At 52.0% G+C, this 140,856-nt stretch overlaps 3 protein-coding genes across 3 annotated transcripts; 2 read left to right on the forward strand and 1 right to left on the reverse strand.

Moving 5' to 3' along the window:
• Positions 1-23,328: 23,328 nt before the first annotated feature.
• On the reverse strand, positions 23,329-52,703 carry NDUFA10 (NADH:ubiquinone oxidoreductase subunit A10). Its single transcript, XM_066553218.1, has 10 exons — positions 52,580-52,703; positions 51,589-51,757; positions 50,339-50,554; positions 49,255-49,341; positions 48,188-48,309; positions 46,620-46,699; positions 43,087-43,141; positions 39,493-39,578; positions 33,749-33,857; positions 23,329-23,786 (listed from the first exon to the last, which is right to left on the reverse strand). The coding sequence occupies exons 1-10, from the start codon at positions 52,679-52,681 to the stop codon at positions 23,718-23,720; spliced, it is 1,095 nt and encodes a 364-aa protein (XP_066409315.1). The 5' UTR covers positions 52,682-52,703; the 3' UTR covers positions 23,329-23,717.
• A 3,674-nt stretch (positions 52,704-56,377) lies between these two features.
• On the forward strand, positions 56,378-75,616 carry LOC136558693 (uncharacterized). The gene is given in 11 exon segments (XM_066553323.1): positions 56,378-56,418; positions 59,245-59,432; positions 69,352-69,467; positions 71,687-71,776; positions 72,028-72,127; positions 72,217-72,341; positions 72,481-72,671; positions 72,990-73,099; positions 73,437-73,578; positions 73,952-75,474; positions 75,477-75,616. Coding segments are annotated over 11 exon segments (2,673 nt in total). The 3' UTR covers positions 75,524-75,616.
• A 3,850-nt stretch (positions 75,617-79,466) lies between these two features.
• On the forward strand, positions 79,467-99,881 carry LOC136558636 (aryl hydrocarbon receptor-like). The gene is made up of 11 exons (XM_066553226.1): positions 79,467-79,507; positions 79,585-79,772; positions 89,663-89,769; positions 93,029-93,118; positions 94,011-94,119; positions 94,359-94,489; positions 95,087-95,289; positions 95,375-95,484; positions 96,135-96,276; positions 97,009-98,575; positions 98,687-99,881. The coding sequence occupies exons 1-11, from the start codon at positions 79,467-79,469 to the stop codon at positions 98,840-98,842; spliced, it is 2,844 nt and encodes a 947-aa protein (XP_066409323.1). The 3' UTR covers positions 98,843-99,881.
• Positions 99,882-140,856: the final 40,975 nt, after the last annotated feature.

The raw sequence follows: 140,856 nt of genomic DNA on the forward strand, positions 1-140,856 counted from the left end.
GGCTGCCCCTGGATCCCTGGAAGTGTCCAAGGCCAGGCTGGACATTGGGGCTTGGAGCCACCTGGGACAGTGGAAGGTGTCCCTGCCCATGGCAGGGGGTGGAATGAGATGAGCTTTAAGGTCCCTTCCAACCAAACCATTCTATGATCTGACCCCTAAAATTCACACCTCCAGACATCTGTCCTGGTGGGCAAAGCCACCCCGAGACAGATGCAGATTCTGGGAAGCAGCTTCTGGTCAGTGCTGCCCGCACTGCACACACAGAGCTGCAGATTGTGCAACAGCTCTGAGAAGCCACCCAGGCCCTGCAGAGCTGGTGCCATGCTGAATGCATTAGCTGTGCTAGGAACAAATGAATGAACCAAAGCCAGCTTGGGTTTTGTGCTGGGGGCAGAGGAGCGCGGCGCGGAGCGGCGGGGAGGCGGAGCGCGGTGACACCGCTGTCCCCAGTGTGACAGAGCGGCCTGGGTGCAGCCACACACGACCCAGAGGTGCCCAGATCCAGACCTGCGGGCTGTAGCTGCTGGAGCAGTGTTTATTTTAGCCCTGCTTCCCTCGTGTGTGCTCCCAGCAGGAGGGGATGTAAACTGGCTCAGCCGTGCCTGCCCAGCCCTCCATCCTCCGCCACGTGCCAAAACTCCTCTGCTCACACTCTGCGAGGTCACATTTATTGGCAGAGAGCTCGGCTCCTTCTCCCCTCTCCCTTCCCCCATGCTCCTGGTGAAATATGAAAACAGCCTGCCACCTGCCATTTGCCTGGCCTGCTTCTCTCCGTGTGCCAAAAATTAGCAACATACCCCAAAATGTAATTGGAAACACTGCACTGCACTGCAGGGGTCCCACTGCTGTTGCATAGAAGAGGCTTGACAAAAAGCCAATTTAATTTCTAGATTCCCCGGGCTGCGTGGAGCCGCTAAGTGAGGAGGTAAAAAAAAAAAAAAAAAAAAAAAAAAAAATTTAAAAAAAAAATCCCTTTTATCAGGCCAATTCCTATTAGTAGATTCAGATCTTTTAACAAGCCATGCCGGAGGAATCAGTGAGCTGTCACTGCCAGCAGATTTAGGGCATCGTTTCTTGGAATTGGAGTCGAGTGGGAGGTCAGGAGTTAGAAGTCGTCATTCCCAAACTTCAGAGCCGGGAGCTGGGGTGTGCAGGGCGGAGCTGAAGGGGGCAGAGGATTCCTGAGGGCTGACATTAACCCCGGGAAGGAAACTGCCCCGCTCCTCCTCCTCCCCAGCAGAACTTGCACAAGTCCCGGAGGATCCCGGCAGGAGGGATCTGGAGATGCTCCCGCACCTCGGCGCTCAGGGCAGCTCTGACAGAGGAGCACAGCACCACTGCTGCTGCCCGGGCTGCAGGCCAGCCCTGCAGAGCCAGCAGTTATCTCCTTTTTGCAGGAAAAGGGCAGGACAGGCGAGCAAGAAAATAGAGGGCACCTCATTCACACCACGCCTTGGCAGAGAGCTCGGCCAGCAGATTTGTGAAACTGAAAAGCAACATTTCACCCCAAAAGAGCTGTTTACATTGTCAGGGTCGACTTGCCAGGCTTAGGAAAGAGCTGTGCCAAACTGGCTCATTATTATCTCCCTTCCCCAAAATACTCAGGGCCTGCTCCTTTGTTCTGGGATGTCTGTATCCATGGAGCTGTGCTGAAATCCATGTGCCTCGGGGGCACCTGTACACACAGACACAGGGAACTCAGCCACTCTGACAGCAATAAGGATGGATTTTGGGAAGGAGTTGTCCCCTGGGAGGGTGGTGAGGCTCTGGCACAGGCTGCCCAGAGAAGCTGTGGCTGCCCCTGGATCCCTGGAAGTGTCCAAGGCCAGGTTGAAACACTCTGGGACAGTGGAAGGTGTCCCTGTACATGGCAGGGCGTGGGATGAGATGAGCTTTAAGGTCCCCTCCAACCCAAACCACCCTGGGATTCTGTGAAATTAATTGCCAGGCTGGAGCTAAAGCTTCACTGACCTCATGTTTCCCCTGGAATTGTGCTCCCTCCTCAACCTTATACCAAGGCTGTACAGCACACTCAGGAGATCCAAACAGGAACAATCCTTCCATCTGCTCTTAGGGAGAAAAGTGCTTAAACCCAAATCACAGCACTGTTAAATATCGCCCCACATCCTCCCTGGCCAGGTTCCTTGGAGAAGATGCACAGGGATGCTCAGATCAGGCACCCTGGGGACACTCAGGTGTGGCTGAAGGCCCAAACAGGACACTGGGACAATGGAATGCCTCTGGGGATGGAGTCTCCCAGCCCATCTCACAGAATCACAACATCCTGGGTGGAAGGAACCCACCAGGATCATGGAGTCCCACCCCTGGCCCCGCACAGGGCAGTGCCCAGAATCCCACCCTGTGCCTGAGAATGCTGTCTTTGGGACTGGGACACCCAAAGCCACCATGGATCTGCTGCCTGGGACTGTGGGCTGCCTTCATTTCAGCCTCAGAAGGGCAAGGCAAGAGGGAGCCCTGAGGAAACTCCACATTCCTCCTCATCAGGCTGATTACTGAATAGGCTTTAATAGATCAGGGAATGAAGAATTTGGTTAAGTCTAAATAACTGCTTTGAAATGCTTCAAAATTAGATTTTTTTTTCTCTATAGAAAGCATGTTATGGAATACTAGGGAGATGACCCCACATTTCCAAAAACTAAATTATAAAAAAGTCATCACAAAATCCACAGCTGCTCTCCATTTGCAATAAGCTGTTTAAAACAAAATAAACCAATACATTTTGCTCCAAGACACATGCATTAGGCACTGGCAGCTTGCTTCCCTCATTCCTCTATCCCCAAACACTTTGAATGGAAGGAGGGGGAAACCTTGAAGTGATACATATGTGAGAAGCCCTGAGAACAATAGCTGCTCCCAGTTGACTCCAGAGCTGTTATTAAACTCGAGGTTCCCGTGCTGGAGGAGCACAGCTGGAGCAGCACCAGCACCAGGCTCTGAGAACACCAGCAAAAGTCAGATTTCCACCTACAAATTCCTGGAAGTTTGCAGCCCAAAGAGCAAAACACCACAGATTGATGTGGGCAGGCTCAGAGGGATGGCATCCTCCAAGAGCAAAGTACCAGCAGGCTAATCCTCAGATCAGGAGGGGCAGGATCCTGCTTGGAGCCCAACATCACCATTATGTTTTTAAGTGGAATTTTACTCACAATGAGGTGCAGTCAGTACAAAGAAGCTACAGTAGGTTTGTCACACCACGGTGTCTGGAAGTAGCAGCTCAGTCCCTGGATGTGCCAAGCAGGGGAGAAGAAGCTGAGTGCTGCTCTTTGCAAGCAGCTCACAGCTCTTGTCCCTGCTGAAAATGAGGGGAAGACTTGGAGGGTGCATCATGCATTGGGGGTGGCTCTGAGGATCCCTTTTTCTGGGCTTTGGAAAATGAAGCTTCTCTTGACACCCACAGCTGCAAGTGTGTGCTGCTGTTCCCTCTGATTCCCCAGACATGGAGCTGGCCCATGGGAAATAATGCCATGAAAGTTTTCTCTGAGTTTATATGCTCAGACATGCCTCTGAAGCACTGCTTTCAAATGAAGCCATCACCAAGGGACACTGTCAGGAAGAAGGAGCAGCCCAGTCCCAGAGAGCCTCGCCCCAGGCAGGAAACAGAGATGAGGAAAGAGCTGAGGGAGGACTAAACCACTGTGTTCAAAATCAGATCTTCAGGCATCAAGGACTCAGAAAAGCAGGTGAAGGAAGGTTTCAAAGGCTGCCTGAGACTTGTACACTTGTACCCTCCAGCAGGCTTCTGTGCCCACATTAATCTCTTTTCTGCAGAGGACACACAAAGGGGAGGTTTCACAGCATCCACAGCAGACCTTACCTGAGTTATGCATCAAATACCTCTCCACTGCCACTGGATCCCTGTCCCTGATTCCCAGAGAGCCCTGATCAACTCCCAGCCCTGCATTAAGGACTCCAAGCTCAGCAGCAGGATCTCTCCATCCAGCACAGCAATACCCCCACTCCAGGATTTCCCTGAAGGCACATTGCTCTAAGCCACCTCTCCTCCAGCCTGATGTTCCCAGCAAGGCTGAGGAAGGGACCTTAACATTCCAGCCCCCTGCCATGGGCTGGGACACCTCCCACTATTCCAGGTTGCTCCAAACCCCATCCAACCTGGCCTTGGACACTTTCAGGGGAGCACAGGAGACTTCCCAGAAAGTTTCAGATGTGAAGAAGCATCTGGGTTCTCCCCTGAGTGCCGGGATGCTAACACAGCTGCCCAGGAAACTTTTCATCCTGGCTGTTGTGGATTTGGGTCTGCTGCTGGTCCAGTGTGGCCTGTCAGACAGAGAGATCCAGGCTTGGCATCTGCCACTCTGCTATTTGTCACGGGCGTTTGAGATGTAGAGCTGGGATAAAATGATCCCTCAGCATTCCTGCACAATGACAAAGGGCAGCTCTGCCCCCTCCCTCTCCACAGGCTCTCAGAGGCAGTGGTTTGCAAACAGCCTGGTGACAACACTGCTGAGTAACATACAGGGTGTTAAGAGTCAATTCAGAATTTATTAAGAGAGGGTCTGCAGGAGGTACTGACCTGGATCCAGCTATTGCACCCTTCTGGGGGAAGAAGTCAACTGGAGCTTTCAGACCTTCCACAGGGAGACCAGGAACAAACACTCCAATCAAACAGGAGGATTTGTTGTCTCACAAAACCCCTCTCCCTGCCAGCTGTGCTCCAGCCCCTCAAGCGCATCCCATCCTTTGCTGCTAAGCACATCCAAAAGCTCATTGCAGTCTGTGGTCATTCTAAAGGGGTCACCCAAGACCTGAACTGGCTGAAGCCAAGGTGTGAATAACAGAAATCAGCTGCCAGGACCAGGCTGAAAATCATCTGACACCTCTGAGGGAGCCCAAACAGGAAAATCTTTTGATTTTTGCTGCTTGGGTTGGATCAAAAACATTTAAAGTGGCAAATGCAACATCTGCAGGGAATTTCAGGAGAAATGCTCGGCACTGCAAGGAGTTCAGTTCTCTCAGGCAGAAATTCTTCCCTGCAGAGGTTGCCCAGAGAAGCTGTGGCTGCCCCTGGATCCCTGGCAGTGCCCAAGGCCAGGTTGAACACTGGGGCTTGGAGGAGCCTGGGACAGTGGAAGGTGTCCCTGCCCATGGCAGGGAGTGGCACAGGATGAGCTTTGAGATCCCTTCCAACCCAAACCATTCTGTGATTCTCTCATTTGGGTGGGATTTGATTCTGGACAAGGTCTGCAGGCAATGCTCCTCTTCTTCCCACTGCCCCCACTCCTGCAGCTGAGCTCTGACACCTGGACAGGACTCTGTGGCTTCCCTGATGAGTGTGCAGCACCTGACACAGCATCTTCCCTAAGCTGGAAAACCTTCTGCTTGCAACTGTTCCGGAGACACTGGAGCAGAGAGATGCTTCTGCTGATGGAGAAGGTGACCTTGAGAGGCTCAGAGCTGACTTTAGGTACCACAAGTACCTGTGTCCTGCCACCTTAACCCTGCTGGAAGGCAAAAATCCCAGGAGCTCTGCTTCCAGCGAGAGCAAGAACCTTTTCATCCAGCATCCCAGCAAAGCTGCTTTCACAGGAAGCCTTGCCAGGCCTTCTGCAACATTTCCTCCAGCCAGGCCTGTCCCCTGCCTTCCACAGGAAGGAACATTTTGTTCGAAGACAGCTAATGACCCATTTACATTTGCCTATAAAACCATGTTGGGTTGTTTGTCCCTCCCCTCCCGCCTCTCGGCTGCTGCCGCTGGCCTGCAGATCCTGTCAGGCCTAATTACGTTGGCTTTTCAGTGAAGGGAGTTTTCCCTCTTGCCATGTGTTTTCTGTTCAGGGCATAGCACAGTTTCAACAGGTTTTTGAAGCTGTTGTTGTTGTTGTTGTTGTTGTTGTTCCTGACAAGAGCTGCAGTTATGAAACACATCCTCACGCCCCACCGAGGCCCCAGCCAAGGCAGAACCAGCTCCCTCTGACGCAGGAGCAAATTGAGACCATTTGGTACTGGGGGACACTGGACATCTTATTCCATCTGCAAGGGAGCTGCGAGAAGGCTGAGCTGCTCCTCCCACCCCTTCCCTTTCAGTACACTCATTTATCCCTGCCAAAATGCACTGTTTCCCTTCCAGTCTCCCCTCTTCCCTCATTTTATCCACACACCATAGAGCGGACATGGAAAACCACCTGCCCATCTCCCTCAGCAGGTACCTGGGACAATCCCTGAGCCCTGGGGACATGGCGCTGTCCCTCACACGCTTGCCAGGGGCAAAGCTCCTGGCATGGCAGAGCAGCCCAGGCCAAGGAAGGCAGGGAGCTGGAGCAGGATCCCAGGAGGTGCTGCTGGAGCCGGGCTCTGCAGGAGAGCAGCCGGGCAAGAGCTGGGCCCTGCCCTGCCAGGGGGGCCTTCTCCCCACACAGAGGGGCCCAGCCCAGGCTGCTGGGGCTGGCCCAGAGCTCCCTTCTCCCCTCACAGAGGGACCCAGCCCAGGCTGTCAGGGCTGGCCCAGAGCTCCCTTCTCCCCACACAGAGGGACCCAGCCCAGGCTGCCGGGCTGGCCCAGAGCTCCCTTCTCCCCTCACAGAGGAACCAGCCCAGGCTGTCAGGGCTGGCCCAGAGCTCCCTTCTCCCCACACAGAGCGACCCAGCCCAGGCTGCTGGGGCTGGCCCAGAGCTCGCTTCTCCCCCAGGCCGCTCCCCAGGGTGGCAGCAGCTCGTTTGTCAGGAGAGGAGCCAGCAGCAGCCGGGAGGTGGCAGAGCTGGAGCCCAGCTGTGCTCCCAGCAGCCTCACACGGCGCCATGGCCCCACAAGGCCCCATGGAGGCCATGCAGGCCGCACGGGACATCCATGGGGACAGAGTGCACCTGACAGAGGGGGACAGAAGGGATGCTCTGGGTGGGGCACAGTGCCAGCACAAACCTCCCCACACGCTGCAGAAGGTGACAGGGCCAATCGGCAGAGTTTCCTCATTGCCCTGGCACAAGGGATGGCAGCACAGCTCCCTGCCATTTAGGGCATCCCAATGGCTGTCCCCGAAGAGGGGCTGCTCCCTGTGGGATTCCCTCACAGCCAGCTGGGGTCACAGTGGCCTTGTCCAGCCCTGAGCACTGCAGAGCTCTGACCTGCTCCTGGAGACCTGGACACCACGGAGTGACCCCGAGGAGCCCTTGCAGCTCACAGAAATGCAGGCACTGCTCTGGTTAGTGAGGAGATCCTGTTGTACCACACACACCATCCTGCCAATCTGGGAAATGAAGAGCCATCCACTTAGGGAATGGCAGCAGCAGCACTTTCACACCTCTTGGCCTTGCCTGGAGAAGACATCAGTGCAAAGGATGGATTGTAAATAATCTTCATGTATTAATCCAATTGGTTTTGCCAGGGAAGAAGGGAAATAAGGCAGTACATATATCATGCCTTTAAATGCTGCATAATGGCTTCAGATTGAAAGGGAGTAACTTAAATTGGATTTTGGGAAGAAATTGTCCCTTGTGAGAGTGGTAAGTTACTGACACTGCCCAGAGCAGCTGTGGCTGCCCCTGGATCCCTGCAAGTGTCCAAGGCCAGGTTGGATATTGGGGCTTGGGATAGTGGAAGGTATCCCTGCCCATGGCAAGGGTGGAATGAGATGGACTTTGAAGTCCCTCCCAATCCAAACCATTCTCTGTGGTTCTTTGTTTTTATGACAAAGGAGTTCCAGGAGCCCTTCCTTTTCAGGCAGGGTCTGGATCTGCCTGTCCCTGCCCCCTGCCATGGGTGGGAGCAGCTTTCCCTGGACAAAGTTCTCCAAGGATGCCCACTAGCACGGCTGCCCTGCTCTCCCTCAGCCAGGAAGGCAGCCTGAGTTTCAGTGGAAGGCTTATTAAGGAGGAGGAGGAGGAGGCAGAGTTAAGTGACAAAGCCATCAGGCTTATCAAGGTCCAGCTCGGGCTTTGGGAGGAAATGCAGCCGCCAGAGCACATGCCAATATTGTTAATGCCTTTTGGGGCTGCATCTGAGACTGGGTTTGTTTTGGCAGCTGCAAAGTCTGATATAAAAACATGTCCTTGCTGCACAGACCGGCAGAGAGAGCCAAGGCTGCTGAGCAGGGTAGCACAGGGATGCTCCAGCAGCAGAACCCGAGCCCCACCTGGCAGGAATCCACCTGGCTCCAGCCAGTCCATTCACACCAACAGAGCAGCTGGACCCAGTTGTTTGTTTGTTTGTTTGTTTGTTTGTTTGTTTGAAGTCTCCTTGGGGCTTCTCCTGCTGAATCTCCAGAATGGTGGGGTTTAGATGCCACAGTGCCATGTGGCTGTCATCAAACCACGTCCTGCAGCAGTTCAGCAAGGTGTGATGGGTTCTCCTGAAGCCAAACCTTCCTTGTACTTTCAGGATGGCTTCCTCAGCTTGGATATCCCCAAAACTCAGGAGGAGTCAGGCAGTTCAAACAGTTCCAAGAGCAAAAACTGGGAAATGAGAGGTCTCTGTGTGTCAACAACCATGCAAGCGAGTTTTTTCCCCCTCTCCTGGCACTTCTTCCACAAAAACACGGATTTAGAGGGCTAAAACCAGAACTAAGGGGGTCTCTCTCCTGGTTCGTGGGCAGTGGGTGACAGTGACTCCTTGACAATCAGTACAATGAGGGATTTGGGTTGATAACCACACCTGAAGCACATTTGCATCCTGCAGGCCCGAGAGGGATGGCTACAGCCCGTGAGCCATCAGCGATGGCATCCCAGAGGTGTCATCCTCAGCAGGATCATGGAACACAGGATGCTTTGCATTGGAAGGGACCTGAACCTTCCCTGATGCCACTTGAGGTCATTTCCTCTCCTCCTGTCCCTGTTCTCTGGGGCAGAGCTGAGCCCCCCGGGCTGTCCCCTCCTGTCAGGAGCTGTGCAGAGCCACAAGGTCCCCCCTGAGCCTCCTTTTCTCTAGGCTGAGCCCCTTTCCCAGCCGCTCCCCATCAGCTTTGAGCATCTCGGGATTTCTTATTTCAGCAGCGGAGCTGAGATCGTACCCACCGCGCTGCCATTGGTCGCTCTCTCCGCGCTCCCCCCACTTTTCCTCCTGCCGCCCCCACTTCATTCCACATTTTTCACATTTCTGGGGATTGTTTTTCACCTCCCAGCGCTTTCTGGAGCGCGCCCAACAGAAATAAACGCAGCCTGACCATCGCTGGTGGGGCGAGGGGCAGGGGGTTACGCTCTCGGTAAATTTAGCCCCTCACTGACAGATTTATCTTCCTTAATCAGAACCAAGCGTAGTTAGCGAGGTTTGTTTTTGTAGACTGAACTTCCCCAAAGTCAGCGCGCACTCACCTCCCCCTCCCTCCCTCTCTCCCCAATTACATAAATGCTTTTAGTTAAGAGCTGATTTCCTGGAGTGTGTGCCAGCGCTCTCTCCAAGCAAACAAAGCAAAGAGACACTGCAAAGAGCCCGCGTTTGGCATTGAAAAGGAAGATTATCCTCACAAAAGGTGAGGAATGAGGTGTCAAAGGGTCTCTTCCCCGTTTCTCCTCCTTCATTTGCGCACGGGAGATAAAGCACAGCTGGGGAGCCCCTTCCCAGCCAGGAAACTCGGGTTTGCCCCGGCAGATCGAGGTTTGGCCAGGAGCTCAAACACACCTCTCCTTCGGCAGAGGAGCTGGCACATCCATCAGTGCTCCATTTCCATCCCGCTGCCCGCTCCCCCGTCCTGTCCTCGCCCCGAGTTCCCAGGCTGGCACCAAAGCATCCATCCCGTCCTGCCGCAGCTCGGAGCAGCTCTGGCTGCCCCGTCCTCTCTCGGGAACAGCTCGGAGGGTGTGTGGCTGAAGAGACTTTGTGGGCATCTTCCCTGACGGGGCTCCTCCTCTGCATCTGTCCACGGTCTCGCTTTAACATTCCCCTTTCCTTTCCCTTGCCACCATGCCACTAATGAAGAACATCCCTAGCACGTGCCAGCCTGGAACGTGTTGTAATGACCATTTATTTTCTTCTGTTTCGGCTTAAACAATTGCATTTACTGAGCTCAGACACTTTCCCAGCAATTAGGAGCCACGATGAGATTTTGGGAAGAAATTCCTCCCTGTGAGGGTGGGCAGGCCCTGGCACAGGGTGCCCAGAGCAGCTGTGGCTGCCCCTGGATCCCTGCAAGTGTCCAAGGCCAGATTGGACATTAGGGCTTGGAGCAGCCTGGGATAGTGGAAGGTGTCACTGCTCGTGGCAGGCGTGGAATGAGATGAGTTTTAAGGTCCTTCCCAATCCAAACCATTCCGTGGTTTCATGTTTCTATGACAAAGGAGCTCCAGGAGCCCTCCCTTTTCAGGCAGGGTCTGGATCTGCCTGACCCTGCCCCCTGCCATGGGTGGGAGCAGCTCTCCCTGGACTAAGCTCTCAGAGGATGTCCACTCACAGCCTCAGCAGCCGGGGGAAGCCCCACACATCCCAGGGCACAGACAAATTTCACCGGAGTTGGGTTTCCATCGTAATACCATTAACACTTTTCCCCCACTGGTGCAACAAGGATGGATCCTTCTGTTCCCTGGTAGTTAAGTCAGCCCTGAGGCATTGCTGAAGCACCAGGAGCTGAGCTGGGCAGAAAGGAGAGAAATTCCCTCTGCTAAGAGAAATTGCAGGAGAGGGAGGCAGCAAGGCAGAGGGGAGAGGTGCACTGACACATTTTGTCGATGAGCGCAGGCTGAGATGGAGTCCCGACCCCGACATCACTGATTCACTTCTCCCCCACCTGGACACAGCTCCTCCTCCTCCAGAGGGTGAGCCGGGAAAATAAATTCAGTTCCTTTTTTTTTTTTTTTTTCCTTTTCCTTCAGATGAAAATTCCCCTCATTTCCCCTCAAAAGCGAGCACACGTGGGACTATTTTTACCCAGGTTTATTTTTAGCTCCTCTTGCCTGCGTTGCCTCTCACATGGCTGCACGGGGAGGGATGGCAGCGGCTGCAAGGACACGTTCTCCCTCTAGAGCACAGCAGGGCTGGGGGCAAACACGCCGGCAGTAATTACAGCACAGCCTCGTTAATCAATCACTGCTCCCAGCCTCGCTCAGAGTGCAGCGAGCTCGCTGCCACCCAACACTGCTGCCCACGCTGCCCCCAGTGCCGGAGATATCCCCACCCAAACACGTCCCCTTCCCGCTGGTGCTGCCCCAAGGGACCCAATTCCTGTTGTCCCTCTCTCTGCTGGGCTCACAGCTCGGCCATAGGAAGGCAATGGGGGCTGGAGCAAGCAGGAAGCCCTGGGAGCTGCCTGGGAGCAAACCTGGCACAGCCACCGGCAGGGCAGGAACTGGGGCACTGCCCAGCCCCTCTGGGGACAGAGTTTTGTGTGCCTGGCCCTGCCTTCAAAGGAAAGCCTGGCAGGCAGGCAGCTGGGAAAAGGGGGTTGGGATGCTCAGGAGCTGCTGTGGCCAGGGAGAAGGCTCTGGGTGCTGGCCCACAGGAGGCTGCAGGACACTGAACGTGTTTGGTTGGGATCAGCAACGTACAAAGGTCTGGGTTTCACTCTTCAGGGGAATTCACACACAGCCTGAGCCTCAGTATTTTTTCCCAGAGGGAATCCCTGCTGCCAGCAGCAGGACTAACCTGCCCAGGGCCTGTGTGCTCAGCCAGCAGCAGCTGAGCTGGAGCAGCCCTGCACTGTGGGCATGGAGGGCAAAGGGAGGCTGGATCCTGCTCAGGAGACTCTGGTGTCCCACTGCTGCCTCTCTCTCACCCTGCCACCAGCTTCCAGAGCATCTTCCCAAGGCCTCTGCTGACTTCCAGAAGGGAAAGCACAGCCCTCTCCATGGCACCAGCCCTCTCCATCCTGGATCACAGCGTGCCACGGTGCCCACAGTGCCATGCTGCCTGTGCCAGGCTGCAGCAGGCACTGGCAGGTCCCCCGTTACCATGGCAATGCTGCCAAGGTTCACATCTTTTCCTGAATCCCAATTTATCCTGCTGCTTTATTTCCTCCCCACTCTCCACACCTCAGGAAGGGTCAGGGTGCAGCTCTGCCATCAGGGCTGTGGTCACATTGCATGAAGTCCTTGCTCAGGAGTAATAGCCTTGGATCTCCTGCCAGCACAGAGGGAAATCAGGGAACAGATACTGATAAATCCTCTGCTGTCTCTTCTCATTAGACTTAGTCACAGGGAAAAACCCAGAAGGTCTGAAACTTTTGTGTTAAGTGACAGGGATTTTTTTTCCTGGTCATTATTTTAAAAGAAAAGCTCCCCATGCAGAGGGGACAGCTGTGGATGCAGACCCTTGCCAGTGCTGGTCCCCCCACCCACATGGCCTTGTCCTGGGCATCCAGCCCATCCCAGTGTCCAGCAGCAGCCACCTGGGCAAGCAGGAACTTCCCTTGGAACATCTCCCTGGGGCCATGGCCCCTCTCCAGCCACGTGCTGTTCCATGGAATCACAGAATCATTAGGGCTGCAGGAGACCTCCAAGATCCTTGAGCACCACCAAGGCGACCACCAAATCGTGTCACCAAGTTCCACATCTACACATCTTTCAGACATTTCCAGGGATGGGGACACCACCACAGCTCTGGCCAGCCTGATCCAGTGCCTGACCACCCTTTTGGTGAAGGAATTTTTCCCTCATCTCCAATCTGAACCTCCCCTGGCACAGCTTGAGGCCGTTCCCTCTCCTCCTGTCCCTGTTCACTGGAGCAGAGTCTGACTCCCCTCCAGCTGCCCCCTCCTGTCAGGAGTTGTGGAGAGCCAGAAGGTCCCCCCTGAGCCTCCTCTTCTCCTGGTGGCCTCCATCCAGCTTCTCCATAGCAACATCAAGACATTCACTACAGATCCCAAAACTGCCTTTGCTAAACACCACCTCTCCCTACCCCAGAGAAGCATTTTCAGGGAAAATCCTGGCTTGATCCCAGCTTGGGGGGTTCATCATGCAAGGACAGCCTTTAGCTGGTATTTCCAGGCTCTTTCCTACCCTGACATTATCCCATGTGCACCCAACTCCTTTTAGCTTGTGGTGTGACAGGACAGGGAAGAGAGACCTACAGGAGCTCCAGGAGAGCTGGAGAGAGACTTTGGAGAAGGGCCTGGAGTGACAGCACAAGGGGGAATGGTCTCCCTGCCAGAGGGCAGGTTTAGATGGGATATTGAGAAGGAATTCCTCCCTGAACTAAACAGAGAGCTCAGTCACCTGGAGTGATCCCTTATCCAAGCACTGAACCCTTTGGAGCAGAGGAGCTGGGGGCTTGGATTGCCATCCTGCCCTGCTCGGGGATTTTCTCCTCACCATCCTTGATTTACTGGAGTGGCACTTTGGCTGAGGATGCTGATGAGCTGAGGTTGGGACACGGTTCCAGGAAAGGCAAATCCATTTATCAAAGTGCTTACGGCTCCCAGTTCAAGACGGGTGAAGCACCAATAAATATCGAACAAAGCAAGGGAATCAGACTCCAAAGTAGCTTCATAAATAAAAGGCTATTAAAAATATATATATATATATCTGCAGATGCTTGTGCCAACCTCCCCAGAGTCCCAGTCCAGGTCTGAATCACAGCTGAGAGGGCCTGGCTGCATCGTCCTGAGCTGACATCCCAGAGGAGAAAGGTCCAAGGCACATGGCAGGCTGCACAGACAGGTCAATGGGAAGGGAAGTGCTGTCTGGCAAAGGAACAAGCTGCTAATTTATTGAAATGCTTTGGAAAATAATTGCATTTGGAAGCCTTCAGCTGTCCTGGGTTTGTGCCTTCGTGCAGGACTGGAATTTCAAGAGATGGGACTTAAAAGGCAGTGGAAAAGCAAAGAGAGCTTTGAAGCTGGAGCAGGAGAGCACTCGATCAAACACCAAACAAAGCGCAATTCCCAGGTCCCACTCCACTCCCGTGGACAAGCAGTTAGGGAACAAATCAGCCCTGCTTGTTTTCACAGAGGTGAGAAACACCTCCAAACCTGGAAGCACCTTCTGCTCCTTCAGACAACTCCAGGGATGGGGAACAGATCTGGCATGAAGAAAAACAAAGGGCAGAGAGCAGCCCCAGGAAGGGCTGAGGAGGGAATGAGTACGGAATGAGCACAACTCCAGCCCCACCACCCCCAGGCCCTGCTCTGCCAGGGCTTCCCAGGCACTTTCACAGCACTTGCACTGAGGCAAGGGCAGAGGATGGATGGGGTCACTGCTCCAGCAGCACAAAGAGGGGTTCAGAGCTCTTCCCACTGGAGCTGGCTGGCTTCCCTCCCTGCTCCCAGGGTCTGCTGACTGCCACCATCACCACCTTCCTCTTGGGGCATCTCCTGGAGGAAGGGTGTCACACGAAGCAAGAGCAATGGCCCTGCCTTGGAGGGCTCCTCTGAAAACCAGCACATTGAGGGAAAAGCCTCCTTGGGGTCCTCCGGTGCCCAGTGGATGGGGCCATGCTTGTTCTGAGACAGAGCTCGTATTCAGGCTCTGCAAACAACGGGCCATTCAGAGGCAATGAAGGGACAGCAAACCCAGAAGTGATGGACATGAAAAAAGCATCTTTTCACACAATTTGCCTTGAGGAACTCTGTGTCATATGACGTGGCCAAGGGCAGAGACTTGTGGGATCAAACAACTGCTGAGCCAGCCCTGGGTATTGCTATTGTTCAAACTGAAAAATAAATAATATTAAAGATGGGGAAAACTCCCTGAGTGTAAGCAGCAGAAATCACCCAGGCTGTTGAAGGACTACACTGAAGAAGACTTCCTAAGGACCTTTCCTGGGAACAGGTCCTTGGGAGAAGGCTGGATGAAGGTTTCAGGACACCCTGCAGCTTTCCCTGAGGTTCCTGGCAGCAGCTGCTGAGCAAATAAAACCCCTTGGCTAGACACAGTGGCAAACAGCCTTCTCACCACAAGGATTCTCTCCTTCCAGCCACTCCTGGGAGATTTTCCTTACACCTGGCCTGACCCTCCTCTTCATCTCTGCACCTGCCATGCAAGGAGCTGCATCCACTGCTCAGACCATTGAGCCATGGAATATGGGTTGGGTTGGAAGGGACCTCAAAACTCACCTCATCCCACTCCCTGCAATAGGCAGGAACAGCCTCCACTGTGCTGGAAAGCTCCAAGCCCTGTCCTGACACTTCCAGGGATGGAGATTCCACAACCTCTCTGTGCACAGAGACTTGCCTTGGGAATTTGGAATAAAGCAGGTTGCTTCCCTTATAAACTGCAGAGGGAGGGAAAGGTTTAGAGAAGAGGAAGAGCTGCTACAGTAGAACGTTACCTCCAAAATATGCCAGCAAATATATGCCAACAAAGGCCTTCAATTACTGAGGTTTCCCTATTAGCACTCACAGCATGTTAATTCTCCCCCTGGGTACCGGTGATGCAGATGTGAGAGCACAGCCTGGGAAGGATTTGGGATGCTCTTGGAGCTTTCCTTGCTGGATTGAGCCACCCCAGCACATTCCCAGGCTGAGGCTTTTCGAGCTGCAGAGATGGAGAAGAGAGTGAGATAGCCCAACCCTGCAGCTCAGGTTTTTTGGTCTTTTGGTTTTTTTAAGCTGGTCAGATAAATGTTTTCAGAAGACACTTTAAAGCCATGGCTGCTCTCTCTGGGGAGCCATCAGGCTGATTTCCTTTGGCCAGAGCACGGTCCCGGGGTCAGGCTGTCAGCTCTTATTAAGATTTGGATGTGTGTCACTGAATGGAAAGCACTTGGCTCTATTGCTTCTCATCAGATCACTTTATGATAAATCTAATCATTAGCCTACTCCACTGGCCCAACTGAAGGTGATAAGGCTGGTGCTGCAGCCATCCCAGGGGAATCCAGACTAAATGCCCAGGAAGGGCAGCTCCATCACAGCCATGCCAGGTCTCCCTGCTCCCATGTCCCAGTGGGATGCCCCTGCCCCAGATTTGGACCTAGGAGGATGGGTTTGGGTAATTAAGGGTAATTAAAGTCCGGCCATGTGTCACTGCTTCACATCTCCTCCTGCAGCCCCAGCAGGGCACGAGGCTGAGCTCCAGCACTGCTCCTTGGGCATCACTGGGAACAGAAGTGAAAGCTTCCCCCTCTGTTTTTTAAGGCTCGTCCATGGATCAAGCTCCTTGTGACTCCTCACATGCCACAGCCAGGGAGTGGAACCCAACTGCAGGTGGTACCCAGAGGTGTGACAGGGCTGCTGGGGACACAGGCTGGCACTGAGCTATCCCAGGGTGCCACAACGGGGTCTGGGCTGGTGGCTTTCTCCCTGGAGATTTGGGCTGAAGGTTTGTCTGCTCCTCATGCTTTAACACATGCAGAGTAATGACTCACACCCACTATCACCATCATCATTTACAGAAACTGAGCAGCTCTTCAAACTCCTGTGACCACTTCCTCTGTGGGCACATGGGTGGGCAGAGAGGTCCAGAGCAGCAACAGTTCCCTGCACCTCTCCTGAGGGCATCCAAGAGGACAGCCAGCCCTTTCCCAGGGCATGGGAGCACTCTGAGACCTCTGATCATGGCAGACATGGCAGCAGTGCCACAGCTCCCCAGCCTTCGGCTCCCATGGAATGCTTCCCATCTTCCTCTGGCTTCATGAGCTCATCAATTCATCAAAGGCAATTAAGCTGCCCCTGGCTGAGGCATCCCAGAGAAGTTGTTGGGAGTCCTGCTGCTTTTCCAGAGCAGGATGGGAAGGGCTTGGCACCATCAGGCCAGGCAGAGCCTCTGCCTGGAAATCTGCCAGGCCATGGCCAGGCCAGCCCGGCCATGTGTGCTGGGAGCCTGTGCCACCTCCCCAGGCCTGGGCTGCACAGGCCCATCTCCATGGATCCTGCTAGAGATGGGAGATGGAAAGTAAACACAAACAAGCCTATTCTCCAAGGAATTTAGGGAGCTGGAGCAGGAGAGGTCCTGCTGGGAAACACAGAGCTGTGTTTTGAGCCACTCAGGGGCATCAGTGGCTCCCCAAAAGCCATCAGATCATCTGGTCTTTGCTGAAGGAGGCCAGAAGGCAGCTAAGTTGAATTTCTCTCCAACAAGCTGGCTGAAGTTTCACACCCTGCATTAATTTGCCCACGGTATTTTGGGAAGACCTTGGGATGGCAGCATGCATCTAAAGCCTTGGGTGCACCAGGATCCATCCCAGCAGAGAAGAATCTCCAGGCAGAGCCAGAGAATCTCCGGGATGCCACAGCAGTTTCCCACGCCTGGGGCTGATGCCAGTCCCTGGTGGGGTTGATGCCAGCCCCAGCAGGGTTGATGCCAGCCCCAGCACTCCTGCTTGTGCTGACACGGCAGCCCAGCACAGCCAGCCCAGGGCTGGTCCCAAACCACACATGGAGCTGCAGCCACAGACAGCAGGAGCGGCCTCTCCTCCCTCCCAGGCACAAGGGCTGCGAACGCAGTTCAAAGTTCTCCTCAGTACAAAAACGGGCTTTGAGGGTAATTTCTTGCAGCTTGAAAGCAGCTGAAGTTAATTACAGAGCAATGAAATATTGCACTTTAATATTGCTTCATTCCCTGTGGCTGGGCTGCCGTGGAACGCTGCTCCATCCCCAGATCCCGACCCAAGCGCTCCCTCATCTCCAGGTGACATCCCAGGTAACCCAGGAGAGGCAGGCTGAGGGATGCACAGCCCTGTCCCTGTTAAACCCAGGAGAGGCAGGCTGTGGGATGTACCACTCTGTCCCTGTTAACCCCAGGAGAGGCAGGCTGAGGGATGCACAGCCCTGTCCCAGCTAACCCAGGAGAGGCAGGCTGAGGGATGCATAGCCCTGTCCCTGTTAACCCCAGGAGAGGCAGGCTGAGGGATGCACAGCCCTGTCCCTGTTAACCCCAGGAGAGGCAGGCTGTGGGATGCACAGCCCTGTCCCAGGTAACCCAGGAGAGGCAGGCTGAGGGATGCACAGCCCTGTCCCTGTTAACCCCAGGAGAGGCAGGCTGTGGGATGCACAGCCCTGTCCCAGGTAACCCAGGAGAGGCAGGCTGAGGGATGCACAGCCCTGTCCCTGCTAACCTCAGGAGAGGCAGGCTGAGGGATGTACCACTCTGTCCCTGTTAACCCCAGGAGAGGCAGGCTGAGGGGTGCACAGCTCAGGAGGAGGGGGATGGAGCACGGGGCTGCATCTGGAGGCTCCCAGCAGGCACAGGGCCGTTCAGTGCATCCCTAACACCAGGGCACTCATGGAGCCTCCAGCCCTGTTTGGGAGGCAGGGCTGTTCCCCCAGCCATGCCCAGGGCACCCCCTGTGCTCCTGGGCCCTGCTGCTGCCTGGCCCCACGCTGAGCCTGGGAAGCCCCTGGCTGCAGGCCAGCACTGCCCAGGTGAGCTCCTGACTCACTCGGCTCCTGAGCGAGAGCTGGAGGCCGTGGCCAAGGGCAGTGCAGGTGTCTGCATCCTCTGCAGGCCTGGGAAAGGCTGCTGGGAACACGGGGAGCAGCGGCCTGGTCCTGCCTGGAGCTTGGGCTGGCTTTGGCAGGCAGCCAGATGAGCAGGAATTGTCCTGCTCACTGGTCACCCCAGAGAAGATGCCAAGTGTCCCTCTTGCCATGATGCCACTTGGGTGCTTTCTCTTGCTTGGAAATGACAGGGAGGGAATAAAGCAACAGGGAACACCAGGGTGGACAAAGCACCTGCAAACAGAACCTGTGTAGGCCAGGCAAGGGACAGAGTTGGCCCAAGCACGGCCACAGCCACCACTACACGATACAGGGCACCTCAAAGCCAGAAGGGCAGGAATGCCAGCATCCTTCTTAGTGTCAGCAGCCAAAATAGAGTTACAAGCCCAGATCTGAGAGCCCTTTGCACACACTGAAGAGCCTTGGCCACCCCAGCCCACCCCACGGAGGCTGCAGCCCCTTTCTCAGTGCCGTCAGAGGAGCAGGCTGCATTGCCATCTAATGGGATGCGCTGGGAAAGCCCCGAGCATCCCGCTGGAAACCAGCGAGACCGGGGCCCTGGGGGCTCTGCAGGTGCCCGGGCCACCCCCAGCTCTGGGGCACAAATCAGAGGGGCCAGGCAGGACTGAGAGAGGGGTTTGTGTGCCCGGAGCTGTGCCAGGGAACAAGGCAGCTGCTCCTGACCCAGTGGTATCACACCCACATCTGGCTGGGCACACCAGGAGAAGGCTTTATTGGGTCTCAAAGTCGTTTTCCCCTCACTGCCTCCCACAGCTCATAAAAGCTCCTGCCAGCAGAGCCCGTTGAATGTTAAGCTCCTCGAGGAAGCAGTTGTCCAGTTAAAGCTGCCTCCTTGCCAAAATGCTGCATGCAGGCAGACACTGAAGAGAAAACCAGCTCCACAGGGAGTCCAGAGATGGATGTGGGATGGAAATCAGCATGGCTAGGAGAAACAGGGGTGGTTGTGCCAGGAAAGCCCAGGGACTGAGGCACTGTGCCAAACCCCCAGCACTGAACACAGCCTTCCACCCCTGCTCCTCTCCATCACCACCTGTGTGACACCACGGGGACTGTGGGAGCAACAAGGGCCCATCTCCTGAATTGCTGCACTGCCAGGAGGGTCTGCTCACACCCCTGCTCCTGCCTGCAGCACCAGCTCCCAACCAGCCTGTGACCAGGGAGCAGCACTCAGAGCAGAAGCTCTGATGCCTCACTCCTGAGCCCCTCAGCTCCCTGCAGAGTTCTCCTGGCTGACAACACCTCAGGGAGAAGTCAGAGGGGACTAGAGACCCCTCAGAGTCTGTGGTGGCTTTGGTTTCCCTTCCTCACTGAAGGTACAGTCCCTCCCCATACCAACCTGACTTCCAGGACTGCTTCAGCTGCCTCTGAAGGCAATGTGAGCTCGATTTTTACCCATATCCAAAGGTAAAAGTGGAAATTGATTTCATCAAGTACCTCCTTCCTTCAGCCTTGAGTCTCTCCTGTAAGCAGAGAAACCAAAACCCAAAAAGCATTAAATGGAGTCTGTGTCCTAATGGCAAATCCCAGCCCAGTTTCTGACACCCTCACCTTTTGTGACATAAAATGAATCAACCTGGTCTCCCCCAAAACACCCAGAGGTGAAGGGAGCTGCTGTAGACCCTGCCAGGGCTGCACAGGTCATGCCTGCTGTATCTTAGCACCATTTTGTGCTTTTGTTTTTGCGTGCATCAACCCCTTTCATACACCAGAAACTCTCCTGAGAGCTTTCTATCGAAGCATTTGGTTCCTGAGAAAGAAATCCGCTTCCCCAGCGAGCAGCAATGCTTGGAGCAGCCACCTTCTTGTAGGCAGGAGAGGAAGCAGAGAAGAGCACACTGGTTAAATGCCATGCCCTGCTGTGCAGAGGGGCACTGCTGGGCCACCCTGGCACTGCACCATTGCCCCAGGAGCTGGTTCCCAGGGGTGCTCCCTGCTCCAGGAGCAGGTGGAGGGATGAGGAGCGGTGCCCGCCTCTCCCAGAGGGATCGGCAGCGCCCGCCGCCAATTCCCGCCCCGGCTGCCTTTGAAGATGCTCAGCTCTGAGCTAATTGAGACAAAGATTTCTCAGGCATGGAGAACTGAAGCCTCATTTGTAGCTGCAGTTTTGGCTCAGGAGGGTGCAGAGCACAGCAGGAGTGGTCCCATCAGATAGCAGCAGCCAGGCTGGGCTCCAGCACCTGCGCAGGAATCACAGACAGCGGGAGGCAACGCGCCGGGCTCGGGCTCGCTGGGAATGAGCCTTTGGCAGGAAAATGGGCTTAGGGCTGGGAACCAGAGCAAGATCCATGGCATCCTGCCACCCGTGGTGCCAGGTGTAAGAGCTCAGCAGGATCACAGGGAGCGACGTCATCAGATGGGATCAGCATTGGCCGACACGGATGGGAGCTCCCGGGGCAGGCACTCCCAAGGAGCTCTGGCCAGTATCACACAGTCATGGAATGGTTTGAGCTGGGAGGCATGTTAAAGCTCTACTCCAATCCCCCTGTCACGGGCAGGGACACCTTCCACTATCCCAGGTTCCTCCAAGCCCTATCCAACCTGGCCTTGGATACTTCCAGGGGCAGCCACTGCTGCTCTAGCATGTGGCAGGGCCTCCCCTCCCTCATGATGTCTTCTCCTGTCACCCTCACATCAAATGCAAATCAACAGAAGGCCACCCCAAGGAGGAGAGTCCATCTTTTTCCTTGATCTCCAGACCTCCTTTTCCCCCAAGCCCTCCCTGAACACAGATGGCTGCTGGGGTTCTCCATAAACACTCAGCTCACACTAAACCTGCACAGACACATTTTTGGGAAGCAGCCCATCAGGTGATATTGTGCCATCCCATCTCCCCTCTGCTTTGGTTGCTTCCACTCACTTCTGCACAACTAATTCATTTTGCTTTTGTGAGCAGCACTGGGAGCCAGCTGGCATTTGTTGTGCACCTAAATTCCACTTGCTCAGCAGGCTCTTCCACAGAAGGGATTCATTCCAACCTTTGTCTGTGGTGGGGGCACAACAGAACTGAGGGCTAATATTGAATATTGCCCAGAGCAGCTGTGGCTGCCACAGCCCTGGAAGTGTTCCAGGCCAGGCCAGACAGAGCTTGGAGCTACCTAGGATAGTGGAAGGTGTCCCTACCCATGACAGGAGGTAGGACAGGATGGGCTTTAATGTCCCTTCCAGCCCAATCCCCTTCTGTCATTTTGTAATTAAAACATCAAAGTTGCACTGTGAAGGAGGGAGAAGAAACTTTTGCTGGATCTCGTAACTGCAGCCCCGGGCTCGATGTCACTGCTGAGGAGCCAATTCCTCAGGGAGCAGCTCAGCCATGCACAGGTGTCTCCACAGCCTGGATGGTCCTAGCCTGCCCCAGCTGAGGGGGAAGCTGCTAACAGACATACTGGGATAGCACAGACAAGCACCACTCACTCATCCCCTCTCCCCTTTCTCCCCTCCTGTGCAAAGTGAAGCCAAGGGGGAGGTTGTTGCTGAACTGGAGTGACCACAGGGAAAGCTGGTGGTTTTGCCCATAAATGTGACCTTCCCCAGAGAATGTGCCCTGGGAAAGCAGGCAGAGCCAAGCACAGGACAGGACAGGCAAGAGGCAAACCCCAGGCAATGGGAATTTGGGATAAGAGGACAGACTGCAGATGGTTTCACACATGCCCCTACACAGAAACATGGAGAGGACTTGAGCTGTATTATCTTCCCCAATCTAAGTAAGAACTGGAGATGGATTCATCCAACTGGCACAGCATAGCATCCAAACCCAAATCTTTACAGCTGGTTTGCTAAGAGATTTTTCTTGAGGTGTTGGAGTGGGAAGGAGGGAAGAGAAAAACACAGAGGAGGGAAGAGAAAAGCTAGCACTCCTTCCTACAGCAAGGGGGGAGAAAGTTATTTCCTTCACAGATTTAGCTTATAAACAGTTTTAAAGCAGAGTTAAAGTCTGAATAACATTTTTAAAAGTGTGTTTGAGATGCATGTTGTCATACCACAGGGCTTGCCAGCACTGCTTTTCCTGACTGGAATTAAAGTCTCTTATGTCCAAAGCTCAGCCCTCTGTGCTGCTAGAGCAGGTGGGGAAGGCTCCTAAAGCTGCTCTGCACCCCAGTGAGCCCCCCCAGCTTCCCCTGCTCTAGCCACAGCACAAAACACCTCTCCAGATCTGGCACTGGGCTGCACACAGTGCCAAGTGAATTCCAGCACCACGAGGATGGAGGGCACGTGTACAAACAGAGCTGCACTCTCCAGAGGAATCCTCAAAGCACAGCAGGTGCTCCTCTCATCCCCACAGCCCTCAGAGCTGGGAGATGGTGCTCTGGGCAGGTGGGGGAGGCTCACACTGCTCAGGATTTCACTGCACTGCCTGGGAGTCCTGAAGGATTCAGGCATCCCTTCCCAGAGGACAGATGGATGAGACATAAAACACAGAAGCAAAGCACCAGAGGATCAGCAGAAAGAGCCCCAGTTGTGTCCCACTGCTCCTGCATCCAGCACCTCAGCAGCCCCCGGGCTCTCATTAAGGGACTCTGCATACTGGTTTTGATACAGGAAGAGGCACAAGCAGGACTTGGCTGCTTAACTCCAAGGCACTGCCCTCAATTCTGGAATGCCTGGCAGCTCTTTTCCTCAGTGACTGAAGCAGTGAGCCCCGTGCTGGAAACGCAAAATTAACTGCAGCCTAAATCTGGACAGTGGTGCTTGAACCAATGCCAAGGGACCTCATTTCTGTGACTAGTACTAAATGAGTAATTTCTTTTAAAAAAACCCTTTCAACTTGGACTTTCAGGGACTTGCAAAAATAATAATTACACTTGTCTTTTATACCCAACAAACATTTCACTCTATAGTGGAATCAAAGCAAGAAGCTGTAAGTACAACTGCTGGCAATTATTTTGACTATTTTTTTAGAATTTTAAGCAGAGATTTTTGCTGTATTAATTGAGATAACTTATTTCCATCTCTCACTGAACTGCTTATGCTTTGCTGAGGTCCAGTCAGTGCCTTTCAGAACACATTGTTGCTTCTAATGAACCTCACAGAACACCACACGTGACAGAATAAGAAATTAATTTTGTGAGAGCCAGGAGGGTACAGGTTTAATTTCTCTTGAATCAGCAGAACAACACTAATCCTGGATAATAATGTGCCACAGTCTTGAGGAAGAGAAAATTCAGCTCTGATGTTGAGCCTGCCCCAGCTCACTTGGCTATCCCCCACACTGACTATCCAACATCCCTGAGGAACTCAGGGAAAAACAAACCAGAATAAAATGGTTTTCCTTCTGGGAGTCTGCTCCCTTCTGCTAGGGACAGGAAATGATTTAAGCAGTGTTTCCTTGGTGCTCCACAAGTGATGTGGAGCAGGTGCACTGAACGTGGTGGCTCCTCTTCCCTCAGGTCCTGTGGTCCATCCTGGCCAGGGCTCCAGCAGGAAAGGATTTCATTTCAGCCAGATCCACTTGTCCCCAACGTCAGCGTTGTAGCCTGGCCCATACTTGCGCCCAGGGAGCTAAAGAAAGCAGAAAGCTCAGTCAGAACTCTGGCCAGCCACTCCCCTCAAAGTTCTGAAGTGCCTCATGGGATCTACAGAACATGAAATACTCTTTTTACATTGTAATGATCAAACTCACAGAAAAATCAGGCTCTCAGAAAAGACTGAGCTGTGCAGCTGAAGGAGGGACTGCAAAAACCACTGTACAAAAGCCACAATAGATGTATGAAAATGAGGCCAATGAGCTCAGCACCACATTCCACCTGGATTCATCCAGCCCCTCCCAGCCTGAGTGAGATGGCTCCCCAAACTGTATCATGGAGGAGAGGAACTGAATGTCATTCCAAAATAGGCACACACATTATTAAATATATGAAATACTTCATGCATGAGATACCGAGTTAATTACCACGTTAAATTAAACTGTTCAAATGAAACTGCAGATTTAGCCTTCAAGAGCTGACTTATCTTCATTAAAGCAAAGACAGTATCTGCCTGCCTTCATCAGCAAAGTCAGGAACCACTTTTTGATGGAAAAACCCAAAGATTTTTGAAGCCTTTACCCAAATTTCAAGGATCCTGGGACCTAAGCAGCAGCCTGTGAGTCTCAGTGCTGAAGTACTGCCCTTTGGAAGGTACTGACCATGACCTGGAATGCCAGAGGTGGTGAGATCCTGGTTCCAAAAGCAGAATCCACCTCCAGAACATCCATTCCTACCTCCAGGAACCAAAAAGAAATGGAACAGAACACCTCAGAGCTCCAATATTGGACCCAAGAAGCAAAGCACCAGAAAAACCCAATGAGTTTGGTGAGAAAGGCTGAAGCCAGCAAAGATGCTGTAATCAAACCCTTCCTTTAAAAATAAGCTATCTGCTGGCAGCCTCTCCAAGTAATTAAGCACAGATCATCTGCTCTGTCTCCAAACAAACACTGGTTTCACACAAGACCCCAGACTTGTCCTGAGGATTTTTCCTTTCCAAAAAAACATGTAAGAGGATCCTATCGGGGACAGCTGCCCCTGCAGAGAGAAGCAAGATGCACTCTTGATAAAATCTGTACTCAGGCCACAAAAATGAACTATTTAATAAAAGATGAAGCCTGTTGTTTTGAGGAAGGGGAACTGTGTTTATATTCACTCAAATGTCAAAAAACAAGACACTTCTTTCCCTAAAAATCAAGCTGACAGAAGACCTGACCTCCTCCACAAGACACTCCCCCACCCTGCCTTGTCACAAACCATTTGTGAGCAGTTTTTCTGAGCTTTTTCAATTAATGTCCTGTCTAAACATCTGCAGAAACCACACAGTCCTGTTGAGAGTTCCCCCCACTGAGCAAAGAGGAGATGGGAGATGAAAATAAATTATTACTACCTCTGCCCCATGGATTTCCAGCAGTGAGCCAGGGAGGACATGAGACCTCCTGTGACTAGCCTGTGACACAAAAACAGCTCTCCCTGGTCCTCTCCAGGCAGCACATAATTGGCCCTTTGATACTTGAAGAGATTCCCAGATAAGCAGATTATTAAAGCAACAGGAGATCTCTGGGAAAATACAGCAGTTTACAGTTTTGTTTCTGGGTACATCTGCCCTCTTTAAAAAGCTACAATATCAACCCCAACAGAATTCAAATTCATTGTCCAAAACAAATTCCCTGGGTGCCTTTGGTTAAAGACATGCAAGACATCAAAGCAAGTGTTGTAAGTATTCATCCATAACTCCATCATTCACAGTGGGCCTTGGCAAAGGCAGGACAGTTTGGGGATTTGTTACAGCTAAGCTTTCAAAATAGCCAAAAAGAAAAAGGGAAGAGGCAAGTAAACAACTCCCATCTTACCTAGGAAGCAGGAGGATGGGAATTGATGCTCTGTGCACAAGTGACACAGGCCACTTTGCCAAAGTCTGCTCTTCAAATCCCACATTGTCCAGCTGTGACTGCAGTAAAGGAGCTGCACGGCTGGAACAGGGCAGGATTCTGCAGAGAGGAGTGGCAGGAGCAGCAGGGAAGATGTGGGGATGCAGGGCAAGGAGGAAGATGTGCTGGTTCTGGGTAGGCTGGTGCTCTAAAGTGCACCCAGCTGAAATTGCCAGGCTGCTCTTGGCCAGCACAAGGGCAGGGATGGAAATCAGAGAGCAGCCCTGAGGCTGCTGGGTTTGTCTAGGCTGGGCAGCCTGGCTGCAAGAGATGATGGAAAGGAGACAGGAAAAAGCTCTATGGGACTTGCCAGCAGCTGAGCCAACAGAGAGGGACTGAATATTCACCTTCTCTTGCAGTACAAGCTCCCTGCAAGTGTCCCAGGCCAGGCTGGAGGTGGAAGGTGCCCCTGCCCATGGCAGGGGGGCTGAGATGAGATTTAAGGTCCCTTCCAACCCAACCCATTTTCCACAATTTGCTGATCACAGAGGTCCCACCAGGCAGCCCCAAGAGCTCCCCCACATCCCTGCAGCAGGAGGCAAGGCTGAGCTCCTGCCAGGTCACCAAGGAACAGATTTTTCCACTCCATGGAAACTGAGTGAGAATGAAGCCTTGGCCTGCTGCATTACACTCCACAGAGCCCAAAAGTTGGCAGTGAGGATTATTTCCAGAGGGATGGGATAAAATCCACCACACAAGAGCACAAAACTCCCTGAAATGAGCTGAACCCAAAGGTAGAGCCAGCTCAAAGGCATCAAACTGCTCAACTTTAAAAGAGCATTAGGAAAAGAGATGAAAACAAGACCCCCTCATCAGTTAAATTAAGAACCTGCCACAGAAGTGCCTGTCAAAACCATAAACATGATGAAAAGCCCTATAAAGTAGCAGAGGCTGTGGAAGAGCAGCAAGCAGCTCCAGCCAGCTGCTTGCTCCAGACCATTCCACAGCAGGCACGTGCAGGTAGAGCTCTGGAGGGCTCTAACCACCTGGAAAGGCTATTGAGGAAGAGGCTGCCTTGTTTTCCAGCCTTTGGGGAGCAAAGAGAATTCCCATTATTGCCTGCTATTCCTGCACTGCTCTGTGCTGATGGCTGGGCTCCACAGCTCCAGGAGCTCTATAAATAGCCTGCTTGGAGCAGCACTGATCAAAGAGCACTTAAAAGCAGAGTCATTGCTCTGGGAGCAGGGCTCATTCATCAATATCCCGAGGCTGTTTAGAACAGCCACAATAACAGCCCCTGCCATCCCTGCTGGGAGCAGATTCCTGCTTCCTACAGGAGAAATCCTCCCTTCCAAAGGGCTGACAGTGCTGTAGGCACGCAGCTAAAATCTGAGAGAATCTGAGAACATGGAGCTGCAGATATTGGCTGGATTCTAGGAGGGTTTGGTTCCTGAGTGACAATAGGAAACAGCCTCAAAATAAATCAGGGGACATTGAAATCAGATATTAGGGAAAAAATTCTTCATGGAAAGGGCTGTGACCCTTGGCACAGGCTGCCCAGGAGTCCCCATCCCTAGAGGGATTCAAAAGCCATGTGGATGTGGCACCTGGGGACATGGGCTGGTGGTGGCCTTGGCACTGCTGGGTTTAAGTTGGACTCAATGATCTCTGGATCACTGATCCTGTGCCCCAGAGCAGCAGTTAAAGCAAGGAAGGGGAACAATTTCCCCTCCAAACACACATCTGAGGTGTGCATGGCTTGGTTCACAAAGGCCTGGCTCAGATGTTTGTTATAGCCTCACTCCTGCCATCCCTTACTTAAATAAAGCCCTCAATGCTGTTAACATCCATCACAGCCCAAAAAACAAGAGCACCCAAAAGTTTTTCTGAATTGAGGCTAAAACAATTCCAGTTTGCTGGAACTGTTCAATGACTGCTGTCCTGCCCTTCATTCATTCACTAAAAAAAACAGACAATAAAAATCCTTTGGAAAGAGAAGTGCCCATAAGAGGATCAGTTATCCACTAGAGAGTGCAGGGAAAAGCCAAGGAAATAATCCAAGCCACACAGCACAGTTAAACACCTCAAACTGACTCTACTTCACAGTGTAAGATCCATGGAGATGCTACCCCTCTATTAAATTATATTCCAATTAATTTTAATTTAATAGAGATCTACCCTGGGGATCACACCCCTCCACAGGTATGGGATTAAGAGGGGTTTGGGAAAGGGAGATGTGCTCCCACATCAAAAAATGTTTCCTTTCACATGGACAGACTATCAAGTTGAAAATGGATTATTTAATCCAGTGAGATTTGACTGTCTTCTTGATTCACAGAGGCACCCAGTGCCTGGGACAGCAGAGGCCATCACCTAAAATAAAAAAGACACAACCCCCAAACCCAAGATTTGAGACAAGGTCTGTCAGGCTCTTTCCCTACTGTTTCTGAGACAGATATCCCTGCCAACTGTCCATGATACTTTTCAGGGCAAGCAGGGTGGAAAAGCTGCCTGTTCCTAAAGAGGGGATGCTCTCACACTCTCTCTATATGGACAGGATTGGTGAGAGCAGAGGACAAGTGGGAAGGTGGGAAGAGGAGCAGATCCAGGTATCCTTGAGCAACAGCTCTGTCATTCCCAGGTTTTTGTTATTCCTCAGGTTCTTTTGGTCTTACTGATACCTAGCTAGGCAACATTTTGTTACTTTAGAAAGGGCTAAAACTATTTCTGCAGAGATAAAACAGAAAAAACAACAACCCTTAAATGAAGCCTCTTCTAATTTATTGTGTGTCTGTTTTCCTTCCTTCCTGGATTCAAGAGCAGATAGGGCTGGGCATTACAGCTGTCAAACACCTCCTTTAAAACTGAATTAGGAAAGGAGATCTTGATCCTAAAAAGAATGAAAGCTTCATCAAGCCAAGAAAAAAAAATGGCAGGAGAGAAAAAACAGAAGGTTCTATCAAAGGCAGCAGCTATGGCAACGATCGCAAACATGGAGAAGGAAAGATATCCTAAGCTCCCTGCTCCTGCAAAGGCAAGAGTTGATCCTGTTGTTGATCCAGATTTTGGCTTTCTGAAGCTCAAGCATTCCTTTTGTAGCTCTTCCAGGAGATTTTTATGTTAAGAGGTCCCTGCACCCTCAGCAGAGATGGGGAGCTAAGGGCCCTGTGCTTGCCAGGGGCCACCCTCAGCCCCACAGCTGCCAAGAAGGGCCAGAGCAGCTCCTGAGCCCCTCAAGCCTGGAGAGCCTTCCCTTAACAGCCTCCCTCTGGGGCTGGCTGTGATTTCCCACTGCAAACACAAGCTCTTCCAGCACTCCCAGTGCTGGGTTGTGGGACAGAGCTGACTCATGCTGCAGGCTCACCTTCCACCACTCAAAGCTACTGCCCTGCAACCCCTCCAGCCTGGAGGCATGGCAGACATTGGAATGGAAAAGAATGATGAAAAGCCTGGGAAAAGAGTGTGGGATTCCCCTCCCCTCTTCCCTGCTTGCTGCTACCCAGGACTGCAGGGCCCTGCCAGCCACACATTCCCAAGCCCTGGGGCAGAAGGGAGGAGGATGAGGAGCAGGGCACAAGGAGGAAGTAAGGCCAGGCAGCTGAGCTGTGCAGCTGCTGTGGAAGGAGCTGGACTGCACCTCCCAGCAGCAGCCAGGACTTTGATCTGCTCGAGCTCTCCTTGCCTCATGCTCAGCATCCCTATATTCCAAAAGCAGCCTTCCACCAAGGAAAACAGGGAGGGAATTAAAATGAGAGCCTTGTCTTACCTTTCCATGGCACAGGACAAGGAGCAATCACCTCACACTGCCACAGGGCAGGGTTAGATGGGACATTGGGAAGAAATCCTCCCCTGGCAGGGTGGGGAGGCCCTGGCACAGGGTGCCCAGAGCAGCTGCGGCCGCCCCTGGATCCCTATCCAAGGCCAGGTTGGACACTGGGGCTTGGAGCAACCTGGGATAGTGGAAGTTGTCCCTGCCCATGGCAGGGGGTGGGAATGAGATGAGTTTTAAGGTCCCTTTCAACTCAAAGCATTCTGTGGTTCTTTGATTCTCCAAATTCCAGCAAACAGCTGCACTTTTATGTACACAGAAAAGCACACGCACGTCAGAGCCGCCGTTTTCCCCACTCCAGGAGATGCAGCAGGAGTGTGAAGTACATCAGCACATTATTTAAGTACACTGATTCCATTAAACAGAGCCATTTGTTTTCATCTCCACTGCAAACACATCTGCCTAAGTGCTCCAGCTCTCCAGCTCCACAGGGCGCACACACAGAGTTTGGAGCATTATCCCTGGGGATTGTGTGCACTTGGAAGAAAGGCAGAGAGATACAGCAGTTGTTAAGGGAATAAAAAAAGGGTAGTCAAGCCTTTACTAGTCTGACAGTTCCTAAAATAATGTTGCTTCCCTGAAGAATGAACGTGCTTATCTCTGATCTACAGAACCTGACTGAAAGGTTGCTTTTCCCTTGCCAGAAGAGCATCCTTAGAAGTTGCTGAATGCCTGAGCAGAGCTGCTGGACCCTGCCAGAGGACTTCATGGTATAAGAAGGCTGCAGAAAGCCACCTCCTCACACATGAAAAGAGCCCTTACAGAAGAAATTTAGAGGATATACATTTAAAAAAGCGAGTTTTGAGTATTTGGAACTGTATGTGGCCACCTCATTATTTTGTGGAAAAGCACACATACTAAAATCTTGAACTCTGATGAGTGTTCCTTCCTCCTCCTTCTTCGTTGCTTCTAATGAATATTTTGAACAAAACCCAGCTTCTACCTGGAATTTGTAACTCCCTGAAAACCACCATTATTAGGCAGCATGAATTGTGTGCACGGAGCTCTGAAAAGCACAGCAGTTTGCTGCCTATTGGAGAGATCAAGGATTTAGGAGTAGTTACAGGGGGAAAAATCCCCTATGCAAATCATTCTATTTATGTGGTAAACATCATTACACCAACTTTAAAAGCACACATTTCCCACAAGGAAAAGTTAAACTTCTGTAATTATCCCATAATTAAGCCTTTACTCACAAGTCAGCCTAAACTTTTACTTGCAAGTGAGCCTAAACCCTTTATCTTCAAATGCCAAAGCAGCACAGCTGTGACCATTCCTGCACAGCCATGGGCAAGGCAGGGGCCAGTGATTCCCTCTTTATAGACCAAACAATCTCCCAGCCCAAATCTGTGAGTCTGGAAGCTCATCTGCTCTCTGTGCCTGTGCTGCTTGGCCTCTTGCTCCATCACCTCTGCACAGGAGCCTTGCCTGAGAAAAAAAAAATTCAACCTTTCATTTGCTAAACAAAGTTGGAAGGTAAAAAAAAACAACCAAAAACCCAGATCTTCAAAGTTTCAGCACAAAGAATGCAATCCTCAGAACATAAAACAGCAGGTGGGGCTGGCTTTGTGCTTCCCCTTCCAGTAGCTGATGGAAAACAGGAAAACTCAGCATCTTTTGCATTGTGCACCATCCCTGTACACCCCCCACACCACTGAAGGATTACAAGTATCCAAGCACTTAGGAGAGAGAAAATGAGTATCAAAGTAGCCTAAATTTAACAGAATACTTCCTGAAACAAGCAACTCCTCCTGATTCCAAAGGACATTATCACTTTCCACAGCACTTTCCTGAATCAGGGCCTACAAACAAGGCTGCAGAAGGGAGATTATATTTTGGCAATGCTTTTTTTTGCTCAGCTTCAGCTGTCAACTAACTGGCATGGAGCAGAGCCATCCAAGAGCACAGCTTTCCTTCCCAGGTACCCATATTCCCACTCCCAAGCATCCTTTTGCTACATCTGCAAGGCAAGTCAAAAAATTTCTCCTGGCAGCCAGTTACTGGATGAGCCAGGACATTCTCAGTTTCCTGGCAGCACAAAGAGCATGTGCTGCTGTACAGCCAGAGGAAAAAAGGCTTTCAGAAGTCTCACCCCAGGCTCTCAGCACACAGCACCGAGGTCACATCTAGCTGTGTGTCAGGCAGCCTCAGTAATTCCCAGCTCCACTGCAAAGGGACATGGCAGCCCAAAAAAAGCCCTCTCATCTCAGGGAAGAAAGGCACAGGCAGTGCAGATGGATGCTGTGAGCTAGAGACGAGTCATGCAGCAGATCCTGCTCAAATCTGTGCTGCACAGCACAGGCAGCTCCTGGAGGGAAGGGCTCCAACAATCCTCAGCCCGAGCTTGAAGTTTTGGATTTAAGAATGTGACAGCATGAGGAGGAAATTCTGAGAGCAATTTCTCAGGGAGTTTTCAAATCCATTAGATAACCTCAGATGTTTTCTGCTACTTTAACCTTTAGCTTTAGCCCCTTTTACAAGCTAGAAAGGTCACATCTCAAATGAGGCAGAACAGTGTGAACCCAGGAGCCTCTCCACTACACAGCCAGCCGAGGAGGAACAAATTACTGGAATATTCTGTCCATTCCAGAAGAAAACATTGGTGGATCAGTTTCCAAACAAGTCCATCAATCTGTAGCTTACATTTTAATCTCAGTAAGAGACTGTATACTACCAAGAAAAGAAAAACGATAGGGTTTGGATTATGCAAATCATGGCTTCTAACAATTTATATTGTATATTCCTCCCTTTGTCTTCAGGACTGCTTGGAAAATAATAAGATGCAGTGGCAGGGATGATTCCAACCCAACTGGAAAACAGAGGCTCACCTGGAACTCTGGCCACTCAGCATTAATTACCATCAGCTCCACAACTTCTCCAAGGACCTTCTCCAGTATCTGGGCCTTAGGCAAGGGAGAGGACCCCATGCCAGGGAAGCACAGAGCAGCACGAGGGCAGAGCTCCGGGGGGATTGGACGCTGCTGTCTCCAGAAGCAGCAAGGCAGGAGCTAATTAAAACCCTGTGTGGGAGCCTGCATGAGGTGTATGAGAGCACTGGGCACAACAGGCTTTGGATGTGTGCCCACGTGCAGAAACACTCTATTTAAAGCAACAGCACTTTAGGGAAGCGAGGCAGCATTCATTCCTCCTCTGAAAAAACATCCCCTCCCTCAGCATTCGATAAGGACTCGCCATGGGTTTCCAATTTTCTTGTTTGACTTAAGGGAGTCTTTTTAAGATTTCAGAGGCCAAAGACTCATCAGGGCACAAGAAACAGAAACAAATGAAAACCATTTATCCTTTAGTCCACATTTAAAGATGAAAAAAACCAAATAAAAAAAAATATCAGCTTATGAAACAAACTAATTGCTTCATTATTCCCCTTGGGGGGAAGCTAGACTTCAAAAAAGGTGGGGATTTGGGCAAAATGCACAAGTTCCCAGGAGCAATGGGCAGGAGGGTGGCAGGCAGGGTGTCCCCAGCAGTGAGGAGCCCCCTGACCACTACCTACCTCTAGACAACAGATAATGTAATGGTTGCTGGACATAATTATTTTATCATTTATTAGGAACTAATATTTAAATCCCATTTTACGCATTCATTTTTTTATCTTGACTTTTTAAAAATTAAATAATTAAACCACATATCCCTACATTATCCAAATCATTTATCATCAATACACTTTCAATTAACCTTCCTCTATATTTCCTAGTGCCAAAACCAATAACCAACTGTCATCATCACTCCATAACCAACACCTAAACAAACACAGAATTAACCCCAGAACTTACCACCCTCAAAAAAAACCAAACAAAAATACAAACCATGATCATAAATCATCAACCAATCATCCACCAAATTTTATGTTCTTGTAGCTTATAAAAAGCATGACACTGCTGTCCCGAGCAGTGAGGAGCCCCTGGCCGTGTCCCCAGCAGTGAGGAGCCCCCTGGCCGTGTCCCCAGCTGTGTCCCCAGCAGTGAGGAGCCCCTGGCCGTGTCCCCAGCAGTGAGGAGCCCCTGGCCGTGTCCCCAGCTGTGTCCCCAGCCGTGTCCCCAGCTGTGAGGAGCCCCCTGGCCGTGTCCCCAGCAGTGAGGAGCCCCCTGGCTGTGTCCCCAGCAGTGAGGAGCCCCCGGCCGTGTCCCCAGCAGTGAGGAGCCCCTGGCCGTGTCCCCAGCAGTGAGGAGCCCCCTGGCCATGTCCCCAGCTGTGTCCCCAGCTGTGAGGAGCCCCCTGACCATGTCCCCAGCAGTGAGGAGCCCCCTGGCCGTGTCCCCAGGTGTCCCCAGCAGCACTCACCGCCCGGTACTCGTAGTAGATCCTGTCGTACTCGGTGCCGCCGATGGTGATCTCGGGGATGAAGCGCGGGATGGACACGGAATCCATCACTGCAGCCTTGTCCTGCACGCTGAGGGAAACAGGAGCACTCAGGTCACACCCTGCCCCAGCAACAGCCAAATGTTGTACCCAGAGAAGCTGTGGCTGCCCCATCACTGGAAATATTCCAGGCCAAGCTGGATGGAGCAACCTGATCCAGTGGAAGGTGTCCCTGCCCATGGCACGGGGTGGACAGCCAGGGCTTTAAGGACCCTGCCAACCCAAACCATTCTAGGATTCTTCATTATCCTCATCTATGATTTTGTGTTAAATAAAGCTTCCAAAGATTTGGGCTGTTTTCCAAACATTTATCCTTCTCCTTACAAATCTATGATGTATTGCCCCTCATCCATGCCTCCAGTTTGCTCCTGCTCCAACTTCCTGCTTCTCCATTTCCCCTCCCAGGTTCATCCTCCTTGGAGATGCTCCATCATTCCTGGGACCCTTCTCCATGAATCCCCTCTGACTTTTTTGCTTTCTATAAAAGCAGTGTAAAACCCAGTGGTTTTACTGAATGCCACACACTACCCTGCTAAATTCCCATCCTAAATGGACCAGTACTGAGACAGTGAGAGGGTCTGGAAGGGGGCAGTGCCTCCAGCATCCTGCCTTGGAATACCTGGAGGAAGCTGCAGCAGCTCCAGTGATAGATCTTAGAATCCACCACTTTGCACAGCACCAGCACTTCAGATATCCCAAATTTAAAATGCCTGAGAAACTGCTAGAAAGCCTCCTGCTGCCTGTGGTTATCCACAGGCCAACAGTGCCACCTGCACGTGGCTGGCAAAAACACATCCCTTCCCAGTCAGCACTGACCAAACCCTAAATCCAACACCAGAAACTCTGCAAATTGGGTTGTTTTCAGTGAATTACATTTCTCAGTAAATGCTGACATGCACATCAAGCACATGCCCTGAGCAAAGCAAAGTTCATTGTCTTTGAGCAATAATTTTTACCCCCAAATCATAAATTTTGGGACCTTTCCTCCCAGCAGTGAAGAGTTCCAGCAAGTGAACTGGTTTGCTAACATACCCTGATATTCACTCTGTAAACTGTCCCAGTACAGACAGATTTGTAAGGAAATACAAAAACCCAGTGGAAGTTCAGATGGGAGAAGGTGAGGATAAATGCCCCCTTTTCCAAGATCAGGATCAACACCAAAGATGCTTCCTATAAACTAGAACAACATTTAACTTCAACAACATTAAATGTGTATTTCACATGCTGAGAGGCACAAAAGGGAGTCCAGGCAGAGATAAAGCATAACATCACACACAGAGATAAGGTTTTGTGCTCATCAACTCTGCAGTGAATCCACTCCTTCCCAGATCTCAGCCAAGTGGCCATTTGGAAAGGACAATTCCCAGGCACAATTAATTTTAGTTAAGGGCCAAATGACAAACTTGCTGCTCCCAAAATTTCTTTGCACAAGAAAATAATGAAAGCTATTGATGGCTTCTCTGTGTTCTCTGCACCAGAAATAACTGGAATACTAAGCAAAAGCACACCCAAAGACACCTGCCACAACAATGTCTAACCACAAAACCACAGCCACTTGCCAGGACTAATTCCCTGCTCAGCAGGAAGCACTTACAGACACCTTTTATGTTTCTTTCGTTTTCTTTCTCTCCCCCAGCAGAAAATCATCACTATTTGTTCTTTTCTGACCCTTTACCAGACTTTCCTGAAGGAGCTCTCAGCATGCAGCACCTTGCCAAAGATGCAAGGTGGGGTAAGGGAAGGAAACCGGTTAGAAAAAAATAAATAAACCAGGCAACCCAACAAAAACCACCTGAGTTTGCATAGCCTGGGCTGTGATTTCTCAACACCTCATGTTGGCATAGTCACAAAAACTCAAGTAACAAGAGAGACCTAAAAGCATTCACTGGCCTAAAAGCCAACACCACGAAACCATTCCAGTTAAGTTCTGTGTTGATAGAGGAAATTAACATTCCTCCTTCTGCCAAAGGGACTCCAATTCCCTCATTTAGGCAGGCAGAACAGATATGGCATGGCCAAAGTGAGGCACAGCCACTCCCCTGGTGAGCAAACACTCAACATCAACATCAAGAACAAAAAAAAAACTTCCAAAAAAAAGCAGGTCTGTAAGAAAAGGGGAGAAGGTGCAACAACAGCTCTTCAAACCTAGAAAAGCCACTGCAAAGAAGAAATCACAAAAGAAGTGTTTTAACTGCAGCAAAAAGATGGGGTGGACAGGGCTTGGAGCCACCTGGGATAGTGGAAGGTGTCCCTGCCCATGGCAGGGGGAGGGATGAGATGGGCTTCAAGGCTCCTTTCAATCCAAACCATTCTGGGATTTTATGGTGAAGAGAGAACCAAGGTGCTCAAGAAAATAGCTTCTAGCACCAGAAGTTCCACCATTAATAGTTCATGAGACTTTTGGAGTCTCCATGACAGAAGTTTCAAAGCCAGGTCCAACACGTCTCTTGGACCTGTTCAGCCATTTAAACAGGGCCACTTCTTCCCTCTGCCAGGCAAAGCCTCACTGGGGAGCAGAGCTGCCAGCTTCTGAAGGAGCTGCAGGGACAGATCAGGTTTAGTTGTCTGAGGCAACAAGCACAGCAAGTTCCCCCCATGAGCTGATCAGAAACACAGGCAAGGCCACCCAGCCTGCAGCTCCTCCTCCCAAATGTATTTATTCTGCAATATGTGCAGACAGACAATTGTCACTGGGAAGGGCCCAGATAAAAAACATGCCTGAGACAGTGCAGGGGCAGCAGAGGAGCTCCCTGAGACATTTAAAAAGCCAGAATGGTTTCTGTAGGACTAAGCAGCTGGAGAGGAAGGGAAGATGTGAAGAACATCCTCTGGAACACACCTCCAGCTCCATAGCCAGAAATGCAGCCCTTTTTAACCTTTTCCCAAGATCCCACAGCCAGGCTGTGAGGGCAAGGGAGAGCAGTAAGGGCAGACAGGGAGAGAAAAGAGATCATTATGGCACTGATTGCCCATGGGCTGGGCTCACCGCTTTGATTAGCTGCATTTATCACTCAGAGGCCCTGCTGGGGTTTCCATGCATTACACCCTATACACGTGCAATAAAAAGTTCTCCTCAGCCCTGCTCACCCATCCCTGTCCCCCAGACACACTGGTACAAGCTGAGGCTGGAAGAGAACAGCAGGGCTGACAGCCCCAGCAGCTGGCAGGTCAGCAAAGGAAGCAACTGCAGATGGAAAACCAAGCAGGGCAGAACTTGGATTAGGTATTAGGGGAATGTCACAGACACATTTCATGAAAAATCCTTTCCTTAGAATTTTTTTCTCCTGAGAAGCTGAGAGGCTTCAGGAACAAAATGTAAACAATGGTTATCTGCTGCTGTGGAATGCAACAGGTGCATCTGTGATTGGTCTCATGTTGTTGTTTCTAATTAATGGCCAATCACAGTCAGCTGGCTTGGACTCTCTGTCCAAGACACAAGCCTTTGTTATTCTTTCTTTTTCTATTCTTAGCCAGCCTTCTGATTAAATCCTTTTATATTATATTCATTTAAAATAATAAATATAATTTATATTATAATATAAATAAATATAAAGAATATAAACAATATAAATAAATAATATAATAAATAATATAATTTATCTATAAATCCTTTTATATCATGTTTATTTATATTATATTCTGATGAAATCCCTTTATACTATTCTTTTAGTATAGCTTTACTATAATATATATTATAAAATAATAAATCAGCCTTCTGAAACACGGAGTCAACATTCTCATCTCTTCCCTCATCCCAAGACCCCTGTGAACACTGTCACAGGGGAAATTCCCTCACTGGAAGGGTGCTCAGGCATTGGAACAGGCAGTGATGGAATCACTGTCCTTGGAAGCGTTCCAGAGCCGTGTGGGTGTGGCACTTGGGGACATGGGCTCGGCAGCGAGGGGAGAATGGTGAACTCCATCATCTCAGAGGGCTTTTCCAACCTAAACGATCTGAAGTGGCTGCTGGAGCTGGCCAGGAACACCCAGGAGAGGGCAGCATGTGCCTGGGCACCTGGAGCCTGCAGGAAAAGCCCTTTCCAAAGGAGCAATGCACGTGGGCTTGGGATACCTGCCCATCTGAGGGGATCACAGGCTCCCTGGGCATTGGAAAAAGGGAGAAAAGCATCACCTTTAGGGCTCATGGACCCACACCCAGGCTGGGCATTGAATCCAGCACAGCTGGCCTGCAGCAGGCTCCCTGCCCCTTCTGGGGTTACCATGGGGGAAGAGCAGGTCCAAACACACACTTGTACTAAGAGGCTCTTCCCAGGCTGCCCAAGACACTGCTCAGGATTCCCTCACTCTGCTGAGCAAAGCATGAGCTCAAAATTGGCACAGGATGGGTTGTCACCCCTTTATCCATGCTCTGGCAGTCCAGCATAAAAAAAGATTCAAAAGCAAACTGCAGGAGCTGGGATCAATGCTCAGTGTAGGTCCACTCCACACAGGATATTTTATGAGTCTGTGGCTTAAATAAGCAGTTTATTGCATTCTGGGATCTTCAAACATCCCCATGTTTTTGCCAAAAGAATAAATAATTTCTTATTACCTACAGTGACAAGAGCCTTGGGCAGGAGACTCACCCCCCGCCAAGGTTCAATGAAAAATTGAGTCCTTAAAGCAGTTTATTCCCTTCTAAAATTGTGAAATAGAATTTTCATACATATATGTATCTTAACACACTGCTCTAATTGTAAGGTTTCCTTCAACTCCCTCCTACTCATCACAATTAATAATTCTTTCCTAATACCTGCAGTAGAAGTGTGGAGCTACAGGAAAACAAGCAACTTATTTCTTCTTTCAAAGGAAGTCTGATTGTGATCATTTGCTAGGGCCTAAGTCACCAGATGTTAACCTCCAATTACTACAAAGAAACCTCATCTTTGACACATAAAATGCACCCAAATCATGACTTGTTCTTCTCAGACACCACCCAGCACTGCTCTTCTGCAATCTATCTTCACTCCTTGATTAAAAAACCATACAATAGGAGCATGATCTCTATTTTTAGGAGTTATTTAAAGTAACAGCACAGAAAAGTAAAATGCAAGAAATATCACAAGTCTGCAAAAAAAGTTTAACTTGCTTCTCTGATGCCTGTCACAACGACACAAACTTAAGGGTACATATTCAATTTAAAAATCTGTGTTTCTATTAACCTGTGAGATGACCAGGAAATAATGAAAATAATATAACTCTTACATTTTGTTTTAAAAATGTAACTCTACTGAAATTTCCACCTGCACATTCAATATGAAGATGAAGTTGCAGCAAAATGGAGAGCCTGTCTCACTTCTGGCATTAACAAACAGCCTTACAAGTGCACCTATATTGTTTATATACATCTTTGTATTATATATAAACAAATTCAACATGATGCATTTGCAAAGAATTATTAAAATCAAATTAAATTCTATTCCAACAAGTTATTTTCCAGTGTCTGAGTCTGATCTCTTCCAACTGGGCAGACAAGGATCTTTGACAAAAACCACTCTTAAACTTGTCTGGAGCCTCTTGTCTCAACAACCAGCAGCAAAAATGCTACAGCATGATCCAGTGCAAGCACCAATATTACCAAATATAACCCCACTTTTAAAAACTCATGGCTTTGACCATTTTCCCTGGGATTTGACAGCTCAGTGGCTGGATGACATCACACTTACAAAAGTCTCAAGTGATGGAAAGAAACATCATCTTGCTCCTCCCATGGCCCCTTGTCAAACTTCAGGTACTCGATGTCTTCAATTACCTGAAATCAGAAAAGAAAGCTCACTAAGGGGTGGGAAAAAAAATCAATGAAATAATCAAAACAGGTTATGAAACAAATGAGAAAGGCTTCAGTGTGCTGAAGCTGTGGTAACAAGGAAAATGTCTAGAGATAACATGATCATCTCCCAGTTCTACTCCTGGAGGCTGCAGCCCTGCCAGGAGCACTGGGCACACATGTGGGGATCTCCTGACATCCTGTGCTTTCAGCTCTGGATGGCAGGGAATCAACTGGCTCAGAGGTGCCTTGCTGCCAAATTCCTACCAGAGCCAAGCCATCCTTCCTTAACCTGCCACTGGGGCTGAAAAGCCAAGAAGGTACAACCTCACCCTTGAGGGAGAATGAGGAGGAAATGGAGGTAAGTCTAAATTGAACTCATTTTTGCTACAAAAATAAAGTTTGGTCAGTTTTATTCCCAGAGAGGCTCAGTAACACATTCTCTGAGGCAGGGGAGCAGTGTGGCATCTAGCTCAGTGCTGTGTGGTTCACAGCACAGAAACAAAGGCACATTTCAGGCTGGAAAACTCAGGAGCTGCAGAGAGGAGTCCAAGGGCTCAGGATTTCACCAGCCACCAGGACCCAGCCATGCATGAAAGGAAAGGTAACACTCACAGCTCAGAACCCTTCAAATAAGCAATGCCAGCTCAGCAAATCATTCCTTCAGCATCCCCAAACTTATCAATCGCTGGTTTGAGCTTCACTTACAGCCTGGCTCCACTTGGAAACAGATTTTTGCTGCTCCAGGAGGTAATTGTTTATCACACCTGGCTGCCTGGAGCTGAGGGAAAGCTCAGCCCTAGTGTCAGGAAGATGCACTTCAGGTGCCTGATGAGGTGGAGACAGCACCTTGGAGCAACCTGGGAAGGAGTGCATTGTTACAGCTCCAAACATCCCTTTCCAGAGACCTTTTCCACGGGGAAAGGGTAAAGCTGAGGTTGTGACCAAATTCCTCATGGCACACTGTCAACCCGTTGACAGGTGAGCACATGTCACAATGAAGTGACAGAATGAGAAACAAAAAATCCTTGAGTTCTTTACATTAAATGCACTGCAATTATTCCCTGCCAACACTAAATCCCAGCTATTACCACTTCAAAAACGATAACCAAGTGCTATTACAAAGTGGCTTTGACTATAAAGACCCACTCTTACCAGAATTTTCATGGTAAGAAATAATTATTTGGACATGAGTGAATAAACACTTCTGAGGCACAAACTGCTGCAACATAACTCCAAGATAAGAGGACAAGAGGTGTAAGTTAAGTTTCTTCAAACAGCCATTATTTCTTTGAATTATTTAATTGACAAGCTGAACAAAAGCAATTCCTTCTCCACTCCACAGCAAGGCTTTGGAAACTCTGAACCTGGTAACAGCACTAATCAGAGTTGCTACAATGGGCTCACAATATGCTACAGGGGGAAAGGAATCTGTATTCAAATTAGTTTTGCTCACTGTTACCATCACATCAGAAAATCTCTCTCCCTCCCAGCAGCTCCTTAACAATGGCATCAGTTTCCCAACCAGGACAGAAGAACAAATTCTTAATTTATAAGGAATGCCCTGTCACCCCCCCAGGAATTATCAGCAAATATCCAAGGCTTTAAAAGAAATTAAACATACAACTAACTTTGTATTCCCAGTTTTACCCTCAAGCTAAACAAGTGTGAAACATGCTAATGAAGCTCATTTCAGCACTCATTACCCCTTCAGCCACCACAACCAAAGTTAATTACAACAGGAAACCCCAACTGACCTTTTTAGGACACTCAAAAAGTCGTTTCCAAGCTGTGTATGTGCGCTCTGAGCAAACCAAAAGTTATTAAACTATGAGGCCATAAAAAAAATTCGGCTCCCAAATCTCTAAGCAGATTGGAGTGGGCTAATGAACACTGCTCTCTGTCAACCTGTGTAAACACACACCTTACAAGCCAAAGCCCTCCTGCCAGCCCTTATTTCCAAATTTCTTCTGTGTCATCCCAAAGGGAAACTGAATCTGAACAGAAAAAGGGGAAAAAACAACTGAATTCTTCCAAGTATCAGTATCTACCACCAACACCCAACAATGACAATGACAACATCATGGGCTGGATAATCTTACAGGGTCTTTTCCAACCTCAATCATTCTGTAGCATTATACTTTAACTTCCAAATAATAATCCTTCCCCTAGTCCAGATTTGTCCAAGCAAATTAAGGATCCACTGGTGCATCTGATGAGCCTATTTAGAGCAATGACAAGATTGCTGAGCTCAGGAGAGTCGCTCCTTGAACAATAAGAGCTTTAACTGACTTTAAACCCTGATTGAAAGGATTAAAATCAAATCTCTAGCAATGGGGTTTACTACAAAAACAATCTGAGGAGGAAACAACCTGCTTTATTCTGACCACTTGGAGATGTGTCCAGAGAGAAAGACAGGGAAAAAACAGGCATTTAACCCCCATCCCAACTTTCCTTTAATTCTCCAAGTACCCATCTTGAAACACCACAGCTCTCAACTCCTATCCTTGCTTCTATGTTGTTATCCAGAAAAAAACCAAATTAATTGCTCTAGATTCTCTATATTCACATCACAACCTCAGCTTTTTTGTTCATTTCAGCCTGATTTTTTGTGTATTTTTTTCTATTTATTATCTGCTGTCACACTGAAGCCACCAGCCCTTTTTTAGGGGTATAAACCCACACTGTCCCACAGGTCAACTGGTTATTAATGATAATCTTTATTATCAAGTGCAGGAGCACCCAAAAATCCATCCACAACAGCAGAGGACCCAGAATGTGGCACACAACCCTGTTCTCATAAAGGGAACAAAAGGCCTAGAGAGAAGCAGCAATGCACCTATGGGGGAACATGGAGTGTTAATTTTAGGACCAGGGAAGTCCTCATCAATATTTTCTCCTTCACAAAGTCATATAACCAGAAGGTTGAAGGACACCTCAGGCAAAAATGTAATTTTAGTCTGATAAGGGGCAGTTAAATATTAAAATGCATGCTCTGAATATGCTAATAAGCTTAATGAGGTACAGGCTACCACACATATGTATACCTTACTCAACTCTCTGCCAAGATCACACTGCATGTAAGAGAGGAGGAGAGGGAGTTTGGACTGTGTACAAGTAGGGTAAAAATTTCACCTCATTAGGATGAAGTCCCAAAAAGCCCATGGAGACAGCCCATGTGCAAGTCTGCTCTCCCTCCTCCCAAGTGGGGATGATTCCTTGGCAAGCTTCCATGTAGGATTGTTATTATCCAGTTAACATCATATTACTGCTCTTAACAGACACCTATCACTAGAACTGAAATGGGTCCAAAACCTGTCCAGAGTCTCAAAAACCTTGGTGTTCTTTCCCTCAGGAACAACAGCAAGAGAGGAAAGTTAATAATGGTCAAGCAAAAGGCTTCTGTTAGCCTGCCAGTAACCCTGCATGAGGGGGAAAGTTCACTGAACTAAGGGAAATCTTTTAAACTTACTCCCAGAAAAGCAAAACTTACCTTCTCCACATCCTCAGCTGCACTTGCTGTGTACTGCAGAACTTCAGAGCTCTCACTGCAAAGAACAGAAATTTAATTCCCCTGATAAAACTGCTCTACCCATCCTCCCCATTCCTGCTCAGAAAAGGAACCGAAATGAAGTTAAAAGGCATAAACAGTGAAGCAGAATCATTGCAATTTTTTAGATTGCTCCTAGCTATTGCAATAGAATTCCTGTTGCACCTGTGAGCTGCTTCTTTGCTGATGGAAAGTTGCTTTTAAAGGGCAAATGGTCTGGACATCTACATAACTTCAGTTGGAAAAAAATTTCAAAAACTACACACGTGAATTTGCTTTCATTTAATTAATGTGGATACTCGCCCCTATTACAACTGCCCAATCTACCTGAAAATAAGTGAAGCTTTCAGTGTAACCCAAAACTGTGGTAGATTTTCTTTTTTCCAAGTGCATGACTAGGTGTGAGTCACCTCAAGAGAAGAATGCATTCATTTATCACTATTTACTCAGGTTGAGCTAGCTGAATGAATACAAATGCAGGCAGCATGGTCTGTAAGTGTAAAAACATTTTTAAAAGGTAATGTTTCCTGGTTAGAAGATTGTTTTTTTAATCAGCCAGCTGCCTTCAGAGAAAAGGCACTTGCAGAGCAGAACCACAACAGGAGCTCCTACATGAACCTGTCACACCTCACATGTTCAGCCACGTTCAGCAATAGCTGTTTCCAGCTGGAAAACCTGGAAGGCCCTGGAATAGCTGCCCAATGTGGACATTAAATCAAACATCACACAACAAAGTTTAGGAGCATGGAGAAAAATTCATAGAATCCCAGAATGGTTTGGGTGGGACAGGACCTTAAAGCTCATCCAGTGCCACCCCTGCCATGGGCAGGAACACCTTCCACCATACCAGGTTGCTCCAAGCCCTGCAAGACCTGGCCCTGGACACTTCCAGGGATGGGGCAGGCACCTGGAATAAAAGATTCTCCTCAATATCAGCCCAAGGGAGAGGTCAACCTTCAGCTGAGCCTGACACCAGCAATTGCCTCAACAATGCCCATCAAATCACTTCATCCCATCTCTTGATTTGACTCTACAGATTATCAGGGCTTCATTAAGAGAAAACAGCTGCTCAGTGACTCTGCAGATTATCAGAGCTTTCCTTCAGAGAAAACAGCTGCTCAGTGGATGCAGTGTTGGATATCAAAGAGAACATTACCAATCTTAAGGCTCTGCTCTGGCAAAAGAGAAAAATCAAACAGAACCCAAACACTGCTCCAAATCACCAGGCAGAACCTGCCACAGCACCCAGCTCACAAATCTCACTACCAATAAAAACATTAAAGACATTCATAACAAATCAAATAGAAAGAAAGCATCCATTTTAAAGCAAAAACCCACTATAAACCACTTTAGGCAGCATCAGGCTGCTCCAGTTAAACAGCACAAGATAACAGGAGTTTTGCCCAGTAACAAAGTGCTTTTCAAGGAACAAGCAAACAAACTTCAACAGGGAAAGCATGCAGGAGTTTGCTCAGCAGTCTATAACAACTCTTTTTAGCCTTTTTGGACCAGACTTTGGGCATCACCAGGAGTCAGGGAATCAAACTAGGCAGACTAAGAGGTAACAGCTAGGCAAGAACACAGCCCCTGCAGCCCTGCCAGCAAACAAATAGTTAAGGCAGCTGTGGCTTCTATATGTACCCCAGACAGAGCCACCCTGAGGTCCAGAGGTGCACAGAGCTGGATTCACACACTCCAGCTCCCCTCAGCCAGGGCACAGAGACACAGATCTGTCACAGTCATATTTTCTGAAAAATTTCTCTGGCCAGGATTTTTCTCCTGGAAAGCTGAGAAGCCTGAGAGAAAAAGGAAAACAATATTATCTCATTTCCTTCTCCTGTGTTTTGCTGCTTTGGGATGTGTTTGGAGATTGTTTATCCAACATGTGAATTGGTTTTACTAATTGGCCAACAACAGCCAAGCTGTGTCAGACTCTGGAGAGAGTCACAAGTTTTCAGTAGTATCTTGTAGCCTTCTGTCTGTATCCTTTCTCTATTCTTTAGTATAGCATTCTTTAATATAATATAGATCATAAAAGAATAAATTAGCCTTCTGAGAACATGGAGTCAGATTCATCATTCCCTCCCTTTGACTGGAGTCTTAGAAAACAGCACACAGCTCACTCAGTGTGCCAGGCTGCTGGGAGCCCAAACCCTGCCAGGATGCTGAGCAGAGGGGGTTGCCTGACAGGGGCACTGCCCATGCACACACAGAGGGCAAGGAGGTGAAATCACAGCAGGGTCCAGGGTTCAGCCTGGCTGAGCACCAGGAGATGCATGTGGGGCTGGCTCTGCTCCAGAGAACAGCAGCAGCTGGCTCCCACCAGTGACTGCAGCAGTCTGCCCTCAGGGGATGACATTCCCAAGGCTTCCCATTCCCCTCCAAGAGCCATGTGCTGGCTGTGGGGACACACAGAAAGGCCACTGACCATGTGTGACAGCACCAAGCCCTGCCTGCATGAGTGACAAGCTCAATATCGAGTTACTCACTTCAGTAGCTGGCAGAGCCATCCACTGATCCACCCAGGGAGATGGAGCAAGCACAGGGGGACACAGGCAGGCTACAAAGCACCTGGGAATCTACTCTGATTTATATCAGCCTCCTGCACACACCACAGCTTTCACAGTTAATTCATCTGAAAGCCTTTGAGAGTTTCCCCTCCCAGTATTATGAGGGACCATAATTCTGCTTTTAGATGTTTGGAACCATTTTAATTTTCCTAGAGCTCTTTTGTAAGAGCTGGGAGAGCTGGCAAGCTCTGATTCATCCCAGGTTTACAGGGCACATGTTTTTGCTTCCCAGCTAGAGGAAGCCAGGGGAACCCAGTGAGAGACAGGACAAAGGGAATGGCTTCCCACTGCCACAGGGTAGGGTTAGATGGGATATTGGGAAGGAATTGTTCCCTGGGAGGGCAGTGAGGCCCTGGCACAGGGTGCCCAGAGAAGCTGTGGCTGTCCCTGGATCCCTGGAAGTGTCCAAGGCCAGGTTGGATGGGGCTTGGAGCAACCTGGGACAGTGGAAGGTGTCCCTGCCATGGCAGAGGTGGCACTGGATGAGCTTTAAGGTCCCTCCAACCCAAACCATTCTGGGATTCTGTGACAACTGAAAGGACTTTCTGAGGAGAGAAAAGCCCTAAAGCCTTCCAAAAAGGCCTGAGAAAAGCTTGCATTGCATCACTCTCTCCTCAGGTTGTGCAGACACACAAAGCCATAGCTGTGGCATTCTGCACACCACTCCTGAACCCATTTTCATCTTCCAGCACTGGCATCAGATCAGGCTCCTGGGCTGGCAGAAGTTAACTCCACTCACACAGTTCTCATGCTGTGAATGCAGCAGCCCTTCACTGGGGCACAATACTGTACCCTGCAGCACAACAAGGGCTTTTTCACGTGATTTGTTGATATTGGCAGAGATTTTAAGGTTTGCACACATTTTTGCTCAAAGACCTAAGAGGCAAAACATTTTTCTTTGCTAACCTGATGGCTGGTAGGAAGGTCTTCTTGTAAGCATCCTCAATGCTCTGGAGATAGGAAGGAGACACCTTTTTCTCATATGGCTACAAACAAACAAACAGAAAAAGCTGTGGAATTATATTTCTATCTTTTCCCACCAGCACAGACTCCAAGGTCTGCTCCACCACCTGCCAAGGGCTCCCTCTGGGATAAGCAGTCAAACATCCAAGTGAACCACATGCACATCAGTGAAAGTTTCAAAGAATTAAGAGTGTGATTTGGAGTGCTTGGAATTCCTTACAAATGCCATGAAATACCTAGGGTAGCCCCCAGCTATCCAAGGACTGATTCATCCCTGCTAACTATACATTCCAGGGAGCTGTAATAGCCACCCAGAAAACAGGAGAAGATTGTCTGAGTCCACCTTTTCCACAGGGAGGCCAAAATTGCACCTCTCTCCACAGTTTCAGACAAGTGCATGGGCAAACAGCCACTCCAAACTCCTGTGAAATTTCATGGATATCATCCCTGCTGTTAACCAGCTTGCCCTCCACACAGTGTACTTGCAATGCCACATCTGCAAAACACCAGGAATTTCTCTGATCTACCCAGTGTTCCTCAAACAACTCCTACAGAGCTCAGCACTGCCACTGACCCAAAAAGCCGCAAGCTACATCAGCAATTTCTGTCCAAAGGTTTCAAAAATGCCACTGATTTTCATGTTCAGAAGGGCTAAGAACTCACAGGCTCTCCCAATACATGAAGAACTTCTTAACTGAGAAATTTTTCCTAGTAAATCAAAACTCTTTTAATCTATCAGGTTTTCCAGAGTTAAACTGCATTTCCCATAGCCTTTCAACAAGGCAAGACAAATATCTTGGAATCCTCACAACACATCTGCAAACACTTACAAACACACATCTAAGTATCAAAGAAAGAGGGAAAAAACCCCAAAATTACAAACCCTACTAAGATTAGTCACTCCCCAAAAGCACCCTACAGCTCTCCTGAGCCAAGACCAGCTCAATAACAGCCACCCAGTGGTGATTTGCTGGATTTCAGGGAGTTAAGTGAACCTGCTGATCCCAGGTGACTCACACATGAACCCCAGCAGAGGTGTGAGGAAGCAGTCAACTGGGAAGCAGGAGCCAGGGAGCCCAGCTGGGCTCCTGGCACCCAGGAATAAGAAATAAATCATCTCTAAGTGCATTGCAAGCAGCACATCACCTGCCCACAGCTCTTGAAGTGGCAGCTACACAGCCAGGTATAAAAATTCACCTGCTCTTAAAACAATTTCTCATTCCACAAATGACAACATATTGATGCAGTTACACAAAAAAAAAAAAGATGATTTTTGCTTTTTTGTTTTGCTATTTTAAAGCAAGCATAAGAGAATACCCACAGAGTCACCACCACCCCCTAGATCTCACAGCTCAGAGGACAAGCAGCTCCTCAGATGCAGCATTCAGCAGAAACCCCACAGGACTCCCACAGAAGGTGTGATTACAACAGCCATTAGCAGACAGTAATTGTGAGAGACCAGTAACAATAAAGATAAGAGATAAACAGGCAATAATCAGAGATCAAATTACCTTGCCCTTCTCTTGAATCCTCTTCTGCACCTCTGGGACAGGCACATCGACATAAATGACCAAGTGAGGTGGCAGGAACTCAGAAATGCTGATCTCCTTGACCTCTTTGTAGTGATCAAGGCCTGTGTAAAACACAAATAAATCACATTCCCCACGTTTGTATCTGCAGTCTCTTCTTCTGGGCTCACAGAGCAAGTTAAGGGTATGCTTTTCCTCCAACAGAATTCAGGAAGTTTACAGAAAAACTAATCACCAGAGAAGTTCCATGCACTGAGATCTAAGACTCTAAACCCAGTTGTATCAAAGAGGGACTTTATTCCTGGCTCAGGTTTACAGGAATCTCAGCTTCTCCTCCACCATTTAGAGACAATAGCCAGCAGTAGCTTTAATCAAGATGTTTGTTCCCTAAGGATTCCAGTACAATCCAAACTGGGATTTTGTATGAAATTGTGTGTTGCTGGGCTTTGCTGCCTCAGCAATGCAGACATAGGTCATTATAATCAGCTCTCAAAGCCATCCAGTAACTTACAGCAGGTGGCAAAAAACAAATACACACCTCTTAAATCCAACAGCAAAAACGGGAGGCAGTCAAGAAAAGTTACATCCACCTCAGGAGCAGCCAAAAGAACAGATTTACTAAGAACAGGCAGCAACAGCTCAGGAGCTCAGTGCCCATAAACCCAGACCAAATCACTCAGGTTGGGAGGAACATCCCCAAATCACCCAGTTCAACCACTCTGCTGAGAACTCCACCCACAGCACTCTTAAGTATCTCCAGGGGGGAGATCCCAGGTGATTTGCTCCAGGGTTTGACTCCCCTCACAGCAGAAAAAGGGCTTTTCCTTGCAAATGAAACGCTTTGAATTTCAATTCCTGCCCTCTATCTTCTGTCCTCTCACTGCCACCCAGACCACACCAGCTCAACCCAGCAACATTTGAACGCTGAACACTTAAAGGAATCCCTCCTTCCAAGCAGGAATGTTTTGTTTCTTTTTTAAAGAAAAGTTAACCACCAGACTGCTGAGAGATTATGGCCAAGCAGCTTCCCTTTGCTGGCAGGAACTCACATCTCTTGTGCACATATCCCTGCTTCAGCATGGCCTCCAGGAACACAAAGTCACTGTAGGGAGAGCGCTCCAGCACCACGCCCTGACCTGCAAGGGAGAACAGGCTGCAGGTTGGAACAGAAGGAGCTGCAAGGTCCTTTGCTACTGTTGTATTTCTTGAAAAATCTATTGCACCTATGTCCACAGTTTCAGACAAATGCATGGGCAAACAGCCACTCCAGACTCTTGTGGAATTTCATGGATATCATCCCTGCTGTTAAGCAGCTTGCCTTCCACACAGTGTACTTGCAAGGCCACATTTGCAAAACACCAGGAATTTCTCTGATCTACCATCTATCCCTTCACCAGGATTTCTTCTCCTGGGAAGATGAGAAGCCTCAGCTTCTCTATGTTTTGCTACTCTGGAATGTGGTCTGGAGATTGTTTATCCAAACATGTGTGTTGCAGACATCTTTTTATGGAAAATCCTTTCTTTAGGATTTTTCCTCCTGAGAAGCTGAGAGGCCTCAGGAACAAAATGTAAACAATGATTATCTGTTGCTGTGGAATGCAACAAGTAGATCTTTGATTAGCTCATGTTAGATGTTTCTAATTAATAACTAATCACAGAGAGCCTGAGCCACAAACCTTTGTTATCATTCCTTGCTATTCTATTCTTAGCCAGCCTTCTGATGAAATCCTTTCTTCTATTCTTTTAGTGTAGTTTTAATGGAATATATGTCATAAAATAATAAATCAGCCTTCTGAAACATGGAGTCAGATCCTCATCTCTTCCCTCAACCAAAAACCCCTGTGAACACCATCACACATTAATTGTTTTTAATTAATGACCAATCACAGTCCAGCTGTGTCAGACTGAGTCAGTCACAAGCTTTCATTACCATTCCTGCTAAACCTTCTGATGTATCCTTTCTCTTTCTTCAGTATAGTTTTAGTATAACATTCTTTTAATATAATTTAACACCATAAAACAATAAATCCACCTTCTGAGAACACGGAGTCAGATTCTCATCCCTCACCTCGTCCTGGAAACCTCACAAACACCACAGTCCCTTCCAGCCCACACCCCTCCGTGAGCCCCCACCTGTGCTGAGCAGGTGCTCCAGGGCGTCGGCGTACTGCAGGACGCGGCTGCCAAAGAGCCAGGACTGCAGGCGGTACGAGTGCCCGTCGGGGGCCTTGGGCTCATTGTAGAACTTCTCCAGGCTGCAGAAACCACTGAACTTCTCAGGCAGCAGCTGCCCATCCCCTGAGAGCCTGTCCTGGTAGTGGATGTCCGCCTCAGGGAAGTACTTCATTCCTGAAAAGGAGAAGGAACCCACAGCAGGAATGAGCTGTGCTCGTTTGCAGCTAACACCTCTGCAGCTGCTGAGCACACAGCTGCTCCTTGCCTGTGGGAATCCAGAAAATCAGAGGGGTTTGGGAAAGCTGCAAAAGGCAGACCTCAGAGACAGCAGAACTGTGATTAGAGCTAAGCAGCAGCCATGAGATAGAGGTCATCAGAAAAATTATGTAAAAAGTAGAAAAATAAGGACGAATAGAAAAATGGTCTGTGTATTAATGCTTGGCTAGCATAACTCATTAAGCCACAGAAAAGTATATCTGAGATATTAGGAAGCTCTAAGCTTAATAATGGAGCCCTGTGGATTGTATTTTAATGCTTACAAGCAGGTATTGTAACCAAAATAAGCAATATTGTTTGACTGAGGGTACATGTGCTTACAGTGGTTGGATAGAACTACTGTCAGTATGATTTTGCTTTGTGTGATTGGTCAAAAAACTTTTCAAGGAAGTTGTAACATGCAGTTCTTTGTCTGCTGCCGGGGATGTGAGCTGCTGGCATCTTCCCATTGCCATAACCATGTAACGAGACTGATGCTGGAAAATAAAACAGCTCAAGATATGTTCCCAGCAGTCCTGTCCTGCTCATGATTTGTAGAGAGACCCCCAGGCAGCAACACTTGCCCAGCTCCTGCTCTTTGCCCAGCTCCCACACAGCCCCAGCTCCTGCTCCTTGCCCAGCTCCTCTGCCCACCACAGCAGAACCCAAACTCTGAGCTCTGCCCCTGCCCAGGGAGAGCTGAGCTGCTCCAAACACATCCACGTGGAACACCCAAGCTCTCCAGGAGCACGGTGAGCACACAGATTCCATCAGAACTGAAGCTTCACTCACAACAAATCCCCATCCCAAGCCTCACCAACATCACCCACAGACCCTCCCCACTCCATACAGCATTCCCCAGGCAGGAGCTGCTGCTCTGGTGAGCTTCCTCTACACAAGAGCCATGATCCAACTCTGTCAGCTCTCAGGGAAGCAGCCAGAGTGAGACATACCCAGTTTGTCTGCTAACTGCTGGGCCAGCTTGCCCTTCCCAGAAGACAGGTTCCCCTCCACTGTGAAGACTTTGCTGTGCTCTGTCAACTTCTTGCTGGTCCTTTCTCCCAAGATATAGGACAGCCACCCATACTGCAGGCTCTGCTCAGGGCTGGTGTGGATTCTTGCCTGGAGAAAAACCCATGGAAATCAGCAGATTTGGGGGGATTTTTAGCTAAAAACACTGTTTCTTCAGACACACACAGGACACACTCTTATGCATCTAATACAAGAAATTGTTACTCAGTAACCTTAGCACTGTCATTTCAGCTTAGCAGCTGCAGCAGAGCTTAGGCTGGGAAGTTGTTCATGAAATTAAAGGCTGAGAAGACAGAAAACATGCCACAATTTTCAGTCTGAAGGCCAGACACACAACACAACCAGAGCTCCCAAAAGAGACTCCACATTAGACTTTTGCTTGTATTTTGCGTGGTTTTGGGCACATAATAACACTAAATTCGCTCTCAGGAGAGTTACAGCTTCATTTCAATATGGCTTAGTGGGCAAAAGCTTGGACTTGGTAACCTTGGATACCTCTTCCAGCCTTAACTATTCCACGATTTCTGAGAGGTGGCAAGAGAGACCCACTTGGGCTATGGGGTGAACGCAGGGCCTTTCTGAGCGCTGCTCAGAGCCTCCCTCAGCCCGCGATAAACACTGTTTATCTATGTAACTCTACAAACCTCATTCCGAGGGGCGCAGTGACCTCCTTCACACAGCGCCGTTCATTCCTACCTCACACTCCTTTCCTCGCAGCACCGCTGCCCACAGCCGCCACCGAAGGTCACCGCACTCTCCTCTCCGTCCTTTGCTCCAGCCTGCCCCGCATTCCGCCGCCTCTCCCAGCTCCCAGCCCCGGGGAGAAGCATCTCCAGCCCCGGGCTGTCCTGCTCACCCACCCCCAGCAGGACAGCGCTCTGGACACAGCTCTGCCCAGCCGCCGGCACTCACCCGCAGCAGGAAGGAGCCCAGCGCGGTGCTGTCCGGCCCGGAGCTGCCCCGGCGGCCCCGGGCGGCCGCGGCCCGGCCCAGCCGGGACACCCACAAGGACATGGCACTGCCGGCGGAGGGCGGCGGCGCGCGGCGATGACGTCAGCAGGAGAGGCGGCGCGGCGATTACGGCACCGTGAGGCCACGCCCATGTACACGCCCCTTGAGAAAGGTCACGCCCACTACCCGTGTGGGCTCTGGCGGGAGCGGGGACAGGGACAGCGGGGACAGGGGGCACCGGGAACAGGGATAGGCGGGACCAGGAACGGCCCGGGTTAGGGACTGGGGGGACAGAGAACAGCCTGGCCAAGGAACAGGGCTCAGGGACCAGGCGGGACCAGGGACAGCCGGGTCAGTGAGCAGGTGGGACAGGGAACAGCCGAGTTAGGGAATGGGAACAGCCTGGTTAGGAACAGGGAACAGCCTGGTTAGGGAATGGGAACAGCCGGGTTAGGGAATGGGAACAGCTGGGTTAGGAACAGGGAACAGCCGGGTTAGGAACAGGGAACAGCCGGGTTAGGGAATGGGAGCAGCCTGGTTAGGGAATGGGAACAGCCTGGTTAGGAATAGGGAACAGCCTGGTTAGGAACAGGGAACAGCCGGGTTAGGGAATGGGAGCAGCCTGGTTAGGGAATGGGAACAGTTGAGTTAGGAATAGGGAACAGCCTGGTTAGGAACAGGGAACAGCCGGGTTAGGGAATGGGAACAGTTGGGTTAGGAATAGGGAACAGCCTGGTTAGGAACAGGGAACAGCCTGGTTAGGGAATGGAAACAGCCGGGTTAGGGAATGGGAACAGCCTGGTTAGGGAATGGGAACAGCCTGGTTAGGGAATGGGAACGGCCAGGTTAGGAATAGGGAACAGCCTGGTTAGGAATAGGGAACAGCCTGAATAGGAATAGGGAACAGCCTGGTTAGGGAATGGTGGTCGGAATAGGAGCGGGCAGAAGGCGGGACCGGGCCCAGCCGAGTTCAGGAGCAGTGGGATAGGGAACAGGCGGGAGCCAGGTGGGACAGGGAACAGTCTGCACTGGAGCGGGCGGGATAAGGGACAGCCGGGTTAAGGAGCAGCTGGGAATAGGGAACAGCCAGGTTAGGGAGAAGGTGGTGTGAAAAACGCCAATCGCGTGTTTCTAAAATTTTAAAAGTTTAATAGTAATAAAATTGTTTAAAAAATAGTAATACAGTTAGAGTAATAATAATTTGGACAAATAGAATTAGGACAATATGAGACAATAAATACAAAGAGTTATGGATGTCCGGGTACCTTTTTCTGGGCAGCACCAGCCCGAAAAAGGACCCACGTTAACAGAGGATTAACCCTTAAAAGCAATAACCTGTTGCATATTCATACACCTCATACATGATGCATAAATTCCATTCAAACACAGGATTCTGTCTGGGCAGTGTCAACTTCTTCCTCTGAATCCTGACAGCCCCTTCGAGGTGGGAAGAAGTTCATTTCTTCTGATAATGGAGCAATAAATTCTCTTTCTCTGAATGATTTGGGTGTCCTGTGGCTGCTATCTCTGTGCAAGTCCTTTCTTTTAAAAAGTATCCTACACAGCATAGTTTCTATTTTAACATTTTTTATAACCTAAAACTGTATTTAACACACTACTTAAGAGAATTAATACAGCATTACTTTCTAACACAACACATATAATATTCATTTGAATATTTGTGAAAAGCCAATCATAGAATACACGCATTTTTCACAGTGGGAATAGGGACCAGCCGGGTTAGGGAGCAGATGGGAATAGGGAGCAGCCGGGAATAGGGACAGACAAGATGCTTGCACTGTGCTGGCCCGCAGGTCCCCGCAGGAGGGAGCCTGGGATAGGTCTCTTTCCAATACCTGCACATCCAGGTGTCCTAATTCCCTCTGCACCCTGCTCCAGGTGCTGGAGCAGCACCGCCCGGCTTGGAGGCTGGCAGCGTATGCAGTGACCCGAACCCTTATTTAAACTTAACACTGTTAAATTACTGGGCTTGGGAAGGTCGTAACCAAACGTTTTCCACATTTCCCATCAAAGTGACATCAGCTCTGCTGACCTGGCACATTTGTGACACCATTAGCGCCCTCTGCTTTGCCCCCTGGCAAGAAGCAATCAAGTTGCATGCCAAGGATTTATCCCTGGAATTTGCAAACAGCTTGAAAAACCCAACCAAACAATCCACAAAGGATGCGTGGAGGTTTCCTTAACAGCTCTGGCTGCAGCCAGACTCGTTGGATGCTCCAAGCCCTGTCCAGCCTGGCCTTCCAGGGATCCAGGGGCAGCCACAGCTTCCCTGGCCAGCCTGTGCCAGGGCCTCAGCACAGCAGCTGGAGCTGGTTTTGGGGGAAGAGCAAAAACTTTGGGCAGCATTAACTCAGGGAAAGGCAAAAAGTGAGAAAAAACAGGCTGGCTTTTCCTGAAGAGGCATCAGGCTCTGGAATGGTGATGCACGGACATGGTGTTTGCCAGGATTCCGTGTCCCCCTCGGACAACGGCCCACAGACACGGTGATCCCCACAATCCAACATTCCCGGAGCATGGTGGCCCACAGATCACTTTCCCAGGATTCAGTGTCACCTGTACAGAGGATGGTGGTCTACAGTCACGGTGTTTCCCGGGATTTGGTGGCCCCTTGGGGATTTGGTGGTCCCTGGGAAAAGCAGCTTGTGGACACGGTGTTTCCCAGGATTTGCTCTCCTCTGTGACTGGTGGCCCTCGGGCACAGCGTTTCCTAGGACGTGTGGCTCAGTGTTCCCAGGATCAGGGTGTCACCTAGTGTGAAATACAAAGCTGTGTTTCGTGTCAGGTACACACAGGCAATGTGTGTATTTGTGATTGTGATATGTGAGGAGACCAGCCATGGGACAGTTGTGAATTCTAATAATAACTGAGGAAAGTAAAGCATGGAAGAAGGCCTTTGAACCTATCTTTTGTTTCCAATTAACCTTAGTTGATTTAGGAGCATTGGAATTAAAGTGTTAAGGATGTTGCTTTTTGCTTGCAGTTAAGCCTTAAAGAGCTCTGCAATAATAACCTTTTAAAGTATAATTTTAGAATATTGCTTGTATCCTTGAAACTATAGCTTTGGAATATATATAAAGGAAACATGCTTATCTCATGCCTTAATAAAGCAGAGAAAAACAGCTTGAGAAAGGAAGATGAACATCACCTCAAGGACTTATGGTTTCGACCAAGGGAAGCTGGACATCACTGTTATGAGATTTATAGTCTCTGCAATAAAAGGTGGACCCACATCTGGGGAGCTGGACTTCACCAGATGGGATTAATCTTTCTTCTTTCGGAAACCAGACCACCACCACCTGGGGATACTCCTTTTGGGATACATCCTGAGAAAAACTAAATCACAATACTGTATTGAATTGTGGCGTAAAAATTTGGAATAGAAACTGCTGATGAGTAAAAATTGGAAATAGAAACTGCTGAGAAAGCTGATGAGTACCCCTATAAATACCTGTAAGCCTCAACTACCGGTGTGCAGTTGGAGGGAAAGCTTCCCCCACTGTACCCGGCGCTGTATTGCTCATACTTTACCAAAATAATTAATAAATTGATTGTTGCTTGAATATTGGCCGAGTCAAGCTCCTTATTTGTAACACTAGGGACAGCGCTCCGTGGGTTCGGTGTCCCCGGGCGTGGCGGGCACCCAAGGGCGTGGCCGGGGCGTGGCCGGTGCCGGTGTCCCGGAGCCCCGCCCCGGGCGCGGTGCCGCCGCTGCCGCTGTTGCTGTTCGTGGTGTCGGGGATGTACGCGGGCAGGAAGAGGAGGAAGCCGGTGCCCAAGAGGTGGGTGCGTGGGAGCGGGCAGCGAGAGCCCGGCTGGGCTCCGGGAAGTGCCTGGAGCCGCTCTGGGGGAGCCAAAGGCGGCAGCAGCACGCTTGGGTTACTGGGTTTTAATCAGGGTTAATTGGAGCTAACGCGCTGCCGGCTCTGGCACGCTGGTGGGAGAGCAGAAATCCCAAAGATGCTCGTCCTGCGTGCCGGGGAGGAAGCTCGCCGCAGAGTTTGAGCCGCTTAGCAGTGATTTGCAGGCTGGGTTGTTTTTAATGCCCGCCTAAATCAAACGTGCAGCAATTAGTAATTACCAAAACACCTCGATTCCGTAATTATTTAATTACCACGCTGCTCAGTTGGTGTTGCATAACATCCCCCTCGGTGGCCCCGGTGTTTCCTGCCTCCCTCGTGCCTTCCCCAGCTCCCAAGTCCCACCAGCCTGTTTAAGCCCAGCTTTTCCAGGTGTATCGGTGCTAAAGGTGGGTATTTGTTTCTGGGAGGCTGTGGGGAAGGACATGGATGACCTGAGTCCAAGCCCAGGATGAAGGAGGGAGCATGGATACTTTAAACCTGTAGTGAGGTGACCCTGAGCCTCTCTTGGGTATTTAATTGGGAGCCCTGTTGTGGAAACATGAAGGATCGTTGTTTTGCCACAAACCTGTCTTCTGTTCATCTCAGAGTGGTGATTCCAGCCCGAGGGTTTGGGCTGGATTTGTGCATCTCAGGGTGCAGGAGAAGGTGTCTCTTTGGAGCAGAAGGGCCCTCGTTCCCTGGTTCTGCAAGGTCAGCCTTGGGAACGGGAAGAGATTCTTTTTCTCTGTGCTGGGTCAGATCTCGGAGCGGGATCCTGCTGGGAGCGGCCAGGCGGAGCAGGGCTGGTGGCAGTGGGACGTGACAGGGAGGATGGGCTGAGGGGCTTCTCCTTCTTACCTACTGCCAAAAACTGTTCATGAGAATGAGGAGACAATAGATCAGCCCAGGCAAGTCCCACTATCAGGAATAATCTCCCTTGGTACTTGCCAGCTTGCAGAAGGGATACACTTCCCCCCTGTTCCAGGAGCAGCTGGGGAAAAGCAAACCCCAGCAGCAGCACAGCCTTTGGGACTGGGAACTGAGCTTTCTGTCAGCACAGGGGCCACTGGCCTCACCATGACCCCCCTGGCACAGTGTGCTTCTTAACCAAAGGGAAGGGAAATTAAACAGGTTTGAAATGTCTAGAGCACGATGCACTGTTTCCATGAGGCATTTTCCTCACTCCTCTCAAGGCTGGCTGTGGAGCACCCTGTGTGCTGCAGCAGGGACGTGCAGGAACAGAGGTTTTGGGGTGTCCTCCTTGGGTCTCAGGGTGACTTGCTGCTGGCTGTGTCACCCTGTGTGCCTCAGCCAGAGGATTTTCAGTGTTTGGCCAGGCTATCCCAGTGGTTCTGTTATACCTCAGTGTTTTACCCACTGCTGTGCTTATCTCCCGTCTCATTTTCTCTTCTTTCTGTCTGTTTGGAGCTGGATTTGGATGGTGAGTGGCTAGAAGACTTTAAAGGATATCTGAGGAATCTCAGACAAATTTTTTTCACCCTTTTTTTTTTTTTCATCAAAGGAAACCTATTTTAATTTTTCTCCTTCCTGGTGCGTGACTGTGATTTCAAGAATGTTTCAGCTTTGTAAAAGCCCTGGTGCCAGTGTGTTTTACCCAGCTTGTGTGGACTAGTTTGGAGCTGGGTTGTGCCAGCCCCCCTTTGAGAGGGGATATCCCTCCTGATGCAGCTCTTACAACCCAGCAGGCTTGAGCTTTCTTGGGGAAATGCTGCAGTTTTCCATTCAGCCTTAAAAGAGACCCCTCAGTCTCTCCCTGAGCTGCAAATTCAACAGGCACTTCAGTGCATTTCATTTAATGCTCATTTCCTCTCGTGTCACATATGCGAGCAGCCCTGCCAGATGAGATTGGAGAGTGGTGGTAGAGGAGAGAGCTTAAATTGCTGCTAAACACTGGCAGATCCTGTTATCCAAAGCTCCTTCCTGAAGAGAGGCTGCCTGCAGAGAAGGAGTTTGTGGTTAGACAAATTACATCAAACCAAAGGAGCTGCATGTTAGGGGATGCAGCTGAGTGAGACACAGATCTGGGGGGGACTGAAGGGTTTGTCTTTGAGCTGTGAAATTCAGATTGGAATTAAAAAATGAAGGACACAGGGTGACATCCAAGATTTGTTAAAGTTATTAACTGAGCTCTTACTGCTGTGCTGGGGTTTTGGCTGGGGTGGGTGAAATAACTGCAGCTCACAGAGATGGGACCTCGTGTAGGCTTCAGGCTGCTCTCCTGGACACTGTTCCTTCTGCAGGCTGAGGGTTGCCCCTGGGGCCTAAGTTTGGCATCAAATGCTTGTTTAATTTGGAAATGCCCATCTGAAAGGGACAGAAATCAGAATATTGGAAGAAAACAAATCTTTTTTTGTTTTTTTAGGAGAGGCTCTTTTCACAGGGCAGTGCCCTAAATCACCCTATGTGATATCCCTTTCTTTAAGTTGTAGAATCCCAGAATGGTTTGGGTTGGAAGGGACCTTAAAACTCATCTCATTCTACCCCATCCCTGGAAGTGTTCCAGGCCAGGTTGTACAGGACTTGGAGCTGCCTGGGATAGTGGAAGGGGGTGGAACAAGATGAGCTTTAAGGTCTCTTCCAACCCAGACCACTCTGTGATTCTGTGATTTCTAAGAGGAGCAGTGTGTGTGTGTGCGCACGCGTGTAAAAATCTTAACCATTTCACTGCACCAAAGCCAGTGCTGGGCTTGAAAAGAGCCTGCTGGGCAATTCCAGTTTGATTAACCTCTCCTCTGCCTCTTGCAGCCCCAAAGCACCCCCTCCCGAGGGTGTGAAGTCCAACCCCTCCAAGCGGCACCGGGAGCGGCTGAACCAGGAGCTGAACAAGCTGACAGGGCTGCTGCCCTTCCCCGAGGATGTGCGCTCCAGGCTGGACAAACTCTCCATCCTCCGCCTGGCCGTGGGCTACCTGAAGGTGAAGAGCTACCTGAGGGGTGAGTGTCTGTGCTGGGAGGGGGGAAAAGCCCCTGGGATCAATCCCCACTGCACAGCTTGTGTTCCACTGTGACCGTGTTCACAGGGGTCCCAGGATGAGGGAAGAGACAAGGATCTGGCTCCATGTTTCAGAAGGCTTGATTTATTATTTTATGATATATATTATATTAAAACTACACTAAAAGAATAGAAGAAAGGATTTCATCAGAAGTCTAGCTAAGAATAGAAAAAGAAGGAATGATAACAAAGGCTTCTGGCCTGGACTCTCTGTCTGAGCCAGCTCACTGTGACTGGCCATTAATTAGAAACAACTGCATGAGACCAATCACAGATCCACCTGTTGCATTCCACAGCAGCAGATAATCAATGTTTACATTTTGTTCCTGAGGCTTCTCAGCTTCTCAGGAGGAAAAAATCCTAAAGAAAGGATTTTTCATAGAAGACGTCTGTGACATTCCACCCCAAGCTTTGAGATGGAAAGTTGTGTTTCCTGAAGGAAGCATGATGGTGAGTTACGGGAGCAGGCCCTCGGATGTTGATACTGTCAGGAAAATGTCACCATGGATGGTGGGAGACACTTGAGGACCTGCCCAGCAGCTGAGACCTCCTGCAAAGTTCCTCCATCTCATAAGCAGCCATCCTTTATGTCCAAAAAACCAGCCAGCCTTTATGTCCTTTATGTCCAAAACTCCTCCTGTGTCGCACTCCCAGCACCCTGTGGAGAAGAAGAGAGAGGTGGGTAAAGCATTGTGTCTTCTCGAACTGCAACAATGCCCTCATCTGACTGGAATGGCAATTTAAAATTCAATTCACCAAATAATTGAATGTTCATGATTTAATACATATTACATGTTCCCTTTTATTATATTTCATATTCTGTATTTCCTTATTTATTCTATATTTGGTATTCTTATATTTATTCTGTATTCCTTCTCTCTCCCTCCCATCCTCCCTATTCTTCTTCAGCCCTTTATTATTATTGCAGTTACAGCATGTTTAATAAATTTTAACATTATATATGGTGCAGAGCCTGGCTGGGGGCATCACCACATTCCCAGGAGTCACCAGCACATATGGATAGGGATGTGTTCCCTCTGCAGTGACTTGGGCCTGATGGAATGGGTGCTGGACACTGGGGAAGGCAGAGCATATGGGGCAGGAAGGCAACAGCAGCTTTTTATATTTAGAGGCTCCTATTGTGTCTTCTCCCCACTGCAGATTGGATAAACTTGGCTCCCTTGGTTTTTCCCTCATGCCCACTCCTCTGGGCTCTCCCAGGGCCCTCTCCAGCTGGGATGCTGGGCTCCAGGAGGAGACTCCTGTGCCAAACTCTCCAGATGGGACCAGTGCCTCCAAGCAGGAGCTGGTTCCCAGTGGATGTGCTCAGTGTGTGCTCTGGAAAAGCCTTTGGCATTGCAGAGGCTCTGGAGCCCTGTTCTACCAGGCCAATTATTCCCATCTGGCCACTTGCCTGTGATTTCCAGCTCCTTCCCCTTGTTCTGCCCTGAAGTTTATCTTGCATGACTTCAGATCATCCCAGATACATCAGGCTTGGCCTGGGTCTCAGGCGTGCCCAGATGAAGACTCGTGCCAGCTGCAGGTCACAGCAGCCTGCTGCTGGTGTGTCCTGTTGGGCATTTTGGGGGAATGTGCTGGCACCCCTTGTGCTCTGCTTTCTGCCTCAGGTTTGCTGAGGTCCTGTGCTTTGTGCAGGCTCTTCTCCTGCAGCAGGGAGAGCATGGCATCATCTGAAGAGCATCCCTCTCCTCTTCCCATCCACAGCCCAAGCCCGGCCTTATCTCCAGGCAGGACAGAGATGAATGTTTTGATAGAGTGGTAATTGCCTTATCTCCAGGCAATTGAGAGACCAATTGCACAGTGGGCTCAGGGCGATGCCCTGAGGCTCCTTTTCCCCTTGTGCTGCATTTCTCCAGCCCTAGAGTGGAGCTTCCATGTGTTGTCTGCATCGTGTCTGGCTGCTAACACCAGGAGAAATCTGAGAAGGGGCTTCCAGCCTTCTCCACCTTCTCTGGTATTTCTGAGGTGTGGGTGCTGTGTGCCTCTGGCTTGGGAACAGACCTGTTTAATGGGGTGTAGGAGCCTGGGGCAGTGTTTAGGGTGGGACAGAGCAGAGGACACTGTGACCGTGTTCACAGGGGTCTCAGGTTGAGGGAAGAGATGAGGATCTGACTCCATCTTTCAGAAGGCTTGATTTATTATTTTATGATATATATTACATTAAAACTACACTAAAAGAATAGAAGAAAGGATTTCATCAGAAGGCTAGCTAAGAATAGAATAGCAAAGAATGAATAACAAAGGCTTGTGGCTCAGACTCTCTGTCTGAGCCAGCTGGGCTGTGATTGGCCATTAATTAGAAACATCTAACATGGGCCAATCAAAGATCTACTTGTTCCATTCCACAGCAGCAGATAATCAATGTTTACATTTTGTTCCTGAGGCCTTTCAGCTTCTCAGGGGGAAAAATCCTAAGGAAAGGCTTTTCCATAAAAGATGTCTGTGACAGCCAGCCAGTGGGTTTGGGTGCTGGTATCAGTGCCTGCTTCCAAAGGGGATACAAGGAAAGGGACTTGTCTTCTGCATGGGATCCTGGTTTCTATTGCAGGGTAGTGACACACTGCATCATCCTTTGAGTCTGCTTTGCTTTTAAATATTCTCCTCTGTCTGTGCTTTAAGATAAACCAGACTAATTAGTAGTTTGCTGGAACTGCTAAGCCTCGGGCCTAGAGAGGGGAGCTCTGGGAGCTCCCTCCATGCCCCCAGGGGCTGATTCAGGGTGTGCACAGTGTAACTCCTCTGTGCCCCAGGGCAAACACTGCAGGTATTGCACAGCTCTCTGCTGCCTGGGATCTCAGCCTTCCCTGCACAAAATCAGGGGGCTCAGGGCTTGGTCTGCCCAGGCTGGGAGCAGTGCTGGGTAGCGGTGACAGCTCTGGTGCTATCACTGCCTGCCTCAAAGGCACTTTAAAGGTTTTGTCACTCGTGTAAACAGTGGCTGAACCTCACTGCCAGATTTGTGCTGAGCTCTGTCTGCAAACCAATTTGCAGTGGTTGCTACTTGGTCCTGTGTCTGACAGCCTCCCAGACAAATCTGGAATGACTTTGCTGATCCCGTCTCTTTGAGAGAGCAAGCGCCCAAGGAGACAAGCTGGTGTCTCTGTGGCCGACTGCTGTGATGCTCTGGCCTCTCTGTGGTGTGACAGGAGCCCCACTTGCTGCAAAGAGGGAGATCTCATAAAAGCTTGGATGGATTTTAGTGGCTTGGTAAAGCTCCAGCTAGCTGGAGAGCTGTGCTGGGGTTTGTGTCCTACGGTTCCTGTAGCAAAGGAAGCAGATGTTGGGATTGCAGATGTGGCTCTGCCAAGGGTGAGCAAGAAAATGGGGCTTAAAAATGCTCTCTGAGGTGGAGAGGGTGTGATTAGGAAATGTGCTGCCATGCCTCCTTCCTAGGAGAAGAGAGGATCACAGAGTCCCACACTGGTTTGGGTTGGAAGGAAGTTCATCCCATTCCACCCCCTGCCATGGGCAGGGACACCTCCCACCATCCCAGGGTGCTCCAAGCCCTGTCCAGCCTGGCCTGAAACTCCTCCAGGGATGGAGAACCCAAAGCTGCTCTGTTAATCTGTGCCAGGGCCTCACCACCCTCACAGGGAAGAATTCTTTCTCAGCATCCAACCTAACCCAATCTCTTTCAGAATCCATGGAAAACCCTGTCCTGCTGTGAGACCACACTCTGGAGTCTGGCAAAGCTTGAGCCATCCAACAGCTCCTAGCCAACAGTGACCAGTGGGCTGCCTCCCCATGCAGCTCACCTGGCTGGAGCAGGGGCTGGGCTCAGGGGGCCTCACCAGGTCCTTTCCCACCTCTGGTGCTGGTCTCACCACTTCCCTCCAGGGCAGCTGGCAGCAGGTCTCCCTGGGTAATCTCACTGCAATCAGCACTAAATTAAGCTTTTTTATTCATCTCCTCTTTGTTTGTTGTTACCAGAGCTGGCTGTTGGGCCAGAGCTGCAGGGGTCTGGGCCTGAACTAACTGAGGCAGTGAAAGGAGTCAAGCTCAAATCTGTCCCTGGGCAAAATCCTGCAGGACTGTGTGGGATGAAGGTTTGCAGCAGCAGGTTGGAGAGGCTGGTATGGACTTGGGGATGCCAGCGCTCCCCAGGGCACTTCTCTGCTCCTCAGAAAACGCTGAGTGACTTTTCCATAGAGTTTCTAATCTGTGGGTTTGGCATTTGTCTGTTTCACTTGGATGGCACGAGCCTTGCTCTGCTTGGCACCGTGCCTTTGTTCAACAGCTGAGGAGGCAAAGGTTGGTGCCAATTTGACAGGGTTTGGGATTGGATCCAAGAGAAAAATGGTTGTGTGTGTCTCGGTGTTGCTGGAAGAGCTCCTGGGTTTTGGATGCCGTCACCTCTGGAGCCTGTTCAAAGAGAAGTGTTTGCCATGGGTGAAGCTTGTCAACTCCCCCCAGTGTAACCCAGTCTGAGAGAGCAGGTCTGGCTCTGGGGTTGTTACCAATAACCTTTTCTTTTCAGCACCAAATCTATGCCAGAGGCAAGGGATGTGTTTTAGCCTCCGTAGCTGCCTTGTCACGTTTTCCTTTGGGAATGTGATGGGCAAAAAAGTTAAGAGATTAGATGACTTTGCCCCTTTGTCTTTCTTTCTCCTGCTGGAAGGTTTTCCTCCTTTGCAGGGTTTAGGAACCTCCTTGCAGAGGCAAGAAAGCCAACCCAGAGAGGGGGTGTGTGACTGTGTTCACAGGGGTCTTAGGTTGAGGGGAAGAGACAAAGATTTGACTCCATGTTTCAGAAGGCTGATTTATTATTTTATTATATATATTACATTAAAACTATACTAAAAGAATAGAAGAAAGGATTTCATCAGAAGGCTAGCTAAGAATAGAATAGGAAAGAATGAATAACAAAGGCTTGTGGCTCAGACTCTCTGTCTGAGCCAGCTGGGCTGTGATTGGCCATTAATTAGAAACATCTAACATGGGCCAATCAAAGATCTACTTGTTCCATTCCACAGCAGCAGATAATCAATGTTTACATTTTGTTCCTGAGGCCTTTCAGCTTCTCAGGAGGAAAAATCCTAAGGAAAGGATTTTTCATAAAAGATGTCTGCAACAGGGGTGCTCTTGGGGATGTATGGGGCATATCCTGATTCATTGATGCTGGAAGCTCCACTGATCCTGTCTGGCATCTTTCCTGGCTGAGTGAAAACCTTGCAGTCTTTGGGGATCACACTAGCAGCAGGAAACCTGCAGTGCTCTGGCTGGTGTTGGGGTTTGAAACAGAGCTGGATTTTTCCCTTCTGTCTTAAAAATTACACACAGCCTCTGTCACAGCACTTTGAAAATGTAGGTGATGACCACACTGCCCCAGCAGATGCCTGGGATTTTCCTGGTAATGCAGATGGCTTTTGCCATGGTCTTTTTCATAGAATTATGGAATCATTGAGCTTGGAAAAGACCTCTATGATCATCAAGTCCAACCATTAACCCAGCACTGCAAAGCCCACCACTAACCCACATCCCTAAGCACCACATCCACCTGTTAATTCCCATTAATTGTCCAAGATGCACTGCAGGAGATTGGAAAAAACTGGGCACAAACAGCAAAAGGGAATTGTCCTTTTACCCAGTTACTTTTGTTGTTGTGGGTATATTATAGATTGGATACATGTTGGACCTGTTTCCTTTAATCCCATTAATTTGTGGTCTCAGCTGCTTTGTGTGGGAGTCTGAACTGCTCCATTGGAAGGAGTGTGTTAAATGGGATGAATTAGCCAGCTTTTAATACAGCTTGTCACCTGCTTTGTGCTGCCTGGCAGCCACTGGGGGTCTCTTCCTCCTGCCAGCCACTGTTTACAGTCCATTTTAGCCATTGGCCCCTTGGAGACCTGGCTGCAGCAGGCTTGAGGGATCCATGGCTCCAGGTGGGATTCCAGAGGGTGGCATCTCCCCATCTTGTCTCAAGCAAGGGGCTGTTTCAGGACTGACCCCTCCCTCACATGAGGTTTCCTGTGTTGTAAATGAGCTGGGATATGGTTAAAACGTTGGGTTTTCCCTTCCAAGTCAAAAAGTGTAGGGGGATACAGTATGGGTAAATGAAGGTGGTATAGAATGTAATCTTATCCCCCAACGAGTTGCAGCTGGACCAATTACTAAAGATTAGGAGCAGGCCTGATCTTAACAGGCCACACCTGTAGCATGTAAGAGCAGTGGTATAAGAGTGGATTGGTGGGATCAGGAGTCAGATGATGAACCAGGAACAGTCAGTGCTTAGAGGAGCTGCATACAAGAAACATCGAGGAGTTACGAAACTCTGGCGATATGGAACCCTTGCACCATAATGATAATAAAACTCTTGATATATAAGACAACAAAAAAGTGACTGGGGATAGCCTCTGTACCCTTGGGGTTTCTCTTGGGATTGCTCCCAGTCCCAATGGTTCTGGGCAGTTTGGGTGAGGATGAGTTCAGAGACCTGTTTGGAGGAGGAGAGCCGCAGGAACAGCAGGGCCCCTGCTGCTCCAACCACCAGCACTTTGGTGGCAGACAACATCTCTTTGAGTTTCCTCCCCTCTCTCCATGCTCCAGACCTTCTCCCCAGGTCAGGTGTGTCCCATGGGAGACAGATTCTGGAGCATTTTTGAGCTCAGCTGTGCAGAAGTGGACTGCCCTGTGTTTGAGAGTAGGGGAAGTGAGCACCTCTGGTGGGAGATTAAAAGCCCCTTGCTAAGATCAGTGGGAGAGGTGAAGAAATTTTGCTGGACAGCCCAAAATGGGTATTTCCTGCTGGATTCTGAAAGCCACAGCAGCTCTCCCCAGCTTTCCCTGCAGATGCTGCTGGTGGACACTGGGAAAGAGCTGGAGACCAGATGCTCTCAGGATGTGCATGCTCTCAAAAAGTTCTCTGCCCTTTTAGAGCTTTATTTTGGGAGAACATGTTTCTTTTTGAAATCCCCTGCCAGCCTGCCTCATTTCAATGCTTTAGAGAGGAGTCAGCCCTTCAAAAGAAATCAAATTTTAAACGAGAATCGATGTTTCATTTTGAAACTATTAGGCTCCATGAAGTGCAAATTGAAGCCATGTGGTCCAGATGGGATTTTTTTCCTTGGGGATCACATGGCAATTACATGAGGAGGCTTTTTGCTTGGTGTCTCCAAGCAAAGATTCTGTTGAATCTCATCTTTCCCAACCTTTCCCAGAGGTCTCACACCCCCTGAGCAGGCAGGCCTGACAGCACAGGATGGAAAACAGCAGAGGCCGTGGCTGATGGACAAGGTGCTGCCTGAGCATCTCCAAGGAGTGCTGAAGGTTTGAGGGAGCAGGAAGAATCCCAGCTCTGGCAGCAATGGAGATGGAGGCTGACTCTGTTCCAGAGCACCCTCTGCACTGCTGTTTGTGTCACCTTGTGCAAGGCCTGCAGCTGGTTACCCTAACCCTGCTGTATCCATGCCCTGGATGATGAAACCTCCCTGGATGGGTGCTTGTTGGCACTCAGGCTCCAGGTGTAAATACATCCCAGGGATGCTTTCATTCCAAATTAGTTTTGAATTCAAACATGCCAATCCATCAGGTATGCTGCAGAGCAAAGTGTCCCAGATCAGCAGTTGCACGTGAAACTTCTTTAGATTCCAAATTGTTTTTGGCTTTGAACTTGGTGTTACCAGGGAAGAAACCAAACAAACCTTTAAAGCATTTCAGTGGTGAAGTGAGAACTTCTGCCATGGAGAAAACTAAATGTATGGTCTGACTTGGGATGGTTTGAGGTTCCTCCTCATATCCAGCATTCAGAGGATCTTTACCCTTTGGATCCAGCACCATCTGACACCCGGGGCTGAGCTGGGCAGGCAGTGTTCTCTGCTGGGATGTGAATTACACGGGGTATGTGAGCTCAGTGACACCTCAGGGAGCTGCAGGAGCTGCTGGTGGTGGTAGAGGTGGGGTGGTTCCTACACAGGAGCTGCTTTGAGCCTTTCTGTGATTTTATCTTTTTTTTTTTTTTTTTTTTTTTTTTTTTGGTGTGAGCTGGCACAAAAACCTGCCTTGAAAATCATCTTTTTGCTGGCAGCTGAGCTTGGATTGAGTTTTTTTCAGTGATAATCAGCAGATAAAGGATCATGCTGGAGATGTCCCTGGGAGCCTCTGTGCCCATTCCTGTTCCCTGAGCAGCTGGTTCTGTGGGAGTCCTGTGAGGTCCCACCAGCAGGGCAGCAGGAGCTTTCATGCTGGCTGCACCCAGGGGTGTTGCCTTGAAGGCATCCAGTGCTGAAGCATGAGGCAGCTCCTGAATTGTCAGAACTCAGGACATCACTCTGGCTGTCCTGAGCAGCCAAGGCTCCTGCCAGGGGTCTCAGAGACCCTGGCACAGAGCCCAAAATGCCTGTGGTTTTCATTATGACTTGTGGAGCAAATTACTAACTTTGTACGAAGATCAGCAAGCTACAACAGTTTAAGTAGGAGTAGAAAAGTAGATTTTAAAGTTTTTGGTATGGGAGTTCAAGAAGCAAGATGGAAGGAACTAGGTGTGTCCAGCCTTTGTCCTTCTTCTTCTTCTTGGCCTCCATCTTCTGCTGTGATGGTGGCACTTTTAGATTGGTTTAGAGTAGAAGCTCACTGTCTAACGTAGGCGATAGGCATTGGGAAGTAATTGTAAACATTGTACACATAGTTTTTAGTATAAAGACATACCACCACCCCAGGGGCAGGCAGAGTGTCTGGAACTGTCTTGCTGAGCTGACCTCAGCAGGGCAGGAGAAAATTTTTTATAGATAAGATACAATAAACAACCTTGAGACCGAGAAATGAAGAGCCCTGATTCCTTCTTCAAGCACTGAGCTAAGAAAAGAGACTTTCAAACTCTTCTCGGGGTCACTGTGGGCAGCTAGAGATCCCAACAGGTGAACACCACCTGAAGAAGAAGGAGAAAGGCTGGACACACCCAGTTCCCTCCATCTTGCCTCCTGAACCCCCATACCAAAAACCCTAAAATCTACTTTTCCACCCCATGATAACTTCACTAATATTCTATTGAAACTGTTGTGGCTTGCTGATTTTCATACAAGGTTGGTAACTTGCTCCACGGGTCATAATCAAAACCACAGGCATTTTGGGCTCTGTGCCAGGGTCTCTGAGACCCCTGGCAGGGGTCTTGGCTGCTCAGGACAGCCAGAGGGATGTCTTGGGTCCTGACATTCTCCAGCCTGGGCAGCCCAGAAGCACTCAGCCCCCCCTCTGTCCTTTGCATCTCTGCCTCACACCGTGGCAAGAGTGAGGTTTCCCAGAAATGAGATCAAGCAGGGGAAAGAATCTCTTGGAGGAAGCCTCAGGCAAGCTGGGCATGGCTCTGTGAGTGGGCTCTGTGATGGTCACACCTTCCTCCATGCTGGGGCCCCTGGCACCCAGCAGCTGCATGAGCAGCCCTGGGGTGGGGAGGAGGAGCAGGAGGCTCCTGGCTTGCCTCTTCTGTCACAGACATCTTTTATGGAAAATCCTTTCCTTAGGATTTTTTTCTCCTGAGAAGCTGAGAGGCCTCAGGAACAAAATGTAAACAGTGATTATCTGCTGCTGTGGAATGCGACAGGTGGATCTGTGATTGGTCTCATGTGGTTGTTTCTAATTAATGGCCAATCACAGTGAGCTGGCTCAGACAGAGAGTCTGAGCCACAAGCCCTTGTTATCATTCTTTGCTATTCTATTCTTAGCCGGCCTTCTGATGAAACCTTTTCTTCTATTCTTTTAGTATAGTTTTAATGTAATATATATCATAAAATAATAAATCAGCCTTCTGAAAGATGGAGTCAGATCCTCGTCTCTTCCCTCATCCTGGGACCCCTGTGAACACCATCACAGCTCTTGCACACTGATTTCTTGCCTTCTCACTTGCAGCTACAGCTCCAAACGTTGGCAACTGCGTGGATCAGCCCAGACCCCCAGGAGGGGACAGATGGACGGAGCTGCAGGGTGACAGGGAGCTGTTTCCCGAGGGAGAGCTGCTGCTCCAGGTATGGTGCTGTGGCTTGGTCATTTGGGGTCTGCCCAAGCTGCTCTGGAGCTCGTGGTCCCATTTGTGGAGTGGGAAGAGACCCTGTTTTGCCCAGAGCTGCTTCACTGGGCAGATTCCTGCAGGGACTGAGTTCCTGGGGACAGAGACCAGTGGCACTGCCTGGCTGAGATGAGTCCAGATCCCCATTCCCAACGTTTCCTCTCATCCCACTGCAATTTGCTGCCCCTTTGATTGTGTTACATCTCATGGACACAAGCTCCATCCCAGCCAGGAAGTTCAGGGATGTCATATGGTGGTGTGAGGATGGATCCCTTAGTAGCTCCCAAGGTGCTGGCTTAGTTCATTATCTTTAGCAGAGGGCAAGAGGAGAATGTTGAGAGCAATGGGACAAAACATCCCCCAGCAACTCCTTGCCCTACCTGGGCCATGGTGTGAGCTCTGTAGGGATGAGTTCACAGCCTGCCTGGGATGGGAAAAGCCCAGCTTTGTAGGTTGTGGGGGAGAAAAGAAGAGCAGTTGGATGTTGGAAAACAGTGGTGGACAAAACCAGTGGGAAGTGAGAGCTTTGTAGAAAGGCCATGTGTGTCTCATCCAACAGCTGACAGTGAAGCTCAGAGCATGAGGGGCTGGTCAGTCAGCCTCCCACAGTGCTGCTGGTTGGGGCTGCCATTTGTAAATGTGAGCTGGACAGGCCTGGCATGGAAGGTCAGTCACATGGAAAGGCTGACTGCTGAACAAACATCTGGGCACATCAGCTGAGGAACATGCTCACTGGGGCTGCAGGGCAAGTCTGGCCAAGACCTTCAATCATTCCATGTTCTTGGCATCTCCTGTGCCTGGGCTCTCACAGAATCCCAGAATAGTTTGGGTGGGAAGGGACCTTAAAGCTCATCTTGTGATGAGCTGCCACGGGCAGGGACACCTTCCACTATCCCAGGCTGCTCCAAGCCCCATCCAGCTTGGCCTTGGAAACTTCCAGGGATCCAGAGGCAGCCACAGCTTCTCTGGGCACCCTGTGCCAGGGGCTGCCCACCCTCTCCAGCTCTCCTGTAGGCTTTCTAGGCCTTCAGTCCTCTTCTCCCACCTCTCCAAACACCAGCAGATGGATGCTTGGCTTTCTTTAAGCCTGGCTTTGGTCGCTTCAGGCCTGCTCCTGCAGAGCCCTCCAGGCAGCAGGCAGTGTGAGCAGACCCCCAGCAGGATCCTCCATGTGGGATTTTGGCGAGGCAGTGACTCCTGGGAGCTCAGTGTGGCTTTTGGCAGTGAATCCTGGATCACACGAGGTCCCCCACGGTCCCAGCTGTGTGTGAGTGTGATGGTCACAGAGGAGCAGCTGGATACCAGGAGGGAGCCCATGGCTGCCCCAGCATAGAGCTGCTCCTGAGCACTCCCCAGGGCTTTGGACTTGGACCATATGATGGCAATTTGTGGAGCCATCCACATCAGAGCATTGGCAGGCTGGGGTGATTGAAGGCATCTGGAGAGCTTATGAGGTGTTACTGTGACAGAAATCCCCCTGCTGAGCTGTCTGGTGGCTTTTTTTCCTCCCCACAAAGATCATTTTAAGCATATACTGTGATTTGCAGAAATCTCTGACTTGGGATCCCTCAGGGGGCTGCAGCACACAAAGGGAAGGGACTAGTCCCTCAGCAAGCTGGATCTGTATGCTGAGGTTTCCATTTAGGGTATTCTTTCCCTAATTTCTCTCCTTCCATTCACTAATAAATTAAACATATCACAGTCAAGAACAGGGGGCATGAGTTACTATCTAGTGCAGTGCTTTGCTTTTGGGGGAAATCAGCCTGAAATGGTCACCAGAATCATAGAATATCCAGAGCTGGAAGGGACCCACAAGGATGGTCGTGTCCAAAGCACAGCCCTAGGAGAGTGTAGCCATTCCCAGCTGGAAAGGAGGACTCCAGATCCTCCATGAAACCTCTCCTTAACTGGTCCCTCCTGATGCAGGAGCTGCCCTGCAGTGAGAGGGGGTTCCACGGGGGGTTTGGAGAAAGTGGTCAGTCCAGCTTGGGTCATTGCTTGTGCTGAGAACAAGAAACTCCACTGAACTGGATCTTGCATTGCTATCAAGTGCTGTCCTTCTTTGTGGGGCTCCTTGTTGGGAAAGAAGAATGCTGAAGAAACAGCTGGGGGATTTCGTCGTTCAGCAGCTGGATGGAAGCTGGGCAGAGTAAGTTTGGGCTGAACTTTTGCTTTCAGGCACTCAATGGATTTGTCATCGCCGTGACTGGAGATGGATACATCTTCTACATCTCCCCTACTGTGCAGGACTACCTGGGCTTCCACCAGGTGAGCACCGTGTTTTCCTGGCTGGAAACAGATGGATGCAGTCCTGGTGTGGGAAGGAGGTGCAGATGGAGAGCAAAGCTTCCCAAAGGGCACCAGCTCCTGTGGCAGGGAAAGGAGCTGGAGTTTGCCTGTTCTTTACACTCAATCCTGCACTTTTAGTACTCAGGAAGGGAAACCTTCTGCCTTGTCCTCCTCCTGACACCTCTGCCAGGCTGTTCAGGAGCAGACACTATTCTGTTTTGTCATTCCAGTCGGATCTCATCTACCAGAGCGTGTACGAGCTGATCCACGCGGACGACAGGGCCGCCTTCCGCCGCCAGCTGCACGGGGCCCCGGTGCATGCTGCTGACTGTGAGTGCCAGGCTGATCCTGCAGCAGTTCACTTGAGCAGCTCTGATCCATGAGCTCAGGAAAACTTCATTTTGCCTTTGCTTTTCCAGCTTTTCCCCCTGAGCAGCCGCTGCTTGCCGGCTCGCAGCACCTCCATGCTGAGAAGCAATCCTTTGTGGAGAGGAGCTTCACCTGCCGCTTCCGCTGCCTGCTGGATAACTCCTCGGGATTCCTGGTAATGCTGGGACACCCCTCTGCCCCCCCTGTGCCTGCAGGGTGTTCCCCCAGAGCCACTTGTGTCCGATAGGGATGAGAGCACAGCCAGTTCCCACCACCCTGTTTGCTTCACACCCACATTTTCTAATCCATGTAAGGCCTTGAATTTCCGTGGGCGCCTCAAGTTCCTTCTTGGGCAGCAAAAGTCACCAGCAGACAAGTCCCCAGTTGCTCTCTTTGCCATTGCCACACTCCTCCAGCCTCTCTCCATCCTGGAGCTCCGGACCAAAACGCTGATCTTCCAGACAAAGCACAAGCTGGACTTCACTCCCATGGCCTGTGATTCCCGGTAAGGCATCTCTCACTTTCCCTGTGGCAAAATTCTGGTGCTGGACAGAAAACTAGACCTGGTGGGGACAAGGAACACCTGACCTAGCTCCCATGGCCTGATGTATTTGTCCCTCCACTGCAGGCCCCCAGTAACACAGGGAGCAGGTTAACGGGGCACCAACACTTCTTGTCTGCTGTGGTTTGGGTGGTTTGTGGAACAGGGCATGCAGCTCAGCCTGGGGTGGAGCATTGCACCACCCAAAGTGGGGTCTGGCCTGTGGGGTGCAGCTGTGAGGGATGCATCCCTGGTGTCATTGCATTCCTATGCTGTTTCCAGGGGGAAGGTTGTCCTGGGATACACGGAGGTGGAGCTGTGCAGGAGGGGGTCCGGATACCAGTTTGTGCATGCGGCCGACATGATGCACTGCGCAGAACACCACGTGAGAAGTGAGTGCTGGGGGGCTCTTGGAGGGTATTTGTGGGGTCCCTCAAGGCTCTGGCCTGGCTGTACTATTGCTCCTTGGTGCTGTCTGTCCTGGGGCTGGAGCAGCTGTGACAAAGGCTCTTCCTCCTGGATGAGCAAGGTGCTCACTGCTTGGCACAGGTGAGATGGGACAGGAGAGATGGAGCTCCATGGGACAGGTGACACAGGACATACTGCATCTCCTGCCCCTGTAGCACGGCCACGAGGCAATACTCAACCTCGTGGCATCTTGCACATGTCATTTGTCTGCCCCCATGGAGGATCTCTGTCTGTGGCACTTCTTTTGTGTCCCTGCCCCAGTGATGAAGACGGGGGAGAGCGGGCTGACGGTGTTCCGGCTGCTGACCAAGAGGGGCAGCTGGGTGTGGGTGCAGGCCAACGCACGGCTGGTCTACAAAGGGGACAGGCCCGACTGCATCATCGCCCGCCAGCGAGCCCTGTCGTGAGTATTGCTGGCCCCCTTCAGCTGCTCTGGGCGTGGGGGGCTGCCCGAGGCACACAGAGGCCATGAAGGTGGAGGAAAGGGTAGGTGAGGTTGGCACTTTGCAGCATTTGTCCTCCTGTAGTGTGAGTGAAACGGCTCTGAGGAGGTGGTTGTGGACATGCTCCTGCCTGGGAGCAGCAGCCCTTCCTGAGCCATGCAGACCTCCCTGTGGGCTCCCCAGAGCCCTCTTGTAGCCAGCCCAATCCAGCTCCTTTTTCCTCTAGAAAAGCCAGGGCAGTGAGTTTCCCCCCTTGCTGTCAGAAGGGTGGTTTTGCCTGGCCTGGAGGAGCTGCTCATGCTGTTTCCATCCCTTTTTGCCTCCACACTGAAGGAATGAAGAAGGGGAGGAACATCTGCAGAAGAGAAACCTGCAGCTGCCTTTCAGCTTTGCCACGGGGGAAGCAGTCTTGTATGGGAATGCCCTTCCTGGGTTCTTGGACTCCTTCCAAGCCAAGGAGGAGTTGCAGGTGCAAGCAAACTCCAACTCAGAGCAGCGCTTGGTAGACCCCAACTCTCTCCTTGGGGCCATGATGAAGCAGGATGCATCCATATACACTTCCCACATGGATAATGTGCCTCAGTTGTCCCTGCCAGGTTTCATCCCTGAGCCTGATGGGCTGACCCGGAATGAGGACGTCAGCAGTGCCAAGGAGGAGAGCAACTCCCTCCTGGTCGTCGTTGAAACCCTCTTTGAGAAGAGTGAGGTGGATGGAAACGTCTGCCAGAGCCTAAACCTGGGCAGCGCAGAGCTGCAGCAGTGGGAGGAGGCTTTGCTCAGCCTGGGGGCAGAGGAGGAGCCACCAGCTCAGGGGCTTGGCCAGAGGCCGGGCACCAAGGTGACATCCTGCATGGAGCACATGCTCCTCGGGGAGGGTGCTGGAAAGAGCCTGGAGTTCCCACACTGCCATGAGGAAAACAGTGCTGTGGCTCACTTCCAGCGCTGCTGGGCAGCTGGTTCAGCATTCCCAGCAGAGCCCCAGGCAGCAGGCACATGGGGAGGCCAGGGGGCCATGGGCTCTGTTCCCTCTGAGGGCAGCTTTGCCCAGCCAGAGCAGCAGGTCCCGTTCAACCCAGCCAGGCCAGTAGCAGGGACTGTGCTGGGTGTCCCCATCTCCAGCAGCAAGTCCTCTGCAGCACTTCAGCTGGCAAACCAAGCACTTCAGGCAGAAACCACCCCCTCTGCTGCTGTGCATAACACTCTGCCTGCTGCTCAGAGCCAGCCTGGGTGCCAGCTGGTGGGCTCATTCCCGGTGCACTCAAACACCTTGGGGACTCTGTGCCACAATGTCCCTCTCCAGGCAAACCCAGCCAGTTGCCCATCGGAGGCTTCGCTGGCCGTAGCTCCAAAACAGCTGGAAGCTGCAGGAGCATACCTGGAGTGCCAGACTCTGCCAGGTGGCAGTCCTGAGAATCCCCCAGGGGCTGGGCTGTGGTTGCCACCCCCCTCCCAGTCTTTTCTTTGCCCTGCCCAGGGCTTGCATGAGTCCCTGTTCTCTGGGGATGGGAAGCTCTGTGATGTGGAGGTCGCTCTCCCTGCCCCCTTAGGAGCCAGGCAGCTGCCAGGGCATGGTGGCTTCCCCAAACAGCCCCTGGTAGCCCCTGCAGAGCCCAGCTTTTCCTGGGAGGGGGAGCAGGCAGTGCTCCGAGAGGACAAGTGGTTCTCACAGCTGTGGCTCCCGCAGGCTGGGGCAGCTCCTCAGAGGAGCCATGGAGCAGGGCCAGCACACCACAGTGGGCTCCAGCTGGGCTCCAGCACGGATCCCAGTGCCCACCAGATGGACTGTGTTGTGCTGTCCGAGTGCCAGTATGGAAACAGCCCTTTTAGGCATGAGAGCAGCTTCCTGAGGGATGCTGCTAAAACACCCCTTCCCCAGCAGCCAGGTGCTTTGCCTTGCCCCACTGAGAACCACCCTGGAGCACCCTGCTCCTCACCGGGCTTGGTTCCAAGGTGCTCAGCAGCTCTCCCTGTGAAGGTGGGTGCAGGAGCCCCCCCGTGCTCCGGGCAGGGCCCTGGCTGCCCATCAGTTCCCCTCTCAGCTGGGCAGCCCCTCTGTGCCTGTGAGATCCAGCTCAAGGTGAGGTGTGAGGGCTGCAGGACCTGAGGGGTTGCCTGGCTCCTGTGGAGGGAGCAAGGGGTCTGCCAGGGGTGCAGCCACACCATCCTTTGTGAGCAGCCTGGTTTGGAGCTCACTGTGAACCGGGAGCCCTATCTTGGAAAGCCACCAGCAGCTGTGAGCTCATACCTGCCAGTGGTGCCCCGTGCTCCCTGGTCTCTCAGGATTTTGTCTTCCAATGCTGTCAGGCAGTCTAAGATTCAGTGGTTTGTTCCATGAGGAGTCTTTCAGGGAGATGCAGCTGTGCCACTGGGGAGGCCTGCAGGCTCCTGGGGTCCAAGGAAGGACAGTGCTTGCTGGCACATCCATGTGCTTGGGGCAGCCTCTTGCAGATGGAGCTGCTGCCTCACAGACAGCTAGCACTGAACTGCTGTTTCTCAACAAAACAGCGTGGTCTCCTCATCTCCTGTGTTGGACCACCCTTGTCATGCTGCTATTTAGTCCCCTGCATCATCTCTGCCAGCCTGAGCCTCTTTTCCTCCTGTGCTCTCCATCTCCTCCAGAGACCATCCGAATCCTTTGGAAAAGATGTTACCAAGCACTTCAAGAAGCTCAGCAGCATTGAAGGGTCTTGGTGGGAGGTGGAGTTGATGGGAGTGGAGGCATCTGGGGGATTTGGGCTTTCCAGCAGCCTCCCGGGGGAATTTGGGAGAGGTGGGTACCAGGCCATTTGTAACCTTTCTGGGATGCAGGGTGGGGGAGGTCCAGCCAAGCTCCCCTTGGGTTTGTCACTGGCTTGTCCTTGTCATCCTCTCCTCTGCTCCACAGTGCTGTGAGACAGAGAAGGGTGGGGGTTCCCCCTGTGGTTTTGCCAAAGCAGTGAGAAGGAAAGGCAGGGAGGGATGCTGTGACCACTGGCTGCCTCTCCACTTCAGACCCACCTGGTGCCCCTCAAACCATTCTTCTGCAGCCCAGAACACCCACTTTGTTGAATTCTCTTCCTTTTCTATAGATGTAACCTAAAATGTGAATGAATTGTTTTTTCCCCACCATGAGTGCAAAGTCTTGCAGATCCATCAGGGAAACGCACAAAAAAAGCAATGACTGGGGAGGGCAGGGATGATTTGAGACCACAATGACTTGCAACATTGGGTCAGAGAGATCAGAGTGCTCGGGGACATTCACACCTTCCCCTCATGCACCCATCACCCTGAGCATCACATCTGCCTGGCACACCAGTGTTGAGCATTTAGGGATCAAATTAAATCAGGTAGTTAGTGCAGGGCCAGCAGCAAGCCCACATGTCCTGGTGTAGTGTGGCCTCCTCATGGGTCTGTGCGTCCGCTCATGGGGCCTGGGAAAGGTCAAGCTCCTCTCTGCAGGCTGGGAGCAGAGCAATGCTGAAACATGCTGGACCACTCTGAGGTGGCTTCAAGGAGCACCTTGGCCGAGCAAGGAGTTGACTGGCCATGACCCAGATCCAAAAAGCAGCAGGATGGACTCTGCTTACCAGCCTCTGTTGCTCTAGCACCGGTGAGATGGTTTTGGGGGCGTACCAGGGGGTCCCAGTGCAGCCAGAGATGGGCCTTGGGGTGGGGGCACTGCTGCTTGGGGCTGTGACAGTCCCCCCCAGTGCTCTGTCACTGGTGTCTGATCTCTCTGTGCCTCGGGGCTGTACAGATAAAGTCTGTTCTGGTGGCAGCGTCTCATTTTCTGCTCTGTGATTTCTTTGTGCTGCTGGTGGCAGCCTGAAGGTGCTGGGGAGAAAAGAGCTTGTCCGGAGCCTCGCCCCTGTGTTTGGTGATGGATTAAAGGGCAATTTGCTTTGTGCTGATGTCTGTTTTGACCTGAAACTGTGAGAAACGACTGCTCACTTTCAAAATTTAAAAAGGTTTATTAAACTTTGACAAAAATACAACAAAGGACTACATACGGAAAAATTTGCAGCCCTGGGAACTGCCCTCGTGCATACCACATGGCTGGTGTGTCTTCAAGATGGGTGCTCAGTCTTTTATAGAGCACCCCTGGGGGTTGCATCAGCCAACCCTGGCCCTCCCAAAGTCTGTCAGTCAGCTCTTCTTTGCCATTTATCGGTGGAGACTGCTTTCTTGTAACTGGATTGGAGGTCAGGTGTTGCCATGCCTCACCCCCAAGCACCAAGCTTTTCCATTCCCAACTGCCCCATGCAAGGGGCACATGTGCAGCCTTCTTTGTACCTGTCCTAGACAGCCCAGGCTGTCTGATGGCAACAATACAGGGGGGAAAGGGAACTATGGGGAGAACAGAGGACATCTAAACTACAATAACATCACTACACATCACTAAAGCTTTTCTAATATTCACACAATAGTTATCCCTTAATTGCAACAGCCAATCATCTCATTATCCATCTACAGCAAAACCATGTCTCTCCATCTCTTCCTTGACTGAGCAAGCACTGGGAAAAGCCTAAGTCCTGGTGCTGGGTGTGTGACACTCTCATTGTCACTGTCCCCAGCTACTGTGGACATGCACGGCAGCAGAGGTGTGACAGTGTCTCCCCTTTGCACCCCCAAACTGCCCTGTGGGGTTGTGGGACTCGCAGGTAGGGTTGCACTTGGCATTGACACACATGGCTTTAAATATCCGACTATTAAAAATTATTACAGAGGTGCCTTTGCCCAAAATAAAGTGTAAAGGGCACCATATGCCAATGCCAATGGCATGGATTTTTATTTAACAGCAAACGTGAGGGTGGGGGGGGGGAGAGAGGGAAAATATAGGAGGGTGGAGAGAAAGTGACTGCAGACTACATCCATCGAGTGGTGAAGGGAAAGAGTCCAACAAACACCACATCCATGGGGTTTATATTCTGCTGAGGCTAGGTGAGAACATCCCCTGTACCTCTCCCTAGGGTGAGGAGCTTCACACTGGATAATACTGTGGGTCGCGGGACACCTGGGGACACTTTACACCTTCTGAGATGTTGCAGCTGTCTCTAAGGGAGCTGTAGTTGAATTAATTACGGCCCATCAGTCGGGATGGGTACCTTCAGCTTGTGTGTGAGTGGCCCCGGACTTGGGAACAGGAGTTCTCACAGCTGAGCCATAACGTGAGGGAGGACATTGGCACGATAAAGACCTACTCCACATCGCAGGATTTGCCTCTATCAGCCTCCTCCCTTACCCGCAAGCCTCAGGTGTGCGCCCTTCTGCACCTGGCAGGCGCTCTGTGCATCGCCGGGGAAGCACCAGCTGGATTGTTCGAGATGGATACCTTCAGCTTGTGTGTGAGTGTCCCCGGACTTAGGGACAGGAGTGAGGGAGGACATTGGCATGGTAAAGACTTACTCCACAACACGGCAGGATTTGCCTCTTACCAGCCTCTTCCCTTACCCGCAAGCCTCAGGTGTGCGCCCTTCTGCACCTGGCAAGCGCTCTGTGCATCGCTGGCCAAGCACCAGCTGGATTGTTCGAGCCATCGGCACCCACGGCCCAGTCCGCACCTCCCCTCAACGCCCCAAATCCCCACCCACAGCCCCTCCACGTCCCACATCCTCCTTCAGCCCCCTTCACCTCCTCGTTAACCCCCGCTATCCCTCCCGCCCATCACCCTGTCTCTCCGCCAGCTCCCACTCCCCCTTCAGCCCCCAAATCCCTTCTCAGCTCCATCATACATCGACCCCTCGCAGCCCCAAATCCCCGTCCATCCCCCGTCTCCCCCCTCGCCAGGGGCGGGCCGTTCCCGCTCCCATTCCCGCTGCCCCTGCCTCTCTCCCTGAGGGAGCGGCGCTCGGGCGCTGCCGGCCCGGCCATGTACGCGGGCCGCAGGAGGAGGAAGCTGGTGCCGCGGGCGTGAGTGAGGGCGAAGGGGCCGAGGGGGCCGGGGCAGGGCTGAGGGGTGCCCCCGGTAACGCGGCTGTGCCCGGCAGGACGCGGCCGGGCCCGGCCGAAGGCGGCGGCTCCAACCCGTCCAAGCGGCACCGGGAGCGGCTGAACCGGGAGCTGGAGCGGCTGGCGGGGCTGCTGCCCTTCCCGCCCGACGTGGTGGCCGGGCTGGACAAGCTCTCGGTGCTCCGCCTCAGCGCCGGCTTCCTGCGCGCCAGGAGCTTCTTGGGCGGTAAGGGATAGGCGCCTTCCCCGCTTCCCCTGCCGCAATTCCTGCCCGGAGCTCTGTGCTGTCCCTGCTCCCTCACCGCTGCCTCCTCCTGCAGCTGTGTCAGCCCTGCCGGGATGTTGTTGCACCCCGCCTCTCTCCAAAATTCTTCGTGGGTTTTGTTTTCCTCCACAGAGTATTTTTCACTTAGAATTTCTAGTGGTGAAGGGTTTTTTTTCCCCTACAGTTTCATGGGGTTTCCCTCACCAAAAACTTGTTTTCTTTCCCTCCCAGAATCGTGCTTTTTTTTTTCGCCCGTAGTATTTTGGGGGTTCCTCCTGACTTTCAGGAGTTTCGTGTCGATCCCGCCTCGAATTTTGTGGGATTTTTTTTTCCCCTCCTCGAATTTTGACGGGTTTCCCCCACTTCAATTGTGTTTTCCGCCCTCGAATGTTTGTGTCTTTAACGGCGTCAATGTTTTTTGTTTGGGTTTTTTTTGTTTCCCATTGAAATTGATTCCCTCCTTCCGCCTCGAATTTTGTGGGATTTCCCTCTTCTCCTGCAATTTTGGGTTGGGTTTTTTCCCCTCGAATTTTGGGGTTGGTTTCTCCCCTCCCCGTCCCCCTTGGATTTTGGGGCTCCCTCCCACCCTAATTTATTTTTTCCACTTCAAATTCTGGTGGATTTTACCCCCTCGAATTTTGTGTCGTTCCCGTCTTTACGCCTCTGGAATTTTGCCGTGCCCCCCATGAATTTTGTTTTCCTCTCTCCCCCGAGTATTTTGTTCTTTACCTGTCCTAGAATTTCATCTTTTTACCCCCTCATCTGGGAGCCTTTTCTTTTTGGGAATCTTTTATTTTCGGGAGCCGTTCTGCCGCCCTGTAATTGTGATTAAGAGGAGCCCTCAGGAGGGCACATTGAGATATCACTGGATTTTCCTGGTGGAGTAGCAGTGGCTCGAAAATGCTGCGTTTTCGAGCCACAGATTCACCGCAATTTCTCATTGAATATATTCAGCACTTCCCCCTCTGCCTTTCCACTCCCTTTTAACCCCACTTTAAGCACTGGCAAGTGGGTGGGCTGGGGAAGGAATGGCCTGGGAGAGTTGTTTGCCTTGCCGCACCAGCTCTTCAGGGAATTTACTGTTCTGAGATTGTCTCATTTGTTTTGGGTCCTTCCCCCCACTGTCGTTCCACCTGGTTTAATTCCATGACACCGATTTCCAGTTTGTCCGAGGCTGTGGGATGGCTTTGAGGCAGGTGTGGCAGGGGAGGAGGAGAGCTTCAGCCTTTCAGATGCAAGTAGAGATTGCAGACCGAGCTGAGTCCTTTGTGATGCTTAATACCAATTAAAAAAGAATCCTTAAATGGAACTCTGGGCAAGCTTATCAACAAAATAATTGATTTTAACTGACTTTATTTATCTATCCATCCTGCTTGAGTGATCCCTAAGAGAACATTTCAGGAAAGCAAGGACAAAACCTGGGATGTGCTGCCATGGATTGTGAGGAGAAACAGCTGGAGCAGGTCTCAGGTGTTGCCCATGATTGCTGACAGCAATTCACCCAGCAGGTGTATGCCAGCCCATCCCCTGCCAGAATAAATAAATAATCATTGATTTATTAATTATTAATTGGTTTAATAATTAACAGCACATAATGTTACTTCACCATCTCGATTTATGCATAGCTGATATGTGGGGAAGTTTGAATGGGCTTAAAGCTCTTTGAGCTTTGTAAGGATGTGTTTTTCCCGAGGACATGAGGATTTTTATTCTTTCCATAGTTTGAAGGGAGCTGTCCCTGCTGCCTTCCTGCCTGCACGGGAGCACCACTCAAGGCCTGCAGTTCAGTGACAGGAATCAGGGGATTTAAGGCTGCTCAGTGTTGTTTAATCTCTGGAGTGGTTTAGGATCATCAAGCGCTGCTTTTGCTGAGCAGGGTCATTTACCCAAGCAGACCCAAAAACATCCCTCGGGCTGTTGGGCTCTGTTGGTGGCTCTGCTGCCAGCCTGGTGCTGGCTTTCTGCAGGGCTTTGGGAGAGCAGCAGGCAAGGGCATCCTCTGTGTGTTTGTGGGCTGATTCCACCCCATTTTCCCCACTCAGATCTCTCCAGTTTAACAAAGCAGGAAGCAGCTCAGTGCCAGCTGTGTTCGGTAGCTCTGGGGGAGGCGGGATCTCAGCCAAGGTCTCCTCCTGATCCATGCCAGGTGGAAGAGGCTCCCTTTGTGATGGGGCAGCACTGCTGTCCTCTGTGAGATTCCCAGGCACCTCTCCCTTCCCCCATTGCCTGACTTGGCAATCCCAGGTTCACACAAGTGCTTCCTTGCCATGGAAGAGGTGAGCTTAGGAGGGGAGCGGGATCACAGGAGGGATGGAGACGTTGGGAGAGGTGTCCTGCCAGGGAGCAGGATATCCAGCCCATCTGACATCCATCCTGCTGGAGAAGCAGCACTGACCAGAACCCAGCACCTGGACCAGAAGGGCCAAAAGGAGCTGAGGCTGCTTCCGAGCTGAGGCTCCTATCCAAACATCAGTGCCAGCTGATTTAAAGGCTTGTCTGTCCTCCTTTCCCATCCAGGTTTCTTCCCCTACAGCAGTCCTCCCAAATGCCTTGTTTCTTATCTGCCTTGGTTCACAAGTATTTTTAATTCTCATTCACTACCTTGACCTTCCTCCCTTCTCTGCTGGAGGCTCTTTCAGCTCGTGGGGTTTGGTAGAGGTGGGACTGTGCTCAGGGCACCTCCCTGTCCCCTCCCAGCCCATGTGCTGCTGTCACCGCTCCAGGGGGTGCACAGCATGTCACGCCAGCTGTGTGCCAGCAGCTTATCCCGCTGGTGCCTGGCCGGGCTGCTCCCCTCTAATCCCTCCCTGTTCCGCCTCCTGGAGCAAGGGCCCAGCAAACGCTGCTGGGAGGGGAGGAGGGGTCCCTGTCTCTTTCACCTCCTTCACCCTCTGGAAAGGGGGAGAGCAGGAAAGGTGCTCCAGGGGGAGGTTTGCTGGCTTGCTCTGTGAGAGGATTTCTTACCAAAAAAAGAGCATGCCTCAAAGGCACCTTGTCGTGTGTCTGTCAGGTGCCATCTGTGTATCTTGGGCCACTTGAACTCCTGGTGGGAGGCCAGCTGGCAGATGTCACAGTGGTCAAGGGCTCACTTTAGAGAAGCATCTCTAGCAGTTTGTTCCTGCAGAGTGCTGGGAAGGTCGTCTGAGCTGTGCTTCCCATCCTATAGCAAGACTGGCCCTTCTGGTGTGTGAGTGTAGCCCCTGCTGGGCACTCACTCGTCCCTGGGTGTCCCCAGGGTGCCCTATGCCTGTCACAGCCCTGTGCCTGATGTTCAGTGATTCATCTGTGGGATTTCTCTCGATGCTCTGAATCACTTGTAGGGTTTATGAGCTGTAGGAAGAGGTCAGTCCGTGGTGCCAGGAGCTGCCTGTTTGAACCCCATAGCAATGGGCTAACCCTGCCTTGAAGTGGGAATCCTCGGGGATGCAGATGCACCTCTGCCTGTGTGCAGCATCCTGCCTGGCTCTCAGGGCAGCTCAGGTGCATCACTGGCTGGGAGGAGAGGGGGAAACACCTCACAGACTTTTTGGCTTGTTGGCTGCACGGTCTGTGATTGTGGGTCAGAGTTGTTCTGGGCTCTGTGTGGGTTTGAGCTCTGCATGGGTCTCTTCCATATGGAAGCTTAAGGTCGTGTATCCAGAACTTAAGCAGTTTTTCTCTCCCATGTATCTTTAAAAGATAACACTCTTGGGGATGTTGGGGGCTTAGGGATTTTCCCAGAGTCCTCTTAAAATCATTGGTGGCTGCTGTAGGATCAATGTGCAGCCTCTGGGCTCAGCCTCACCCTTTGAACTGCGATATGAACCCAGATTGTTATTGCTGGAGCTTTGGTGGCCCAAAAAGTGCCTGAGCTGCAGTCAGGTCAGGCTGGAAAAGTGCTTTTAATTATATAATTATTATAGGCTATATGAGTGTGCCCCTGAAACCTCTGCCTAGGGATGAGGGCTTGAGATGGGGTGTGTGGGACTAATGCTGCTCATCCCTTCACTTGTGAGCCTTCCCTTCTCCTGAGCCGTTTGTCAAACACAGCAGAGAGCTGTAGCAGCGAAGCCTGAGGGCTGGTTTAAGAAAAACAAAGCCTGGTCCTGTGATCACTGTGCTCTCTTAATTGCCTGGGTAACGAGCTGACCTCGGAGGAGCAATTTAAGGCAGAGAATTCTTGTGACTTCCTTAGGTAGGCAGTTTTCCTGCGGTGTGCTTTCCTTGCCAAGTGTTTTCCCCTGACTCTCAGGAAAGCAGCTGGTGGGAAGCTGTTGGGGCTCCCTGGGGCTCACAGCGGGCTCCTGGGGGCTGGCAGGGGAGCAGGACTGGGAAGAAACTCCAGCCTGAGGCTTTGGGCTGGGATGATCCTTCCTGCTCTAGTGGAAGGGGTCCCTGTCCACAGTAGGGGAGTGGAACCGGGTGGTGTTTAAAGTCCCTTCCAACCCAAACCCTTCTGTGATGGACACTAAAGCTCCTGAGGGAGGAGCACTGGGAGAGGGAGGGTTCAAACAGTTGGTGATGCTGCAGGAAGAAGGAAAATCTGGCAGGTCCTTGTCATCTTTGTCCTTGTTTAAACTCCTGCAGGTGCTTTTCTCCCTTTGAGACCCAAGTGACACAACCAAAAGCTACATGTAGCCAAGGCCTCCTTGCTTCTAGAAGTGCAGTGAGATCTTTTAAGAGGCCATCCATTATTAACCACGAGTGTGGTTCTTGGAGAGCAGGGCATCCACACCATTCAGGCAGGGATAAATAATGCATCTGTTTAATGAAATTTTTGCCAGCAGGGAACTGTGGCAGGTCTGAAGTTAAGTAAAACCCTGGTATCCATTATGAATTAACAAATGGAAAGTCAGGAACTATTTGCCAGTGGCTGGAAAATGGGATTTGAACAGCACTGATGAGAACCCAGCCGATGGTTCAGCAAGGCAGGGAAAAGATAGCTCTGTGGCCTGGTGTCAGCAAACCTGTGCCCACTTCCCTCACCATTTACGTTATGTTTTCTAAATTTCCAATATTTTCTCTCTTACTAACAATAAAAGTTAGGAAAAAGCAGTGTTGAGGGGTTATTTGATGTGAGCAGCAGAGCTGCAGGTCCCTCTGCCCATGAGCAAGGAGAAGCTGGAGAAGTGGATGGGAAAGGGAGATCTGGAGATGCACTTGTGGGAGTAGAGACTTTACTGTGAGGTAAGACCAGTTCTTCAGGGGATTGGCACAAATGACAGAAAGAGAGAGGTGGATAGAAGGCAGTTTTGTTAAGAAATCAGTCAATCCTTCCCCCAGAGTGGCTTGTGCATTCTGGGGTGTTTGGCAGAAGGTTTGTAGGGAGCACCACTACCAAAATCCTTCTTGGTCCCCCTTTGTCCCCACTGTCTGTCTGCTCAGACTGACCGTGGCCATGCAGATGGCCCAGCCCTCTCCTGCAGCTCTTGAAGAGTCAGGAAGCAGTTTGGTTTCCTTCTCCTTCATCAACACCTGGAGCAGGTTTGGGATAGAGTTGTTTCATTTTTCTCCTTTGCAGTCAATGGCTGATGGAAGCCCTGCTCCCACCAGGAGCTTTTGCTGTGTGAAGGGAAGGGGCCTGGGGGATATCCTCTCAAAAATGTTAATTCCTGCTTGGTGCTGCAGAGATTTCCCAGGTCTACAAAGCCCTGGCAGGTTCAGGAGTTCACTGGCAAGCTCTGTAGGCAGCGAGGTGTCCCTGCAGCACCACATGAAACAGATTCCCAGGCTCAGAAGCACCTGGAGATGGAGCTCTTTGTGGCCAAATAGCCTGCAGGGCCTGGCAGGAGCTGTTTCTTGGAGGAAATAGCATGAGAGTTGTGCAAGCCTTGCTGCTTTCAGGTGACCAGCTTCTCACCTTTGTCACCTCCAGCAACAAAGGTGTCGTATTTGAGGGGTGTTCTGATGAAGGCAGGAATGATGAATCTGACTCTGTGTTCTCAGAAAGCTAATTTATTATTTTATGATACTATATTATATTCAAGAATATTATACTATAGTAAAGAATACAGAAAGGATACGTACGGAATGCTAAAAAGATAATAATGAAAACTGCTGACTCTTTCCAGAGTCCTGACACAGCTTGGCACTAGTTAGCTAATGAATGAAAACAATTCACATCAGAATCTAATGAAACGATCTCTAAACACATTCCACATGAACAAAACAGAAGACAATAAAATAATTTTTTTTTTTTCTCGGAGTCTTCTCAGCTTCCTAGGAGAAAAATCCTGGGCAAAGGGATTTTTCCAAAGAATGTGAATACCACACAAAGGTGACACTGGTGGCCAGAGGGAGAGAGCTCAGGGAAAGCCACTTCTCTCCTTTTTATTCTTTTTTCCCTGCAAGTGCCTGTCCCCAGTTGTGCAGCAAGGCAAAGGCTGCACCTGATCTTGCTGTCCTGGTTGAAGGAGAGCCCTGTGCCTGGCGTGAATCCTGCCTTTCCTGGTCCCAGCTCCAGGCAGGATGCACGCAGCAGAGAGGATGTGGCGGTTCTTCCCCGGTTCCTTCTGCTCCATCAGCCTGATGTGCTGTGACAGTTCTGCTGAATTGCTGACCCCAGGGGCTGCACGGGGCTATTTATGGACACACAAAGCTGGGGGACACCGGGCGGGATGCCAGCCTGCTGCGGCCACAGCCAGGAGCCCGTCCTCTTTGGGGATCCTTGGCTGGCTCGGGCAGAAAAGGTGCTGTTTGGTGGTGAAGTTCATGGGGGAGCCTCCACTGGAATTCTGATTTATCCCTCGCACCCTGGTGGTTGGATCCTGTTTGGTGGCTGTCTTGGTTTGGAAAGGCAGGAGTCTGCTAAGGAAGGCAGGAGCCTCCCCTGAAATGGAGAAGGTAAACTCTCCCCACCCCTCTGAATTGCTATAAATTTGAAATTAAGGGCTCTCAGGCAAAAATATGGGAGCAGAAATAACAGTTCTTTAATAGGGGAAGGAAAAAAATAAAAGGATAAAATAAACAATGCAGTACAGTAGAACAACACTGACAGAGTCAGAACCCAACCTGACACCCTGTGGCTCAGGGTGTTGGTGGCAGTCCCATTGGAAATGTGGCTGCAGCCCTCCTGCAGTGTCAGGGCTGGTTCTGCTGGAGCAGGGGGTCCTGTAGAGAAGGATGTGTTCTTCCTCTGAAGATCCAGTGGAAGGAGAGGCAGCTGCTGTTCCTCTGGGGAATCCCGTGGAGAAAGCCGTGCTGGTGTCTCCAAAACCTCTGGATTATATCCGGGTAGCAATGCTTGGCTCCTCCCTCTGGGCGGAGCATCTCCCAATGGGATGTTACAGTTCTTATCAGCCATGCAGTGACATTCAATAGTCTGTTATCAGCAATGTCCCCTCCCGAGGGAGGTGTGAATGTGGTCACTCAAAGGCAAACTGCCCACTTGACAAAGGTAATCTGCCGTACAGATGGCAATGGAAAACAACTTGCATTGCAATCTTCAACGGTGGCAGACATCCCCACAGAGGACAGCAGGCTGTCCTCTGCTGTTAGTGTGTCTCCTCTGGCCCCACAGCCCAGATGCTGATAGCAAAGCCTGGTTTTAGGCAGTGGTTCAGATGAAGATTTCCGTTTGCAGGGATGATATCGAGCCATTAAAACCAGAGCCCTGAGCAGAGGGCAGCACCTTTAGCTGCTCTCCTGTCAGCCAGGTTTATTTTTATCTCTCACCTCCAGCACAGCAGGCTGGGAGCTCACAGAGGAGGACTGGAGACCTTTAATAATTCATAGCTCCCAGCGATCAGAAAAGCAAGTTGCTGGAAGGCTGCTGGCACAAACCTGCTCCTTCCACACCACAGGGCCCTGCCTGGGTGTTGTGGCCTCTCTCACCCCAATGGCCTGTCCCTCCCTGGGGTTTTATGTGTGCTCCAGTCTGGAAAGGGGACCCTGGTGTTGGGAGAGGGTGAGGGCACAGCAGTCTGGGTGTGTGTCCACCCCACAGCTGGCTTAGGCCCGACCCACAGTTGTACAAACACTGCTGTAACCTCAGTCCTGGTCTCAGCCCATCCCTGGCCAGCTCCTGAAATAGTCTGGGCAGGCTAAGCTGGAGGAGTTCTCCAGAGCTCCCAGAAGCAGGGGGATTGCTGCTGTGTCAGGTGTTTTTCTGTAAGTATTAGAACTGGGCTGTGCTTTGCCTTTGGTTACAGAGCAAAGTCGATCTTTGGGATGGTCCTGTGCCTGGTGGAAGAACTTTGTCCCCAGAGCCTGACTCTGGAACATCTGCCTTTTGCAGCATCTGAGATCCTTCAGGATCAGCTCTGTGCAGATGGAGGAGCTGAGTTTCAGCAGCTGCTTTAGCAAAGCCTAGGGAGAGCAGAGCCTGTTACAGAGCCTGGCTTTGTTTATGTGCTGATGGCTGTTGCCTGCTGACTTGCTGTCCTATTGCTTCCAGAGTCCACTTGTTGCTCCCATGGCCTTTGAGCATGGCAGCCCTCCTCCTGTCCGGGAGCTGGCAAAGGCAGATCCAAGAGAGCTCTTGCTCCCTCTGTGAGCTGGCAGGCCACAGTGGTGCTGCAGCTGGCATTTCACATCTTTCCTCCCAGATCCCAGTGGGAGCAGCAGGTTTACCAGCAGCCAAATGCTGTCCTCTGTCCTCGTGGTGCTGGCAAGAGGCTTCCCAGCTTTCCTGTGAGCTCCTTTGGATGGGCCTGTCATGCACAGGCTTGTTGCCATCTTACCCTTCAGTTTTTATCCACACCCAAATATCCCCAGGAACCGTTCTCTTGGGGAGTGCAGAACAAAATTTAGGGGCACATCCTTCAGTTCAGCTGAGTGACAGATTCCCCCATGCGTGTGGATTGTGCATGGACCACTATTGGATCTCGGGTGTCTGTGTCTGCATCCGTGTGTTTTCTGTGTTGTTTTTCTCCCACTGTGAGCTGTGGCTTGCCTTAATTTGGTTGAGTAAACCCACTGGGTTGCTGAACTGTAGCGAGACATTCACTGAGCTGTGTCCTTCAAAACGGCACATTCCTGATCCTGGGATTTGCTGCAATGCCTCCTGTGTAGGGCAGACTTCTGCTGCTGCTGCCAGCATGTGCCCAGGTGGTCAGGAAGGCCATGCTATGGCCACAAGGCCAGGGCAGTGACTGTCCCCTGTGCTGAGCATTGCTGAGGCCACGTCTTGAATCCTGTGTTCAATTTTGGCCCCTCACAGTGTGAAAGACATCGAGGGGCTGGAGCATGTCTAGTGAAAGGAACAGAGCTGGGGAAGGGTCTGGAGCACAAATCTGATGAGGAACAGTTGAGGGAGCTGGGAAAGGGGGTCAGCCTGGAGAAAAGGAAACTCAGAAGGGACCTTCTTGTTCTCCACAACTCCCTGGCAGGTGAGGGCTGGGCTCTGCTCCTAGGGACCAAGGAACAGGACAAGAGGAAATGGCCTCAAGCTGTGCCAGGGTATTGGGAAAAATTTCCTCACAAAAGAAGTCAGGCATTAAACCAGGCTGCCCAGGGCAGTGGTGGATGCACTGTCCTGGGAAGTGTTCAGAAGGCCTGTGGATGTTGCGCTTGGGCACATGGTTTGGTGGTGGTCTGGGCAGTGCTGGGGAATGGTTGGGCTCCATGATCTTTCCCCAGCTTTAATGATTCCATAATTCTATGATACTGATGCCTACCTGGCTTTAACTGCTGTTTACTTAGAGGATGTTAAAAGGGGGACAAAAGGAGTGGGCAGGAAAAAAACCCCAGACCGAAACAGTTGAGAGGTGGCGAAAGAAACATCCTGTTAAAGTCAACTCTTGTGAGAGGTGAAGCAAAGGGCTGTGACTGCATGTTGCCTTCCCAGCACTGTCCAGCTTGCAGCATTCCAGCTGTTGTGGCAGTGTGTTCCTGAAGCACTGATGTCCCTTCCTTCCCTTTTCTTGGTGCAGTTGCTCTGAAGAGTCCTGGTGCCAAGGAAGCCCAGAGGGATGGAACCTGTGGCACTGGACCAGCTCTGGGCTCAGCAGCAGTTCCAGAGGGTGAGCTGCTCCTACAGGTTAGTGCTCCTCACAAATGCCTTCACAGGATCTTCCTCTTGTCCCTCTCCCAGCTCCTTTGAGTTGTACCCCAGAACCAGGCTGTTCTTTCACTCATGGCAGGTGATTTGTCATTTCATACGGTGTAGCTCACTGTGCTTCTCACCGGGCAGAAGTTTAAGACCTCCAAAGGTCCCTAGGGCAGAAACTGTTGCTTCTTCCCTGCTTTTCCCATTATTCCTGGAAAAAGTTGCCATTTTAAAATAGTCCATATGTAAGGAACATCTTGCTGGATTTCTGAGCATGGTGATTTGTATTTTCTGCTTCTCTGTCTTCGTGTCTAAGTGTGTCAAAGGTACAAAGTGAGAACCAAGCTGAGCAAGGTGCTTGAGTGCAGTTTTCACCATGGGCACACTGATCCTGACTCGAGACTTGTGACCAAACACTGATGAAAACAGGGAAGAAAACATCATGGGAGTCTCCCCTGATTTTTAGGAGGTGATGTGTGATACAGACAGGTGCTGATGGGCTGTGTGCTCATCCCTTAAACACAGGGTAGGTGGGTGTATCCCAGGAGCTCTGGTTTTCCCTAGTGCACTTTTTTGGTGATGCTGGAGACAAGGCTGGTGGTGCTGCAGCTGCCATGGTTTGTTCAGAGGTGCCAGGAGGTCCCCAGACTGTGCCCAGAGAATGGGAAGAGGTCACGCTCTGGCAGCACGAGGTCCTGCAAGGACACAGGTCTGCCATCCCCTGCCTGGCACCTGGCACGGGCTGTGGCACTGTCCCCTGCCCTCCTGGCTGTCCTCCAGCACGGGCTGAGCGTGCTGAGCAGCCTCAGCTCCCGTCCAAGCGCTCACTCAGCACAAAGTGTAATTACTGTCCTGCCCTGAGAGCTGAGGATCTCTGTGCCTGGTGGGAGAAGTGCTAAAGCCAGCCTGGTTAATAACCAGAAACCTGAGGGTTTTCCCTCAGGATTTAACAAAAGTGCTCAGCAGGGCTTGCTGGGGGCTGATGTGCTGCTCATCAGCTCCTCCCACAGTTGGGTGCCATCCTTTTGGAGGTACCAAACTGCATCTGAAAAGCAGATGGTGGAGCTCTCTCAGGGTCTACCTATGGGACCCTGGGTGTGGGAGGAGCTCAGAATCTGTCTCTGTACCCCCCCACGGAAACAGTCCTCCATACTTATAAACATACTTCCACCTGTTCTGTCACCTCTGATGGCCAAACTTCCTTTGTTTCTTGGTCTGCTCTGATTCTTCCCCTTTCTTCCTCTGAAGCTGCTCAAAGGGTTAAAGTGCATTTGGCAGCACTAATTAACCTCTGCAGCAGATTCCCACACACTGAGATCAACCCCAGTAAATAGAGAGAGCATTTGTGCCTGGAATAAAGGGAAGGAGAGGGGGGAGAAACTCTGACCTGGACAATGGAACAGGAGTTGGCAGCAACAATAGCTGGACTTGGCTGGGACTCCATGCCAGGCCCTAATTAATGCTGATGTCTGTACATTATGAAGTGGGGGAAGCAGGCCAGGGCTGGCTACTGTGGCTTCCCTGCCAGGTCAGTGGTACAGGATGGTTTTGGCTCTGAAAAGCCACAGGGCCCAAACTGCAGGAGCCCTGCCTTCCAGAGAGGTCCTGCTTCGTACTGACAGTGTCCCCATGAGGATCTGTTCCCCTTAGGGAGGGGTGGCCACGTGGTGGTGTCAGGGCAGTGAAAGCTCCTCAGCTTCTGGGAAGACAAACCAATGATTTTCATGGGGTGTCACTGCCTTGGCTCTTGGGCAGCACCACGGGCTGGAAGGTGTCTGCTGGGTGACTCGGGATTTTCAGAGCTGGGGACACTGAGACACAGAGCAAGCTGGGCTCAGGGAGTTCTGCTGTGGGGCTATTCTGAGCCCTGGCAGGGGCATGACAAGGTCTCCAATGCCCTGGGCTCTGTGCACAGAGGCTTGTAAGGGTTGGTGCTGTGCCTGTGGCACTTGAGGGTGCTTCCCTGGATCCTGTCAGTGCCTGTGTCAGCAGTGTCCTGCCTGTGGGCTCCTGCAAAAGAGCTGCATCCCAAACTGGTAGGGAAGCTCCTCTGCCCCTTCTAGTCTTCCGCACCAGTAAAGGACACTGTCATCCAGCACCCTGGTCCCTTCTCATGTGTTCTGTCCTGCTGTGGGGTTTTTAGCTCGGGGAAAACACCTAAATTACTTCCCCAATTTATGAAACTGGTAGCAATGAGCCCCTCTTGAGTAAGACAGAGGCTCTGATCAGCTCAGCCTATTCCTGCCAGGAAGCCTGGTGCTCCCTTGAATATTGACTTTGCAATCCTGGAGCTTGAGGGGTGGATGGAAGGGCCAGTGAACTGTGAAATGTCTAAGTGTGCAACATTAAAAATGCAATGGAAACTTCAGATTGATGGCTGCATTTGCTCTTCTCTGTGGGGAGGGCTTGGGGCTTCAAATCCACACAGGCACAACAGCTTTGGGTATTTATTTTGTGAAAACAGAGCACAGCATTCAGCCTAAGGGATGTGGGGTCTGCATGAACCAGGCAGTGTTCCAGAAGAAGTGATCTTGGAGGTGGTGATCTTAGAGGGATTCTCCAACGTAAATGATTCTGCGATGTATTGGCAGAAAGGAAAGGGTGGTCTGGGGTCACCCAAGGATTTTGTAGTTTTCCCCCAAGTTCGGGCACCAGACTCAGCCTGAATTCCCTTCTGCTTTGGAAAAAACTGGCTTTTCAGAAATCAAGATCGTTTTTGCTGCAATTTCAAATCCAAACCCTTATGCTTTAGCTTTTGGCCTTCCCATTTCCACTGGTTAAGGCCTTTTCAGCATTGGCCACCTTGAGGAGGGAATGGGCAGCAGAGACAACACCTTCCTTGGCCTTGCTCCTTGCCCACAGACAGTCCAGGCATTCCATGGTCCTTCTCCAGGCCTCTCCTCTAGAATCTGGGATGGCCACACACGACTGCCAAGGCCCTCAAGGCTGTGAATGGACCTGTTCCTGATGGTGTCCACTTTGATACTGCAAGAAGTTCAGAGGCTTTTATCTGCTCCCTGCACAGGATGAGGATAAATGTCCAAAGCTGAGCCTGAGTCAATGCTCCCAGGATGGAAGCACAAGTTTCCATCAGTCTGGATTAGGATATTCCCAGGCAGCTATGTGGAAGAGCTGCATGAGCTCAGAGAGGCCATCTGTGGTGGCTCAGCTGCCTGCTAGCCAGGCTTTGGGTGTCCTGCTGTAGAAGTGAAGTGGTTGTGGCCTGTACCTGCTGATCTCTCTCCTACAGGCACTCAATGGCTTTGTGCTGGTGGTGACATCAGAAGGGCTGATATTTTACTCTTCGCATACAATCCAGGACTATCTGGGATTTCACCAGGTTGGTGGGACTCTGACTTGCTGTGGAGAGCCAGTTTTTCCTTGGTGGTGGTGAATAGCCCCAAGTTCCCTGCAGGGAGGAGGCTCTGCAGGGATCTCAGGCTCTCAGGGACTTGTCTGGGGCTTTTCCTTGGGAATTTGGACCCCGTGTTGCCAGACGTGGTCACTGGTAGGTGACAAGGGACTTCATCAGCCCATAGATACTTTCCAGCAGCCATGCTGATGGGCCTTCGTGGGGTTCATGGCCATGGGGAGATGTCTGGGGTTCCTTGCCCAGTTTGCCTGGGACACCCACTCAAATCCTGGTAAATCCCACAGGGCTCCAGCACTTTGGGCACCCAGGTTACCTGGAGGACACTAGATCATATTTACAGGGAAGTGGGACTTACCTGCACTGCTTCAGCTACTGTGCTTTGGTGTCACCCACACACAGCTGCCTGTCCCCAACACCTGGGGTAGATGGCACCTGTCCACCTGGGCACAGGGAGCAAGTCCCAGGGCATTGTTCTCTTGGGAATAGTGTAGGGATGGGGTGGCCTTGCTGCTGTTATGTTCCCAAATCCATGTTTTCATCTAGTTTCTTAAGTCAGCACTAGGATTTTGACTTATGGGGATGTCAGAGGTGAGCTGTATTGGCTCTTTAAGCTTCTCAGGGGAGGAGGTCAGGCCCAGCATGGGCAAGGAGTCCTTAAAGCCAGATGTGCTGTCTGTTCCCACCAACATCAGTTCTGGGGGAAAGTTTCCAACCTCATTTAGCCAGGGACCCATTTGAGCACCAGGGAAACTGGGTAAGATAAAACCAGCTGGGGCCATGACGGGCTGTTCCCAGGTGGGACATGAAAACTGGCCCTGGGGACAGGCTGCAGAGCTTACAGGTGGCGTGTCCCCTCCAGGCAGATGTTATGCACCAGAGTGTCTTCGAGCTGATCCACACCGAGGACCAGCCGGAGTTCAGGCGCAACCTCCGCTGGGCCCTGGACGCTGGTGAGCCCTCTGCAGCAGGTAAAGGCAGGCTGCCATCCTGGGTGGCACCAGGGCTCCCCAGGGATGCTGGGACCCCAGCTCGCTGTCACCACTTGCCCCCACGTGGCTCAGGCCATGGCTTCGTTCCAGTGTTGTTGCTTTCCCCCCCAGTTTCTGTTGCAGTGCTCTGCAAACTGCTGCAGTGCCCAGTGCTGGGCACCTCCAGCCCTCGCTGGGGTGAATCCTTACTCAATTCTCTCAAGCCCTCTCTTCCACAGCAGGGAAGAGTCTTAGCTCTTCTGCTGTCATCTACAAGCCGGATCAGCTGCCCCCAGAAAACTCCTCCTTCCTGGAGAGGAGCTTTGTGTGCCGCTTTCGCTGCCTCCTGGATAATTCCTCCGGCTTCCTGGTGAGTATAGACCCTCCACAGCAGGAGAGGGGCAGGCTCACCACAGAGGGTCACACCAGCACTGAAACCACCCCCTGGAAAGATCCCATGCTCCTTTCTGCCATGTGCAGCATTTGCCTGTCTCAGCAAGAGACTTTCCCTGTTTTTCATAGGTTTGGCTTGTACCTACAGCCTCTCCTTGTGAATTTTGTTCCTCTCCTCTCAGAAATGCTGAATCTTGAGCAATCAAGTGCTTTTCTCCCGTGTTTTGGTTTTTCTGTTAAAAGTGTGTCTTAAGATCAAGTAGGTGGTGGTCATCCCTCCTTCTCTCTGCACTGGAGAGCACAGGGTGCCCAGGGAAGCTGTGGCTGCCCCATCCCTGGAAGTGTCCAAGGCCAAGTTGGATGGGGCTTGGAGAAACCTGGGATAGTGGAAGGTGTCCTGGCCCATGGCAGGGGGATTGGAACAAGATGATCCTTAAGGTCACTCCAAACCCAAATCATGCTGTGATTTGATGATTCTGTTCACACCAACTCTGTAGACAGACATCTTCCTTTCCATGTAGCTCTCTTCCTTCTCACTTTTCTGCATGACACGGAGCTTTTCTTCTCTTCCCAGGCTTTGAACCTTCAAGGCAGGCTGAAATTCCTTCATGGGCAGAATGAAAGGTCTGAAGATGGCTCTGTCCTGCCCCCCCAGCTCGCTCTGTTTGCCATCTCCACGCCCCTGCAGCCGCCGTCCATCCTGCAGATCCGAACCAAGAACATGATCTTCAGGACCAAGCACAAGCTGGACTTCACCCCCTTGGCGTGTGATGCCAAGTAAGCAGCAGAGCTTTCAGTGCTCCATTCCTGACATCCCTCCCAGCCTTGCCCATGAGCTCAGTGTGCTCTCTGTGTCTCAAAGGGGGAAGATCATCCTGGGCTACACCGAAGCAGAGTTGCGGATGTGTGGCACGGGGTACCAGTTTGTCCACGCTGCTGACATGCTGTACTGTGCTGAGAACCATGTCAGGAGTAAGAGTCCCCTCCCTGGTCCCTTGTGCGCTGATGAGTGGGCTGGGACTGGGGCAGCTCTGTTGGCTGCTCTGTCAAGCCCAGTGGCTCTTTCCCCACAGGATGCTTTGCTGTGCTGCTCCTGTTGCTGCAGGGAGCTCGGTGTGGAGTGCAGCGAGGGGTGTTCAGCTGTCCCCTGTGACCGTGTTCACAGGGGTCTTAGGATGAGGGAAGAGACAAGGATCTGACTCCATGTTTCAGAAGGCTTGATTTATTATTTTATAATATATATTATATTAAAACTATACTAAAAGAATAGAAGAAAGGATTTCATCAGAAGGCTAGCTAAGAATAGAATAGGAAAGAATGATAACAAAGGCTTGTGGCTCAGACTCTCTGTCCAAGCCAGCTCACTGTGATTGGCCATTAATTAGAAACAACCAACATGGGCCAATCACAGATCCACCTGTTGCATTCCACAGCAGCAGATAACCATTGTTTACATTTTGTTCCTGAGGCCTCTCAGCTTCTCAGGAGGAAAAATCCTAAGGAAAGGATTTTCCATAAAAGATGTCTGTGACAGTCCCCTGTGCCTGCCAGCCACGCTGCTGCTGTTTCCAGCTGGGAAGGGCAGCGTGCTGTGGTGGCAGCAGTGGTGCTTCCTCCGGCAGTGATGCAGACGGGCGAGAGCGGGCTGACCGTGTTCCGGCTGCTGACCAAGGACAAGCGCTGGAAGTGGGTGCAGGCCAACGCCCGGCTGGTCTACAAGAACGGCAAACCCGAGTACATCGTGGTCACACAGAGACCCCTTGTGTACGTGCTGGGCTGGCTCTGGGATGTCCTGAGCAGGGCAGCGTGTTGGGTTTGTCCTTGCTGCTTGCGCCTTTGTTGCTGCAGCTGTGGGATTCTGTGCATGGTGCTGTTCAGCCGCATCCCCATCTGCAAGGCCACCCCTCAACAGGGGTGATGCTTGGTTATGCTGCAGATGTTTGGTTTTTCTCTGTGTGTGTGTGTGTGTGAATGCATGCTGGCTGGAGCAAAGGGGCTTTTGCTTGCAGGGATCACAACTGCCCATTGCAGAAGCACTTGTGTGACGGTGTTCACAGGGGTTTTCAGGTGAGGGAAGAGACGAGAATATTGACTCCATGTTCAGAAGGCTTGATTTATTATTTTATGATATATATATTACATTAAAACTATACTAAAAAGAATAGAAGGAAAAATTTCATCTCAGAAGGCTAGGTAAGCTAAGAATGGAATGGAAAGGAGTGATAACAAAGGCAGCTGGCTCAGACAGAGAGAGAGAGAGCCAGCTCTGCCATGACTGGTCACTAAATCCAAACATCCACACAAGACCAATCACGGATCCACCTGTTGCATTCCACAGCAGCAGATAACCATTGTTTACATTTTGTTTCTGAGGCCTCTTAGCTTCTCAGAAGGAAAAATCCTAAAGAAAAGGATTTTCACAAAAGATGTCTGCGACACACTTGTGGGGTGGGTTTGTGCACGTGTCAGCCACAGTGTCCTCTTCCTGCCCTGCAGAGATGAAGAAGGAGGAGAGCACCTTCGGAAGCGGTCCATGCATCTTCCCTTCACCTTTGCTACAGGAGAGGCACTTCTATACCAAAGTACTCATCCTCTCCCAGGCTTCCCTGACCTTTTCCAGAGCAAAGGGAAACTCAGCAAGTCCAAGAAGCCCTCCTGCAGCCATGTAGGGCGCTCCCAGAAGAATGGCATTGACCCCAGGTCTCTGCTGGGTGCTGTGATGCAGCAGGACAAGGCGGTGTACGCCTCCCACTCAGCTCCCATTCCAAACCCTTTCAGCAGCACTTTCCAGCTCAAGGGTGTGTCCTTGCCAGGTGCAGGAGGGGATGCCTGGAGTATGGGCACAGCTCCAGCTTCTTCAAGGGGCAACAGCCTCCAAGAGAAGCTGCTGGATTTGCAGCAGGAGGACCCTCTCTTGGCCACCATGGACTTGCTCTCAATTAAGAGTGACCAGAGCTGTTCCAACGAGCTCTTCAGTGCTCTGGAGGGCCTGAGCTTGAAGGCTGGGGACTTGGAGCTCCTGCTGCTGGATGAGAAAATGGTGATGGTCAGTACGGACCCAGACCAGTCCCCATCCCTGAATAACAGCCTGGCCAGCAACCAGATTCTCTCCTATGTCCCCAGGCCTCCAGTGGATGGGCATGAGGGAGGGCAGCAGGTCTGTCCCATGCCAGACAGGCCCCCCAGCCTGCAGGGAGGCCCTGCTCCGTGCCACATGGAGAACAAGGACTCGGGCTGCCACCTGGCACAGCATCCAGGGCAGCCTCACTCTGCCCTGGCCCAACCCCTCACACTGCTGTGGGAGCAGCCCCTCAGTGCTGTGCCAGGGCTGCTCCCACAGCTGGCTGAGCAGGAAGAGCTGTCCAGTGGCTCCCAGTGGAGACCATCTGGGGAGGAGACTGTGCTCCACTCCTTCCAGCTAGTGCAGGGTACCCCATGGCACAGGACCCCCAGCTCAGCCCCGGGAGCTCCCTGCCTGCAGGAGCCACCCGGGGCCCAGCAGCTGCAGGGAGACTTCTCAGTCGTGCAGCCCCTCCAAGAGGATGTCCAGCAGTCCTTCCCCCTGCCCAGCCAGTGCCAGGACCACGTGGCACCACCCAGCCAGCCCAGGCACCATCACTTGCTGATGAACGGGGTGTGTGGCCCCTGCCCCAGCTCTTCTCCACACCCCAGCCCTTGGCAGGACTGGGTCTGCCCTCTGCTGCGGGCTTCAGCTCAGCCTGGCCTTCATGGCTTCAGCAGAGACGGGATCTCCCAGCCCCAGGGCTGCCAGGGCCCCGGGCCTGGCCTGCCCCCACAGCCGTTTAACCTGGATGGATTGTGCAGCCTGGATGCTGCCAGCACTGGGAACTCCTCCTGGGAAGAGATGGCTCCATACCCCAGGTTTCTTCCCCCTTTCTACCAGCTGGTTCCCGAAAGGCAGCTGGGCTCTGTTCTTTCTGTGCCCCAGCACTCCTCTCCCAGCTCAGCTGCAGGGCACTTTGGGAGCATCAGCAGCCCTCTGGAGACACTGAATTCCTATGGGACACGTGGCTCTGCGCGGAGCCAGGAGGGCAGGCACAGGGTAAGGGCCTTGCTCCCTCTGGGTCTCAGTGTTTTCTGTGCTGGGGCTCTGTGCAGGCAGTGCTAATAACCCCCTGCAAAGCTCCTCACCACTGTTCTCTCTCTCTCCTAGCCCCACAGCGGCTCTGGTTTGCCCAGCTCTCCCGTGGGACTGCCCCAAGACCATCCAGTGCTGGGGGGAAGCCTGGCACTGCCCTGCCAGCCTCAGCCCCGGGCAGAAGTGCTGCCAGATCCCCCTCACACCTCCAGGGGGGACTTCTATCTCTAGGAGAGACAGGAATGGACAAAGCAGGACTTTTCCCTGGGGAAGGAGCTGCCTTCAAGCTGCAGAAAACAAACCTTCCCCGCTGCTGGGCGCATCCTGACGGTGCCATTGATGTTGGTTGCTTTGGCTCACCTGGGGATTTTCTCAACTTCTCACCATCCTGCTCCCTGTGCTGGGGTGTCCCTGGCGTGGGGAGGGACAGCAGCAGGCAGCAGGGCTGGAGGACAGATTTCCCAGGGCGCTGGAGTAGGCTGAGCTGTGGTTGTCATCCCATGAGTGGAACCAAAGCTTCACCAAAGCTTGGTATTTACGTGCATGATCCAGCATGGATACCAGCCTCATGAAAACCTGTCCTAAAGAAAGACACAGAAAGGTTTTCACCTCTGGTATTAAATTTCTTGCCATCCCTGCCAGGTACCTGTGGCTGTGGCCATGTTGTACAGATTTGTTGCCTGTTTTATATGGAAAATGAGCCCTGTGTGGTGTTGTTGTGCTGCTCTGGTCCTTCCCCACCCCAGCTTTCCCTGTGTCCCAGGTGTTCCCTGTGTTTGCGATCCAGGTTAGAGCTCCTGTGGCAAACACCCTGGGCTTTGCTGTACTGTACAAGACATGCTGAGATTGGCTGCTGAACTGATTTTCTCTGAGTGCTGGCCTTAGGTACCCTCAGACTTCAAGTCTCAAAGTTTTCAGTTAAAAACCAAAAATTTCAATAAGATAAAGAAAATAAGTATAATGCTACCTAATTGTAAGTACTGAAAGAATGATGTTTTCCCACAGGAAAAAAAACCCCACAGCCCATATGTGTGTATATAAAATGAGTTGACAGATTTATTTTTATGCCACTCCAGTGGAAGGAAAAAACAACCTCTTACCATCCCAAAGCAGCATCCTGTGGAATGGGATGAAAAGGTTGTGTAAAGATCAGAAACACGGTGACCCTTTAAGAAACCTGACGAAGCTCATCCCTCCTCCTGCTCGCCCAGCTTTGGATTGGTGTGAATTCCTCTTGGTTTTGTTTCAATAAATGGTTTTGGAGCTCCTCTCTGATGTTTCCCTTGCTGGTTGTGTCTCTTCCCAATCTGGAGCACGTCAGGGTTTGCTGGCCTGCAGCATTGGAGCTCAGGCCTTTCCACTGGTGACCTGAGATGGAATGGGTTGGATTGGAAGGGATTCTGAGGAGCACCTGGAGCCTTTGGCATGCACAAAGTCCACCTGTTAGCTCCTGCCATGGATGTTTGAAAGGGATTGAGAAATCTGACAGAGAAGGGTAAGTGTATTAAAAAAAAAAAAAGTACAATATTTATATATTATAGTAATATATCACATGTATGCATATAAAGTTGCATGTAGATATATTGAAATATAAAGTATGTGTATTTATAAAGTGTCTGTATGTAGTTTCTAGTATGTAATAGAAAACACCTTTTAAGACAAATGAGCTGATTCTTTTCCCCTGCACTGTTTTTCAACCTGGAAACTAGAAAAAACACAGGTTTCTTTGTTCTGAATACTGAATTGTCCAACATTCCCACCCCTACCTGACACCTGCTTTTTCTTAGCAAAACAAGGCAGTTTTGTAACGTTTCTGAATTTTTGTTGGAGATACGCTGGGAACGTTTGATCTTTTATGGTTTCTGTGCCCTACTCTGCTTTCTCCTCCCTGTTCCTTCAGAGGAGTTGGCTCTGGGCAGCACCACCTGTGCTGAGGGGGATGGAAGGATGGCACCAGAGCATTCCTGGGACTGCATCTTGGTGCCTTCCAGCTGACTCCAGATGCTGAGCACAGCCTGCCCACTGCCAGGCTTCCTCCTCGAGCCAGGTCCTGGATGTGCAGGCAACCATTCTGTGACCATCCCTGCCCTGATGGGTTTCTCCTCTTCCTTGCCATGCATCTGCACAGCACCACGAGCTTCCCTGCAGCCCTGCTGGCTGTGTCACCAGGGCTGTGTTTCAGTGAGCACAGCGTGGGTTTCTTCAGCATTGTGTCTGTGAGGCCTGTGAAGCACAAGCCATCATTTCTGTGGAGGGAGGTGCTCTGCTCCTGGCACATCCATAATTTATGCCCATCCTCATGGCAGCTGCTGCCTGTCTTCCCCTGGGCCTCGTGGCATTGATTGCTGACACACCATGCTGGCCCAGGGAGCCTGGCTGAAGAAAAACTCCCTTCTGCAGCAAGGGAGATGCCTCTGTTCATCACCCCAGCATCTGCAGCCTGCCCTGAGCCATGGTGGTAAGAAAGGGCAGCTGTGCATTTATGCTCTGGTTTGCACATCTGGAGGGAGCACGGTCCTATGGGGCAGATCAGTCCCCAAGAGCTGGATGAGGCCAAGGAAGGTGTGAGGAAATGTGACAGGGCTCACAGGAGTCTCAGGTTGAGGGAAGAGATGAGGATCTGACTCCATGTTCAGAAGGCTGGTTTATTATTTTATGATATATATTACATTAAAACTATACTAAAAGAATAGAAGAAAGGATTTCATCAGAAGGCTGGCTAAGAATAGAATAGCAAAGAATGATAACAAAGGCTCTGTCTTGGACTCTCCGTCCAAGCCAACTGACTGTGATTGGCCATTAATTAGAAACATCTAACATGGGCCAATCACAGATGCACCTGTTCCATTCCACAGCAGCAGATAATCATTGTTTACATTTTGTTCCTGAGGCCTCTCAGCTTCTCAGGAGGAAAAATCCTAAGGAAAGGATTTTCCATAAAAGATGTCTGCGACAAGGAAAGTCTTTGGACAAAATCATAGAATATCCTGAGTTGGAAGGATCACTGAAGTCCTGGCCCTGCACAGGACAGCTCCGAGAATCCTGTGGTGTGCTTGGGTTTGGGGATGTTTGTGCAGCTGTAGGCTCAGCTCCATGTGGGAAAGGGCAGGAAGAGCTATGGTGCTCCTTGCAGCAGGGTAAGATGCACGTATGGAGGGGCAAGAGGAGGAGAGCAGAGGGCATTTATTGTTTGCCTCTTTTCCCTTTCCCTTCCTGCCTGCTGTGTTCCCAAATGTCAGCCAGGACAGAGGCCTGTGAGACACAGCCTGCAGCAGAAGGGGGCTCCTGTCCTGAGCCAGCTGGGAGAGGTGACATCTGGTACTGTCTGAGAGCCCCAGTCCCCAGCTGGCATCACAGAGGCCACGATGTCTCCCTGGGCCCCAGGACAGCAGAGAGCAAGGTAAATATTTCTCTAGAAGCTCAGCCTGGTGTTTGCCCACACCATGGCCATGCACCATGCATTGCAGCTGGGGGCAGGAGCCCTGGGCAGTAGAGCAGAACACGCTGTGGTGGCTCCTGCTTTAAACAGAGATGAAGGAGCCCGTGGGGAGGTGGTGTTTGTTCACTCCCAGCCCGTGTCCTGTTTGCTGGCTGCTCCTCAGTGCCACTGATGAGCTCCTGCTCTGGGCCAGAGGAGAGCCATGGACCGGTGCTGCAGCCTGGCTGGGGATACCTGGGACAGCAGGTGTGGAGTTAACCAGTGTGTTCCTGAAGAATAGCTGAGACACGTTTCACCTTGCTTTAAATCATTTTGAAAAACCAATTTGGACAAATCATAAAGCCTCTTAATAGGGGGGCACTTCAAAACATCACTATTGGAACTCCCACTGCAGAGTTGAGTGGCCAGCCATCTAGACAACCTTCTGTGCCCATGGTTTTCAAGTACAATGGACTTTAGATAGCAGTCGTCTGCCCAAAAAATTATATTTGTGTATCTTTTTGTTAAGTCCAAAGACTTTCCAAGCCTGGCTGGAAAGATCTAAAGAATGATGAAGCACATCAACCATCATCCTGGGGTGAAGGACCAGCACATGGCTAGCAGGTACTGGAATAATGGCATAGCTATTGGTGGTGTTATCATCATCATAATCAGATATTGTTATCATTGTTATTTTCTGGACCTAGGAGAGTTTGATATGAATGGGCCAAAACTGTCTGTTTTGTTTGATAAATGTGTGTGCCTCAAAAAATAATCTCAAATCTAATGTGAAGTCTCAGACTCGCAGAATGGTTTAGGCTGGAGCCTCAAGGCTCATCCTGCTCCCTCCCCCCACCATGGGCAGGGACACCTCCCACTGTCCCAGGCTGCTCCCAGCCCTGTCCAGCCTGGCCTTGGGCACTGCCAGGGATCCAGGGGCAGCCACAGCTGCTCTGGGCACCCTGTGCCAGGGACTGCCCACCCTCACAGGGAGGATTTCTTCCCAATATCCCATCCATCCCTGCCCTCTGGCAGTGGGAAGCCATTCCCCCTTGTCCTGTAACTCCAGGCCCTTGTGCAAAGTCCCTCTCCAGCTTTCTTGGAGCCTTTTTAGGCACTGGAAGGCTTTAAAAGAAATGTTTTTAGCTCCCATTTAATTATTTTACACTGAAACTTACTTCAGTTTCCTTGGTGGGTTTGGAAAGGTTTACATTTTATATTCCTTACCTTCTGCTGACATATCCCTGCCCCTTCTCGTGACAGGGGCTGTTGCTCTGCAGCTGTGAGGACTCCTGCCCTTGCTAACAGATGTACCATTGTTACTACATTGCTGATGTCTCCCAGATGCCTTTCCACTGAGCAGAGGAGTGTTCCAGGGCTGTTTGGTGTCATGGTGTCCCATCTCTGCTTTAAATTTTGCCATCCTTCCCAATCCTTAATTCCCCTTTTCCTGGCCAGCTGTGGCTGCTAAACCCTCAAGTGGTTGCTAAACTCTCAAATGCATCTAGGAAGATTTCCAAGCTCTACAGGTGGACCAAGTGTCACCTCTACCTTGCCCAGTGCTCTGTAGTGGTGCTGGGTTCCAGCCCCAGCTGTTGCAGCCATTTCTGGTGGGTTTGGCTCTCCTGAGGAACAAGTGTCTTTTTCGAGCTTGCCCAAGAACAGTTTGCACCTCTGAGCTTTTTGCTGCCTCCTCAGAGGATGTTTCATGCCAGAAACCCTCTTGGCTTGAGTTTGAAATGCCTTCAGTATCAAAAATCCCAGCCTAGGCTGATGGTGGCCGAGCCACACAAGGGGAAGGGAGCTCTTGAGGGAGAAGAAAATCCCTTTGCACCTTGGCCCTCTGCCCTGTCCATAGCTGGGATTACCCTGCAGAGAGCAGAGCCTGGCAGGGAAGGATCAGACAAACAAGCAGTGGGATGTCTGCTCACAACGTGGAGGAGCTCAAAGGTGGATTGAGCTGGGCAGCCCAGTGTGGAGAGGGGCACTGTGAGACAGGGGAAGCTCAGCCTTCTCTTGCCCCTCAGCAGGACTGAAGTTCCTGCAGCGAAGGAGGCTTTGAAGAAACATGGAAGGGAGGACAGGCAAGGCTGTGGCAAGCTGGGAGAGGAACAGGCCAAGCATTATCTGTGCTGGCTGCGCTCCCGTGGAGGTAATCTCATCGTTATTTTAGTCTCCAGCTGGGATGCAGCTCTGATCCCAGCTTTTGCAATATCCTGCCAAGCCCAGGCTCCAAATCTGCCCTTGCTGGCTCTGAGCAAGGAGAGACCACGTGGTGAGAACCTGCCAGCAGCAATCGACCTTTACACTGCTCCCTTTTTGTGCCTTGCTGCCCATTTTGGGGCTCCTGGGAAGGGGCTCTAAACCTTGGGCTTGGTTGTTTGGTCTGGGTTTTTTCCCCCTCCATAATATGCAGATTTAAAGACAAAACTGGAGCATTTGGATCCATGCTTCCCTCTGCAGAGAAGTTCCTTGCTCCCTAAAACCATCCCATAAAAACATGGGAGCTCTGTCTCCTGGGAGATGCTTCGTTTGGGTCTGTGTCCTGGAAATACATGAGGAGGCTGCAAAGAAACTTTAATCTGAGCTCCTCCCTGTTCATCAGCAGGGCTGGCTTCTCCTCCAGCAGTATCTCTGTAGCATCATTGGGTCTGTAGTAAGTTACAAGGATCATATCTCCTGGACACACTGGCTACTTGCTCTGGGTGGCTTCAACCTCCCTGATAACCTCAGCAATGCTCCTTGAGCAGTGAGGCTGGGTTGAATCACTGCTGGTCCTCATAGCCACAAGGATTTGAGCCCTTGCCCAGTTTCAGCTGGACAGTCCTTTGCTTTGGTGAGTTCTCAGAGCTGGATCAACAGACAGTCTTTGGAGTTTGGTTTGCTTCTTTATTTTCAGGATGGAAAAGGGAAACCCAGCTGGTTTGGAGAAAAAGGGAGGATGGAAAGAGTCTGGTTTAAAGCAAGCTTTTCTTTCCTAACTAGGTTGTTTTGGGAAGTCACCACATGCCTTGAAATAGATTAAGTGTGGCTCCAGGGGCCATTGTGAAGAGTGAGCACTGTAAAAATGCAGATTTCAGGGAAAGCCTTATGCACTGTGACAATTTAAAGTACCCCCGAAGGGCATTCGCTCAGGCAGAAACACACTTTATTTGGAGCACATTATGAATGAGACAGGGGAACAATTTGTTTGCTGGAGATGGGCAGAGGATCAATTAAGCAGAGCAGAGGGCACAGAGCAAGTCAATTTGCAAAAGGACAAAACACAGAGGAGGTGGCTACATCCTGTCTGGCTTCTGGGTGTTCCCTCTGCTGGGATGGAGCTGGGGAGCCTGAGTGCCTGTGGCATCCCTGGAGGAGGAGATTTGCCTGCTCTGAGGAAGAGACTCAGTGTGGCATGTTCTGGGCACTCTTACAGAGTCATTGGGAATCCCCTTGGCTCTGCTCTTCCTCCTGGTTATCCTGATCATCAGGGCTGGGGACATTTCCCCATGTGTTGGGACACTTGCTGGGACTCAGCTGTGCCACTCCAGGATCAGCTCTTCAGGTGCTAACAGCTCACTTGGCTGCACAGAAGTACTGGGAAACCAAACCCTGAGCATTTTTGGAGACAGAAGGAATGATGCCAAGTGCATTTGCGGGTTTTGGGTGGAAGGAGAAGGCTGACACTTTGGAATTGAATTTATTTTCTTTTTGAAGGGAAGGGACTTTGCTTAGGTAGAAGGTAAAGTGTTCAGAACTACAGAGCCTATCTGGAAGTGGCTGGGGGAAAAGAGCGTGATGGAAGTCTTAAAACTCCTCAGGAGTAGATGTTTTTGTGCTCCATGAGATGTGCATGAGTTAACATCACAACTGTGAGGACCCCATATGTCCTTCTGAACTTCAAATTTCATAACCTCAAAGCATATCCTTAATGACCAAAAGCATCCTTCTGAATTTTGCAAAACCATGAATCCTGCTGAGTGCTCATAAGTTAATTGGAATATGAGAAGAGAAAAAAATTTCCCTGTCCAGTGGGTTATGGGCAACCAAGAATGGCCATGGGGCTCTTTGTGGACATGGTTTAGTGGCAGGCTTGGCAGTGCTGGGGGAATGGTTGTGCTCAAGGATCTTAGAAGACTTTTCCAACCCTAGTGATTCCCTGATTCTGTGATTCTACTGCCATCCTGTCACTTGGTGCAGGCCCTGTAACAAGCATAGCCATTCTGCTGCTCCTTATCTTTTAAGGACCTGTCCAGAGGGAACTGAGGGTTTCATTCAACACAAAGAGCTCTCAGTTTCCCCCTGTGGCACCAGCCCCTAGCAAGAAGCTGCTCACAGTTTTGGGCAAGAGAGTGGGATTTTTGTAAAAGAACAGCTTTCCCCACTCCCTGGGAGTGCAGGTCCTGGTGTAGATCCTTCCACTGATGAAAACATAACCATCATATTATGCTTTGTTCTGTGTTTGCTTTGGCCACACTGAGATTTCAGTCCCTAAAATTCCTGCTGTCTCCTGCAGTGGCTGAGTATGCCCAGCCCCAGTAACTGTCCCACAAGCTTCCCCTCCATCCTGGCCCCTGTGTGGTTGGAAGCAGAGACCCACAGACTTCAGCTGGAATCACAGAGAGCAGCACAGCAGCTTGGAGCAGCCTTCCCCCTGAGAGCCACCCAGCTAATGAGCTGTGACACGGGCAAGTCTCCCTGTCTGCAGTAAACCCTGGGCAAGCTGCTGCCAGAGCCAATTCCAGACTCTGGGGTTTATGGATAACCTTGTCAGCAGGCTGGTTGTTCTGCTTGTTTGGGTTTTGTCACTGTCTGTCCTGACACGGTGACGTTGATGGCAGTGACGCCATGTCTCGCCACCCTCGCAGCAAAGAATCTCTTCCTAATACCTGATCCAAACCTGTCCTCTGTCACTTGGGAGAGCTGCTTGGATTTCATGGGAATGAGGAGTTTTGGTGTGTTTGAACAAAAGAAAAGGCATTTCTGGGTGTGGTAGGTGCTGTCTGTCTCTGCCTTATCTCAGATGATCTCTAAGGTCTGTTCCAACCTTAACCATTCTGTGATTCTGAGGTCCCTTTAGGGACCTTTCCCTTTCAGGGAAAATTCTGATTTGCAGCCAACGCTTAGCTCTCTGTGTTTGGAAGATGTGTATATTATACACAGGACTGGCAGGGTTAGCCAACATTTTCCTTTAAAAAAAAAAAAGCAGAGAGGAAACTGGGTTTCAAGTGCAATGAACGTTGAGTGTTTGTTGTTTCCAGAAAAAATGCTGGCATTTTCATCAAAATAGCCATTTCAAATGTGCTTTGTATTGCAAAGGAAGCTGGTTTGGGTTTCTGTGAAGAATTAGGTATTTATTTATGATATCTTCTAGGTCCCGTGTTCTAAACATGGTATTTTCACCAGCTGCAATTGAAGTCTCCTTTAGGGGCTTTTAATCCTTTGTTTTTGCAGAAGTGGTTTTCCTCTCCCAACTCATGCAAGGTCTCAAAGATCTTCCTGTGATTCCCTTGTGTGGTTTCCTAGAGTTCATTTTGTACTAGATATGTTTGAAAGTCCCAGGAATGTATTGTTCCACCTTAGCAGTTAGAACTTCATGGAGTGTCCGTGGTGTACCCAGATAATCTCTCATACTCCATTAAATATGTGCAGGGGTCTAAGAGAGTGGCAGAAGTGCTTGATACTGATTGGGTTTTCCCCATAAGCTTTTGCCCTGAGGCAAAGTTCCCTCAGCCCCAAGGCCTGCCATTTCCCTGGGAGTGCAGTCAGATCTCCAGGGTAAAATGCCACACATGTGGCTTGGCCTGAAAATCTCACTAAAGGCATCCCCTTCACTGGGGAGGGTTGATGAATGATTTGATAGCACGACCCCGCTGTTCAAGAGTGGCCGACTGGATCCTGTAATTCTAGACAATGAGGTGATGTCTATGGAGCGCAAGTGTGGCTGGGACACACTGCTGTGTTCTCACACCCAGCACTATGCCATGGGTCTGCTGGCCAGGTGAGACCCCCTTGTCCCCATTGCCCCCGGCATTTGTGCCCTGTGCCCCACTCAGTCCCTGTGGTCATGGGCCAGAGAGCCTCGTCACTGAGGGACGGCCAAGGAGACTGGAAAAGGCTGGGAGAGGAGGGTGCCCAGAAGGGGCCACCTCCCAGAGCACCCACATGCCCTCCAGGGATGCTGGGGAAAGACCAGACCTCTGTGAGTCAGTCCTGGGAGAGGTCTGTCCCCCACCTCAGGGTCTTGGTGCCACCCTGCCCCACCCCTCCCCGTCCCCGCCTCAGCTCGGCCCCAGCCCCGCCTGATGCCCCGGCAGGGCCAGCTGGGCCCGGCGCCGTGGAGCCCCGCCCGGCCTGGGCATTGCTGCTGCCGCCCTCTGGCAGCCGTGCCCTGGGGCGGCAGCGTGCGGCAAGGGCCGGGCTGAGCCCTGCCGGGCCAGCAGCCCGTGTGGCCACAGCGCCGGCAGCGCCGCCGGCAGGGAGCTGTGCCGCTGGCGCCCTGACAGGCTCTGTGTTCACAGGCATCGCCGGGCGGCGCCTGAGGGAGCAGCAGCAAGAGCTGCAGGGATCTCTGTCAGGGTGAGTGAGGGCAGCGCGCTGGGCGGGCAAGCTGCAATGCCCCAGCAGGGAGCTGCCATCCCTCTCCTGGCTGCGGCAGGCTTTGCTCCCTGTGTGGATGAAGAGTGGCAGGCAGAGCGCGCAGAGATTTCAGGGACACATGGGGGATTTGTGGCCAGCAGCTTGCTGAGGATCCTGTTGGCAACTCCTCCCTGCTGGCCATGGCAAGAGTAGGGTGGGGTGGCCCTGGCAGGATTGTCTTCTCAGGTCACTGCAGATCCAGGCTCTGACCATGGCTCACTTGCTCACTGTTCCAGGCCTTGAATCCTCAAAGGAATAATGCCAGCCCATCCTGCCCTAACATTGAAATTCAGGCTAAATTAGCCCTAAGAGCCGAAGAAGCTGGGTCATCTTCTGGATCCAGGTAATCAGCATCCCAAGAAGAGCACCAGGAGTCACTAAAGAGGACATCACCTCTCAGTGCCACTGGAGCTCCTGGCACAGCTGATGCTGGGCACAGTTCTCGTGGCTTCAGCCCTCTCCCTGCCTGTGATAGCTCCCTCCCTCCAGCCCTCATACACTGCCCATCCCCATTGTTTATCTCCAGGATTCCTCCCCTTTGATAGCTCTGCCCCACCCGCTCTCAGCCTGTCCATCACCTTTTCTTCCCTCCACACTCCCTCCCTGTTGGCAGCTCCCTCGATCCAGCCTTCAGACACTGCCCATCATCTTTTTTTTCTCTCCACTATTCCTCCCTTTTGATGGCTTTGCCCCACCAGCCCTCAGCCTATCCATCACCTTCTTCTCCCTCCCCTCTCCCTCCCTGTAGACAGCTCCCTCCCTCCAGCCCTCAGACCCTGCCCGTCCCCTTTTTTCCCTCCCAGCTCATCCCTTTGCTTTGCCTTATATTAATAAAATTTGGCATCTTCACTTTGCCTACATCCCTGTGGAGCTGAAACAAATCCGGGGCCCTGGGCCACACAGTCCCCTGCTGCCGTTCTCTGCCACGCCGTGTTTTGTGCACAGACCCAGAGGAACAGGGGCACGTCAGGTTGGAAAGGTCCCTGTGCTGAAGGTGCAGTTCCACAGCACCGTGCAGTTCCACATCTTGCTGAGCACCTCGGAGGCCCTGAATTTTGGTAGAGCCAACCGGAGTATGCTCTGAACCCAGCTGAGAGGGATTCCATGGCAAGCATCCATGGAGGGCAAAGGAGCTTGGAATGCTGGAAGCTTTCAAGAATAGCTTCCTGAAAGCACAGCAGCGCTCCATCCCTGCACAGGATGAGGAAGAGGGCAGCAGCAGAGAGCATCCGGGCTTAGCAGGGAGCTCTGGGTGTGCCTGAGGGCAAATGAAGCAGCAGCACGGTGCCCGAGACTCGGACACGCGGCCGCGCCGGTGCCCGCAGCGCTGCCAGGCAGTGCCGGGATCCCGGCTGTGCTTCTGCTCCCCACAAGTGAGGAACGGCAGCCCAAGGCTCAGAGCCAGCCAGAAAGCCAACCAAGGGAGAGCAGAGGGAGGGCACCCTTCCAGTCTCTCTCGGGCATGGCCACAAAACAGCCCCTGCAGCTTCTTCCTCTGCCTGTGTTTGGGCTGTGCTGGTGGCAGAGCCAGCCAGGTTGGGCTCTGCGTTCCAAAGCCTGTTGGGAGCGGGCATGAAAAGCGCTGTGTGCACAGCAGAGAGTCCTGGAAGGTGCTGGCAAGAGCATCCTGCAGGAACAGGGCTCTGGTCCCTGGCCAGGAACAGCCTGGTTTTGGTGCCGTGAGCGCAGGCAGGAGTTGAGGCAGGTGAAGAGGCAGCGGGCAGCTTGTGTTTGTGGAGGGCCTGGGGCTGCACCTCTGACCCTGCACCTGGAAACTCACTTGGGGCAATAGGAGCTAGAGCTGGAGTGGCTGTCCTGAAAGGACCTGAAGTCATTCAGCCTTGCCAGCGTTTCCTAAGGGTGTGTTGGTGCTCCCCAGGAAAGCCACACATTTGGGGAAACACCTTTGGAGGAAAGGGGCTTGCTTCTCAAGGGAAGTGCTGCCCAGGGAGCTCCCAGTGAGGAAGTTGTGAGTGTCACCTTTGGCTCTCTGTGCTCCTTTCTGTCCTTGAGGCCCATTACATTTGGCAGAGGGGCAGGGGAAGGGAGAAGGCAGTGAAGAATGAGAAAATAATTCCAGCATGGAGTAAGAGCTTTGGACATAGACCAAGTGTTGCCAGCAGTTGCTCCAGGTGCTCCGGCCATCAGCCCCCAATGCAGGTGGGCTTTGGCTCCCTGTGGCACAGAAGCCCCCCAGGGGCACAGGTCTCTGGGGCAGGAGACGGGCACCAGCGCTGCCAGGGCTCGGGGGGTGGCAGCTCTGCTTGGGCGGGGACTCTGCCACAGCTGCTGCTGTCAGCGCTGCCTGGGCCCCAGGGCTCAGAGCAGCATTCGTGCCCGGGCCCACACGTTCCCTGTGCGTGTCACACCCGCGGGTTTAGGATGGCCACGAGCCAGGACGTGTCCCAAGGAGGCCGTGCCAGCTTCCCTGGAAGGCCCAAGGCCCTTCCCGGCGCAGCTGCGTGGGCAGCCCTGGGGGCTCCTTCTGCTGCCCTGAGCCCGCAGAGCAGGGCAGCGTTTGCTGATGCTCTGAGTCCTTCCTAAAAATCCTGTGGGGCTGCCTTAGACACCTGGGGCCAGGCATTCCTTCCAGCCTGGGCCACTTTGGCTGGGCTGGGGGTGGCCCCAGGGCAGGCGGCAGTGTGTGCAAGGGCCCTTTGTGACACAGTGCAGCATGGACACCGTGTCATGGAACGGAACCCGGTGTCCAAGGGCCCTTTGTGATGTGTGGTGACAAAAGTGCTGGTGGTGACAGGAGCAGGCCACAGTGCTCGGAGCAGGCGACGGGACAGGACAGGACAGAGCGGTGCCGTGAGGAGCCCCCACACAGTGCGCTCGTTCGTGTCCCTCCCGGAGCTTTTCCGTGGCATTGTTCCTACAGGTGACCTCGTGGCAAGACTATGGGCCTTGGTGGCCTGTGGCCTTCCCGAGGGTTGTTTTGCAGGTGCCCTTGAGGACTTGTGGACTCGGAGCTTTCCGGAGCCATCTCTCGAGAAGGTGCCCTTGAGGCCAGACTCTGGAATGGCGGGTAGATTCCTTAGCCTCTTCAAAGTCTTCAGACCGAAAAAAAAGAGAAGGCCTGAAGATTTCCCAGCACAACAGCCTGAAAAACCGGAGCAGTTCCTGCCACTGAAGGATGGTGAGTAGCAGAGCTGGGTCACAGGGCTGATGGCTACAGCCAGCTTGGCCCCATCCCATCCCATCCCATCCCATCCCATCCCATCCCATCCCATCCCATGCCCTGGGGACATGCCCACGGACAGGATGGAACAGGGGCTGGGCAGACACCCCGCAGTGGTCGTGCTCCATCCCCTGGGCCATCCCGGGGCTCTCCCAGCCTGGGGAGCGCGGGGCTGGGCTGTGTTCTCCGGCCTCTCCCACAGCCCCTCAGCTCTGGCTGAGCTCACTCTTTGCCAGGTGCAGCCCTGGACAAGACACGAGAGCAGGAACCCGGCTCTGGCCGCTTCCGCAAAACCCTGAAGGTACCTGCAGCCACCCCCACCTGGGCTGGGCCTGCTGTCCCTGCTCAGCCCAGCACCAGGCTTGGAGCATGCCATGCAACGTCCCTGCCTTCCCTGTCCTTTGTTCTGCAGATGTTCACAAAATTCCTGCCCATTAAGTATAGAAAGACTGGCACTACAGCAGCTGAGGTCTCAGCCCAGCCTGACTCCAGGCTGACCAAGTTCCAGGCAAAGCCTCACGCCAGCCCCGAATGGACAGCACACTCAGGAAACGATGCAATGAATTATCAAAGAGTGAAGGCGGTTCACATGGCGATGACTGAGAGCAAGGCCATCAGAAACACTGACAATAGAATGACTCAGGGCATCACAAATACTGGCAACATGTCTGCTCCCACTGTGATTTGTGCTCCCACTATGGATTTTTTTGAGGAGAGTGCTGTTCCTTCTCAGCAGCAGGTAAGCAGCCTGGGGCCAGGCCTGGAGGCCTGCCAGGACCGTGTGTCCCCTCAAGCCATGGTCACTCAGCTCCTTCAGCCTTTGAGGCCAGCACAGTGTGGCGGGAAGGGAAGCACTTCTTGGGGGAAGCTGGGCAAGTTGCTGCCTTGGACAGCGCTCCAAGTCTTCCCCATGGCTCCTCCAGGTGCCAGCAATTGTAAGGAACATTCACCAGAGGCTGGTGTCCCATGTCGCTCTGGATGCCAGGCTGCAAATTGACATTGTGAGGCTGGCTGAAGAACACCCTGCGGACGTGGTGCTGACCCTCCTGCGCTGTGCCCCAACGTGTGACAGGTACGGGGCCCACGTGCCTGCACAGCTCAGGGCTCACCAGCCTTTGGGGCCCATGGCCCTGCACAGCCTGTGCTATGGGCTCTGCCAGACAGGCACAGAGGTCCAGGACCCTGGGGCCCCTCTGCTTCCCGATCCTGCTGCCAATGCTCCCTCCCTGCCCCTCAGGGCACCGGGGCTCTGTCACCTGGGCCCCCACAGCTGCACAGGGCACGGTACTGGCACTGAGATGCCCCTGACACAGAGCTCTGATCCCACAGAGCTGCTGCAATGATATGGAGAACTATAGGATCACTGGGACCAGCCGTGGAGAAAGTGCTGGCAACACTGCTTTGTGTGATGGAGGATTGGCCTGTGCACAGCGCATGCACCTCTGACGGGGACGACAGAGACGTTTTTGCCCTGGCTGTGAGTTTCTGGATTTGGCCTCTGCTTACCCCTCAGTCACCTCCCCAGCAGCTCTCCATCCTCTCCATGCCTCAGGCGCTGGGCTGAACCCTGGGCTAGGGGCAGGCTCAGGGGACACCAGGCCCGCTGCTCCTCCTGCATCTGCCCTTGGGCCCTGCCCCATGGACACCTCGGCACTGAGCACTGTCTTGGGCTGCTTCTTTTGCAGGCAACTCTGGTGCTCTGGGTGATTGTCCAGGTGCCCGAGTGCCACGAGGCCATGATCCTTTATTCCTCCCGCCTGTTTGTGGCTCTGCTCTTCCATATTGTCATCACCACACAGCAGATGCCACCAGTGGAAGCTGGTCATTTCTGGAGAGCATGCCAGGAGGAACACCGCCTTCCCAGCAATTACAACAGGTCCCAGTCCTCCTGTCCTTCCCATGCCCTTGTGGCCAGTGCCAGTGCTCCCAGTGTGACCTGCGCTTTGCTCTGCACACAGGTTTGCAGTGCAGGCCATGAAGGCTCTGCTCTACCGACTGCGCTGTGACAATGAGGTGATGTCTATGGAGCGCAAACGTGGCTGGGACACGCTGCTGTGTGCTCACACCCAGCACTTTGCCGTGGGTCTGCTGGCCAGGTGAGACCCCCTTGTCCCCATTGCCCCTGGCATTTGTGCCCTGTGCCCCACTCAGTGCCTGTGGTCATGGGCCAGAGAGCCTCGTCACTGAGGGATGGCCAAGGAGATGGGAAAAGGCTGGGAGAGGAGGGTGCCCAGAAGGGGCCACCTCCCAGAGCACCCACATGCCCTCCAGGGATGCTGGGGAAAGACCAGACCTCTATGAGTCAGTCCTGGGAGAGGTCTGTCCCCACCTCAGGGTCTTGGTGCCTTTTTCCCCCTGCCAGGGAGATGCACCGTAACTTGGTCCCTTTGTGCTCTCGAATCGCACTCCACTTGCTCCGGCAGCTCAACAGGCAGGACCCATACCGGGATCTGCCCTTCCTGGCATTCTTTGTGGAGGTGAGCCTGGTGGTCAGCACTGCCTGGCTGAGCTGTCTCCCAGCTCTCTGCCCTCTCACAGCCACAGCTGCCAGGACGGTGCCCGTGCCCTGCGCTGCTGCCTGGGCCCAGACCTGTGTGGTTCTGGGCTCCTGCTGGCCGGCTCCCCTGTCACTGCCCTGTGCCTTTCAGGTCCTCGAGTGCCTGGACTTGACGAAATGTGGTGGCACTGTCCTGAAGGTTTTGGCAAGGTACCTGCACAGCAAGTGCAGGGAGCGGCGTCGCCTGGCACTCAGAGGCCTCACGGTGGTCAGCAAGGATCTCTTGATGGTGAGAAGGGGGCTGTGGCTGACGCTGCACTGTGGAAAGCTGCCCCTTGGGCTGGCAGGGCTTCAGGAGCTGAGGCAGCTGCTGAGGAGCTGCTCCCAGCTCTCCTGCCTCACCTGCCCCAGTGCTTTGGCTCAGGCCTTTGGCCTGTGGGCCCTGCAGCAGCAGGGTGGCCTTGCAGTGCCGGGGCGGTGGTGGCGGTGCAGCCGTCCGTGGCTTCCCAGCACTGCCTTGTGTTCCACACAGGCCAGGAGAATTTGCATCTTGTCTCAACGGCTTGTGGATCTTCTGGATGATGCAGATGGAGAGGTGGTCAGCATGTCCCTCTCTGTGTTCACCAATGTGCTGCAGCACAAAGACATCCTGGTATCCAGCACCACTGCCCCAAAGCTGGCTGAGGCACTCCTGCCGCTCTTTGACCATGTAAGCTTCTGCATCCTGAGCCACAGGCATTGCATGCTTCCCAGAAACTTTGTGCCCTCTGGATTTTCAGGCCTTTGCCCAGCTGGGACTGGAATAGTTGATGTAGGTCTTTTTGTTTCCTCTAGGACAACAGCCACATGCAGCTGCTCTCCATTCAACTCTTCAGCAAGGTGGTGGAATTGGTAGTGGATGAGGGAAAAAAGCCCCTGAAGACAATTGTGGACAAGAGCCTGTATGCACTTGTAATTTATTGTCATGATGAGAACCAACACGTGGCAAAGGTGAGATTTTCTGTGATGCTGGTGGATCTCTGGCAGGGGGCTTGGCTGCCTCCTGCCCTGGTGCCTTGCGGGCTGTCACCTCCTCCAGGCCTTGGCACAGGGATGTAGGTCCGGTGCCCTTGGCTGTGGGGCCATCTCTGGGTCTGTGCTGCTCTCCAGGCCTCTCGGGAAACGCTGCTAAGTGTGGCCGAGTTCCTGAAGAGGAGGGATCTCGAACAGCTGGTGAAGAAGGAGCAGCCGCCGTTGAAGGTCGATGAGGGCCTGGTAAGGAGGGCCTGGAAGCCCCAGGCTCAGCCTGGAGAAGGCCCCTGAGGGCGGTGCTCAGTGTGCGGGGCCGGGCAGCTGTGCCCCTGCCCGCTGCTGCAGCCAGAGGCCGCGGGGGCTCTTCTCCAGGCTCCCGTGGGCTCCAGCCGGGTGCCCATGGAGCCCCGGCCCGGCGGGGCTGCGGGCCGGCACCGCGGCTCCCCGGGCAGCAGCCGGCCCTCTGCCCCCTGCCCTCGGGAGCCCTTGGCCAGCGGCTGCTGGCCGCGCCTCAGGCCTGTGCGGCCAGGGGAGGCCGGGGCTGGGCGCAGGCAGCGCCCGGCCCAGGGGCTGAGCCCGCACCAACCCTTCCCTCCTGCCGCTCTCTGCAGCTGGTAGAGGACAGGACCAGAGCGGCCGAGCACCTGCGCCAGACCCTGCGCTACCTGCGGAGCCCACAGGAGCCCCTGCGAGAAGCGGCCGTCAGGATCATGGGTGAGCCACGAGCCCAGGCTCCCTCCCCGGCCCGGCCCGCCGCAGCTCGGCCCCAGCCCCGCCTGCTGCCCCGGCAGCGCCAGCCGGGCCCGGCGCCGTGGAGCCCCGCCCGGCCTGGGCATTGCTGCTGCCGCCCTCTGGCAGCCGTGCCCTGGGGCGGCAGCGTGCGGCAAGGGCCGGGCTGAGCCCTGCCGGGCCAGCAGCCCGTGTGGCCACAGCGCCGGCAGCGCCGCTGGCAGGGAGCTGTGCCGCTGGGGCCGTGACAGGCTCTGTGTTCACAGCCATCGCCGGGCGGCACGCGAGGGAGCAGCAGCAAGAGCTGCAGCTGATCTGGAAAGGTGAGTGAGGGCTGCGGGCTGACAGCGGGAAGGAGCTGCAGGCCCTGCCCCGGCTTTGGAGGGCTCTGCTCCCTGTGCGGACGAGGAGCGATGTGGGCAGAGCACACAGAGATTTCAGGGACACGTGGGGGAGTCATGGCCAGTACCTCCCAGCTGATTCCAATGTCTCCTACTCCCTTCTGGGTGGGATGGTTCTGATCAGAAGGTCTTGTAGGATTCCCACAGACCCCGGCTGTTGCCACGGCTCTGTTCCTCTCTCTTTCAGCCCTTCAAGCCCGGAGTCAACGTGCCAGCCCATCCTGCTGTGACCTGGAAAATCAAGCCGACTTTCCCCCAAGAGCTCAAGAATTAGGGACATCTTCTGGATCCACTCAACCAGTGTCCCAAGAAGAGCACCAGGAGACACCCAAGAGGACATCGCCTCCCAGCGCTGCTGGAAGTCCTGGCACAGCTGATGCTGGGCACAGTTCTCGTGGCTTCAGCGCTCTCCCTGCCTGTTGATAGCTCTGCCCCACCAGCCCTCAGACACTGTCCATCCCCATTTTTTCCCTCCATTCTCCCTCCCTGTAGGTAGCTCCCTCCCTCCAGCCCTCATACAATGCCCATCCCCATTTTTTCCCTCCACTCTCCCTCCCTGTAGATAGCTCCCTCCCTCCAGCCCTCAGCCTGTCCATCCCCATTTTGTCCCTCCACGCTTCCTCCCTGTAGGTGGCTCCCTCCCTCCAGCCCTCATACAGTGCCCATCCCCAGTTTTTCTCTCCACTATACCTCTCTGTTTGTGGCTCTGCCCCACCAGCCCTCAGCCTGTCCATCACCACCTTCTCCTTCCCCTCTCCCTCCCTGTAGACAGCTCCCTCCCTCCAGCCCTCAGACCCTGCCCGTCCCCTTTTTTCCCTCCCAGCTCATCCCTTTGCTTCGCCTTATATTAATAAAAGTTTGGCATCTTCACTTTGCCTGCATCTCTGTGGAACTGAAGCAAATCCGGGGCCCTGGGACACACAGGCCCCTGCTGCCGTTCTCTGCCACGCCGTGTTTTGTGCACAGACCCAGAGGAATGAGGGCAGGTCAGGCTGGAAAGGTCCCTGTGCTGAAGGTGCAGTTCCACAGCACTGTGCAGTTCCACATCTTGCTGAGCACGCTGAAGGCCAGCAGTGGGACAAGGAGCCTGTGTGTGTCAGCACCAAAGTCCTGTCTAAGGCCCTGCCAAATTTCTCTGCTCTTGTGAGTGTCAACAAGATAATGAATAAAACCGAGTTCAAAAACGCTCCTGGAAAGGCAAGATCCCGATTTTAGCAGCTTTTTCCACTTCCACGATGCAGGAATTCATGGGTCTGCTGAATAGGGAATGTTCATCCCAAATTTTCTGCCCATTTGTCTAGGAACACTCTAATGACAGTGCTGATGTGGTGATTCAGTCTTCTGAGGTTTTTTGGGATATTTTTTGGGGATTTCAGGGGGCTGGGATCCGAGAAGAGAGCAGGACACAATCCAGATCCGGAAAAATCCCATATAGCACTGGAAATGAGGAGAACTCAGTGGAAACAAGCACAAAGGAACTGGAAGAAAAAAACTTTTTAAGAAGGAAAAATGGGGAAAAAGAAGGATAAAATTCCAAATGAATCCACTTGTAAAGAATAACCTGGAGGTGCAATAGGAGAAATTCCAACACAACAGGTTACCAGGGCCTGGGAGGGCCCAAATTTTTTTTATTTTATTAAGGAACATTTTAGAGGGTTTTTTAAAATGTTACTGGATTTTTTTCAAAGAGAATCCTACTTTTCCTTTTTGACTGGACTGGAAGTTGCCTCCTGTTCATGCTGTGCTGGTTTTGCCCAGTTTCATTCCTGAATTAAAAATTTAAAAATAAAAAAACAGGAAAAGGATTTCAAAAAAGGAGAAATATTAATATTAGTAATAATAATATTAATAACAATAAAGTAGTAATAACAATTGTAATAAATAAGTTGTCAAGATTCTGAATATTTCTTCTTTGTAGATTTTTTGGGGAATGAAAGTTTAGTGTTTTATTTTACAATTCAAAAAATTTTATTTTGCTATGTGTTATCCTGGAGATAAAAACTGCTTTGGTTTCTTGTTTTGTTTGGGTTTGTTCCCTTGAGTTGCTGAGAATTTTTCTGGTTGAAAATTAAAAGATGTTGAAAATTTTAAAAAAAGGGGGAGAGAAAGAAAAGAAAAGGGGGAAAAGCAGGGAAAAAAGTAAAAAACAAGGGAAAATCTCTTAAAAATATAAAAAGCAAGCAAAAAAAGAACAGTTACACTTTGTTTCCAATGGCACCTGAGTGCCTTGATTTTTCCATGTTTTTTGGTGCAGTCCTGAATTGTAGAGTTCTGAGCTTGGTGGAGATTGTGGAGCTGCCGGAGCCATTCCCAGTTTTCCTTCCCACCTGTAGTATCCAATGCCATCACACATGTGTCCGTTTTGGAGCACCAAAGGTGCCATTTTTATAAATTCCCAACGCCCAGAATGACATGATTCCATGGGAATTTGTGAGGGCAACTGGAGGATTCCAAATTCCCCATGCCCGGAATGCTGTTATTCCATGGATTGCCAGTGTTGATGGGAAGTTGTGAGGGGAAGCAAATGACTCTAAACTCCCAAGCCCTAGAATGCTGTTATTCCATGGTATTCCAGTGTTGCCCACCAAATGCAATCCAAATTTTAACCAATAAATCCAACTGTTCACCACCAAATCCAACCTTGAACCTTCAAGTCCAAACTTTCAAATTCAAACTTTGACCACCAGGGATGGGATGGGATGGGATGGGATAGGACCAAGCTGGCTGCAGCCGTCAGCACTTTGGCCCAGCTCTGCCACTCACTCTCCTGCAGTGGCTCAATGGCACCACCTCTTCAGTCGCCAGTTCTGGGTCAGGTTCAGGCTCTTCTTCCTGCTCCTCCATGAGGGATATCTTGGCACTCTCGGGGGACTCTGCTCCCTAACTTTTTCATCCCTGTTCCATCCTGTCCATGGGAGTGTCCCTAGGGAATAGGATGGGCGTCAATAGGTGTTAATGGTGCTAATCTGGCTGCAGGCACCACGCTGTGGCCAAGCTCTGCCACTCACCCTCCTGCAGCAGCTGGATCAGCACAAACTCCTCGGTCACCAGTGCTGCGTCAGGTTCATGCTCTTCTTCCTGCTCCTCCACCGAGGCCAGCTTGGGAACTCTTGGGGGTCTCTGCTCCATGTCACTGATTGGAATACTGGCTAATTGCAAGACAAATGCCTCCAGAAGGCGAGGGCCAACAAGGCCCGCAGCCTTGCCAAGAGGCCAGCTTCAGGAACAATGCCTTGGAAAAGCTCCGGGTGGGACACGAACGAGCGTGCTGTGTGGGGGCTCCTCACAGCACCGCTCTGTCCTGTCCTGTCCCGTCGCGTGCTCCGAGCACTGTGGCCTGCTCTTGTCACCGCCGGCTCCTTTGTCATCACACGTCACAAAGGACACCCTGTCCCATTCCATGACACGGTGACTGTGCTGCACTGTGTCACAAAGGGCCCTTGCACACACTGCCACCTGCCCTGGGGCCGCCCCCAGCCCAGCCAAAGTGGCCCAGGCTGGAAGGAATGCCTGGCCCCAGGTGTCTAAGGCAGCCCCACAGGATCTTTAGGAAGGGCTCAGAGCATCAGCAAACGCTGCCCTGCTCTGCGGGCTCAGGGCAGCAGAAGGAGCCCCCAGGGCTGCCCACGCAGCCGCGCCGGGAAGGGCCCGGGGCCTTCCAGGGAAGCTGGCACGGCCTCCTTGGGACACGTCCTGGCTCGTGGCCATCCTAAAGCCGCGGGTGTGACACGCACAGGGAACGTGTGGGCCCGGGCACGAATGCTGCTCTGAGCCCTGGGGCCCAGGCAGCGCTGACAGCAGCAGCTGTGGCAGAGTCCCAACCCAAGCAGAGCTGCCACCCCCCGAGCCCTGGCAGCGCTGGTGCCCGTCTCCTGCCCCAGAGACCTGTGCCCCTGGGGGCTTCTGTGCCACAGGGAGCCAAAGCCCACCTGTATTGGGGGCTGATGGCCGGAGCACCTGGAGCAACTGCTGGCCACACTTGGACTCTATCCGAAGCTCTTACTCCGTGCTGGAATTATTTTCTCATTCTTCACTGCCTTCTCCCTTCCCCTGCCCCTCTGCCAAATGTAATGGGCCTCAAGGACAGAAAGGAGCACAGAGAGCCAAAGGGAGACACTTGCACCTGCCTCACTGGGAGCTCCTTGGGAAGCACTTCCCTTGAGAAGCAAGCCCCTTTCCTCCAAAGGTGTTTCCCCAAATGTGTGGCTTTCCTGGGGAGCACCAACACACCCGTAGGAAATGCTGGCAAGGCTGAATGACTTCAGGTCCTTTCAGGACAGCCACTCCAGCTCTAGCTCCTATTGCCCCAAGTGAGTTTCCAGGTGCAGGGTCAGAGGTGCAGCCCCAGGCCCTCCACAAACACAAGCTGCCCGCTGCCTCTCCATCTGCCTCAACTCCTGCCTGCGCTCACAGCACCAAAACCAGGCTGTTCCTGGCCAGGGACCAGAGCCCTGTTCCTGCAGGATGCTCTTGCCAGCACCTTCCAGGACTCTCTGCTGTGCACACAGCGCTTTTCATGCCTGCTCCCAACAGGCTTTGGAACGCAGAGCCCAACCTGGCTGGCTCTGCCACCAGCACAGCCCAAACAGAGGCGGAGGAAGAAGCTGCAGGGGCTGTTTTCCGGCCATGCCCGAGAGAGACTGGAAGGGTGCCCTCCCTCTGCTCTCCCTTGGTTGGCTTTCTGACTGGCTCTGAGCCTGGGGCTGCCGTTCCTCACTTGTGGGGAGCAGAAGCACAGCCGGGATCCCGGCACTGCCTGGCAGCGCTGCGGGCACCGGCGCGGCCGCGTGTCCGAGTCTCAGGCACCGTGCTGCTGCTTCATTTGCCCTCAGGCACACCCAGAGCTCCCTGCTAAGCCTGGATGCTCTCTGCTGCTGCCCTCTTCCTCATCCTGTGCAGGGATGGAGCGCTGCTGTGCTTTCAGGAAGCTATTCTTGAAAGCTTCCGGCATTCCAAGCTCCTTTGCCCTCCGTGGATGCTTGCCATGGAATCCCTCTCAGCTGAGTTCAAAGCATACTCAGGTTGGCTCTTCCAAAATTCAGGGGCTCCAGGGTGCTCAGCAAGATGTGGAACTGCACAGTGCTGTGGAGCTGCACCTTCAGCACAGGGACCTTTCCAGCCTGACCTGCCCTCATTCCCCTTGGTCTGTGCACAAAACATGGCGTGGCAGAGAACGGCCACAGGGGCCTGTGTGTCCCAGGGCCCCGGATTTGTTTTAGTTCCACAGAGATGCAGGTAAGGGGGGAAAACCAAACAGTTTATTAATGGGAAGGGAAAGTGAAGGGATGAGATGGGGGCAAAATAAAGGGGTGAGGAGGGTCTGAGGGCTGGAGGGAGGGAACTGTCAACAGGGAGGGGGGAAAAAACAAACTGTTTATTAATGGAAGGGAAAGTGATGGGATGAGATGGGGGCAAAAAAAAGGGGTGAGGAGGGTCTGAGGGCTGGAGGGAGGGAACTGTCAACAGGGAGGGGGGAAAAAACAAACTGTTTATTAATGGAAGGGAAAGTGATGGGATGAGATGGGGGCAAAAAAAAGGGGTGGGGAGGGTCTGAGGGCTACAGGGAGGGAACTGTTAATAGGGAGGGAGAAGGCAGTAGTCATGTGGGCCTCCTACAGGCTCAGCTGTTGCCAGCATCAGCTGTGCCTGGAGCTCCAGTGACGCTGAATGGTGGTCCTCTCTTCACAGTCTCCTGGTACTGTTCTTGGCACCCTGGGTCTCTGAGTCCAGCAGATGACCTTAATTCTGAAGATCTTTGTCCAAAAATTGCCTGGATTTCCAGGTTACTGGAGGATGGACTGTCATCTTTGCTCATGGCTTCAAGGGCTGCAAGACAGATGAACTACCAGGGTCAGAGCCCAGAAGGACACCCGGAGATTCTCCTGCTAAGTCCATCGCTCCCAGCTCTCACATCAGCCAAAAGAGAGGCTGACCCTTGCAAGATGCTGGCCATGAATCCCCCCACCAGTGTCCCTGAAATCGGCCTGTGCTCTGCCCATGCCACCCTTCATCCACACAGGGAGAGAAGGCTGCCACAGCCGCGACAGCGACTGCAGCTCCCTGCCCGGAGATTGCAGCGCTCCTGGGCAGTGCCCGCTGACAGCGCGCTGCCCTCACTCACCCTGAGTGAGAACGTGAAGCTCTGCTGGCTGTCCCTTCAGGCACCGCCCGGCCATGCCTGTGAACACAGAGCCTGTCACGGCCCCAGCGGCACAGCTCCCTGTGCTCCGGGGCCCGGCCGGGGCTGCAGGCGGGGCTGGGGCCGAGCTGCGGCGGGCCGGGCCGGGGAGGGAGCCCGGGCTCGGGGCTCACCGATGATCCTGATGGCCGCCTCTCGTACGGACTCCTGCGGGTTCTCCAGGTAGGGCAGGGCCCGGCACAGGTGCTCGGCAGCTTGGCTCCTGTCCTCTGCCAGCTGCAGAGAGCGGCAGGAGGGAAGGGTTGGTGCGGGCTCAGCCCCCGGGCCGGGCGCTGCCTGCGCCCAGCCCCGGCCTCCCCTGGCCGCACAGGCCTGAGGCGCGGCCAGCAGCCGCTGGCCAAGGGCTCCCGAGGGCAGGGGGCAGAGGGCCGGCTGCTGCCCGGGGAGCCGCGGTGCCGGCCCGCAGCCCCGCCGGGCCGGGGCTCCATGGGCACCCGGCTGGAGCCCACGGGAGCCTGGAGAAGAGCCCGCGCGGCCTCTGGCTGCAGCAGCGGGCAGGGGCACAGCTGCCCGGCCCCGCACACTGAGCACCGCCCTCGGGGACCTTCTCCGGGCTGAGCCTGGGGCTTCCAGGCCCTCCTTACCAGGCATTTGCCGAACTTTGACAGCTGCTCCTTCTTCACCAGCTGCTTGAGCTTCCTCCTCTTCAGGAACTTGGCCACACGAAGCAGCGTTTTCTGAGAGGCCTGGAGAGCAGCAGAGACCCAGAGATGGCCCCACAGCCCAGGGCACAGGACCCACATCCCTGTGCCAAGTCCTGGAGGAGGCTGCAGTCCATAAGGTGCCAGGACAGGACAGGAGGCAGCTGAGCCCTCTCCCCGAGATCCACCAGCATCACACAAAACTCACATTCGCCACACACTGGTTCTCCTCGTGGCAGTGCATGAAGAGCGGGAGCAGGCTGTGGTTCGCAATTCTCTTCAGAGGCTTTTTTCCCTCATCCACTACTAAGTCTATCACCTTTTCAAACAGCTGAATGGAGAGCAGCTGCACATGACTGTTGTCCTGGAGGAAAGAATGCGGAAAAGACCTCACTAACATTTCTCAATGCCCACCTGAGTAAAAGACTAAAAATGCCCAGGGCACAAAGTTTCTGGGCAGCAGCCAGTCCCTTGGCTGGGGCCATAGAGCCTTACATGGTCAAAGAGTTGTACGAGTGCCTCAGCTAGCCTTGGGGCAGTAGTGCTGGATACCAGGATATCCTTGTACTGGAGAACATTCATGAAGACGCAGAGGGACATCCTGACCACCTCTGCATCTTCATCACCCAGAACATCCACAAGCCGTTGAGACAGGATGCACATTCTCCTGGCCTGTGTGGAACACAAGGCAGTGCTGGAAAGCCATGGATGGCTGCACCGCCACCACCGCCCTGGCACTGCAAGGCCACCCTGCTGCTGCAGGGCCCACAGGCCAAAGGCCTGAGCCAAAGCACTGGGGCAGGTGAGGCAGGAGAGCTGGGAGCAGCTGCCTCAGCTCCTGAAGCCCTGCCAGCCCAAGGGGCAGCTTTCCCCAGCGCAGCTTCAGCCACGGCCCCCTGCTCACCAGCAAGCGATCCCTGATGAGCACCACGAGGCCTCTGAGCGCCAGGCGACGCCGCTCCCTGCACTCAGTCTGCAGGTACCTTGACATCATCTCCAGAACACTCTCACTGCATTCGCTCAAGTCCAGGCACTGGAGGACCTGCAAGGCACAGGGCAGTGACAGGGAGCCGGCCAGCAGGAGCCAAGAAGTGCACAGGGCTGGGCCCAGGCAGCAGCACAGGACGTGGGCACTGTCCTGGCAGCTGTGGCTGTGAGAGGGCAGAGAGCTGGGAGGCAGCTCAGCCAGGCGGCGCTGGCCACCAGGCTCACCTCCACAAGGAATGCCAGGAAGGGCAGATCCCAGCGATGCCCTTCTGTGCTGAGCAGCCCAAGCAGGTGGATGCCAGTGCGACAACACAAGGGGATCGAGTCACGGCGCATCTCCCTGGCAGGGGGAGAAGGGCACCAAGATTCTGAGGTATGGGTGTCAAACATCTCCCAGATCTGGCTCACAAGGATTCCATCTTTCCCCACCACCCTGGAGGGGATGTGAGCCCTCTGAGAGGCAGCTCCTTCTGGGCATCCTCCTTTCCCAGCCTTTTCCAGTCTCCTTGGCCATCCCTCAGTGACGAGAGTCTCTGGCCCATGACCACAGGGACTGAGTGGGGCACAGGGCACAAATGCCAGGGGCAGTGGGGAGAAGGGGATCTCACCTGGCCAGCAGACCCACGGCATAGTGCTGGGTGTCAGCACACAGCAGCGTGTCCCAGCCACACTTGCGTCCCATTCGCAGGACCACATTTTCACAGCGCAGTCGGCAGAGCAGAGCCTTCATGGCCTGCACTGCAAAACTGTGTGCAGAGCAAAGCTCAGGTCATACTGTGATCCCTGGCTCCTGCCTTGGGGACATGGGAGGGATGGGAGAAGTGGGATGGAGCACCTGCTGGGGTTTGTGTTAAGGTGGTGTTCTTCCTGGCATTGCTTCCAAAAGGTGTCAACGTCCTCAGAAGCTTGCGCTGTGCTGTCGCAAATTTGAACTATCAGAGTCACGAGCAGGTGGGGGGCATAATTGTGCATTGCCTCGTGGCACTTGGGCACCTGGATAATCACCCAGAGCACCAGAGTTGCCTGCAAAAGAAGCAGCCCAAGACAGCGCTCAGTGCCGAGGTGTCCATGGGGCAGGGCCCAAGGGCAGATGCAGGAGGAGCAGTGGGCCTGGTGCCCCCTGAGCCTGCCCCTAGCCCAGGGTTCAGCCCAGCGCCTGAGGCATGGAGAGGATGGAGAGCTGCTGGGGAGGTGACTGAGGGGCAAGCGGAGGCCAAATCCAGTAACTCACAGCCAGGGCAAAGACATTTGTATCATCCCCATCAGAGGTGAACATGCTGTGCACAGGCCAATCCTCCATCACACAGATCAGTGTTGGCAGCACCTTCTCCACTGTGGGACTTGATGAGCCTATAGTTCTCCACATCATTGTAGCAGCTCTGTGGGATCAGAGCTCTGTGTCAGGGGCATCTCAATGCCAATACCATGTCCTGTGCAGCTGTGGGGGCCCAGGTGACAGAGCCCCGGTGCCCTGAGGGGCAGAGAGGGAGCATTGGCAGCAGGATCGGGAAACAGAGGGGCCCCAGGGTCCTGGACCTCTGTGCCTGTCTGGCAGAGCCCATAGCACAGGCTGTGCAGGGCCATGGGCCCCAAAGGCTGGTGAGCCCTGAGCTGTGCAGGCACGTGGGCCCCGTACCTGTCACACGTTGGGGCACAGCGCAGGAGGGTCAGCACCACACCAGCAGGGTGTTCTTCAGCCAGCCTCAGAAGGTTCATGAATAGCCTGACATCGGCAGTCTCAGGGGACGCAAGTCTCTGGTGCATAATCCTCACCATTTCTGGCACCTGGAAGAGATGTGGGGAAAATCTGGAGTGCTGCCTGAGGGAGGAGATTCCCCAGTTTCCCCTAACAAGTGCTTCCCTTCCCCCCAAACTGCGCTGCCTCAAAGGCTGAGGCAGGCAAGTGGACATGGCTTGATGGCTGCATGACCCTGGAAGGCCTCCAGCCATGGGCAATGGCTGCTTATCACTTCTGATAAAAACCACTAATATCCCTGAATAATAAATTGTGAGCATAAATGGCAGTTAAAGTGGGGGGTAGTATCTGTGTTTTTTATGACCTCAGTCATTCAGGTGTCTGAATTGGCCTCATTGTTACCTGGTCAGCCTTCACTACATAATTGCTCATTTCCGCACATTCAATTGATGCTGTGCTACAATCAATTGGCCTGTATTTGTTTGGATCCTCCTTTTCTGTCTTTCCACATGCAATGAACTTCTGCAGAAGAGCAGGGAAGAGAGGGGTGTTCCATGGAGTGCTCCAAACACAGTGCTCAGCTGAGCAGTGACAGCAGGCCCAGCCCTGGTGGGGATGGCTCCAGGTACCTTCAGTGATTTGCTGAAGCCACCACCAGCGGTGTCCTGCTTCTTCTCTGCATTTGGGAAAGAGCAAGCACAGCCAGAGCTGAGGGGCTGTGGAGAGGCCGGAGAACCCAGCCCAGCCCTGCGCTCCCCAGGCAGGGAGAGCCCCGGGATGGCCCAGGGCATGGAGCGCGGCCCCTGCGGGGTGTCTGCCCGGGCCCTGTTCCATCCTGTCCATGGGCATGTCCCCAGGGCATGGGATGGGATGGGATGGGATGGGATGGGATGGCATTGGATGGCATGGGATGGGATGGGATGGGATGGCATTGGATAGCATGGAATGGCATGGGGTGGCATGGGGTGGCATGGGATGGGATGGGATTGGGCTAAGCTGGCTGCAGCCATCAGCCCTGTGACCCAGCTGTGTCACTCACTGTCCTGCACTGGCTGGAACTTTGGCGACGCATTACGCTGCCTTGCTGGGGTGGCTGAAGAATCTCTGTTCTTCTTCCTACTGAACAGGCCCTGGCGTTTCTCTGCCATTCTCCCAAAATCTGGTGTCAATGGCACCTGCAAGAGAGAGGCCTTGGAAGAGCACTGAGTAGACAAGTCCAATGGTCTGGCCTTGAGGGCACTGCCGCAAGGATGGCAGTTCCCTCGGAAAGTTCCGAGTCACCAAGTCCTGCGGTCTGCCCTTAAGGGGTCCTGCAAAAGAGAAGTCCCGAGAGGGGCACGGGTCACCGAGTCCTGTGGTCTGGACTCGAGGTCACCTGCAGCAGTAAGGTCAAGGAAAAACTCCAGGTCAGCAATGAACGAGCGCGCTGTGTGGGGGCTCCTCACGGCACTGCTCTGTCCCGTCCTGTCCTGTCGAGTGCTCCGAGCACTGTGGCCTGCTCTTGTCACCGCCGGCTCCTTTGTCACCACACGTCACAAAGGACACCCTGTCCCATTCCATGACACGGTGACCGTGCTGCACTGTGTCACAAAGGGCCCTTGCACACACTGCCGCCTGCCCTGGGGCCACCCCCAGCCCAGCCAAAGTGGCCCAGGCTGGAAGGAATGCCTGGCCCCAGGTGTCTAAGGCAGCCCCACAGGATCTTTAGGAAGGGCTCAGAGCATCAGCAAACGCTGCCCTGCTCTGCGGGCTCAGGGCAGCAGAAGGAGCCCCCAGGGCTGCCCACGCAGCCGCGCCGGGAAGGGCACGGGGCCTTCCAGGGAAGCTGGCACGGCCTCCTTGGGACACGTCCCGGCCCGTGGCCATCCTAAACCCGCGGGTGTGACACGCACAGGGAACGTGTGGGCCCGGGCACGAATGCTGCTCTGAGCCCTGGGGCCCGGGCAGCGCTGACAGCAGCAGCTGTGGCAGAGTCCCCGCCCAAGCAGAGCTGCCACCCCCCGAGCCCTGGCAGCGCTGGTGCCCGTCTCCTGCCCCAGAGACCTGTGCCCCTGGGGGGCTTCTGTGCCACAGGGAGCCAAAGCCCACCTGCATTGGGGGCTGATGGCCGGAGCACCTGGAGCAACTGCTGGCAACACTTGGTCTCTGCCCAAAGCTCTTACTCCATGCTGGAATTATTTTCTCATTGAAGTCATTTGCCGCAGGACAAAAACATCTTTACCTTGAAAACACAGAAGAATCTGGCATTAAAGAATCCTCGCTTCAGAAAAGCTTTACCTCTCATTGCTCAACTCGCTCGAGTAGTTCAAAAAAACTGCATACTTCCCAAAGTAATTGAGATGCCCTAAGAACATTGTGAGAAACAAGTCTCACTTTTAAAATTTCAAAGGTTTATTAAACCTTAACAAAAATACAACAAAGAGCTAATAAGGAAAAAGTACAAGACTGGGAGTCTCCATCAAAAGCCACGTGCTCATCTACAAAATGGATGCTCTGCCTTTTATATCCTTAGGCCCTCCCAAAGTTTTGTCAGTCAGCTCTTTCTCTGCCATCCAATGGTGGAAGTCACTTTTTTACATCTTGACTGGAGGTCAGGTGTTGCCATGCTCTGCCTCCTGGTAACAAGCTCTCCCTCCTCTAAATGCCCCACTAGTGACAGCAATAAGGGGGGAAGGGAAAGAGTACTATGGAAAGAACATGCAAAAATAACATAACTGTACAGCTATAAAAATTCTCTTACCATACACATAATATTCATCTCTTAATTGTGAGAGCCAACTACCTCCTCATTTATTTATAACAACGTGAAAGATTTTCAAGTTTGCTTCCAACTCAAAGCAGTAACTCATTTGCCTTAATGTCAACCACTGAGAGTCACTTTAGAAAACGTATCACAGAGGCAAAAAAAAAAGGCCATCCATTGGTTTGCAAATGCTTTTTCTGTGAAGGGATGATAATACCATAATTCTAAAGGAATAAAAGCACTCATGGAATGAAAGTCCAGTCAGTGTTACAAAAGGAAACTGAACAAATGAGTAGATTCCATAAAGGTCAGTCCTCCCCCTGCTAGAGATAACTTAGTGGCCAATAAAGTACAGCTCTGCCTTCTTGTTCCCTGTGGGAGAATCACGACCTGGGGGCCACGTTTGGACACTTTGGCAGGACAGGGACTGGCTGTGGTATAAGGTGTGTAATAAAGAGAGTGAGAACAAGGAGGAAAGAAAATCCAGGAAATGCAGATTGTTGGTGGAAAGATTAGGATTTTCTTTTAAGGATTTTGTTTGGTTCACTGGAAAGACGAATGGCTTTGAGCTGCAGAAAATGAGTACCCACCGTCAGTATCAGGGAGGACTAGAGGAAGGGCAGAATATGTCCCTGGATGAACTGCTTAGAAAGATACAGCAAGTGTATGTAAAAAGGGATGCTGAAAAGGAGAAAGCAAAGACAAAGGTGATGGCAGAATTTTTACAGCCCCCGAGGGCCCCAGGACCCAAGTGGTTCCCCATAATAGAAGGGACAGGGTCGGCTACAAGGATGTGGCAGAAGCATTCCCTCCTCAGCAGGGGAGAGCCAACCCAAACAGCAGCTGGGAAAGAATCAGTGTGCTATCTGCTGGGCACAGGGACACTGGAAGTGGGAATGCTCACAAAAACAGCTGGACCCTCAGGAGGAGGAAGTCCAGGGGATAATGGAGATGGATTATTAGATGTGTCAGGGGCTCCCATTGTAGCAGGGACACACCACACCAGAGCCCTTGTTAACTTTTAAAGTGGGTTCAGATGGAGAGGAGGTGTGTTTCCTAGTAAAGACAGGGGCCTCTCCATCCACCTTCCTAAGGTGGGAGAATTGTCAAAAATATCTTCAATTATTCAAGGGGTTGTGGGAATTGTATTCTGTAGGCTTGGAAGTCTGAAAGCATCTTTCTCTGAAGGAATTGTGGATATTGTGGTCAATGGGTTTAGGGATTTAATTCCTTTGTCTAGATGGGGTTTTGTGCAGAGCTGACAAGCTCCTGTTTGGAGGGGACCCATGCCCCTGTGCTTTTTTTGTTTTGTTGTTAAAAGCCAGAATTGGCAGGTTTCAGTCCTGAAACTAATTCTGCAACTCCACCAGTCTGTGGTCTGTTGTGGAGAACTAGAATGGGCAGTTTTAGTCCTGAGGCCAATTCTGTAGCGGCTGCCTTGTGGAGATGGTGTTGTCCCTATGCAAGCCTAGGTATTTATCATGCAGCTTCCTCTGTGGGGGCTATAGGAAAACTTCAGGGGAAAATATTTTGTTATTCTTCCTCGGTTAATTTACCTCCCTACCCACCTCCCTACCCCTGGGGTGGACTTGATGAAAAAAAAAAAAGGATAAAAGGAAATTGGCTACTAAAAAGATGATTGGTTATTAAAAAAGTGATTGGTTGTTAAGAAAGGCTCTAGGCAGTGGCATTGCTTGCTGCAGAACTTGATCATGTCCAAAAGGCAAGTCAGTGGAATAAAAGGAGCAAGCTGCTAAGGTGAACTGCTCCAGGGTGAGAAGCAAAAGCCTGCTAAAACCCTGAAATAAAAGCAACTCAAATGCTTAATTCATGGACTGCAGCTCTTGCAAAACATTTTAAAAGTAGTCTCACTCCCTCCACTGTACAATCTATTGGAGGAAACCCCACTGAACACCTGTGGGAAACAACAAAAGGTGGAGGAGGGTGGGGAAGAACACACACTCATCCCTCTCCCCACTCCAGGCACGTTAATGTTACAAAAGCTAACCCTATAATAAATAACCCTGCATTTACTGCCAACTCTGAACCTGGAGATGTCTCGTTCACGGATACTTCAGCCAAAAACATCGATGGTAAAAGTATAGAGCTGTTAGTCCCCAGGTTGCAGCTTAGCTTATTTAGTTTCTTATCAGTTGACCAGAGTGTTTTGTTACTTTTGACATGTAGGTGTCATGTCAGGTCTGGATGGTTTTGTTTAAGCCTCAGCTGGCACTGGCAACACTGTGTGGGCACTGGGCACTGAGAATACTGTTCCACATCTTTCAGGGCAATTGCCAGCCTCAGGTTTGTGCTGCAAAAAACTTCTATTGCGCCGTATTTCACAATGTAACCATTGATCAAATTGTGTGCTGTGGATCAATTTTTATCTTTCTGACTTTTGTCAGCTGCTCCACTTTATCATTCTATGATATTTGTAAAATCTGATAGTCCGCATGGGTTTTAACCAATCCTAGATGGATTTGTTAGGATTGAGTTTGTAAAAACAACCATTCAAATCCTCCCTTTGCCAAACCTCCTTTCCATTCACTTGCCAATGAACATTTCCACTGACAAAATCACCGTGTGGCACCTACTGGGCCAGGGCTCCATGGGCACCCGGCTCAGGCCCACAGGAGCCTGGAGCAGAGCCTGTGTGGCCCAGGGAATAGAACGGCTTGGGTAGGGGCACAGCTGCCAGCTGCACACAATGAGCAGCACATTCAGGGGAGACGAGGATTTGACTCCATATTTCAGAAGGCTTGATTTCTTATTTTATTATATATATTGCATTAAAGCTATACTAAAAGAATAGAAGGAAAGGTTTCAACTCAGAAGGCTAGCTAAGCTAAGAATAGAATGGAATGAATAACACAGGTTTGTGGCTCGGACAGAGTCTAAGCCAGCTGGGCTGTGACTGGCCATTAATTCTAAACATGCACATGAGACCAATCACAGAAACACCTGTTGCATTCCACAGCAGCAGATAACCATTATTTACATTTTGTTCCTGAGGCCTCACAGCTTCTCAGGAGGAAAAAATCCTAAGGAAAGGATTTTCATGAAAAGATGTCTGCGACACACGGAGGCAGCACCCGCCGCAGGGGCAGGGCTCAGAGGTTGGGGTGAGGAAAGGAATGGAGGAGGACCATCCCAGATGCCTTTTTGAGTGGCCAAGGCAGGAGAATCTTGCACCGCAGCATTCAAAATGGGAGACCCAGCCATGCGGCCAGTGCCATCTTGTCCAATAGAAGTTAATGGAAGTTCAGGATAAAGGGCTGTAAAAAAAGGCCTTCGGTTAGAGTCCAGCCTGGCATGGCTGTGGGTGGCCAGAGTAGCTTCCCCAGGCAGATGCTGTTGGGGTGCCTGCAGCTCTGAAAGCATCTCCATTTCGGGCTGCCTCGACAACTCCCCCAGCCCACCAGATGCCTCAGCCCAGATGGTGAAATCAAAGCCTCACCAGAGAAAATGAGAGGACTCTTTGCATGGCAGATCTAGCAGGGTTTATTGGGGGAAGATCCAGAGATCCAGGTGGGGTAAAGGTGAGGAGAGAAACAGGAGCAAGCAGGAACACAACCTCCGCTGAAAGGAACCAGGGACAAAGAGCCAGGAGCAGCGGGTGCCAGGGTATATAACTGGGGGAAGGTAGGAGGGGTCAGGGTACAAATTATCCAATGGGGAAGGGAGTCAGGGCTGGAGTTAATGTGGGGTGACACAGGATACATCAATGGGGGAGCAGAGTGGGAGGGGTCTCTCAGAGAAAGCCAATGGAGGAACGGGGAGTACAGAACTTTCTGGAACTGGGAGACGAACAGCAGTCGATTGACAACAGCACATTAACAAGCAAAGAACCATGGGGAATTGTGCCAGTCTCTCAGCCTAACTTAAACAGTGGTGTCCTCCCATGGCATTCCAGGTTTGTCATCTCTATGGCTGTCTCCCACACATGGCCAGTACCAGCTTGAGAAAGGGACAGGGGAGAACTGGAAATGGCATCAGGCAGTTAGCACTCTTGTGCCTTTTTTAGGCAGTTTCCACCTCTAGACCTGTCCCGAGAGGATGAGAGGAAAGGAGCACAGGGGGGGGAATGCCTGTAGCAGTGTGGGGTTTAGATGGTGGTTGCTGCTACCTATTTCCCAATAAGCAGTTCCTGTGGAAAGGCTGCTTGTGTGAGCATTCAGGCAAGGCAGTCAAGTGCACACACCCCACACTCACCACAGCTAGCTCAGCCAAGAGAGGCAGGAGGGCCTTTTATATGGTCAGTTCCAGCGAGGTTTATTTCAACACTCCAAAGGGGAACCAGAGGCAAAAGACAGACCATGTGCTCTGAAGAAGGTTTAGGTAGGGGGGTGGTAGAAAGGGCAGGAGAAGAGGGATTGGCTTTCCGGGAGGACAGGGCCGGTCACCAGGAGTACCACAACCAATGAGGAAAGAGGGAAAAGAGAAACCAGGGGAAGCTGACACATATGGGGAAAGGAACTGGGATGTATCATTGTTAAGCAAAAGTCCATGAGGAAGACCTTTCTGTCCACCAGACTGGGGGGACCTCTATGCTAATTCTCTCCAAGGCAGGGCTGTGGGGATTTCCCTGAGAGGAAAGGAATCAGAGGATTCCACACTGGTGCCCATGGCTGCAGTACTGGGCAGGGGCACAGCTGCCAGCCCCACACAGTGAGCAGTGCGGTCAGGGGGCTTCTCCAGGCTGACGCTGGGGCTTCCAGGCCATCCTTACCAGGGCCTTGCTGAACCTCCAGATCTGATCCAACTGCAGGATCTCTTGGAGGTCCTTCCTGTTCAGGAACCTGGCTGAACACTGCAGTTCAACATTTCCTGGGAGGCCTGGAGAGCAGCAGAGACCCGGAGATGGCCCCAAAGCTGAGGACAAGAACCCACGTCTCTCTATCAAGGCCAGGAGGAGGCTGCAGCCTGTTAGGCACCAGGGCAGGAGCCAGGCTTCTGGTGGCAGGGCTGACGTCCTCTGCCTTGTCTTCAAGGGCCGCAAGAAAGACAAACAGAGCCACCGTCAGATCCCGGATGGGCAGGGCATCGAGGAGATCCCCATGCCAGGGCCACTGCAGCCTGCTCTGGCCATGGGCAGAAGGCAGCAGGGACCAAGGGGATCAGCCCGAAGCTAATGCAGACTATTGCCCCATATGCCCCAAAAATCCCTGTGTGCGCACTGGCCACGCCAACCTTGGTCCACAAAACAAGCACAGCCCTCGGCACAGGGGCAGGGCGTGCAGCTCTTCAAGTAGCTGGGGCTGTCAGCCCGCTGCCCTCTCTCACCCTGACAGATGTGCCGGAGCTCTTGCTGCTACCTCCTCAGGCACCGCCCGGCGATACCTGTGAACACAGAGCCTGTCAGGGCCCCAGCAGCACAGCTCCCTGCCAGCGGCGCTGCCGGCGCTGTGGCCACACGGGCTGCTGGCCCGGCAGGGCTCAGCCCGGCCCTTGCCGCACGCTGCCGCCCCAGGGCACGGCTGCCAGAGGGCGGCAGCAGCAAGGCCCAGGCCGGGCGGGGCTCCACGGCGCCGGGCCCGGCTGGCGCTGCCGGGGCAGCAGGCGGGACTGGGGCCGAGCTGCGGCGGGCCGGGCCGGGAGCCCGGGCTCGGGGCTCACCCATGATCCTGACGACCGCGTCTCGCAGGGGCTCCTGTGGGCTCCGCAGGTAGCGCAGGGCCCGGCGCAGGTGCTCGGCCGCTCTGCTCCTGTCCTCTGCCAGCTGCAGAGAGCGGCAGGAGGGAAGGGTTGGTGTGGGCTCGGCCCCTGGGCCGGGCGCTGCCTGCGTCCAGCCCCGGCCTCCCCTGGCCGCACAGGCCTGAGGCGCGGCCAGCAGCCGCTGGCCAAGGGCTCCCGAGGGCAGGGGGCAGAGGGCCGGCTGCTGCCCGGGGAGCCGCGGTGCCGGCCCGCAGCCCCGCCGGGCCGGGGCTCCATGGGCACCCGGCTGGAGCCCACGGGAGCCTGGAGAAGAGCCCGCGCGGCCTCTGGCTGCAGCAGCGGGCAGGGGCACAGCTGCCCGGCCCCGCACACTGAGCACTGCCCTCGGGGACACCAGACTGGGGGGACCTCTATGCTAATTCTCTCCAAGGCAGGGCTGTGGGGATTTCCCTGAGAGGAAAGGAATCAGAGGATTCCACACTGGTGCCCATGGCTGCAGTACTGGGCAGGGGCACAGCTGCCAGCCCCACACAGTGAGCAGTGCGGTCAGGGGCCTTCTCCGGGCTGAGCCTGAGGCTTCCAGGCCCTCCTTACCAGGACCTCGGTGAACCTTGACAGCTGCCCCTTCTTCACCAGCTACTTGAGCTTCCTCCTCTTCAAGAACTCGTCCACGCGAAGTAGCGTTTCCCGAGAGGCCTGGAGAGCAGCAGAGACCCAGAGATGGCCCCACAGCCCAGGGCACAAGACTCACATCCCTGTGCCAAGGCCTGGAGGAGGCTGCAGTCCATGAGGGACCAGGGCAGGAGGCAGCCGAGCCCCTCCCAGGGATCCACCAGCATCACAGAAAACCTCACATTCACCACACGCCAGTCCTCATCATGGCAGTAGAAGAAGGAGCAGGTTTTGGCTCAAAATCTTCTCAAGGGGCTTTTTTCCCTCATCCATGACCAAGTCCATCACCCTGAAGTAGAGCTAAAGAGAGAAGAGCACTTGCACATAGCTGTTTTCCTGGAGGAAGGGAAGAGAATCAGGCCTTTAGACAAATTTCTCAAGGCTCACGTGGGCAAAGTTTCTGGGCAGCAGCCAGTGCCCACAGCTGAGGACACAGAGCCTTAGGTGGTCAAAGAGCAGCCGGAGTGCCTGAGCCAGCTTTGGGGCAGTGGTGCTGGATACCAGGATGTCTTTGTGCTGCAGCACATTGGTGAACACAGAGAGGGACATGCTGACCACCTCACCATCTGCATCATCCAGCAGCTCCAGAAGACTTGGAGACAGACTACACATTCTCCTGGCCTGTGTGGAACACATGGCTGTGCTGGGAAGCCATGGACGGCTGCACCGCCACCACCGCCCTGGCACTGCAAGGCCACCCTGCTGCTGCAGGGCCCACAGGCCAAAGGCCTGAGCCAAAGCACTGGGGCAGGTGAGGCAGGAGAGCTGGGAGCAGCTGCCTCAGCTTCTGAAGCCCTGCCAGCCCAAGGGGCAGCTTTCCCCAGCACAGCTTCAGCCACACCCCCCTTCTCACCATCAAGGGATCCTTGCTGACCATCACGAGGCCTCTGAGTGCCAGGCGACGCTGCTCACTGCCCTTGCTGTGCAGGCAACTTGACAGGACCTTCAGGATGCTGTCACCAAATTCGTGAAGTCCAAGAACTTGAGAATTATTGGATGCAGCCATCAGCCCTGTGGCCCTCCTCTGCCACTCCCCATCCTGCAGTGGCTGGAACTGTTCCGATTCTTCAGGCTGTTATGCTGGGGCAGCTCCAGGGCCTTTCTTATTTTTCCTCCTGTGTTGTTCTTCTATTATTTCTCTAGAGTCCCATATTGTTATTAGATTTCTAAAGTCCATACCTCTCTGGTGTATTCTCATGGCCGCAGATCTTCACAGCATGGACTCCTTCTTCTGCATGCTGTTCTCTCAGGTCAGGGCTCCTCCAAGGCTCTCCCTGACTGGCTATCCCGCCCCCTTTTATCCTGGTCATCTTCATCGGTTACAGCTGCAGCCCATCGAGGGCAACCAGGACCTCTGGGGCAAAGCCTCTATACAGATATTTAAATACAATACATATCTTCTACTATATTTCCCCCTTTGTTTTTACTTAAGTTAACAGTTATACAGATGTTTAAATACAATACATTTTCTCATGACTCACAGGTCATGTTCAACACCCACATTCTCCCATGACTCACAGGCCATGTATAACCCACATAGCTCCTTGCTCAAAGGCCATACTCTTTCACAGCTCCCTGACCCAAAGGCTATGTTCCGTCGCAGCTCTTGGCCGCCACAGCTCTCAGCTGTCTTATCTTCTGCTAGCAACCACCGCAGCTCTTGGCTGTTCTGTCGCAGCTCTCGGCCGCCACAGCTCTCAGCTGTCTTATCTTCTGCTAGCAACCACCGCAGCTCTTGGCTGTTCCGTCGCAGCTCTCGGCCGCCACAGCTCTCGGCTGTCTTATGTTGTCGCAGCTCTTGGCCGCCGCAGCTCTTGGCCGCCACAGCTCTCAGCTGTCTTATGTTCTGTTAACTATTACGTCGGGGTCACCACTTGTGGTTCTTCTATTATTTCTCTAGAGTCCCATATTGTTATTAGATTTCTAAAGTCCATACCTCTGGGGTGTATTCTCATGGCTGCAGATCTTCACAGCATGGACTCCTTCTTCTGCATGCTGTTCTCTCAAGTCAGGGCTCCTCCAAGGCTCTCCCTGACTGGCTATCTCGCCCCCTTTTATCCTGGTCATCTTCATCGGTTACAGCTGCAGCCCAATTAAGGACATCGCAGCTGCAGCCCATCGAGGGCAACCAGGACCTCTGGGGCAAAGCCTCTATACAGATATTTAAATACAATACATATCTTCTACTATACTCCTGAACACTTTGAACAAGCCGGGGAATCTGCCTGCCATGCCATGGAGCCACACCCCCAATCTCGGGTGGAGGGGTGGTGCTGGTGATGCTGGCCAGCCCTGACCCCTCACCTCGGTGAGTGGCTGCCCCCTGTCTCCAGCCCTTGGCTTGGCTGAGGGTAGCGGATCAGCCACTGGCAGGAACCTCTCCTTCCACTGGGCCTAGCCCAGCAGGCACCCAGAGAGGTCCTCATTGAGTTAGACGGGTAAATAAAAAGAGAGGGGCTTTCTGTCTGTAATTTTCAAGCTGCTGATTATTCCTTCCCCGAAGAGAGTGAACAGGTGATACAAACTGTAGCAAGCTGGGAGGGAGCAGAAGCAGAAGAGCGCAGAGTAAAGGGATACACAAAATTATAAAGGGAGGCTGACTCTGGGGAGGAGTCACCCTAACAAGGCTAGCAACTGAGGAGGAGCACGAGGAGGGACTAAATTATCATACAACCAATGGAATAGTATAGTGGAGGAGAGCACACAAAATCTGCCAATGGGATTAGTAGATTAACATAATTGACATCGAAGCTTCTAGATGAAGGGGCTTGTCAAACAATGATAGACAAGCTGCAGGGGCAGGGTTTGGAGGAGTGACAGAGAAGGGTCTGGAAATTGGGGTAGGCACAAGGGTGATCGATAGGGAAAGGGGGAGTATACCACGTAGGGTGAAACCATTGGGGAAGTAATATGGGGGGCACATAGAATGAACCATTTCAAACACAGAAAATCCAGTACAGTAACAAACTCAACAAGTAAAGACACAAACCACACCACAACAATGCCAGAGTCTGGCCTCGAGTGCACCTTAAAGAGAGGTGCCTCAGGAAAGCTCCAAGTCAACAAGTCGTGCAGTTGTTCCTTGAAGGCACCTGTGACGCAGAAGCCTCAGGAAGGCTGCAGGACTGCAAGGACTCTCATCCCTTGTTTCTTGTGTAGGGGGTGTAATCCTTTTGTTTATATACATTGCCATGGTTACAGGAGAGAATATTGGTGCAGGGCAGCCCAAAGATGCCGTGTGTGTACCAATTGTGGTGTCAAAATAGTAAGAGCAAGGAGAGGAGAGAAAAAAATAAACATTTCAGTTTGGGAATTCAAATATCATTAAAAATCAACTGAGTGTAAGAGGAGATAAAGAGAGGAAGAGGGTGTCAGCCAGCAAGCAAATAAATCCAAACCCCCTGGGATGCCTGTTGAAACAATGGAAGAAGATAAGAGAGGCCCTGGGGGCACGGAGACTAAGAAAACCCTCAATAAATACTATGATCAATAGTGGCCCCTTTATATCTTTGAAGACAGGGAGAAGAAGCCAATAAACGAAACCCTGAGTTATTATACTGTGTTGTGGTTACTATTATTTTTGTGAAAAGAATGAAAATAAGATGAGGCTATGTACCCAAATATGTTTTTTTTATCTGACGGATCACCCTGAATTGCAGCAGGAATGTGGCTTTAATTTGGCCCCAAGGGATCCTTCTGTGTTGGCTGCGGAAAAAGATTGCAAAACAAAAGGAAAGGGAGGACTAAGAAGGTGTTGTTCTTCATGTTCCATATGACCAAGGTGTTTAAAATACAAAGAGAATGAGGAAAGGATGGAGGGTTTGGTTGCTCCTTTTGAGTCATGGGAAGAGGGAGGACAGAGAATGCAGTCAAAATCCCTGGTAAATACTGCTGAGAAAACTGTGCCTTTGAGCCCCCTTCCTCTCTAGAACTTGAAGGAGGAAGAACTCCCAGTACAGAACCAAAGGCAGAAAGGAAGTTGTGGTATTGTCACCATTCAGCATTCCCCCGTGACACGGTGCCGGAATTCTGCCAGCTCCCCACAGCACCACGCCGGGTGTGGGACACACCCCAGGAGCAGGATGATCCGAGGCGCGGCTCAGAGCGAGAGCTCTACGGCACCAGCCGGTGGTCACGCACACGGCGCAGATAAGGACAAGGAGGAGCTCTTCTGTATGGGTTCCAAGGAAAGCCTTACTCCACAGAGAGCGCGGGGACAAAAGACACAGAAAACAGCACAGCAGGCACTTTTATATGGGGAGGGCTCAGGGGAGGGTACAAATTTTCAACCAATCGGGGAAGGACTGGGGAAGAACACAAGGCAGGTCTTACAATGTTTAAACCAATGAGGAGGAACAGGGGGAGGGTTTGCATAGACCAATAGAGCTTTGAGGAACAGGGGATTGACAGGGAAGTTTCTAGACTAAAGGGTTGGTACAAAGTGGGATTGACAGCTGAATGGGAGGAGGATCAGGGAACATCCCAGATCAAAGAACAGGCTTAAGACAAGACAGACAGCTAAGATAGGAGGGTACAACTTAGACTGAACCATTACATAGGGGATAACAGAACAAAGCATTAAAGACAAAACACACCACAACAGCCCCCCTTGGACTCATTTGCCGGGGCTGGGAGGAAGATCCCCATCTTTTCAGGGGATGGTCATTCAGTCACTGTTATGGGAGGCAACGGAACCTTGGGGTCTTATGAAAACCAAGGTATGCCTCTCATGAGCTGATTTAGAAACCTGGAAATTTCTGGCTAGACAATACTGGGATGATCCATCAGGAATAGCCAAAAGATCCAGGGCATTTGTTAAAGCCCTGGACCCAGATGGGGAGGATATAGATCCTGTGCTAGATGCTTTAACAGACACAAGGAAGGAGCTGGTATTAAAAACTGCACGGAATGATGGAAGAGCCAGACTATGGGCAGGAGAAAATACAGAAGAAACATGCCCTCTCACAAAACCTCCCTGGGACTGTAATAATTCTGGTCACTATCAACTCCTGCTGAGGTATTGGGAATGGGTTTCTTTTGGAAGATGGTATCCCTAAGGCTGTACTTTGGAGTGCACTATAGCAAGTGAAACAAGGGCCTCTTGAAGCCCTGACTGAATTCTTGAACCATTTCAGGAAGCCATGCTTACATACACTGCTCCAGACCCATCAGATGATTATGGCAAAAACCAACTCATTTCCCTTTTCCTGGGCCAATCCTCTAATGATATTAGGCAGAAAGTAAAAATTAAAAACAGAAGACCAGCTATAGAAAAACTGCAAGAAGAAGCATGGTGAGTTCGTATAAACCATAGTCGGGTAGAGCATAAGCAACTGGAGAAAGAAATGACTAACACTATTATTGCAGGCCTTGGAGAGGAGCCACCCAAAGGCCCCTCCTCAGGACAAAGAAATGGCTGGGGTGGGCAGAGACCTATTCCTAACCTCTGGACCACTCAATGTGCCTATTGTAAGAAAGACAGACATTGGAAGAGAGACTGCCTGCAACTCAAACCCAAGGTGGTTGCAGAACTGAATCAATGCAAGGGCTGGCTAGAGGGCAACCCCCAAGAAAACCCTCTGGTCAAAAGAGAACTGGGGGAAAAGATGAGGAAAATGAAATGTCTGGGGAATGCGGGTGCAACACATTCTGTATTAGATATAAAGTTGGAAGAAATTGATCCTGGTAAAGTTGTGAATGTTATTGGAGCCACAAGTCAACAGCAGAAGGTATCCTTTTTAAAACTACAACCTTATGAACCGGGAAAAACAGTAGGAATACATCAGTTCCTATA

Source organism: Molothrus aeneus, chromosome 7 (genome assembly GCF_037042795.1).
Source record: "Molothrus aeneus isolate 106 chromosome 7, BPBGC_Maene_1.0, whole genome shotgun sequence".
NCBI classification, from domain to species: domain Eukaryota; kingdom Metazoa; phylum Chordata; class Aves; order Passeriformes; family Icteridae; genus Molothrus; species Molothrus aeneus.

What these genes read in the sequence shown, in the direction of transcription:
- LOC136558636 (XM_066553226.1), top strand. Translation starts at nt 79,467, where the DNA reads ATGTACGCGGGCCGCAGGAGGAGGAAGCTGGTGCCGCGGGC. An exon ending in AGGGTGAGCTGCTCCTACAG is followed by an intron (nt 89,770 to 93,028) that starts GTTAGTGCTCCT and finishes TCTCTCCTACAG; the next exon opens with GCACTCAATGGCTTTGTGCT. An exon ending in GCCAGGAGGGCAGGCACAGG is followed by an intron (nt 98,576 to 98,686) that starts GTAAGGGCCTTG and finishes TCTCTCTCCTAG; the next exon opens with CCCCACAGCGGCTCTGGTTT.
- NDUFA10 (XM_066553218.1), bottom strand. Translation starts at nt 52,681, where the DNA reads ATGTCCTTGTGGGTGTCCCGGCTGGGCCGGGCCGCGGCCGCCCGGGGC. An exon ending in GCAGTTAGCAGACAAACTGG is followed by an intron (nt 50,555 to 51,588) that starts GTATGTCTCACT and finishes TCTCCTTTTCAG; the next exon opens with GAATGAAGTACTTCCCTGAG. An exon ending in GGATTCAAGAGAAGGGCAAG is followed by an intron (nt 46,700 to 48,187) that starts GTAATTTGATCT and finishes GTTTGTTTGTAG; the next exon opens with CCATATGAGAAAAAGGTGTC.